Genomic DNA, 107,567 nt, shown 5'->3' on the forward strand with positions numbered 1-107,567 from the left:
CAAAACGGTAAACTGTGTGAAATAAGCCACCTAGAACTTGGGCTAAGTGTGGCATTTGTTGAAAACGTTAGAGGGCATTGTGACTAGTCAAAGGAAAGGTGAGAGCTGTCCTGAAACACAGTGACTTCAATGCTCATTAACACACAGAAGTTCTTCTAAATAAGGAAACATTTGGATGGACTGTGTAGAAGTTTGCTTTACAAACATTAACACAGCTCTCCAAATGGAAATAAAGGGTCTATTTTCTATCCCACCTCTACTCCAGGAGAAATGGTCTCAGGAGAATTGTATGACCTAATACATTTTCATTGTAAGGATTTGTGTGTGTGTGTGTGTGTGTGTGTGTGTGTGTGTGTAGAGAAAATGTTATCCGGAGGTGACTTTAGTCTTAAAAATTCATATTTGAGGGGCTGGGATTGTGAAAGATTTAGTGGCTTGTTTCCTTGTGTGTTGGAGATTGAACCCAGGGCCTTATACATACAAGGAGAGCACTCTACCAACTGAGCTATACCCCCAGCCCTGGCCTGCTGCTATGTTTGGAGTTTTTTGTTGTTTTTTCCTGCAGTGCTTCCCCCTTAAGGTGAGATTTCTGCCCAAGGTGTGGAACTGACTAGTATTCTGAAATGTTTCCGTACTCCTTGGAGTCTCGCTGATAGAACACATCACCACAGGACCACGGTAGCTGACTGAACTCCTTTGTCTCTGAAGCAATGGTCAAGCCCATCCGACACAGCCTGTGGCTCTGCCTGGCCCGGTCATCTTATTCTTCCTGTCCCCTGTGTGGTATCTTCTCCTGTCCAGTCCCACTGCCAACTCCATCTGGAACCCTCCGGGTATGGCCTTCAACACGCAGGACACAGCACCCCAACCTCCCCTCCCCTTTTGTGTCCCCTGTGACCATGGCCAATATTCACCTGTGGAACAAGTGAGTGAACAAAGGACCAATCACATACTTGGGGTGCATCCACACACAGAAGTAGGAAATTTGTTTGTTTTCCCCATTAAATTAGGTTCCTCTCCTGACAAATGTTGGTACTGATCATGATTCCTCCTCCTCCTCCTCCTTCTCCTTCTTCTTCTTTTTCTTGGTACCAGGGATTGAACTCAGAGGAGCTTAACACTGAACCACACCCCCAGCCTTTTTATTTTAGTTTTTTTTTTTTTTTTTTTTTAAGCAAGATCTTGCTGCTATGTTGCTGAGTCTGGCTTTGAACTCAGGATATCCCCCTGCCATCCTGAGCATCACCACGCCAGACTCAGGATTCCCTCTTGAGACACAAACAAACAGAATACGCTCATCTCACTCGAATCCCACGCTCTTCCTTGGTGAAATGTATTCTCTGTTAGTAGTGCTGCCTTAGAAGTAGAAAAAAATATTTCTCTTTTCTTTTTTTGTGCCTCACACATGCTAGGCGAGCATTCCACCACTCGCTGAGATACACACCCAGCCCAGAAGTAGAAATTCTTTTTTTTTTTTTTTTTAAGAGAGAGAGAGAGAGGGAGAATTTTAATCTTTTATTTTTTAGTTTTCAGCAGGCACAACATCTTTGTATGTGGTGCTGAAGATCGAACCCGGGCTGCACACATGCCAGGCGAGCGGGCTACCTCTTGAGCCACATCCCCAGCCCCTCTTTTTTTTTTTTTTTTTTAATTTGTTCTTTTCAGTTACACGTGACAGTAGAGTGTCTTTTGACACATCACACACACGCGGAGCACAACTTCCCATTCTTGTGGTTGCACAAGACCTGGAGTGTCACGGGTCATGTGTTTATTACTTTTTTCTGTCAGTTGTTTATCCCTGGAAGCTAAACGTGTGTGCTCCTGTCCTCTTGCTTGCTGTTCCTCCAACTCTCTCCACACACATGTGCACACACACCCCTATACTAAAAAGAATTTTAAGTTTAGATCAGGTTTTTTAAAGTGTAAAATAAAACACTGTCTCAATTAAAATATGACTGGCTGAGAACGATAGCCAAGTCTGAATGACGCATGGCATTTTTGAGTGGTTGAGAGGTGAGGCCAGCAAGCCATTGAGATGATAATGGTTATGTTAAGCTGTGTATATTAGACCCCTGCTGTCCGTCTCTAGAGTTCTACTTTTGAGTTCTTGTGGAGTTCCCGCTGAGTTCTGGTTGAACTCTCGTGGGGATTCCTGAAGAGTTTGCATTGGTTGGGGAAGTGCCGGAGGAGGGATTTCCGGTTGGTGGTTCCTGGAGGAGCCCTGTGGGGACGTTCGGGAGAGTTCCCGGGGAGCCTGTTTGGAGTGTGCTGGTGGAGTTCAGAAATAAAGTTTGTTCCTGCTTCAGTGGCTAGTGATTTGTGCCCAGACAGACTGCGGCATGACTGATTTTGACAATTGTCAGAAATTCAATAAATATTTTTTAAAATATCCATTGGTTCATTATAGTTATACATAATAGTAGGATTCATTTTGACATATTCATAAATGCATGCCACATAGTTTGCTCCATTTCAATCCCCAGTACTTCCTCCTCTCCCCTTCCCTGCATCCCCTTCCTTTACCCTATTGGTCTTCCTTCTGTTTACTTTTTAAATTGGCGCATTATATTACATGTAAAATTGGAACGATTGGTGATACATTCATAATGTGCCTAACATAATTTGCAGGAATCATTTTAAGAAACTTAATCTGTCTTCGAAAGGCCTGTGAAACTAAAGCATTTCATGCACAGAGGCTGGCTCAGGAAACTTGCTCCGTGTTTTTGTCTTTAAGCATGGGAGCTAGACACGAGCTATTACCAAAGAGGGAATATTTTAAACAAAGAGTGATTTGTGAGGGATCTGTTCATCTGTTAGGGTGAAGGAAGCTGGCAGGACTGAGCACGTCCTGCATTGGCCCTTCCTGCAGTTACCAAAACCAGGAGAAGAAAGCTTGGACCTCAACACTCCAGCACCAGCTTGAGAAACCAAGACACAAAGCCCCACCCGGGCTTCCTGCAGCATGGTCCTGTAGTGAAAAGGTCAAGTGCAAGATCCCTCCTGGGACAGTGCAGCCCAGCCTCCTTGCATCTCCCCTCAGATGTTACCTATAACTCTGAAGCATCTTTGTGTGCACCAACATACAACTTTCCCCAGGTAAAAAGATTGTTTTTCCTCTCTTTTCTCTGTAGTAAAAATACACTTAAACTGAATGGAATATTGTAACAAAATCTTTTTAGTTGGGGGGATAGGGGACCACATTGCATGCAAATGAACATAAGTCTGCAATTAAAAAAAAAAAAAAAAACCAGAAACATTTCCTAGAAAACAACCCAGTTTTAAACTATAGGCAGGAGGAGAGTTTGTCAGTCTGTGCCACCTCCACTCATTTTCAACCCAGGAGTCGGCAGCAGATCTGAGTCTTCAGTTACCTAAGGGACAGGATGCGTGTTTATCACTGAAGAACTCAGAGTAAAGCACTGGCCAGTAGGTCAGGGCCAACAAAGAAGACAGGAGAGATAAGCAGCTGTGTACAGGGGATGCAGATGGGAAATCTCTGAACCTTCCTCTACATTTTGCTGTGAACATGTTATGGCATTCGCTGGTAAATAGATAGAAATGGAGGACACCATGCTCAGTGAAATCAGCCAGACTCAGAAGGTCAAGGGTCTAACAGTTTCTCTCCTATGTGAAAGCTAGACCAAAATCAGGGGAAGGAAAGAGGGGGTATCCCAGGAAAACAGATAGCAGAGGAGTAAAGTGTAAGACAATGGGGGAGGGAGGAGGCATGGGAAAAGGGAGGGAGGAGGGAAATGGAAGGACTACAGAATGAAATGGACCCAATGATTCACTACAGTGGGTCTCACCATCTATAAAGTACCAATTACAGTGAATAAATACATAGAATAATAATAATAGATCAGCAGAGTAAGGGGAACAGTGGGAGGGAAGAGGGGAGGGGAAGAGGAAATACTGGGGACTGATATGGAGCAAATTATATTCTATGCATGTATGATTATGACGAAATGAACCTGCTACGATGTACAACTATAACACACTGATAAAAACATTTAAAAGAAAGAAAGCAAAGAAAACTGGGCCATGCCCAATGGCACATTCTTATAATCCCAGTGACATGGGAAGCTGAAGCAAGAGGATTACAAGTTTGAGGCCAGCCTGGGCAACTTAGTGAGACCTTGTCCCAAAATTAAAAATAATTAACTTGTTATTAAATAATTAAAATTAGGGTTGGGGATGTAGCTCGGTGGTAGAGCACTTGCCTAGCTCCTGTGAGGCACTGGGTTTGATCCTCAGCACCACATAAAAATAAATAAAGGTATTGTGTCGTGTACAACCCAAAAAAATTTTTTTTAAATAATTAAGTTAATTATTAAAATGTAGTTCAGCAGTAGAGTGCCTCTGGATTCAATTGCCACTACTAAAATATAAAATTAAATAAAAAGTAAAAAGAAAGTTGGGGGAGGGGCTGGGGACATAGCTCAGTGGTGTCACCTACCCAGCATGCATGAGGGACTGAGTTGGATTCCCAGCACTGAAAACAAACAAACAAAGTTCTTTGAGGGGGAGGGGAGATGTGCTGGAACATAGCCAGTGTCCCTTTCTCTCCTACAAGGGCACAGCTGCCTGGAGAGGGGGAGGAGAAGAGGCAGGGTTACTTCCCACCGGGAGGCTCTGGGCACAGAAGTCCTCTCTCCTGCAGAGGTGAGGAGCCAGGCGACAATGAAGGTTTGGGTGCCTTCCTGTGGGACCTGGGGTACCTGTGAGCTCCTGGGTTCTTCCACAGACACCAACACAGAAGAACTGCATGATAGCAAAGTGAGTGTTCAGGCTCTAGAGGCCTCCTGGAGCAAACAAGAGACCCACAGGAGCAGGGCCAGGATGGTTAGGCTACCCAGGAGAAGCCACAGGGGCTGGGCCAAAGCCAAGGCACAGTGGGCAGATCGGGTCTCAGCTTGGCCAATGTAGGACTCAGCCAAGGCCAAGGAGTATGGGCCTCTCAGGGCCAGGTCCATTTGTGCAGACCCACCCAGGGAAAAGGAACAGTTCGAGGTGGAATTGATTGAATTTTAAACCTGAAATGTCTGAAAAATCACTAAAGTGTGAAATGAAGCATTTCCCAAGAAACTATTGCAATAGTATTCTTTAGCAAGCACCAGTGAGATAACTTCTTCCTCCCCAGAGAGATGAAGCCCAGGCAGATGTACCTGCAGGACAAAGTACCTGAGGCCCTAAGATAAAGAAGTCATGGTTCTGACCTGGTGTCTGGTCTAGCACTGACAACTAGGTAAAAGAACAGGCCCCTGATTTTCCAGTCTTCTCCTAAGAATGCAGCAAGGTACTATCCACTTTATCAATGTATTCCCTGAATGAACTGGTTTGTGATTACCTTTGTTCTCTGCCCAAAGGGTCCTTGCAGGTCCTTGTTCTTCAGAACACGCCTTCAAATAACTCGAATCTGTGTTCCCAGGCCTAAGCTACTTATGTTTGGTTCAGAACAATCTATCTTGTTTTTCTTTAAAGCAGAATTGATATTTTGCATCGACAGAGGTGTGAAGAGTCTGAAAGTAAGTAGGTGCAGTTTTCTGCTATCAGGCGGGGGGTGAGGCAAGAAAGTTCAGTTATGCGGAAGTGAATAGAGTTGCATGTTGTACAACTGAATGTGCAGGTTGCAAAATATGACCTCTAGTCTAGCCTGCTAATTTCCACTCAGGCCATCAGGCATGGAATTGGAAGTGCTGGACATTGATTTCATAGGTCAGTGGGGACATCAATTATTGAAGTACAATTCCTTACTCTCCAGAATCCATGAATGTGGGACCCTGAAAAGCGATTAAAAGGCAAACCAGGAAGAAATGTGAGTCTGTGAATTCTCAGAAGTTAAAGGTTCGGCTCAGCAGGAGAAGAAGGACTACCACAATAACCCCTTCCTCAATGGCAAGTAACCATTTAGCATATTTCCCTAGAGTAGGAAAAAGCACCTCCAGGGTTATAGTGGGAATAAGTGAGCAGTGACGTAACTTGGCGGTTAACAGCTCTGTGGGCACACAGCTTTGCAAGGACTACTAGAGGCATGTGTTGCTGCCTGTCCATGTGCAGGTCAGGTGGCACCCAAACACAGAGCACTTGTCGGCCACCACCCACCTGACTCTGTCTGTGCACTACCGTGTGGTGCTGGCTGGCTCCCATCACTGCAGAAACGACCCCTCACTGTTGGGCCAGGGGTGGCAGCAGGGTTGGCTCTGGCCCTGGGAGCTCTGTACTCCCCACTCCCCTGCACGGTCTGGGCTGAAAGGAGCTCCTTGTGGTCTGTAGTATCGGGGTGCACAAGGTAAATCCCCCGGTTCCCATTGGAACACGTAGTTTGTAACAAAGACCTACAGCCTGCAAGGTTTCCATTGGGTGTGGGCAGGTCTGGTTTCTCCTAGGGTCTATCTCCTTGGCTTGCTTCAAATGATTGTCTTCAAATGATCTTTCCTGGTTCATGACCACTCCCAGTGTCTGTCTTTCTTTTCTTCTTCTTTCTGGATACTGCGGATTTAACTCAGGGGTGCTTTATTGCTGAGCCACATCCCTAACCCTTTTTATTTTTTTTGAGACAGGGTCTTAACATTGCTTAAGGACTCACTAAATTGCTGATGCTGGCCTTGAACTTGTGATCCTCCAGCCTCAGCCTCCTGAGTCACTGGCTTGACAGGTATGTACCATCCTGTCAGGCTCCCAGTGACTTTCTGTGTGTGCAAATTCCCTCTTCTTATAAGGACGTCAGTCATCTTAAATTAGGGTTGGCCCTAACAACCCCAGTTTACTTAACTACCTCTTTAAAGGTTCTACCTCCATCTTCTCCTTGTATCCGATTCTCTAGCTTCCCTGAGATGCTCTGAAACCTAATCTTATTCTGGTTTGTTCCATGGACTGCTACTGGACCCTGCACATGCCCAGAAGGCATTGCATGACTCCAACAGTGCTTGCAAAGTTCTGTGCCCATAGAGCTGTCAAAAAGTTCTCCACCAGGTTACTTCACTGTTCATTCTGGGGTCAGAACTTCAGCGTGTGGATTTTGTGGGAGGGGCACAGTTCAGCCCATAATATCAATCTTCTACAGTTAAGTTAACGCTGGACAGAATTTTCCTGGGACTGCTTCTAGGGACTTAGATGAGATGAAATAAACCAAAAATTTATTCAGTGTCCAAGTCAGCTCTAGAGAATAAGATCAGATTTCAGAACAACTGGGGAAGCTAGAGAAATGGATAGAAGAAAACTCTGCCTGAGATTGTGCTTATTTAGCCTTTGCTGTGTTCCAGAGAAGACACCAGGGGAGGGGCTCCTAGGACAATAAGGACATGCAGTCCATCTTGATGTCCCCCACCCTCCCTCTGTCACCCTGGCCCACACACTGTGCGTGTGATCTCCTGAGGACAAGAGCACCCACCAGGCTGTGGGTGGGAAGTGTCAGTTAGCAGAGCTCAGGACTGCATGTTTGTCCTGCAAGATGCAACGTGCAGAGGACATCTAAGGCACAGTGGTGAAGGATCCTCATTAAAGCAGGAGAGATTTGCATTATCTGTTAGAAAAAGATGATGTTGTATTCGATGACTAACAGATTTATTAAGTACCTATTATGTGACAAGCAACATGCTGATTTTGGAGGTCAGTCACATTGGTGCTTGAGTGACCAGCCTTTTTTGGTTTTTGGTACTGGGGATTGAACCCAGAGGCTCTACCACTGAGCTACATCCCTAACCCCCCCTTTTTAAATAAAGTTCTTTTTATGTCTTTGTTTATTTTTGTTACTGTTATATTTACTATAGTAATATTGTTTATTAGTTTTTTATGGTGTTGAAGATTGAACCCAGTGCTTCACATGTGTTAGGCAAGTGCTCTACCACTGAGTCACAACTCCAGTCCCCCTTTTAACTTTCTATTTTGAGGTAGGGCCTTGCTAAGTTGCTCAAGCTGGCCTCGAACTTGGGATCCTTCTTCCTCAGGCTTCCCTGTTGCTGAGTGCCAAACACATGTATATTCCCTCATATAATCGCTACAGAGACCACTTTATAGTTGAGAAAAGGGGCTTCGAGGGCTGGGGATGTGACTGGGCTGGGGATGTGGCTTAAGCGGTAGCGTGGTCGCCTGGCATGCGTGCGGCCTGGGTTCAATCCTCAGCACCACATACAATAAAGATGTTGTGTCCGCTGAAAACTAAAAAATAAATAAATAAATATTAAAATTCTCTCTCTCTCTCTCTTTAAAAAAAGAAAAGAAAAGAAAAGGGGCTTCGAGGGCATTTGTAACTTGCACACAGCAAGGAAGAAAGTACCTCAATTCAGGCAAGTCTGGCTGCTCCAAGCTTCACATCTTTAAAAAGTTACACTATTGTGCCTTAAGATATTTGTCAGTTAGACAAGGAAGTTATCAAGTCTTTTAATGTAGATGTTTAGATATGCTGAGATCCTAATAAAATTTTATCAAAAGATATAAAGAAGCTTCCTGGTTGGGTCACAGTTCAGAAAGGAAGGACAGAGATTCAGAAAGGGGAGCTGAGAAGAGGCCAAAGAGAAATTTCATCACTTCCTGACTATGATCTCTAATGAAAACTTGTAGCCTGGCACCCTGGCACATGGCTGTAATCCCAGTGATTCGGGAAGCTGAGGCAAGTTCAAGGCCAACCTCAGCAATTTAGCAAGGCCCTAAGCAACTTATCCAGACCTTGTCTCAACAAAAAATTAAAAAGGATGGGGATGTAGCTCAGTGGTAAAGCATCCCTGGTTTCAATCCCCAGAACCAAAATAAATAAATAAAAAATAAAACACGAAAAGGACTGGGGATATAGCTCGGTGGTAGAGCACCCCTGCGTTCAGTCCCCAGCACAGCAACACACACACAAAACCTGCCATGAAGATCAACCACTGAGCTCATTTCGTTTTAAAACGAATCACTCAGCATAAGAAGGATGGAGTAGAGCACCCCTTTGCCTGTCCTAAACTGGCCAGGGCGATCCTTGGTCTCCTCTTCTGAACCATAAGATGAGCAGGCTTCGTGAGATAAGCCCTAAATCTGTCCCTAAGTCTACCTTCCTACTTCCTCCTGCTGTTTGGAATTTTTGTCCCAGAACGGTACACCTAAAGTTTCTCCACAAATGCCGACTCCCATCCTTAGGTTAACTGAGTGAACAACCGTCCCTTCAGGGTTCCTACACAAACTCATGGTCTCCGCAGGCTCTGGGAAGGGCCAAGCCAGAACGCTTCCACGGGGTCAGCAGCTTTTGTAAAAGGGCTGGGCTGAGCTGCTCGGCGTTAAACTCTTGGACACCGCCGCCGTTCCTCTCAGGAAATGCCCGGAATTCACTTTTTCATGGTGCCAGAGGTGGAAGACTTGCGGTTTAAAGGGTCATTCCTCACTACGGACAGGCTGGCCACAGCCACAGCCCAGGCTCAAGTTCCAGTTTTGATTTTGAGCAGTTCCCGCACCCCGGTGACTGTCACGTGGGTTGGGCTGCAGCCTGAATGGCAGCTCCTGTGCATCCAGCCCGCCTGCCTGCTGCCCACATGGGACCCGAGCAGGCGGACGTCCAGCGACCTCCGCGGGCAAACAGCGACCGGTTGGAAGGTGCGGGCCGGATCGCCGCTGCGCGCAGAGGCGCCCCGGCATTGGCGGTGGTGGGCAGAGCCGTGGCCTGGCCCCTGCGCTCACCCGGCAGCAGCCCGCCAAGACCCAGCCCCGCGTCTCCAACCCTCTGCCCAGCCGCGCCCGCCGGGGCGCGGGGCCCGGCGGGACGGCGCGGGGCGGGGCCTTAGGGGCGGGGGCGCCGGGCTGCGTGCGGGGGTGGGGAGGGCGGGGTCGACGCCCAGGGGCGTTCGGGGCACGCCCAGCGGGGCGGGCCGGGGGCGGGCCTCGAGGCGCGGCTACCCGGGCCACGGCTCCCCACGCTCCCCTTCCTGCGGGCGCGGCAGTGCGGTGTGCGGTGGACAGGGCGCGAGTTGGCGGGAACGAGAGGAGGGCGTGCGGAGCCTGGCGTCCGGGCGGCGGGAGCCGGGGTCCCTCTTGGACCCTGGAGGACGGCCGGAGGTGGCGGGACCCGGCGAGGCCGTGATGAAGCCGAGCGGCGAGGACGAGGCGGCGCTCGCTGGGGGCCCCTGGGAAGAGTGCTTCGAGGCGGCCGTGCAGCTGGCGCTGCAGGCTGGACAGGTGAGCGCGGTGGCCGCGGGCAGGCGGGCCAGGAGGGCGCGCGGCCGCGTCACCCCCACTCGGAGCTCTGGGTGTCCCGCAGAAGTCCCGCGGGGCGAGGGCCCGGCTCCCGGAGCGAGGCGTGCGCAGGGGTCCTGTGCGCAGCAGTGCGCGCCGCGCCGGACGAAGTGCTGGGACGTGATGGGGGAGCGAGTTCTTTGTGTTTGCTCCAGGGACACCTCCTTTCCTGCCCCTTCTCCACCCAGCAGCCCGAGGCAGTGAGGACCTAACGGGTGCGTGGGGCGGGGGCGCCCCCTCTCCTTTGCCAGTTGGAAGGTAGCTGCAGCGTGCTTGACCTTGGCGTTCGGGAGAGTCACTTTGCCAAGGCTACAAGACCGCAGCTGCTGTTTTAAGGACTTTTGAATTGATCCAGTGGCCAGGTCGAGGTTACCCCAGCTTTAAGCCCCAGGCGCTGGCAGAGCTGGCGGGGCTGGTGCTGGGTTGTCTTTCTCCAGGCATCCGGGTCCAAACTTGCTCCGGCCCACAAACTGAAAGTGGTTTCACGCAGTGATTGGCACAGACTCAGCCTTCAGGAGGAACTTGTTAGGCTGCCGAAAGGATGAAAACCAAGCCAGAGGACTGAAGAAACCCAGCCACGAGGATTTAAAACAGGAGCGGAGCGTCTCTCCTCTCTCCTGTGCATTTTTGTATTCGTTTCCTGCGTGGTCCCCGGTTCCTGCAGTGCAGCCGCATAGTAGGGAGCGCCGGCACGCAGTAGGGAGCGCCGGCAGTGTGGCAGGGATAAGGGGGCCTCCCGCTGGGCTTAATTTGAGTAGGAAGAAGCCTTGTCCCAAGTTTAGCTTGTTAAGGTCTGTGCTTGGGCTCGGAGGAGGGGTGTGGGCAGATTGGCCTTCCAAAGTCCGAAAATGCTCTAAAGATGCTGGAGTTAAAAAGCGTGAAACCTTTGCTAACCATACTAAAGGAGAAGGGGGGACCCCAGTCCCAGCTGCACAGGCAGTAAAGCCAGAGCTTCAGGGCAAACATTCTTCTTGGAAAGCAGATCCACTAGTGTCTGCAAGCCAGAGCTGGCCCGCCCTCCTTCCCCCAGCCTCACTTTGCTTCCAGAGCCCGCATCCTCAGAATAGTTAGGAACTTTAGGATTTTATTATAAAATTTGGCTTCCTTGGGGCTTTGAGGGGATGACAGTTTAGGATTCAGTCACTGTGGTGTGAGCTGGTGAGTTGTTACAGGTTTCAAATTTAGATTTTGAAGAACAGAAGTCTTAATTTTAAAAAAATTTTTACAAACCGTTCCTATAGAGCTTGCAGTATCACTGGCCAGTTCTCCATGGTCTTGTGAATTTTAACTTATTTAAAAGGTCATTTATGTTTTTACAGCATGCCAACACAACAAAGAAGCTTAAAAAAAAACAAGGATGGGGGATAAAGATGCTGCCATTAGGAGTCTGGTCAGGAAACCCTGAACTCTGGGCCTCCTTGTGGGCATTATGCTGGTGCTGCCCGCCTGGCTGGCAGCGGGTGAGAGAATAGTCTGACTGGGGCAGACATGGCCACACAAGGTCATCATAACCGGTGCAGAGAATGAGTGTCTTTAACTCACACTCCTGTAGTGATCTGGGTGCTGGCTGGAGACACAGCCTTCCAACAGACCTCCCAGGGAGGGAGGAGAGCAGGCCCCCCTGCCCACCCTCTCACCTGTACCCAGCACCCTGCTGTTCTGTTAGGGGCTTCTTCTGAGGCCAAGATTCTGATGCCAAAAGGTAGGGGAGCAGAGAGACAACCTCCCAAGAGGTGGGCTTTGTTGCTTCTGGTCAGTGGAGGCTGGTTCCAGCCAAGGCGCCCTGGGAATCTGCCAGACCTCTCTCTACCCCATCCCCTGCCCCTGTTCCCTCAGCTTCCGGTCCTTGCCTTCCTCCCTGGTTTTCCACCTCCCTTTCCTTCAGCAACTCTGGGAGCCACCCTGCCCCTCCAGTCCCAGCCTTTATGCCTTTGCAGGAACCTCTTCCTGGCTGGTGGGCCACAGCCTACACCCACCCCACTGCTGGTTCAAAAAGCAACAGTCACTAACTTGAGTGTTTATCACATGCACTGTACTTTATGCTTTTTTAATTCTCCTGGGGGTGGTGGTGTCAGGTTTCTTTAGGCTTGAAGCTTAGCCAACTTAGGGGGCCCTCTTTAAGAAAATACAAATTTACAAATTCCAATTTAGATACAAAAGTCATTTATTTAGAATATGAACAGTCACAAGTGGTGGCCCATACTTAGCATCCCAAACACTGGGGAGGCTGAGGTAGGAGGATCACAAATTTGAGGCCAGTGGCAGCAATTTAGTGAAACCTTTGACCCCTTCGTGAGACCCTGTTTCAAATTTAAAAATAAAAAGGACCAGGAATGTGGCTCAGTGGTAAAGTGCCCCTGAGTTCAATCCCGAGTACCCCAAAACAACAGCAACCAAACAAACAAAAAACCAGTAGTCACAACTATGCATTTTGAGATTAACAAATTCTGCCAATGTGTCAAAACATAAAAAAAGAACAATTTGTTTGCTGCTTCTCGTTATTCTATGTTTTTCATCTTCTTTTGGCTTCATCTTCTTTGCATCTTTGAATGACAATGATTTTTATGATTTTTTTTCTATTTTCTTTTATAGTGTTGAGGATGGAACCCAGTACTTAGAGCATGCTAGGCAAGCACTGTACTACTGAGTTACACCCCAGCCCTTCTTGTATTTCCTTCCTCCCTTCTTTTCTACTGAGGATTGAGCCAAGGGGCACTCTACTCCTGAGCTATGTCCCTAGCCCTTTTTCCTTTGAGACTAAGTTTTCAAGGTTGGCCTCAAACTTGTAGTCCTCCTGTCTCAGCTTCCAGAGTTGTTGGGATTCCAGATGTGTACCATGGCTCCTGGCTGCCCTTACTGTATTTTCTATGGAGGGAGTAGAAAGGTAAACAGCCTTTCCTGTAGCCTGGCTGATGGAAATTTATTACCAATAGTCTGCAAAAGTCATTACTGGTAAACAAATACGTGTTTAAGGTTGTCATCAAATTGAGAACTTTCTGCCAATTTTCTTTTCTGTGTTAACATTTTATATGCTAGTGTAAGACATGGAAGACTCTTCCACAGACTTGCGCCTGGGTCTTGCAGTGGAAGCCTCATTTCCCCTGCAGTCTCCACACTCCAACGCCAGCGGCCACACACGGGCTCGCGTGCTCTTCTGGGGTCCTGCCTGGTGTTGCTAACAGCACCAGGCAGGACCCCAGAAGAGCCAGGTCAGTCCAGTGGAAGATAGGACAGGTGTTTTGGACACCACTCCTGTAGAGGATGTCTAACGGGAAGTACAGGTGTGGCTGTACACCCCACAGACAGACCCTACCAACCACAGCAAGCGTGCCTGGCCAAAGCTGCCTCTGCCAGGGGAGGTGGGAAGTCACTGTGGAAAGAGGTGAGGTTGGCGCAGCTGTCAGAGCAGCTGATCTATGCCCATCCATCCTTCTCATGCAAGCTTCGAACTCCGAGGTGAGAGTTCAGAGATGAGCATTGGCACTTGGAAAAGGCAGAGCACAGCAGGAGAACCACACCCATGGTGCCATCCTGGGATTCCCGACTTCCCTGGTGGCCTCACCCCTTGGCAGGTTGCATTTCCCAAGGCCATTGTCCTGATACCTGGAGGGGCTTGGCCAGGCCCACTGGCATTTTCTTTTTTTTTTCTCTTTCTTTTTTGGTGCTGGGGACTGAACCTGGGGCGCTTCACCACTGGGCCAAGCCCCCAGCCCTTTTTGTGTTTAGAGACAGTGTCTTGCTGAGTTGCTTAGGGCCTTGCTGAGTTGCTGAGGTGGCTTTGAACTTGAGATTCTCCTGCGTTGTCCTCCTCAACTGCTGGTTTCTTTCCTCCTCTTTTGTGGGGCTGAGTGGAACTCCAGGTGAGTGCCCAGTGAGCTCCTGGCCCTGCCATTCTTCCTTGTGTCCTGAGGCTACCTCCACTGGGGTGCCCTCGCTGTGAGTGTGATTCCTGGGGGTGCTGGGTATTGCAGTGTATAGCATTCCTTTCTTTCTTACACAACTTTTATTTTCCTTAAAGTTAAAAGAAAGTATGTGTGTTTTTTCATTTGCTTGGTTTTCTGTACGTAGAAATGTATGGTCAACTGTCCATCTTCCCAACAGAATTTTTATGTGTGGTGGTGCTGGGGATGCATCCTGGGGCCTTGCATGAGCTGGCACGGGCCCCATCACTGAGCTATGCCCCCGCCCCCAGCAGAGTTTTTTAAATTAATATCCATGAGCTATACGAATTAATGGGTTTCATTGTGACCTTTGCAAGGAGCATTGATCATGCCTTGGTCATGGCCATCACCCTACCCTCTCACACCCTCCCTTTCCCCCACCCCTGCCTTGTCTCAGTAGTCCAACTTGCAGGTCACCTGTATTTTTTGGTTCTGCACAAAAGAGAAAACGTGAGACACTTGTCTTTCTGCACCGACTTGTTTCCAGTTCTGTCCATTTTCCTGCAAATGACAGGCTTCCATTCTTCCTCCTGGCTGGACGAATACTTGATTGTGTCTATTTACCATGTTTTCTTTACCCATCCCTCTGGGGGCAGCACCTAGGCGATTCCGCATCTTGGCTGTTGTGAATAGTGGGTACAGGTGCCCGTAAATACGGGCACAGGTGTCTCTTGTATTCTGCCTTCTTTTCCTGCCAATATAAACCCAGGAGTGGTATAACTGGATCATGTGATATTTTTAGTTTTTTTTGTGGTACTTCCATACTGTACTAATTTACACTCTGTTAACACTAAATATGTGTTCCTAGTCAGCATTTTTTTTAATGATAGCCATTGTACCTGAAGTGAGATAAAATAAAATTTTAATTTGCATTTCTCTGATGGCTACACATGTTGAGAATATTTTTTATGTATTTATTGGCCATTTGCTATACTCCCAGCCCCGTTTTATATTTTATTTTGAGACACCACCTCACCAAGTTGCCCAGGTTGGCCTTGAACTTGCACTCCTCCTGCCTCGGCCTCCTGAGGCACCAGGATGACAGGTGTGTGTCACCACACCCAGCTGCTGTTCCTCTGGATGTTAATCATCTGTAGATGAATAGCTGCAAAGATCTGTGGCTGTGCAGGAGCCTTCCTTTGACGCAACCCCACTGGTCAGTTCAAGTTTTGTTTCTTGAGCTGTTGGAGTCCTGTCCTGGAAGGAGCTCATTGCCTGTGAAGAGGTTCCTCTGTTTTTGTCTCATGATTTCAACTCTGGGTCTCACGTTAAGGTCTTTGATGACTAGTGCTGTGGGAGAGAGTGTGGACCTTGTAGTGTGGACCTTGCTTTTCCCAGCACCGCTTGCCACTTAGGCTGGCCCCTGTGGAGGGTCGGTGGCCTAGAGACCTGTGGACTCCTTCCTGGGTCCCCAGCTGGTTCCTTTGGTCTGTGCATCTGTTGTGTGTCAGTGCCCTGCTGTTTTGTCCTGTGGTGTGTGTTGCTGTTGTTTTGTGGAACTAGAGAAGGAACCCAGGGCCCCAGGCTTGTTAGGCAAGCACTCCACCACCAAGCTACATCCCCAGCCCTTTCTTTTTCTTTTCTTTTTTTTTTTTTTTTTTTGCTGCAGGGTCTTGCTAAATTGCTCAGGCTGGCCTCCAACTCTGCAATCCTCCTGCCTCAGCCTTTGAGTTGCTGGAATTTCAGGTGGGCCTGGCTGTTATGTTTTGAAATCAGGTATTGTGATGCCTCCAGGCCATACCTTCTGCTCAGGGTGACTTTGCTATTCCAGGTCTTTGTGTTTCCCTGTGAACTGATTTTTTTTTTTTTTTTTTTTTTTTCCCAGCTCTGTGAGGAATGCCTTAGGGCTCTAATGGGGACCATGGATGTGCAAACTGCCCTGGCCCTCCAGCTTAAGCCACCTGTGGGGTCTGACTCAGAGGGCCTGGAGGGGCTGGGCATCAGCATTCCTAGGGTTTGCAGCTGGCTCTGGGGCTAGTGTGGGCCAGACTCTGTGGAGCACTGCCGTGTGGGTGCATGGCCATTCATGCTTGGCTCTCGAGGAATCTCTGGGTGATTTCCAGGTTGGAGCTGAGATGACTAACATGAATGTCCTTGCCTGTGTCTTTTGATTATGTATGAATGCATTCGCTGGGGATTGGAATTTCTGTTTCATGACCTGGAATGGAGATTTTGCCAAGTGGTTCTTGAGAGGGGTGTCCAGGTCACACTCCTTGCCCAGGTGGGTCAGGCGCCCAGGCTCTTTATCCTCCACACTGTGGCCCTTCTCCTCCTTAGCCATGCGATGGACATGAGCTGGTGTTTTACTGCGGTTTATTCACCTAGTTATTTAATGTTGTGGTGCCGGATGGAACCCAGGGCCTCCAGCATACTGGGAAGCCTGCACCAGCTGGTTATTGTGGTTTTAAATGCTTTTACATGTTTATCGACCTCTGTGATGTTGTTTGTTTTTAGAATGGGGTACAAAAACAGTGATTAGAAATATAGTTATTCACCCAACAGTGTTTGTCCAGCAACTCTGGACTTAGCCTTTGCTCCAAGTGTGGTATGCAGTTCGGGGTTGAGTGCCACGTGGCACAGAGAGACCTAGTTTGGGGGGCTGAGGTGACGGTTTGCTATTGGATTGGATGTAGGGGCAAGACAACAAGAAGCATCCAGGATGACTTCAAAGGTTCACGTCAAACTGGGCACAATGGCACACACCTGTGATCCCAATGGCTTAGGAGGCTGACTCAGGAGACTGAGACAGGAGGATTGTAAGTTCAAGGCCAGCCTCAGCAACTTAGTGAGACATTCAGCACTGAATAAGACCCTGTCTCAAAAAGGGCTGGGGATGTGGCTCAGTGGAAAAGCCCCTCGGTTCAATCCCAAGTACTCCCAAAACAAACTTTGGTCCCTGAAAATCTGGTCGAATGGGTTGCCATGTCCCCAAGATGACCTTCACCTTCATGTGGGAGGCAGGAGCTGCTGGTGGTTTGCAAGTGGGGAGGCTGAGTGTGCCCAGAGCCAGAGAGAGGCTGAGAGATGTAGCATGGAAGTCACTGGTGGGTGGCATTTAGGGCTGAGTTTGTCCCTGTGGTGAAGAGAGCAGGCTTGTCCACCAATGAGCTCCACCATAGCATGGTCAGGGAGATTCCAGAAGGCCAGTGTGGGTCGTCTTGGGTGGTGCCCCTCTCTGAAGAGACTCCCACTGCCCGGCCAGCACTGACTCACCTGTTGCTGGAGGAAGTGGGGAGGCAGGTTGTGATCTTGGGCTCCTTGTTGTCCATCCCCAGTCCCTGTGTCACCTGTCCCCATGTCCCAGTTCCTGCTGGGCTCTACAGGGTGGGTCAGTCTGCATGAATGTTCTAAAACTTTCCCCACCATTGAAAACATCAGCGAAGAGAGCGCCCTGGTGAAGCAGCTGGTCTTCCAGTGTCCAGCCCACGGTCCTAACCTGGCCCGAGGACACCTGTTGTTTTCCTTAGATAACGTTGTGAGAAAAGTGACATTTTTATGCCCATTTTGCTGACAAAAGCTTTCTGAGGAAAATGGCAAGGAGTGCCTTCCTTCCCGAGGTCATCGCACCTGCGGCCTTCTGCCCCCTGGGCATTCGAGGTGTCCTGGCCTCCCTGGGCCTGAGAGGGGCACTTGGTAAGCCAGCTGAAGGTCTGCCTAGTGGAGACCGTGCCTCAGGGGTGGGGAGAGGCAGTAGTAGCCAGGGGAAGGTCGTGGTGAGCTCCAGGCCCCGCTCCCCAGTCCTAGGAGAGAGGGCTGGGTGGTGGCCCAGAGGCCCTGGAACCGGAGGGGGAAGAGGATAGGAGTTGGCCCTGTCCTGTCTGAGGCCTCGTGTTGGGTCCGGACCTCAGGCTGGCCTGGTTTGCAGCTTCTATCCTCCGGAAGGCAAGGGAAGGATTAAGTCGGTGAAGGCGTCGTGAGCTTGAGCTTGAGGCTAAGCCAGTCTCGGGATCCTCCTGTCACTGTCCAGCTCTCTCCCAGCCTGCTGTGGCCACCACAGGTGGCCCAGAGGTGGAGGCCAGTCACAGCAACAAAGAGGAACATGAGGGCAGGGGTCACGCCAGGGCCTGGGAGGTGGGGACAGCTTCCTGGAGGAATACGGCTGAGTTGTGCCCTGTCAAAGAAAGGCCAGTCGGCTGGAGAGCTGGCAGTGGGCTCGGGAGAGCAGAGGGGAGGAGGGGTCCGGCAGGGGCATGGGAAGACAGGACGGGGACAAAATGCCCTTCCAGGAGTCATACGCCCTGTCTGAAGCCCAGGGTGGATCAGGGAGGCTCGGCCCTGGGCAGGAGAACCTGGGGTCACAGGGAAACCCGAGGCTGAGGGTTGAGACCGACCGAGGTCTGGAACTCAGTGATGGGTTGTGGGTCAGTGGCCTTGGGACGAGCTGTGATCTGAAGGGGCCTTGGAAGAAAGAACTCCGCGTTTCTGTCTTGGCAGGAGTTCCGTTTCACTCTTGCTGTGTGGCCCTAGGCAACCTGCTGACGAGTCTGCCTCAGTTTCTGCCCGCCTCTCGTGGGGCTGGGGTGGATCCCAGGCCCTACACGTGTAAGCAAGTGCTCTGCTGTTGAGCCATACCCCAGCCTGTTTCCTCATCTTGATCGTGAGACTTCTCCGTGAAGTAGCGGGGATTAAATGAGTTGGTACGTGTGAACTCTTAGGATGGGGCCTGGGACACGGCACAGTCTGGATGAGCCTGGCCCTCTGGGGAGCACAGCTGCCCAGGGCAGGCCCAGGCCTGGTCCTAGGGCTTTTCTTCCTTGGTGGTGTGGTCAAGTGGATAAGGGACAGTGTAGTGGGGGTAGGAGGAAGCTGCAGAGGAGGACTGGCCAGAGGGCCTGCTACGTATGGCTGGACTGGGTGAGAAGTGACCCTGGCCCTGACCCAGGAGGTGGGGGTCCTTGAATACTGCAGAATTCCTGCTTAATCCAGGGAAGTCTGGTCTCTTTGGGCCTTTAATTGATTGGGTTCAACCCACCCATGGGAGCCTGCTTTATTCTGCCCATTGGAATGCTGATCTCATCTGAAAATACCTTTGCAGAAGCCCTGGGAATAGTAGTGTCTGACCAGGTATCTGGGCTCCCTGTAGCCCAGTCAGGTTGGCACATCAAGTGAATCATCACACCACACTCGCGTGTTTTCAGGGCACATCACAAGGGCCATGCCTGAGGAAGCAGCAATTTTCCAGACTGACAAGGCGGAGGTACAGTGCCCCCCTGGAGATACAGTGCCCCCCTGGAGGTACCCTTTGGCTGAGCTGTTCCACATGCTGGAGAGGAAGGAACCTGGACCTCGGGGCAACATTCTAGGCTGCGCAAGCTGCTCTGTAGTGACAGTGTGAAGATTGCCCAGGGCCAGGAGCACAGGACCACGATGGTGTGCGGGCAGGAGCAGGGTCTCTGGCTGAACATGTTGGCCCTGGGTGTCTGGTGCTGCAGCCAAGGTGGGCCTCTCTTCTGGGCCTGGAATCCAGGCTTCAACGACGGAAGACCCGTGTTTTATGAGCTAAATGTTTACTGAGTGCTGTTGGAAGGAGACCCGGACCAGGCCTGCCAAGTGCACGCTGCATTAGTGAGTGGCTGAGGGCACCAGTGAACCCACAGCCCACACTGCCCATCACCCCAGAGCAAGAAGGTCTTAACCTCCACGTCTGAGAGAGGTGTAATCACTCCCCAGGGGTCACTATTGTCCTGCCCCTTCCCCCAGCTGGAGGGCAGGGCCCTGGGTGTGTGAAGTGCAGCCCTCCGCAGAAGCACCCTTCTCTCCTTTCTCAGTGTAGTAAAGCTTAGGAAGCAAACCGTTCTTTCAGCATCCTGTTAGGTTTGGGGTTTTGTCTGAGGTGTCACGTTTTGTCAGATCCGTGTTCTTTCAGAACTGGCATGGTGAGGTCTACCTGCCAGTCGAAGGTGGTTTGTGTGGCAGGACCAGGATTGAACCCAGGACCTCGCACATGCTGGGCAAGCGCTCTACCTCTGAGCCACGCCCCAGCCCTTTTTCATTTTTTATCTGGAGACAGGGTCTTGCTGCTATGTTGCTGAGCCACAGGGAGGTGATGGGGCAGAGCAGAGGTGCTGCCTGCCGCGGCCTTCCTGAAGCGCACACACAGTGGGATGTTCTAACAGAGCAGAAATGAGCAACTAAGTTCTGAAAAGCCACGACAGAACGTTGCTCCTCAAGTCTCATGTCTCCTGCCTTCACAGGCCCTGTCCCTCTGGGCACTCCTAGGTTTCAGCAGCTGTCCCCAAGCCGCCCACTCACCCTGAACACCTGCCTCGCTGTCACGCAGGAGCCGAGTGTGGTTTGGAAGCTTGGGGTTAGAGATGGCTCTGCAGATGCCCCTGTTGAAGGGTCTTCCTGGTTTGTCAGGGGGCATGGCGGGGGGTGGGGGGGGAGGCTGGCCTGGCTCATGCAAGGCCCGGGTCACCAGAAACAGTAAAGGAATGTGGTGTCTTCAGAGTCTGCGGCGTCGCGGCCACTAGTGTGGCCATCAGAAAATCCCTGTCTGCTCATTCAGCGGACACTCACGGAGACCCTCCATGTCTGTCCTGCACGACTGCACGCCTGCCTGTGGGCCGTGCACCCAAATGAGTAGACCCCAGGGATTCCTAGGTGACCGTGCTCTGGCAGCCCCTGGGCTGGCTCGTGCACTGCTGGGGTCTCCCTCTGGGCGAGCCAGGTTGGCAGGAGATGGCTCGTTGCGGGGGACGCTTCAACTAAGTTGGAAAGGAGGACAGTAGGCCTGGAAGGGCCAGCGCTGACCGTGGCCCTGGAAGGAGACTCTAGGGCAAAAGACTGGAGGCTGATCCTCTGCCTGCCAGGCTCACAGGCATCAGCAACAGACGTCCGTCCAGTGAGTAGGAGGCAGGGTACAGGTGGCTGTGCTTCCTGGGCCCCTCTCCTGGTTCTGAGGTGATGGCATCTTCCTGCAGTGGCCATGGCTGCCCTGTCAGCGCCACACATCACAGACTGGGGGGGGGGGGGAAGCGGGGGACATAGGAACTGACTGCAATGTCCTCTGAGGGTGGGACTCAGCTTGCAGATGTGGCCACTGTCCATCTGCTCTTGGACAGCATTGAGCCCCTAGCCACACCCAGCAGCACAGGGGGCAGTGTGGACCCCCAGGCAACTCCACACCTGGCTACAACACGGGGGTTCTGTTCCCAAAAGGGAAAAGGGGGGCCTAGGTAATCTGGGGTCAGTTCTCTCTGCCACAAGGCCAAGTCGAAAGCTGTCTGCCTGCGAGGGCTGACTTCCCCTGCCCAGCAGGGATGCTGCAGGGGCTGTGTGCTGAGGTGTGGGAGGGGGTCATGGTGGGAGCTGGCGTGAGGGCCTGCAGCAGTTTCTGGCTGGCTCCAGAGGCAGGGCTCCCTGGTGAAGCTAGAAGATGTGGCTTTAGGCCTGTCAGGACTTTCTGTGTGTGTGTCATGGTGCCGGGGATGGAACCCAGGGGTGCTCTACCACTGAGCCACGTTTCCAGTCCTTTTTATTTTGTTTTGAGACAGGGTCTCACTAAGTTGCTTGAACTTTGGATCCTCCTTCCTCAGCCTCCAGAATTGCTGGGCTGTCGGCATGTGCCACTGCACCTGGCTACTTCAGAGTCTCTCATCCAGACAACAAGAAAGTCAACCACAGGGAGCAGACAGACGAAGGTTGTCAGTGTCCACATAGACATGGTGGTGCAGGGACATGCGTGGCCCAGTTCACTCTTACTGTCTGACGTCTTTCATTCCTTCACCCATTGACTTCTGTGCACCCCCTCCACACCAGGCGCAGCTCCGGCTGCAAGGGGAAGAGCCCGCAGCAGAGACAGTCTGCTGGTGGAAGCTTCCGGTGCAGGGAGAGAAGCACAGTCAGCCCCCCACTCATAGGATGACTGCAGCTGGGGCAGGTGGAGACGGAAGGCCAGCACAGACAGAATCCCTGGTGCCCTGTGAGAGTGGGACAAGATGAAGGGCCAGAGGGAGCAGACCTGGCGTGGACAGGGGCCGTGGTGCCCAACGATGCCCACAGTCCCTCCTCTGACGTCCTTGCAGTGGCCCTGCTCTCTCTGCCTCTCCTAGTGCTGCCCATCCCACACGGAGCTAGGTGGGCAATGGGATAGGTAGGATATAGGGTAGGCATCAGGAGGGAGGCTGGCACAGCTCTCTACAGTGGAGAGATCCATCTGTCTGAACCCTCAGGCCAGCTTCCGTAGGGCAGCTGCTGATGGCCATGGAATACGTGCCTGTGGCTTTGTGACCGCTTCCTGAAAGGACACACAGTCCAGGTGAATTGCCCGACGCCTGCCTACCAAGTGACCATCCCAGCTCCTGGCCACTCTCCTCCCTGGGTGAGGGCTGCTCCACCCACTGCACCCAAGTGTGCTCCCAACACTGGTGTCCAGCAGAGTCTTGTCAGAAATGTTGTTCTCCAGCCAGGCACTGTGGTGCTCACTCCTGATCCCCACAACTTGGGAGCCTGAGGCAGGAGGATCACAAGTTCAAGGCCAGCCTTAGCAACTTAGCAAGAAGAGCCTGTCTCAAAAATAGTAAAGCACTGGACAGGTAGCTCAGTAGTAGAGCTCCCCTGGGTTCAACCCTAGTACCTCAAAAAAAGAAATGTGGATCTCAGACCCCAACCCATATCAACAAGATCCCAGAAGCTCTGGTGCCAAATCCACTCAGACCACATCCTCTGGTTAGGGGCCTTTCTGACTACACACACACACACACAAACACAAACAGACACACACACGCCTTCTGCAGAAGCAGACCCCTCCCATACTGAATCGCATCACCACACAGGATGCCAGCTGCGTGCCAAAGAGCCCGTGTGGACCAGTCCAGAATTCAGGGTTCCTGGAGACCCGCAGAGGCTATGAGAGTGTGAACTTTATCATCAAAGGATTGTGGCAATGGTTTTGGAAAGAGACTGCCGTGTGCAAATTGGTGTGAGAAGGACAGGGTGCTGAGCAGGATGTTGCAATTGCCAGGTGTCAGAGGGTGCAGCTGCGGGGCGTAAGTGGTCCTTGGAATGTGGACTGTGTGCCTCTTGTACTTCCCATCATGTTCCAAATCCATTCTGTGCATCTGTTTAGCAACCAAGATTTGTATCTGTCAAGGCTCAGTATGGGACCAGCCAGCACTAGGAGGGCCTGCTGGGTGCTGTGGCCCTGGGGCCCTTCAAGGTCCCATCTGCCTGCCTGTTCCTCTCTAAGGCCTCTGCTCCAGTGCAGTCATCCATACGTGGCCTGACCCCAGAAGGGCTCAGGAGGTGTGTGCAGGTGGCACGGGGTGGGCCAGGTGCTTGAGGCTGGACAGTTGGTGCTGCTTTTGAAAGAAATAAAGGATGAGTGGCAGCTGGTAAGCAGAGATCTCCTCATTAGGTGTCCTGCCTTCCTCATGATGAGGGCAACATGCAGTTGTGGACAGACAGAAGTGGAGAAGAAAGGTCTGGCCGGAAGCGAGGTGGTGATTTGGTCCCAGCTAGAGCCGACCTTCCAGCAGGGGCTGGGGATGGAGTCACTGCCTCTGGGGCTTCCTGTTCAGGTCTCCTGTGGGTCCCAGGAGCCTTTGGGAGATTCTGCTGTCCCCCCCCCCACTCACCCCTGTATTTAGACAGGATGTGCTGGTGGCTGGATCCTGCGCCTGAGCCTCCCATCCCTCTGCATGTCTCTGTGAAGTGGGGACGTGCACTGGTGGTGCAGGGCAGCCGAGAGGTGACTCTGCCCCCATAGCTGCAGGCCCCTGCTCCTCAGTGTGCACACGGGTGGTGTGGACTCTGGACCGTGTGGCATCCTGCTCGCTTCATCAAGTGAGCTGGACAGGGAAGGTTTCATTCAGGTGTCAGGGTAGAGTGCACAGGATTCTCAGGGCCACAGGTGTGCTCCACCCTCTTATTTTGGACAGGTCTGAGCTAACTTTCCTTTTTTGGAAACCATGTTTTTCCTTTCCTCCAAGGAAACCTTGTTTCACAGGTAGGAGAGACATGGAGAGGCAAGTCTGTCTTGTGAGAGGAGTCCTGGCTGGTGGCCCCAGGAGCCTGGGGATGCTGAGCCCTGAGGAGTCTGTGATAAGCGGCTGGTGGATCTGGCAGCACAGAGCTGGCCAGAGGGGCAGTGGTGGGGGAAGGGACTTGAGCTCTGGGTATGAGGTGCCACCTGCTGTTACATTGTCGTTTCAGATCATCAGGAAAGCCTTGATGGAGGAGAAACGAGTCTCAACAAAAACATCAGCCGTGGATCTTGTGACGGAGACGGATCACCTCGTGGAAAATTTGATTATTTCTGAGTTGCGAAAGCGGTTTCCTTCCCACAGGTGAGCGTTTTCTTCGGGGGACACACCCGGCACCCACAGCCAGGCCCATCCGGAGGCGCTGCTGACTGTCACTGCCCAGCGGACATGAAACCCCTGGCCGCAGTCTGTCCTGGGCCCTGCGGAGCAGGGGAGTGAGCCCACCTGTTTTCCTGCTCATCGCGGTAACCTGGTGTCCGCAGATCAAAGACAGAAGGTGCTACTCTTAAGCGCCCGTGCTTGTGCTCGGGAGGTGCCTGGCACCTCCGCTAAGCCACCCCTGTTTCCAGAGGCATGGCCAAGCCTGACCCAGAGAGTCTGGGAGCAGGGACATCCCTGGCAGCTGTGCCTACCCTGCCTCCAAAGGAGGACGGGACGTGGCAGACGTCAGCCACACAGGACCCGGTTCCATCGCCAGTGTATAGTGACACGGGTTCCCCTCACCCAAACCAAAGCACATGGGGACACGGGCGCTCTGTCCCCCAGGTCTTTGTAAGGACACAGTAATGGCTAAAGAATTTAGCCCATAGATTGCTTGTATTCTTTGAGAGGAAGGTGCCGCAGCCACCAGCCAGCTACGTCTAGGACTGTATCAGTGTCACGCTGGAGGTTGCTGCGGCCTCAGTCGTGTGTCGGACGGGACGGCAAGGGCCGGCTCCTCCGTCTGGGAAGAGGTGTCGCCAGCAGGACTGGCATGGGCAGGGCCTCGTGAGGCCGCCCCAGGGGTGCCAGGCGGTGTGGCAGGTGCTGCAGGTTTGCTCTGTGGTCCTGGAAACGTGGGAGCCCGCCGGGGGAGCCCGGGGAGTCCGCCATCAGTCTGCGCGAGCATGCATTGCTGTGCACGCAGGTCCCTGCGTCTCCATCCGCGGGGCCCCCGGACGCCGAAGCCCCTCCGAGTGGAGGATGGTAGAGAGGGCGTTTGGGGCTCCCCGGAAGTGTCTCCTTCAGACTCACCCAGCCTCGGTCGGGGTGAGTCAGATGCCTTCACTTGCCCAGGCACTGTGGGTCCCAAAGTGCAGCCCGTGGTCAGCACCCCCAAGGTCCCTTGCCACACCCTTCTTCCTGGGCTCTGAGGGCCAGTGCTGATGCTCAGTTTATTTAAAAAATTCAAATTAAGTAAAATGATTTTTAGCATGTCTAAGAGGTTTTTTGTTTATTTTGTTTTGTTTTTGTACCAGGGATTGAACCCATGGGTACTCAGCCTCTTTGCCACATCCCCATTCCTTTTTATTTTTTATTTTGAGACAGGTCTCACTGAGTTGCTTAGGGCCTTGCTAAATTGCAGACTGGAGCTGGCTTTGAACTTTCGATTCTCCTACCTCAGCGTCCCTAGTCACTGGGATTACAGGCGTGTGCCACAGCACCACAAGATTTTTATTTTTTAATATTTATTTTTTAGTTCTCAGGGGACACAACATCTTTGTATGTGGTGCTGAGGATGGAACCGGGGCTGCACACATGCCAGGCGAGTTCGCTAGGGCTTGAGCCACATCCCCAGCCCCCTTTTTTTAAAAAAAAACAAAAAAAAACGGGGTTAAGACATAGCGCTCTACTACTGAGCTATGTCCTCAGCTCTTTTGTTTTTATTTTGAGACATGGTCTCACTGGAGTTGTTGAGCCTGGCTTTGAACTTGCTATCCTTCTGCCTCAGCCTCCCAAGTCGCTGGGATTACAGGCATGTTCCACTGAACCCTGTAACTACGATTTTCTTTTAAATACCAGAGTAGCTGGGCATGGTGACACATGCCTGTAATCCCTGTGACTCAGGAGGCTGAGGTAGGAGGATCTGGAGTTTGAGACAGTCTGAGCAACTAAATGAGACCCTGTCTCAAAATGAAAAATAAAAAGAGCTGAGGGTGTAGCTCAGTGGTACAGCACTGCCAGGTTCAATTCCCACATAGTACAAACAAAAACAACAATAAAAATAACAAAATGGGAATTGAATTGTTTTAGACCATAGGCCAGCTGATAAATTTGTAATGAGGGAAAAATGCATATTATAAGTAATGTGTTGTTATTTTTCTGTTTTCAAGAACTTAAATAACATCCCTGAAGCAATATGGTAGTATAAGGTTGCCTGTCATCCTTTCTTAGGAAGGACTGACAGTCTGAGCTTTGATCCTTCCTCGTTTCTAATCTTTTGTGAAACATTATTGAAGATTTATTGCAACTTTCTTGTTTTTAATAAAATAAAAGAGAACCTGGAGGTTCCTAGAAGTTTTATCATTTTATTTGATTCATCTGTGAAATTTTGAAATCTTGGGTCCCTGACCTGGAAGACGAGTGTAACACCCACTCAAAGAACAAGAAGGTTCCAACTCGCCTGTGCCCTCAGCCCCAGCAGCTCCGACCAGTCACTGCGCTTCTCAGGGCTCTGAATTCCTCACCTGTGAAGGAGGAACTGACCCAGGTTGTCCCTGAGGTGCGGTGGCACCCTTTGACACGCCGTGGTGATGGCAGAGGCAAGCCTGCAGAGCACAGCTAGGAAGCAGCTGGGTCTCTGGAGACACCCGTGACATTGACCTCGCTAGCAAGTCTCAGGCTCGCCCTGGCTTTGTCGGGGCCCCTGAGCCTGCTTTTGGTCTGTGATTTGGGGTGAGAGCCAAGCATGGCTGCTTTGCAGACATACTTTTTGTTGGTTGGGCTTTTTGTTCTTTTTCAGGACTGGGATTGAACCCAGGGCCTGGTGCTTGCTATGCAAGTGTAGCTCCTTTGAGATGTCCGGTAGCCACGTGGACCTGTTACTGGTGATAACGCTGCTGTAACCGCGATGTCGTCCCCTCCTGAGAGCCGGTCCAAAGTCACCAGGTGGGTGGCTCAAGTGGAGGAAGAAAATGGAGGCTCAGACTGCCCTGGCTGGCCAGCACCTTCTTTGCCTCTTGCAGGGGTGTGCACCCTGAAGCTCTGCAGAGTCCCAGCATAGTACCATGTCCACTGAAGGCACGTGTCAGGCAGAACGACTGATAGTCCTCCACATGGAGAAGATGGATCCCCACGACCAGCAGCTGGACGTCACTTCCTGTCGTTCCCATATGCTCTACCCTGGGCTCTCATGTTATCCCTGGGTCAGAGCCCTGGGGGCCAGAACCAGGCTGCAGCTTGAGAAGATGTGGTTGAGGAGCATCGGTTAGCTCTGCAATGGATGGAGACCATGCTGACCCTCCTGTCACAGAGGGACACTCTTGAGAAGCCAGGGAACAAGACACTCTTAGAAGCACTCAGCTGTCAAAATCACAAGGAAGGTTTTGTTATGACTATTGGGGAAAAAAAGGCCAGTATTTAAACTGGGCTGCAGCATTTGGTCACTGTGGCACGTAACTCAGCTTCACTCTGAGCTCCCTAAGTGAAGTCACGTGCACTGGTTCTGTTACATGGAGGTCCTGGTGGCTTCTAAGAAGGTGTCTCATGTCACATATCTGTCGAGAGCAGACTCTCCCAAGTCCTGCAGAGAGCGGTAGAACGTTTTTTCCCATTCCATAGACATTTGCTTTTATGAAGAAAGTCAGGGTTAAGTAAACAAAATTCCACTTCTTCCCCCACCTGCTGTGGCTGCCATGGAAGTATTCTGGTGCCTTCAAAGACGGGATGCGGCCATTGTTACTGTCAGCACTAGGAGCTGAAGCCAGGCTGCTGCACCCCTCCTGGGAGGCCAGTAGGGAGGCGAGGGGGCTTACAAGTAGAGTGGACAACAAGTGGGCAGAGGGGGACTCGAGGGCCGAATGATTGACTCCTGGAAAAGCTCAGGGCTCAGGTGGGTACCTCTAGTGCCCCATCAAGTGCAGAGTGGAGCATGATTAGCAGGTGTGCATTGGGCTCCGGCTGGGGTTCTATACTTAGGCTTGCGAGGGGACAGACAAGCCTCCTGGTGTCCTGAGATGTGAAGTGTGCCCAGGGCTGCCCGGGCAGTCCAATGCAGGGCGGATCCTGTTGTACATAGACACGCACGCCCTCCTTCAGGGGCCAGCAGTTTCCTCTCCAGTCTCCTACTTGAGATCAAGAAAGAAAAAGGAAAGCAAAAGAAGCGGCACCCTCTCACTTCCTGGGAACTTGTGTATGTGAGTCTTTCCTGCTCCGTCTTCTCTTGAGCCATGTCTTTGAGCCATTGCTTTTGTCACCCTCCGTCACCCTTGTGCCCAATTTAAGCTTTAGCATTCACTCCTTGTGTGTGTTTTTAGGGTGTGGACTGTTTTCTTTATAACCATAATTATAAGCCACTCCAGGAAAGGAAAATCACGCAGCAGCAGCAGCAGCAGCAGCAGGAGTCTTTGGCAGAGGGAGGTGGCAGAGTAGATGCCACCTACACAGCCCCTGCCTGAGATCCTTCTCGGCTCTGCTCCTGCCTGTTCCCTGCGCTCAGGCATGCAGGCTCCTGCACCAGCCCCACCCTGCCATCATTCCATCTAGACCTATCTGGGGATACCAGTCCCTGGCCATGGGCTCTGGTGGGTGCACCCACACCTGGGCCAGAGGCAGTGGCAGGATGGGAGGGCTCACCTCCCAGGTAGAGGGGCACATGATGTCCATGGGAAGCACGGAGCCCGAGCCCCAAGGGAACACCATGCCAGCTGCGTTACCTAGCTTGGTGTTCATGTCCCCATGCCTTGCCTGCTCACTGCGGATTTCCCCAGCGGCCCAGAGGGGTGGTGGACACAGCCAGCTGAGGTGACGTGTGTGTGTCCACAGGTTACTGTCAGATGCTCTATACAAAGGGGGCCAGGGTGCAGTGTGTACAGAGCATGAACTTGGTGCCTGTGAAAGGGTGATGCCAGCCCTGGAGTTGCAGGGGCCTGGAACGTTGCAGTGCGTGTGGACAGAAGTGATGTGGGCATGCAGGCAGGTTGCCCTTGTCTCAAGCGCTGCCGCTGAGCACAGCCCTGGCAGACGCGGGCTCTGTTGGCATCACTTACTGTGATAGTTGCTGTGTCTACCGAGCACTTGAAACGCTGCTGGTGAGAACTGAATTAAAGAATGGAATTTTTTTTTTTTTTTCTTAAGTGGTGCTTCACACCTGGTAAGTAAGTGCTCTACCAGGAGCCACATCCCAGCCCTTTAATTTTAATTTAAATTCAAACAGCCCCCTGTGGTGAATGACTGGGGACTGGGTGGAGCAGCCACTACAATGGCATCCTGTGCGACTTGTCTGCAAGCTTACTGTGGCCAGACCTTAGGGCACAGGTTCCTTGGGGAAAGTGCCTTCCTCCAGGGCCCAGCAACCTGCTGGGCAGAGCACCAGATGCCAGCAGTCCATGAGAAGCTTCTTACTCCTTTTCTCTCTTTGTAAAAATGTTTTGTTGGCAGCTCTTTCTCTGGTGGTGAGGTGGACAGGGCCTGAGAACCTACTAGAAAACAGCAGGGCTCTGCATTTCCACACAGACCCAGTGTGTGCTGGTAGCTGCCTTGACCGCAGCCTGGTGCCAGGGCACCGCCCTCAGCGCACTTGGACAGTCTGGACGTGCCCCAGCATGCCCACGTCAGGAAGTGCCAGAGGCTGTGCCGTGAGGCAGACCCCCGCTGTAGGAAGGTCACTGCAGGGAGGGTGGACAAAGGGAGCAGGAAGGGTGAGGACTTCTTGGTGTCTGGACCGAGCAGCTGGGTGCCATTTGGAGAAAGCCGAGTTCCTTTTTGGTGCCCGTTGACCCTGAGGTCTCGATTTTCCTGTTGGGTTCCTTCCCTTGTGAGGACAGCTTAGGGGCCTCATTTACAAAGGGTCTCAGTACCCTGGCCCACTGCAGAGTGCAGGAGCAGGAGGCTGGAGCAGGCGGCCATGTCCCTGAAGAAGGAGTATTGGAGGGCACTTGGAGTAGGGGGACCTTGCTGGGCACCTCACGACAGCAGGCAACAGGTGTCCTGGTAACCGCACCCTTGCCAGCCTCACTTGCTTTCTGGAGGCCAGGGAGGGGAGAGTGGGGAAGGTGTCTGGGTGAACCAGGAGGTGCAGGCCTGTGGAGCTGGATGGCAAGGACGGTTGTCACCTGTGACATTAGAAGCAGGTGACATTTAACTGCTCCATGCCCCAGGGCACAGCAATGTCAGAAGGAAAGCGGCAGCTGGAGGCCTGGGCCGGCCCTGCAGGCCAGCGCCTCTCAGTCTCCCATCTCTCGCACAGGCCTGCTCTTTCTAGACTCAAGTGAACACAGTTGGGCGTCTGCTGTGGAAGGCCTGACGCCAGGTCCTCACTGTCAGCAGGTCTGCTGGGCTCTTGACAGCTCCCCTGCTGAGGTCAGTCTGGTGGTGTCTGGTGTGTGATTTGCAGCGCTGGGCCCTGAATACAAGCTCTGCGGCTGAGCCTCACTCCCTGACCCTCACCCCAGCCCTGTTGCTTTCAGTCCCACCGAGTCAGCAACTGACCCGTCTTTTAAAGGCTCTGCCTCCATCTGACCCTGAAAAACTCTCATGAAGTCAAAGGAGCCCTCTTTCTTCTAGCAGAACTGGAAGCAGTCTGACGCCTGTCCCCTGGCCGTTTTGGCACATTTTCTCAGGCTGTGCTCCCCTACCACAGGTTCATTGCAGAAGAAGCCACAGCCTCTGGGGCCAAGTGTGTGCTCACCCCGAGCCCGACGTGGATCATCGACCCCATCGACGGCACCTGCAACTTCGTGCACAGGTGAGTGCGGCTGGGAGCACCCCCACAGGGCTCTGCTTCCTCAGAGGGCCTGTCTTCAGTAGCAGGTTTTTGAAGTCGGGGTATGTGGACAGACCTATGAGGGTTCACAGTCTCATAAAGGTTATTATCAAACCCTGAAAAACTTGAAAAGGTTTTCCATTTGTGAGACACTTACAGAGTATAGGTAAGGAATTTTTGTTTTAAAATGTTGTGTTTGAATCACAAGGAGCTCAGTAGAGGAAAGGGAGGTGGGAGGGGAAGTGCTGGGAATGGTACTGGCTGGCTAAATTATATTATTATATTGTGTGTATGTACAAGTGTGTACTACAAATCCTATCTTATGCACAAGTATAGTGCACCAATAAAAAACGTGGAAAAAAAGTGTTTGCCAGGTATAGTGGTACACACTTGTAATACCAGTACCTCAGGAGGCTAAGGCAGAGGATCTCAAATTCAAGGCCAGCCTCAGCAACTTGGCAAGACCCTGTCTCATAATAAAAATGGGAATATAGCTCAGTGTTAGAGTGCTTGCCTAGCATGTCTGAGGCCCCGGATTTAATTTCCAGTACTAAAAAAAATAAAAGTTCCATTTAATGTTGACTGGCTTTACGAAGTGCCACTTAGAAGCAGATGGGTAGAAGACAGAGCCACCCAGCAACTTCCAAGCTGAGGTGCAGAGAGTGGCACACGCTGATGAGATTTGAGTCACCTTCAGGACGGGAGGAGAGCTCAGGTTACAGAAAGCAGGAGATTCTGGGAGGTTGGGAGCCCAGGGGAGGAGGGGCAGGGAACAGAGCTGTAGGACTGGGGAGGTGACAGGTGCAACCTTGGGAGCTCCCTGACGTGGCAGTTGTGGGCCCCGTGCTGCTTATCAGGGTCAGGTACAAGTGGCCAATGACCCAGTGTCATGGAACGTGATGTGGCTTCTGCAGAGGGCCAGTCTCCCACTGGGTGGTGCCTGGAGCCCCTGGAGAGACTTCCGTTCCACAGGTTGGGCCAGTCCTGAGCTCACGGGCCACACCTGGGCTCTGGGCCACAGTTGGGCTCTGTTGGAAGCATGGGCAGAGCCAGGCCACGGGGCGCTGGCTACTGGTGCTACCCCAGGTTGCCGCCGCAGTGTTTATATGTTACGTCCCTCTGAGCACTGTGGCAAGCATGACTGCTTTCCAGATGAGGTTACCTCCAGAGCTGTCACCCAGACAGGGTCACCCTCTCCTGTCCATGGAGTTGTGCTGCCTGGTGCCATTGGGCTGTCATATCAACTCAAGCGTGGCCCCTGCAAGAGTCCCTACCTTGGTGTCACACCCAGCAGAGCCTTGTTAGTCCTGTCCAACTTATCATTCAAGGTGCTTGTGAGGGATGCAGTGGCTAAGCCCTGTCTGTAGTGAGGGGTGGACCCTGGTGGCCCCGTGCTCTCCAGGGCTTCCCTCTGCATCCTGCAGGGGGACCTGGGGCCAGAGAGGCAGCTGAAAAGAGGCTCTCGTGTTGATCTGGCAATTCCAGAACCCCAGGACCACAGCTGGAGCAGTCATAGTGACCAGGTCGTGGCCAGCATGGCCTTTTAGTCAGGCAGCAGGAGGAGTTGCTCATGTGTACCTGCAAGTTTGTACCGGCCTTTCCCCGCTCCTTCTATGTCTAAGCTCTAGGAACTCCATCATCAAGGAGGGATTATCTGAGCAGCAGCAACAGAACCACCAAGTAAGACTGCAGACACACTGTGACAGAAATGTCCCTCTACCTCTGTGGCTCACCCACCATGAACTGCTGGGGACACAGTCAGGGTGTTACTGATATTAGAAAGTAGCGTGTGGCCTTCTCGTGGAGGCCACCACCTAGGGCCCATGATGTCACCTCCTGGGACCTCTGCACCTCACTGGGAATGGGGGCTGGCCTTTGGAAGGTCTCTGCTTCCCTTTAGGTCCCTGAGAACCAGAGGCTGATTGTTGAAGGCCTGGTGGCTGATTGTTCAGAGGGCCGCTGGCTCGCCTGCTTCATGACAATCTCCTCCAAGGTCAGCTGTCCTACAACATGGCCAGCTAAATCCGTTTTTCTTGGCAGCAGTTAGTGAAATTGTGAGAAGTTGTTTTTGAAAACCTAAGTCCAGCCAGAGTGTGGAGAGGGCCCGTGTGCAGGGGAGCCGCCTGGCCCTGGGGCTTCAGCACCTGGGGCTGGTGCTCCCGATCAGTGCGTAAACCCTCTGTTTTCTCTGTAGGTTCCCCACTGTGGCCGTCAGCATCGGGTTTGCCGTCCACCAAGAGGTACGAGGCCCCAGCCCTGGTCTCCACTTCTGCAGTCCTGCCTCTTGCCGTGTGCCTCAGTCGTGATTAGTGAATCCAAGTGTGTGTGTCCAAACCTTAGGAAAGAAACGAGCACTGACATGGCGGTGGGTGCATTTGGGTCTCTGTAGTCCCTCACCGCTGCAGGTGGCCGGCCCGTGCTTCCACCCAGGTCCTTTTGTGGAAGGAGATATTCTGAAGCAGATGATCCAAGCGAGTGTCTGTTTGACCCCCCAGAGCGTGTGACCTAGTCACAAGCCAAGAGGAGCTCCTATTTTTGGACAAGGTTTTGGATCTCAGTATTCTGTTACTTCTTCCTTCTCTTCCCTGGCTACTAGTATGAGAGCGTGGCTCTTTCAGGGTTCCCAGAGACCTTCTGAACTAAGCAGTGTCAGGAGACCTGCCGGAGAGGCCTGGGTCGCACTTCAGCCTTTGGTAACCGGTTCAGGCGGCAGCGTTGTGGGAGCCTTACTTTCCGGTAGTTAATTATTTGAACAGGGCTGGGAACCAAAGCCTTTTCCTCATCTCCTGTTAGAAGGTGTTCTTCTCAGTGTCAACACGGCCGCCCAGCTCAGAAACAGAAGTTTGCACACACCTCAGACACCTAAGTTGGAGATCAGTGAGGATTTGGATGGGGGAATTGAACAGTTCCTGGGTTTCTCTGGTCAGTGTCATCACTGAGACCAGCAAATGTGGAGGCCTAGCAGCACCATAAGGGTTAGGGCTCATGGCCTCCAGGTTGCCAGCAGGTTGAGAGCAGGCTTCTGGAAGGAGGTCACGTCCAGGAGGATGACCAGGTCCTCTGCCCGTCTAGGTCTGCTGGTTGGTCCTGTGTCCCTATGGACAGCAGGAGGTGCCTGCTGGTGGTGATAGCTCCTGAAAAGGGGAACCGCTCCTCCATTCCTGAGCATGCCAGGACATTTCCCTGGGTCTTGGGGCCTGCCACAGGCTGGTCTCCACCAGCATCTTTCGAGGCTTACCCTGTTAAAGCCAGTGCAGGAGGCTGGGCAGGAAGGGTCACTGGGAAGCTACAGGCTGTCTGCAGGCACTAGCTGAATGGTCCCTTTTGCTGTAGGGTGGGACCCTTCCATGTGGTTGAATCACCCCAGTGCCAGCCAAGACCATCCTCAGGCATCTGATCTGGAGCTTTCCATGTTCCAGAGAGATGTGAATGTGGCTCACCCTAGACCGAGTGTGTGTGTGTGTGTGTGTGTGTGTGTGTGTGTTTGTGGGGGGCGTGTGTGTGTGTTGACCCATATGCTGACTGCAGGCAGAGGGAGGAGACAGGTGTGTGGAGTCCCATCACGGGCCACACTGGCCTCTCCTCTGTGCTGTTTCTTGCTGGGAGGCTGTTGGTCCTCACTTTAAGGATGATGCTGCTATTTGTGTTCTGCCCGCTCAAGGACGAGTCCCTCTGGACAGTGACTTGTCTTTCTGTGGCTGCCCTGGCCTCTGTGTTCCGTTGGCTCCATGGGAGTGTTCATGATTCTTCATGCATCAGCCACCTGGAGAGTTTCTGATGGTGTTTGATTAGAGTCACGGGTAGCGTTTTCCCCCCAGGAAAAAAGAGGCCTTTCTAGCCAGACCAGTGGCATGCTCCTGTAGTCCCAGCGACTCGGGAGACTGAGGCGGCAGGGTGGCTGAGTCCAGGTTGGGCAACATAGCAAGACACTGTCTCCAGAACAAAAAAAGGCCTTTGTAGAGAAAGAAGACTGCTCAATAAGCATTGGTTACTAATGCTCGGTTATGATAATTTTAATGTAGATTTATTACTTTTTAATTATTTTTTGGCAGCATTGAGGATTGAACCCAGGGTGCTCTACCACTGAGCTACCTCTCCAGCCCTTTTATTTTATATTTTGAAACAAGGCCTTGCTAAGTTGCTGAGGTCTTGAACTTGTGATCCTCCTGCCTCAGCCTCCTCAGTCACTGGGATTGCAGGTGTGCGTCCCCGCGCCCAGCCTATCGTAACATATTTTTAAGTGTAATTATTAAGAGAAGAGATACCTTTTTGCATCCAGGTCTGGTTTGAACTCCAGGTGCTGTTCTTCTCCTTTCCCTTGAGAAAGGTGACTCCTGTCCCCTCGTCACACTCCTGTCCCCTCGTCACTCTCCTGTCCTCTCACCGTTGCACTAGACTGAGCTCTAGAGCTGTCTTCGTCCTTGGATCTCTCTGACCTCCCAAGCCCTCATGTGCTTTCTTCCTGCCCCTGCACCCTGCAGCTGGAGTTCGGCGTGATCTACCACTGCACAGAAGAGCGGCTGTACACGGGCCAGAGGGGCCGGGGCGCCTTCTGCAATGGCCAGCGGCTCCGGGTCTCCAGGGAGACAGGTAGGCTTCGTGCTACTCGCCTCTAGCTTCTCCTGGAAAGTGCCCAAAGCCACCGTCATGTGACAGGGTGCAGATCTCCTGTTGAGAGCTCCACCTCCTTAGGGACATTGTGTTCCTGATGGAACTGGAAATGGAGCCTGTTCTGTGTCTCAAGGTTTGCTGGTGTGGCCAGGAAATTTAATAGTCTTGTTTGTCTTGTGCTCAGATCTGTTATCTTTAAGACTAAAAGAAGCCCAGTGGCTGCTTCCCAGGTGGTCTCTGGGACTGGGTGAGGGGTTGGGGCCCAGGGAAGTAGAGCATCCAGACATGCCTGATCGTCCTCGGGTCCTGCCGTGTCCCCAGACGCCTACTGTGGCTCCCTGGGTGTGGAACAGTGTAGCCTTGGTGTGGAAAGCAGGTCCAATCTCTAGGAAGGTGACCACCATGGGGACGAGTTGTGTGGGTCAGCATGTTGCCGAGAACCTTAGACCTCCACTGTGACGTGGCTTGCTCTTGTTACTTAAAGCAGAACCTTGGGGACCCCCAGTGGGGTCCCTGCAGAAAGGGCTACCAGCCCCTCAAGCCACCTACAACTGCGTGGCCCGCCTGACCTTCACAGCCAGTTCAGGTCTTGAGTCACATGTCAGTCACACTAGGGACGCTTCACTGCACATAGAACAGTCTGCAGGGGACACAATGATGCCAGGCAGAGGAAAGGGTTAGGAAGAGAAGGAGCTAGATGAGAAAAAGGCTTTGGTTAACGTGTGTGTGTGTGTGTACACATATATATATACATATATTTTGTTTTATTTGGGGGAGGCACCAGGGATTGAACTCAGGGGCCCTTGAACACTGAGCCACATTCCCAACCCTATTTTGTATTTTATTTAGAGGCAGGGTCTCACTGAATTGCTTAGCTCCTCACTTTTACTGAGTCTGGCTTTGAACTTGTGATCCTCCTCCCTCAGCTCCCGAGCTGCTGGGATGTACATCTATATTTATCACAATTATTCATATATTAGTTGTGTAAGTTGATGGTTCTCAGTGTGACATTTTCGTGTGTTACACACTGTGCTTTGATCATGTCACCCTTTCTTCTGCCCTCCCTTACCATCCCCTTCCCTAAAAGCCCCTCTGGGAAGACTAAAAGATCCTGTGTGGTGGCACATGCCTGTAATTCCAATGGCTTGGGAGGCTGAGGCAGGAGAATCACAAGTTCAAAGCCAGCCTCAGCAATTTAGCAAGACCTTGTCTTAGAATTTAAAAAGGTAGTAGGACTGGGGATGTAATTCAATGGCAAAGAAATTGCATGCCTGAGGCTCTGGGTTCAATCCCCAGTGACACTCACACACTCTCTCTCTCTCTCTCTCTCTCTCACACACACTCTCACACACACACACACACACACACACACACACACATACACACTTCTGAATATTCCTGTGACAGTGTTTGAAAAGGTGGTCGGGGTATAGCTCAGTGGTAGCGCAGACACGCAGCATGCAGGAGATCCTGGGTCCCAGCCATAGTCACACACACACACACACACACACAAGCAAGCACAGCTCCTGCTCATGCCTAACTTCCATGTTTCAGAGGCTGGACATTCAGAGACTGGGTCTCCCAGCCCCAACTGCTGGTTTCCACTTGCTGACTCTGGCCTCAGTCAGAAAGCACCAGTGTTCCCCCTTCTGAGGTCTGCCTGCCTCTCTTACAGCCTGCCTTCTGTGCCCATTGCTGGCCTCTCTTCAAACTTCCTTCCTTCACACCCTTCGCCTCTACTTTTCCTCCATGTCCCTCCCTGGCTGACACCTGTGTGCCTAGGGGGCCTCAGAGGTGACTGTGGGTGGGGGCAGGGTGAGCAGGGGTACAGCTGCCTGCTGGCTGCTCCCTGCTGGGCAAGGATTGTCCCTCTCCTGTGTGACTGGCCTTGGCGGTTGCTACAGATGACCCCAGGTCCTGTGCAGGCCCAGGGCAGAAGGAGGGGACAGCCTCAGAGGGGGCCCCTACAGGACCAGCTGGCCGGTCTGTGCCCCCGACTCCAGGGCAGACCCGGGCAGCTGCAACCTTTCTCTGCCTCTCCTCCTGGAGTGCTTTGCAGTCCAGAGCCCTGGTATTAATTTTAGCTGTGCACACAGGTGGCACCCGCTCAGGCCTCATTGCAGCTCAGTGGCCAGGAAGGTGGCCAGGAAGCGTGTTAACGTGTGTGGGTGAACTTTGCTCTACATTTCATCTGATTACAGCACTAACCTCTGCCCACACTTGCCTACTTCCTGGCGAGCCGCCCAGATCTCTCAGTCCCGTCCTGACTGCACGTCCCAGGGGCTTTCAGACCCAACATCAAGCCCGGGCTCCCCTGAGTGGCCCCAGGGCTGCACGTGGTCTGGTTTCCACTGTACCCAGCCTGCAGTCACCTGGTAACAGCAGAGGGGACAGCTACTGTCCCCACAGAGGTCCTTGCTCACACAGGAACCTCTGAATCACTTGGCTGCCAAAGCTCAGTTGTGAATTGTAAAGTCCAGTGTGTCACTTTCAGCCCTGGCCTCTGTCTCCCGAGCAGGACACAGTGACTCCTGGGCAGCACGCTTGTCAGGCTCCATGCAGACCTGGCCTCAGGTCCTGACTCTGCTCCTGCTGAGCTGGGCCTAGGGTGAATCAGGTGACCTCCTAGCACCTCAGTCCTCCTGCTGAAAGTGCAGATGCCCAGGGAGGAGTGGGGACCGCGAGGACTGAATCCAGCTAGGCACAGAAGCACCCAGGAGTGCTGCAGGGTGGTGCACTCCTGAAGACCCAGCGGCGGTGGGGGAGCTGAGGCAGGAGGGTCACAAGGCCAGCCCTGGGGGTCTAGCTCAGTGGTAGAGCACCCCTGGGTTTAATCCTCAGTAACCGTGAAAACAAAACTGCAAAACCACCCAGCACAGGACTTGCATAGCATTCCAGACAAGAGCTGCTGCCAAATAAGGGCCTAAACTTCTCCTAAGACCATCAGCTGCGCCCTGGGTAGAATTAGACACACACACACCACACCACTCACCTGTCTGCTCTTCTGCCCTCCCCTTCACCTTTCTGGAATGTCTTCAATCTCACAGATTTAAAAACAAAATGGCACCAGTGGAGTTCAAGGGTTGGACACAGGCCAGCGTTTTACTAGCAGCTTCTCCTTCCAGCTCCATCCCACTGAGTTGCAGAGGTGTACACAGGAGATAGGAAAGCACAGCTCGGAACCGCCCCCCATCTTTACCCCCCGCCTTGCCCCACCATAGCCCTGCCCCACCACAGCTCGCACTCCCTGACCCCTGAGTGTCCAGCACCCCCTCGCCAGGGCCTTAGAGGATCTCTGAAGCACACTGACTGCTCTCTGCAGTCCACGGGCAGAGCCAGGGGGCCTGAGTAGGGGAGCACTTGTCCAGCACACACGGGGCCCTGGGTCCCCAGCTGTCAACAGCAGAGACATGCTAGCAACCCTCCCTGCCAGAAATGAGTCATTGTTAAAACTGTTCACGATCCTGACAGAGTTCAAATGTTAAACTTAACTCCTCTCTGTCTCTCCTGCCATGCTGACCCCCAGCTCGTAGGGACACTAGGGTGATAAAATTAATAACATCACACCCCTATGGTACACATGTGTGTTTCAGAATAATAGTGCTAGCCCTGCTGTGGATGAATGGTTATCGAAAATATTTTTGGGTTTGTCACTTTGCTTTGTCCTCTGTCCTCCACGGATCTACCGGGAGGATGCAGTCGGGTCCCTGTGGGAATTGCTGAGGCAATCCTCTGGGAGCCCTTGAGTTCATCCACCAATTGAGCAGAATCGTAAACCCCCCACCCACCCACCCCGAAAAAAAAATTCAAGCTTTTAAGTGAAATTGGAATTTGGGAAAACTTGTGTCTACCACCATGAGCAGGGCACCTTCTCAACAGTTAAAGACTTCCAAGAAGAGAGGTAAAATGAATGAATGTGACATTTTTAGCATTTAATGGTGAAGTATGTCAACATTTGGAAGAACTGATAATCTCAGTGAACCCATTTTCCAAATGATTAATGTGTGATGTTATAGCAAGATCATTCCTGGGCCAGAGACCCACTTACAGTACCAGGCAAGGCTAGGTGTGGCTGGGTGGCAGAGCCCTTGCAGGCCCTATGATCCTTCTGCAGCATAGCCACCCACACATCACCACCACCAAACCCTAAAAAGACAAGTACAAGGCAGCCCAAAGGATGTCACCATAACTAGGTGCCAAGACATCCACTGGGTACACATCTGTGATCCCAGCTATTTGGGAAGCTAAGGCGGGGGATTGCAAGTTCAAGGCCACCAACTTAGATCCTGTGTTAACAAAATCTTTATAAAGGGGCTGGGGATGTGGCTCAATGTACTGGGTTCCCTCCCCAGTACAAAAAAGAATATTCTCAATTATCTGAAAAGACAATTAGAATGCTCCTTCCTTTTCCAACTCCGTAGCTGTATAAGGCCAGGTTTTCTTCACACATCAACCATATATCACCATAGCCTGAGTAAAAGGCAGATATGAGAATCCATCTTCTGGGCTGGGGATGTGGCTCAAGCGGTATCGCGCTGGCCTGGCATGCGTGCGGCCCGGGTTCGATCCTCAGCACCACATACAAACAAAGATGTTGTGTCCGCCAAGAACTAAAAAATAAATATGAAAATTCTCTCTCTCTCTCCCTCTCTCATTCTCTCTTAAAAAAAAAAAAAAAGAGAGAGAATCCATCTTCTATTAAGCCAGACATACCAAGAGTCAGAAAAAAAAGCGGAACCAAGATACTCTCCTAATTATTTATTTTTTTTACAAACTATGGTTATTTTCCATTAAAAAAACCATATTATTCATGTAAGTTAATAAATATTTCAACATTTCCTTATTTTAACTTCTAACACACAAACATCCAGAGTGAGCTCCGGGTTTTTTGGCCACCTTCTCAGGAGTGACACTCGGCGGGCCCTGGGTCAGAGCCTGGGAAGTGACGCACCACAGGAGCACCTCAACAACCCAGGCTGGGACGTAAAGGACAGGCTCAGGGATGGTGGAGCGTGCAGTCCTGTTCACTGGGACCAGGACCCAGTGGTGCCAGGTCCTGGTGTCACACACAGAGCACAAGCCAGGTGGGAGGAGCAGGGCTGCCACCTGTCACTGAGAGGGAAAGGGCAGCATTTAAAAAACATACTGGAACACTAGGAGAAGGCACAGTCTGCAAGCTCAACTCCAAGGAGAATGGATTAGGTACAAAAGATAAAAATGTTAACATAAAGGAATTATTTATTAGGACAAAAATATAAACCTATAATAAACCAAAAATTATACCAGAGCAAAGAATACAGAAACAAAATAGCTGCTAATTTAAAAGACACTTGAAGTAAACACAGGGAGGATGATGCTTTATTTTCCTCAGTGGAGAGCTCCGGGAGGGGAGTGCAGGGTGAAGGGCAGGGCACAGGGCCCTCTGAGTACCTTGCTTTTATAGCCTCGGCTTTGGAACACTGTGCTTTTTATAGAAGTATCAGATTCTTTAAAAGTAGCCCCTCTAAGTTAGAAACAACACAAGACAAACACGTCTCACGAGGTTTCCTGGTGGCCTTGTGGCTCCCAGGTCTGCCTTCCTGGCCCGGGTGTCTAGAGTGGTCTCTGCTGTCGGCCAGCGGACCACTGTTGCAAGATCTGAAGCCAGTTTGATTTTCTTTCCAGGGACTTCAGTTTTTTGCTGGGATGCTCAGTGCTTCTCTTTTGCTTTAGAGTACAGTAGCCTGTTGGGGTAAAGTTCAGCGATGCTTCATCAGGTTTTTTTCTTTCCTTTTTCTTGTGTGTGTGTTTGGTACTGGGGATTGAATTCAGGGACACTTGGACCACTGAGCCACACCGCCAGCCCTATTTTGTATTTTATTTAGAAATAGGGTCTCACTGAGTTGCTTAGTGCCTCACTTTTGCTGGAGCTGGCCTCGACCTCCAGAGTTGCTAGAACCACAGGCATAGGCCACCCTGCCTGGCTTCTTCCTATATTCTGTATTTATTTTACATACAGATACTTCTGTTTTGTGGACAACTCTTTCTCTCGTTCTTTTATTGACTTAGAGATATTATTCTGCTCCTTATTCTTTCCTTTCTTAAAATCATGTGTGAGATATAGCCATGATTCTTTCAGTTACTTATTTTCCCTTGGATTCTGTAGCTGTGCTTCAGGCTTGGGGACTGGGGCGGGGCGGGGCGGGAGATGGGCTGGGCTGGGGCGGGGCTTCAAAAAGCGGGGGCGGGGCGGGAGACTGGCTGGGGTGGGCGCACCAAGGTTTCTGGCTCTAGCGCTCCCTCTGCTGCTGTTTCTGCCACACAGTGGAGAGGCTGGCCTGGTCCTGTGGTCTTCTTGGCTCCCTTCTTCCCCAGTGCTCCCTGGGTCTTCTCTTCCTTTCCTCCGTTACTCCTGTCCAGTGACTCTGGAATGAGCTCCTGTGAGTGTGTGCTCAGTGCTGAGCCTGCCTGGCCACAGAGCCCTGAGAAGTCTGTCAGGAGAGACCACAGGATCCATCCCCTTCACACCTGCCCACCACCAGGGCCCTGGCCCTGGCTGTGCCCAGTCCCTCTTGTGGTGGCCCATGTGGCTTCCAGGAAGTGGCTGCTGTGATTTCCAGGTTCTCCTGTCCCTGGGTCCGTGGGACACTTGATTCTTCCTCCACTTCCTCCTGTGCAGACCTGAGGCCACAGTCTGTAGCTGTGGGAGTTTGGCCTCCACCCACTTGTGATTGGGGTTTGGGTATACTTTGTGGGGATAGGTTTGGTTGCAGGTGGGTGGTGGTGGTGGTCTGTTTTCTTTTGTTTTTTAGAGGACATGTATAGTTTTGGCTTTGTTCTCCTGGTTGCTCTGTTTTTATGAGAGGGTATTTGGGGAGGTTAAACACTGTGAGCTGTTACATAGGTTTCCAATTCTGTTTTTCCCATTGTATTGGTCAATTTTTAACTGTGATAAAATACCTGAGATAAGTAACTTAAAAAGAGGAAATATTTGTCTTATCTCATGGCTTCAGAAGTTTCTTTCAAAAGGTCCTTGGTCACTTGGCTCCATGCTTACTTTGGGCATGTGGTGAGGCAGAGCATGATAACTGAAGTGTGTGGCAGAGGAAGCAGCGGGGAAGGGGCCAGAATCCCAATATCCCCCTCAGGCACGGTCCAGTGACCTCACTTCCTCCCACCAGTCCCACCTCCTATACACTGTCCCCTCCTGGTGGCACCATAGGCTAGGGAGCCCGCCCTTAGCAGATGGCCTTTAGGGGACATTGCAGATCCAACCAACAGCACTCAGGATTCTAAGCAGACTTGCCTTCCCTCCTCCCCAAATTACTTGGTTTTTAAAAAAAAATTTATTTGGGCCAACATCAAACAACCGAAAAACCATTGTAAAGTGACCAGTGGTGTTTAGTACACCCACAGCGCTGTATGGCTATCGCCTATCAAAACTGGTCCACACCAAAGCCGGCTCCCAGCCTGCAACCCCCAGCTCCCGCTCTGCTTGGGTCAGAGCTGAGGTGAGTGTCCATGTGAGAAGGTCTTAGTGGCCTGCAGGAGGTCTGGAGGATTGGGATGTCTGCAGAAGGACCCTCGGGCACACGGATTGTCTGGGAGCTGCGCGTCAGCAAGACCAGCTGGTGTCTCCCAGGAGAAGGTCCAGATTGCTGTCCCCAAGTGCCTCTCTCAGGTTCTCCTGTGCTTGGATCTGAAGTGTCTCCAAAGCCTGTGTGCTGGAGGTAGGCCTGGTGGGAGGTGGTTCCTGGGGGTGCATCCCTGAAGGGGATACCGAGACCCTCAGCCCTTCCTCTCCCTCTGTGCTCCCCAGCTGCTGAGGTGAGCGGGCTTCTCTGCCATGTGCTGCTGCCATGATGTGCTGGCTCAGCACAGGCTCAAGCAACCTTGGACGAAAACTCTGAAGCCCTGAGCTAAGATGCACCTTTCCTCCTTCTGAGTAGATGATCCCAGGGTATCTTGTCATGGTGATGGAAAGAGGAGTAACGCAGTGTTCACACAGCTTTAGGGTGTGGAGCTTCTCGGACGACAGTAGTACTCTTGATTCTCAGTGCTTTAACTTGGTCGTGCTCAACAGAACAAGGGTTTTCAACTGTCAAAAGTCACAAAATCTATTTTAATTCTAAAATCTGTTTATTGAAAGAATATACAGAGGTGCCCTACTTCAAGACTGGTCCTGTGTTTTCTGCTGTGGCTAAACGTATATAACATAAGTTAGCCCTTTGGTCATTTCTAAGCCTGCTATGCATGGTTTTAATTACATCCACAGTGTTGTGTGTCCTTCACCTTGAAGTTTCCAGAATTTCTCACTCCAGACGGAAACACTGTACTCATTAAGCAACAGCTCCTTGTTTCCACCACCCAGAATCACAGAATAGTTTAATTTAATCTGTGTTTTTTTTTTTTTTTGTGTGTGTGTGTGTGTGTGTTAATGTCTTAATGAGAGCTAACATATGGCCAATATAGGACGAAGGGTGATAAAGTACAAACATGGTAGGAATTGCGAGAAACTGGTCGTAAGATGACATCAAGGAGAGGGAATTGTGACACGTGACCTTTTCCCCCTCATGTCTGTGGGTGGCTCTGGGCTTCCTCTCACCACGTGCTGTGTAGCGGGAATAAGCAAGAATGAGTCTGAGCTTTCAAACTTTACAGCTGGGTGGGCAAGCGGGCAGCCCTTGGTAGAGCATTTACCTGGCCTGTGGCAGGCCCTGGGTTTAACCTCCAGCACTGCAAAAAAAAAGGAAAAAAAATGAGCAATCAGATAGAAGCTCTGAGCAAAATCCTGGCCAATTGCATACAAAAACATATTAAAAAGATAGTGCACCATGATCAAGTGGGGTTCATCCCAGGGATGCAAGGTTGGTTCAAAGTATGGAAATCAATAAATGTAATATGTCACATCAGTAGACTTAAAGACAAGAATCATATGATCATCTCAATAGATGCTGAGAAAGCATTCAACAAAATACAGCACCTCTTCATGTTCAAAACACTAGAAAAACTAGGAATAGTAGGATCATACCTCAATGTTGTGAAAGCTATCTATGCTAACTAAGCCCCAGGCCCACATCGTTCTAAATGGAGAAAAATTGGAAGCATTCCCTGTAGAAACTGGAACAAGACAGGAATATCCTCTTTTACCGCTTCTATTTAACATACTTGTTGGAACTCTAGCCAGAAAAATTAGAAGAAAGAAGTTAAAGAGATAGTTTTGAGTTCTTCTTTTCCTATCACTATTTGCCAACAATATAATTCTATATTTAGAAGATCCAAGAAATTCCACCAGAAAACTTCTATAACTAATAAATGAATTCAGCAAACTAGGAGAAGCCCTTTATTTCACGGTATCTGCGAGGAGCCTGCGTGGACTTCTGTGCCCCCTGCCCCTGGAACTGCAGGGCCTCATGTAGGGCCTTCCTGTCCGGCAGGACCCTCGGGCTGTCTGTGGCAGAGGTGAGTGAGCCCTTGCTGTCACAGCCCTGCTCTTGTGAAATCATCCCAGGCTCTTACTGGAAGTTCCTGCTCCTCCCGTCTCAATCCTGCCTGGGGCCTCTGCCTGTCCAGGCTGGCCTGGCTGCCCTGCCCTCTGAGCAGGGAGGCTGGGCAAGGCCCTGGCCCTGGGGTGTCACTTCCTACATACCCAAGGAACCAGGTGCTTCTCCTCCTGTGGAAAGGGCTTGCAGTCCCAGCTCCTGGGGAAACCCCAGTGTCCTCCTTCCTTGATGTCTTCCCAGGGCCAGTAGAACACAGCCCAGAGTGTCCTGGTTTTGAGTCTCCTGTCTGGATCTTGCCCTCAGATGAGAGCGGAAGTTGGCTGCTTGGGGTCAGGTCGCTATTGCTATGACTTCTTTTTCCTCCATGGCTTCCAGTACCAATTCTTCCCTCTTCCTGGCCAAAGTGACAAGCAGGCTATCTGAATCCCTACCTCTTCTGCCACCCCAGTTCCATTTCATCTCCACAGTTTTGCCCTCTCTAAGGTGTCGTAGAGTTGAGATCATACACTACGTGGATTTTACTTAGTAATAAGCATTTACATTTCCTTCCCTCGTGACTGGATAGCTCCTTTCCTTTTAGGTTTGGGTACCATTTTGTGGTCTGGCTGTCCATAGTTGACCCATCACCTGCTGAGCGATCTTGGCTGTTCAAGCCCTGCCGTCAGGAACAGTGCTGTAGCCACCTGTGTGCAAGGGCTGGGTGAAAACAAGCCTTCAGTTCCTTTCTGTAAATTCCAAGGAGCTCAACTGCCGGGTCACATGTTAGAGGCTGGATGTCTGCAAAAAGCTGCAAGCTGTCCTCTGAAGGGCCTGTCCTTCCGCATTGCCACAGCGGTGGGTGACAGTTCCTGCATTGGGTGTTGTCAGAGTTAGGGTTTTGGCCCTTCTGAGAGGTACGCACTGGTGACCCGTTGCTGTGTTAATTCACATGTCTTCTAAGAGGTTTGCTGCAGAGCATCTTGTCATTGCTTATTTGCTCTCTGAGCCTCCTCTTTGGTGAGTCCAACTTCCGATTTTTAATCTTAATAGGTGCTCTCCAAATGCGATATATCTTTGAAAAGAACTTTTTTTAACTAATATGTTGCACTTATAATATTTGTAATTATAATGTATTAAGTAATTCAGAGTTAATACCCCCAAAATGATGTTACCCATAGTATTGAATTCTTGGACTAGCCAATAAAATCCTATTTAACACAAAAATTCCTCCCATATATTTCAAATACTAGTAATTTAACCAAATAAAAACAAAAAGACTAGTATCAGTGGGATTTTTGTTTTGTTTTGCAGAGCTGGGGCTGGACCCCAGCACATGCCAGCCCAGCTCTCCCCCCTGAGCCACACCCCAGCCCCAGTCTGTCCTGGGGCTGTTGTTTCAGAGAGAGTTTCCTTCATTCTTCATTCAGGGGCTGCTCCCTGCACGTCTGCTGGACCTGGCCCTCTGCTGGGCCTTCTCTGCCCCCTGCCGTCTACTGGGCCTGGCCCTCTGAGCCTTCTCTGTCCCCCTGCAGTCTGCTAGGCCTTTTCTGCCCCCTGCACCTCTGCTGGACCTTCTCTGTCCCTTGCCGTCTGCTGGGCCTGGCCCTCTGGGCCTTCTCTGCAAAAGTCTTTTTTCCCCTTCCAGAAAAGCACCATCTCGGTTGGTCACCAAGTGAGGGTGGGGCTCAGAGAGTAGGCAGGGGCAGCGACCTGGACCCCGTTCTCATGGTGGCAGTGACACCTGAAGCCCTGGCCCCGTGGCCCTCCGTGCAGGGTGCAGCTGCCAGCAGGGTTGACGGTGCTGGTATGACTATGGCTTCCCAAGGACAGGTGCTTTGCTGTGGAGCCTGCTTCAGGGAGCATTCAAGGTCAACGTGGTTGCTCTGCCAGTAGGGACAGGCAGGGTATGGAGGCTCCTTCAGAGGTGTCCCCCCAGAACCTGACCCACAGAATGAAGCAGCCTCGTGGAGGCCATTCCCGTCCTGCTTCCTGAGCACACCTGGTGTGGCTCCACCCTACCTGGCAGCGTGGCTTGACAGACAAGACAGGATTGGTGTGTATTGGTGTGCGGCAAAGCAAAGAAACCACCTGAGTCCCCGCAGTGTCCCCGTCATGTTCCCCATGCTCACGAGCCAGGCTTCCCTGGCAGTGTTCCCCAGGCACCAGCCTGTGTGGCCCTGCACACCTGGGGCCCATAAGTGCCCAGCCCGCCCTCCTGTGTGCTACGGCCTTGGCCCCAAGACCACGCTGCCTTCAAAGTGTTTCCTCCACAAGGCACCTCCCGCTGCGCGATCACAGCAGTTAGGGAAAGACTCCGATTAAAGCCTTCTAGAAAGATCCATCTAATGAAGAACCCCCACCCCTGCCCCATGTTGTGTTCCCAGCGTGGATTCAAGTTTGTTTTCATGTGTTGAAGGGTGGTGCTTTTCTTTTTTTTTTTTAAAGAGAGAGTGAGAGAGGGAGAGGGAGAGAGAATTTTAATATTTATTTTTTAGTTATCAGCAGACACAACAACTTTGTTTGTATGTGGTGCTGAGGATCGAACCCAGGCCGCACGCATGCCAGGCAAGCGCACTACCGCTTGAGCCACATCCCCAGCCCCGGGTGGTGCTTTTCATAAGCTGCATTCTCCCAAGGTCTCCATGTCACATCTGTAACATGGAGCCTCCTAAAAAGGGAGGATTGCAGAGGCCTCCCTCACACTCTGAGGCAGGAACCAGTGCGGAAGGAAGGGGGCATGGCCTTAGACAGGGTGGCCGCCCCCCACCTCCTGTTTTCCAACATAGCGCTCGGAGAGACCTCAGAGAATCACCACTCACAGACAGCCCAGCTCTGAGGAGGAAAGAGAAGCTGGCGTTGAAGTTGCTTCGGGGAAACCTGCTCATGTGGGGAGTCTCTCTTGCAGATCTCTCGAAGGCCTTGGTCCTGACGGAAATCGGCCCCAAGCGTGACCCTGCTACTCTGAGACTCTTCCTGAGCAACATGGAGCGACTGCTGCACGCCAAGGCTCACGGGTAGGATTTCAGTCCCAGGAACGCACTGTGGTCAGAGGGGTCAGAACCAAGCACATGCTAATGTCTCCCCAGGGGCCTGAAGAGGGAACACCCATGAGTAGGGCCTCTATGCAGAGGTCCGGGGACACCATCCTCAGGAGCCTCCCTGGGCTGCTCAGGTCACCAGGCGTCAGGAGACGGTGTGTCCCATGTGCCTTCATGTCACTGTTGGAGGATCCAAGTAACGGGCTTCAGTGCCTCAGCTGGTGAGCCCTTCCAGGGGACGTGGCTCCGGACAGTCTCTTGCTCTGATTTGTTTCTCATAAATGTTAATTAAAGCCCAAGAGCATCCTCTGCTCTCCCTCTCCCCCAAGTCTATCCCACAGGACAAGTGGCACATGATGGTCAGCTGAATCAGAGCTTCAGGCTTGAGCCCCCTGGCCAAGGTCCGTGCCCAGGCTGAGGTCCAGGTAGCACAGGATGCTGGCGCCATTGCAGAGAGCACTGCTGGACAGGGTCACTGCAGGCCCTGGGTCCCCAGCTGGCCGGCAGAAGCCTATGGTTCATGTTTGTCCCCTGAGTGTGCCTGGCACAGCGTGATAGGATAAAGGAGTAGACACGCCATGGCAAGAGCTCAGCATGAGCACTCGGCCCACCTCCCTGCATCTGTCCCCGACCCAGGGTCCGAGTGATTGGCAGCTCCACCCTGGCGCTCTGCCACCTGGCCTCGGGGGCCGCCGATGCCTATTACCAGTTTGGCCTGCACTGCTGGGACCTGGCAGCCGCCACAGTCATCATCAGAGAAGCGGGTGGCATCGTGATGGATACTTCAGGTCAGCTCTGTGGCCCTCTGCTGCTTTCCTATCCCGGGGCCTGGCAGCAAAATCTAGAGGTGGTGGCACTGTGGTGGGGCGCTTCCCAAAGTCCCCACTGCACTGGGTCCCCTTCCTGCAGATGCAGCCCGGGGTCTATTGGCCTGGTAGTAGCAGCACCGCTGCGTGCTGATGCGCTGTGGGGTTTTACAGGCTCCACACACAGCCAGACCCCAGGACCCAGCCAGGCAGACAGATGTGAGCCTCACAGTTGAGTCTAGGCACTTGCCACAGACCACAGCCAGGAATGTTACCAGCACCTGTGCCCAGCATGGGCACCCTGCAGGGTTTCAGAAGGATGGGTCAAGAGGTGACCTGCTCTCCTGCCCCAGGCTCCTTGACTCCCATGGCTGACCACCCAGGGCAGACATGAGCTCCATGTGTATCAGGGCTCCCTCCGTGTCCATGCTGCACCCACTTAGCTCCTGCACATGTGCTCCAAGATGTTCAGGAGTCCTGAGGATGTGGCGAGGCTTCAGCCCTCCTTTCCCAGCCTCTGTCCAGAGCTCGTTAGCAGGGGCACCTGGCTTACTTCTGACCACTGGGCACATAGGGTGGCTCTTTTGGAACTTGACTTCTACCTTTTTCCTTTGAAAGACCTTAACTGAACTTCCAGAAAGGTGTGGAAGTAAAGCAGTGTTGATCTCAGGTGGTGAGACTAGACAGACCAGCTTTACATTAACAAGAGTCCGGCACTCTGGATTTGGCCACTCAAGCACCCAAGGCTCCGTCTGTGCACACGGATCTCTAGCCAGGCAGTCAGTCCTGCTTCACGCACCCTGGAAGACTCAGGGCTTCACTGCCCACGAGCCCAGGGGGGAGTGCAGGCTCCACCCTGCCCAGACTGGCTGAGTCAAGGGGAGCCTTGGTGCCCCACACCCTGGTGACCCATGTGCTCCCCTATTCTGGTCCAACCATCCTGTGGACTTACTGGACTAGACTGGACTGGACATTCCATGCCCTCTGAGCAGGGGCAGCTTCAGTCTCCTCACTGTGCGGCCTTGGCCACATTAGGGTGAAACGGGGGCAGAGGCTCGCCTCCCTCCTGGCAGATCCACCACCTGGACACTTGCTGTGGGGGCCTGGCCTCAGGCACAGTCATGAGCTGTCCCCCTTGGGGTGCGTGTGACAACTTGCCTCATAGGCTGCCTGGCCCCATCCAGTGACCCTTGTCTGCTCTCTTCCCGTCTCCAGGTGGACCCCTCGACCTCATGTCGTGCAGAGTGGTCGCTGCTGGCACCCGGGAGATGGCGATGCTCATCGCCCAGGCCTTACAGACTATTGACTATGGGCGGGATGACGAGAATTGAGGGCACAGATTGCAGCATGGCCCAAGGACCCGGGATAGAGCCTTCCTGGAGGCTGCCTGGGGGCCTGCACCCCAGGCCAGGCGTCTTCTCCCCAGGAAGGAGACGCGGAGCTACAGTGGGTGGCTAGCGTGTTGATCCACGTCTCTCGCAGGACTTGGTGTGTGGCTGGCTTCCTGCTTTAATCCCACATAGCTTATTCAGGTCGGTACATGTTCTTCTGTCAGGGCTAAACCCGAATCTCAGGAGAGACGAGTGGTGATCCAGTCTTCCCTCCCCGGAATGCAGACCTCAGGTGACCTTCAGAAGTGCTGGTGGAAGCAGACTTGTTCTCAGGACTCCCTGCCCCAGCTTCTGCAGAATGCAATAAATAAGAATCACTGCACTCCACGCATCTTCCCCTCTGTGCCGCCTGCTTCCCCAAACACCATAGACGCAGGCTCTTGGGAAAGGCTTGCACATTAAAGTCCAACGGGGACGGTGAGGGTTACTTGTCCACATCTTGGAAAGCACTAGGAAAACATCATCCTTATCATTGGTATTCAGACTCCAAGATGCCTTCCAGGGCAGAGTGCAGGGAAGCCAGTAGCTGAAAACCATCTCTCTGAAATGCTGACCTGTTTAACGAAGAGAAATTGTAATGTATTTCCTGGGCCTTATCTGTGACTGTCTGGGAAATGGAATTATTGATATGGGTAATTCAGATGAACTGACAGGCCAGGAGCCTTTTCTGAAGTTTAAACATTGAGAAAGTCAGAAGGCCAGAAATTTCAACCCACTCCTCACTTTCCCTCACCGTCCTCCCTTGCCATCGATACACAGAATGGTCCAGACCTCCTTGGAGGAGGGTGGCCCCTGGTAAAATCACCTGTCACTCTTCCCCAGCTGTACCTTTGTGGTCTGGGCAAGACACAGCTGGCTCTAGGCCTCTGCCCCGACACTCGGCACGCCACCCCAGGGCAGCTCCCTGCAGACCCAGGTCCTGAGAGGAGTCCTCAGGATGTTCTCGTTGGCGTGAAATACCTCAGTGCCGCCTTACTCCCCCTTCCTCTTGGGTCATATTTTGTTAGATTCACCGTTGTAAGGAAGGATAAGCACTAGAAAAAGTGCCCGTGTATGTGGATCATTCTGTGATTCTGCAAGGTCAGCTTTAAAACGAAACCTCTCGGGGAAGAAGCAGGGAGTGGGTGCACCCGGGTGAGGGCACTTTCCCTTTCTGGTCTGAATGGGGTGGCCAGGAGAACCCCCAGTACGTGCCTTATTCAAGGACCAGACGTGTGAGGACTTGGTCTTGTTGAGATGAACTATCCTAGAGTGTGGTCGCTGCTTCGGATTTCCACAGGCACGTGCCCGACACTAGCATAAGGATCTGGGGCTGTGTGGGGTGGTGCAGGTAAATAGAGGCATTGCCATCCTCTCTAGGTTCCGTGGGTCAGCACTGCATAGAATGGATGCTCAGAGTGCTTACTCCACAACCCCCATTCATCCTGCAGCCAGCACCACAGCCTCTCTGCTGTGCAACCCACATCCTTCCCCAGGTTGGTCCGCCTGAGGTCTTCAGGAGTTCCCTATGGCATCCTGTGCACCAGGTCACCCCCACTGGGCAGTGTGGAGCAGGCCAGTCCTAGGTCAGGGCAGGGCCACAGCAAGCTTCCAGTCACATCGTTCCATGGGTGAGGTCGGTGAGGAGCCCGTGTGTGTGGATCATTCTGTGATTCCGCAAGGCCAGCTTTAAAACAAAACTTCTCAGGGAAGAAGCAGGGAGTGAGGGCACCCGGGTGAGGGTGGGTCGGGCAGGGAGAGCTGGGGGCTGCACAGCTGATGGCAGTCCTAGGTCTGTGCTAGTGCAGGCTGGACAGCATCTCTCCTCCACCCGCAGCCAATCTCTCGCTGTGTTGGCCACCTGCTGGAGGCCAGGCCAGGAGGAAGGAGCACTGGCTCTGGGTCCGCAGGCCCGGTTCTGGCCCAGACTTCCTGGCCTCTGGTGCACTCTCTCGTAGGGTGCTCAGAGGGTGAGCAGGGTGCTTTGCACACCACTGTCCATCTGCAAATGAGAGCCTACCCCAGCATCTAGAACCCTCCGTCTTGGTGTTTCACTGGGTGAGATGAACCAAGATCATGTAGTACAGCGGTCAGGACATCTGGCCAGGGGCGGGGCAAGTGCTACATGTGCAGAACCCGTCTGATGTGCTGAGGTTCACTTTCTCTTTTCCTGTATTCTGTTTATGCCAAAACATTAGGATATCATTAAGGAACGTTTCCTCTGTCCCCCCCTTGGATGCAGGGCACCAGTGCCCCTGCTCCTTCCCAGCCCTGTTCTGCTTAGTGGTCAAATGGGAAAGTGCCCTGCATCCATGAGAGCTGTGCGGGGCCAGGCCCTGCCAGGTGGGATGCCACTGCTGCCCTGCACTTCCCAGAGCTAGAAGAGCCTCCCGAGCATCTTCCTTACTGTGTGGGTCCAGGTACCTCTGGAGCCCTTGGAGCCACAGGCAGAGAGGGAGTTCAGGAGCCTGAAATTCACATGGCGTCTGCAGCCGATGCTCTTCTTCTGACAATATTGAGTGTGTGTGTGTGACTTGAACGTGTGTGTCATGTATGACAGGCTCTACACAAGGTCGTTTTTTTTTGGGGGGGGGGGTGACCAAAATATGTAAGCTAAGATTTTTCCAAATGAGATTGGTCTTAACATGTTTTGAAGTTTCATGAGTATTGTAAGAAAAGTTGCGGCCAGGGGAGGGAGCCATAGATTCTCGTTGGGGGACCTAGGAGGGTGAGGCTCAGAGGATGGAGTGACTGACCCAGAAGGACCTCTCACGTTCATCTTGGGTGGGTGTCAGAAATAAATGAGCCACTTTGCGGACCGGGTTCTAACTCATGTCATTTCATGATTCATTGTTTCCAGAAGAAGAAATTATAATTTTTATTTATTTATTTATTTGCAGTACCAGGGATTGAATCTGGGGACACTTGACCACTGAACTACATCCCCAGCCCTTCTTATTTTTAATTTTTTTCGTTGTCAGTGGACCTTTATGTATTTATTTATATGTGGTGCTGAGAATCCAACCCAGTGCCTCACACATGCCAGCAAGCACTCCACCACTGAGCCACAACCCCAGCCCCCTTTTTATTTTATTTTGAGACAGGGGCTCACTAGAAAGTTGCACAGGCTGGCCTTGCACCTGCAATTCTCCTGCCTCAGGCTCTCAAGTCACTGGGATTACAGGTGTGCACCACTGTGCTTGTTTTTTTTTTTTTTTTTTTTTTAGTTTCTCTGCTGGGAGAGTGTTCTACCACTCAGCTACACCCCAATCATGACCATTTTTAAAAATTGTTTTAGTGAGCCCCTTCCCTGAATGCTACCTCACCGCACTGAATGTCCCCTACCATAGTCACAGGGACAGGTCTCTCATGTGAAGTCAGGCACTTAACATGGATGTGAAATGCCAAATATATACAAGAGTGGGGGATTTCTGCCAGTTGATGGGGAGCCTGTAGAAAGGGCTATTTTTAGGCAAGGAGACCTGGTGTTTTATACAGAAATGCCCAGGACCCTCTGGTACACAACCCTGGGGTTGTGCAGGGTGTGTCCCTGGGTCCCTGCAGAGATCAGGTCCGTACTGAGCCTGTGTGAAGCAATGGGGGCTGAAGGCCACCAGAGCCCTCCAGGGACTCCTGGGTGCTCTCTGGAGCCCTGTGGTGTAGGTGCAGCCGCTGGCCCAGTTCAGACAGTGTGGACGAGATTGTCCCCTACTCTTGGCGGTGGTAACAATTAAAACAAAATTTAGAATTTTAACAAAAATTTTGCCCTTTCAGTCTTGTAATCTGAGGTTGTTTTTGAATGTACATAGACCACCACTTTGCATGCTACCTTGAGTGAGCCTACTTAGGTAGTGAAGCTGTGAGATATAAACTAAAATGATGTATAAGGGAGCCTTCATTGATACCTACACATCTTGGAAGTAAAAATCTGAAAAACAATACCAAAATATTATAGAAAACAAATTTATCTCATTTTGAACATAAAATATTTTAGGCATTCACACTTGTGACTTTGAAAACCTTGATGGGGATCACTGAGCATGAACTTTTTTTCTGGTGCTGGGGACTGAACCCAGGCTTCATGCATTCTGGGCAAGCTTTCCTCCACTGAGCTACACCCCTGCCCTGAGCACAAACTATTAATGCTTAGAGGTCCGAGGGGAATGTGTAGAGAGCAGGTAGCACAGTGGACAAGGATCAGCGTTCTGGCTCACAGTCGTGGCTCTGTGCTAATGAACTGCGTGATCATGGGCAAGTTGTTCAAGGAAACCGAGGCACCAGCTGATCCCTAAAAGGCAAGCATATTAAAGAATCTTTTCCAGATTCCTTCCCTTGGTCACGGACCTGGTAAGTCTTATGCATACCCTGCCAAAGTCACCATTGGGATGCAGAAGCCCTGTGACAGACAATAACTTTTGTTCTTCATCAGCTGAAATGTTGCGTATTTTCATCATTTACCCAAGAGTGAGGCTTGTGAAAGGAACATTCCTGTGTCATTCACGGCACCTACTGCTCAACACATGACGGTTCATCTTTTTATAGTTGTTACTCAACAGTGAGTGTTGAATACCTTCTAGTACCTCTCATTCTGGATGCCTCAACTATTGGAGGAGACTAGAACATTCAGTCAGATGGGCTGCGGCCTAGATGGGCTTTGCCTCATTAACTCTTCTCTGTCAGCTCTGCAGCCTGCATCCAGACTTTGGATGGAGCCTCAGGAAATCCTCCCATCCCCCTCCTCTGAGCCATATCAAATTCTGTGCTTTCTACCTGGTGGGAAAGTATAAAAGGACCAAATTTTTAAAAACAAACATCTGTGGCCTGAAAGTTTGGGTAAGTCTTAGAAGCACCAGGCGACCTGAACCAATGCTTGGTGGCTCATGGGGCCCACGGACTGTGCCCAGGGTGCCGCTCCACAGCTGGGTGGCCTTGAGCGCCTGTGGAGACTCAGGGCCTCTGTAAAATAGGCTCACCCAACATAGGGGCCTCCCGAGTCCTGGTGTTCACCTGGACCTGTCCGTCAGCACCACTCTGTCCCCACTTGTGCCAACAGCAGCCCCATGACAGGTGGAAAACAAACAGTGTGTGTTTGGGGGGGGGGGCAGCATGCGCATCAAGGACTTGGAGGAGGAAAGGAAAAAGGTGGTTCAAGTGGCCCAGGAGGGCAGTGTCTGAGCCAGGAGCACAGGTAGGACATTAAGAGCCTGCAGGAAGGTGAGGCAGGACCACTGTCTGAGCTGCGCTGCAGGGGCCACAAGAATCTAAACTTGAAGTTCAGGGAAAGAGGACATCAAGAGAAGGGGTGGGAAGGAGATGATGTGGGCCTCCGGGAATGGGAAGGCTCTTTGGTGTGACTCAGAATGTGAAGTTCAAGTACAAGACTCTCCTTAGCTTGCCTGTGTGTGGTGTCACCCGCCAGGCCTCTTGGAGACAGAGGTTTGTGGCTAGTCAGCACATGTGTCCTAAACCAGGCCCTTGCCCCAGGTCCTCACTGAGTCTGCAGGCTGGTGGCATCCAGAAGACACCAGGTCCTGGGCAGGTCAGCTGGAGAGGGAGGGGCAGCATGAGCAGGCCCTGGTCAGGATCACAGGTGCAGGGGGAAATGCATGTGGCTTTGGAAGGCTGTGGGGGACATAGCACTGCTAGTAGGGCCCAGGAGGCGATGGTTAGACTGGACACCTCAGAGCCCTGGGTCACTGCATAGCAGCCTGCAGGACGCCTGGACTTTCCCTGTCACTAGCACTCCAGCTCCTCTGCTGATGGGAGCTGCTGGTGACCCTCAAGTGAGGAGAGGGAGTGCCCCACGCGGGTGCCAGGGGATCAGGGAGAACCCTGCTAGAGGTGCCTCCCTGCTAGAATGATCCAACACATGTCTGCATGAAGTCACAGTGCCACTGTGACAACATCTCCTGGAGGCTTCTCAGACTGAATAATGGAATGCGGCCGGGTGGGGGGGGGCGCGAGTGTCCCTTAGGGGTCATCTGGTCAACCCTTCTGACCTCCAAGTGCCAGTCATGGCCATCCCTCAAGGCATCGCAAGGCCATGGATGGCACAGGTCCAGTGCTGGGCCATCTCAGGAATGCTCTGTCCACACTGTCCATAGTGCCCTGGGCTGCGGATAACCTTGCGGGTCCTGGTAGGAGCAGCCTCGCCAGGGCCAACCCACCGCTCCTGGTCATTCTCAGGTGCTGGCTCTGGGAGAGGCGCTTCCTGCCCAGGCCTTGCGCCCTCTGCTGTCCACACCCGGAGCTGCAGGCGCTCTCCAGATCACAAAGGTGGACTCGTCAATATCCAGAAATCTAACCAATTCTATCTTAAATTTAACCCAAACTGATTAAATGTCATTTCCAAGGTCTTTAAGGCAGCCTTCATGAAAAAAAAAAAAAAAAACCAACCTCTTGCCAAAGGCCTGGTTAAGCTCTGGATGAACTGGCTTTCTTACTTTTTGTTTTTTGGCGCTGGGGATTGAACACAGGGGCTCATGAGGGCTAGGCAAGCCCTGGGCCCCTGAGCCCACCCGGCCTCTCTGCACCTGTGCTTTAGTCTTTGTGTTGACCAACACTCAGAGGCAGGAGCACTGCTGCCATTCCCCCCGCAGGCCAGGGACAGAGGTGGGACTCTTACACTATCTATGTTTCAGCTTCATCATCAGTAAAATAGAGATAATAATAGTAGCCATTTGTAGGGTAAGAACTAGATGAGATACATGTTGTTAGGGAAGTTAGCATCCTTTTTGGTCCAATTAATGGGGGCCTGCAAATTTAAAAATTAACAGGAGGAAAAGCATAAAACTTCTATTCATATTCACATGCACAGAAGTTCACAGAAAAGAAGTAAGCTCAGAGAAGCAAACAGATCCGAGGACTTGGGTTCCATTTTAACAAAAGAAATGGGTTTGTTTCAAGGGAATCGTGGGCCAGGAGTATGTGGGGGACTATGAAGATGGGTGACTAAAGTACAGGTGTCAGCGCATGCTCATCTTGGTGCCTTCCCCATGTCCCCCAAGGAGTCACGCCCCTTCCTAGTGTGGGAGTAGGGGCACCTTCACAAGGGAAATGCGTGCCTTGATTGAGCAGAACAGGAGTGAACAGAGAGCTCATCCTGCACTATTGAGTCCCAGTGCCTTTGACTCCAAGTAACCTATGCCATGGTGGCATGTGGGAGGTATTCAGTACTTAGCACCATTCCTGCCCAAGTCCCATGCCCACAGTAAACATTTGCTATTATTTTGTATTTACTGTAGATCTTTGGTGGTTGTTTGTTTTTCTTTTTGGTACTGGGGATTGAACCCACTGGTACTTTACCACTGAGCCACATCTCAGTTCTTTTTTTTTCTATTTTTTTGTTTTGAGACAGGGTCTCACTAAGTTGCTGAGGCTGGTTTTGAACTTTCAGTCTTCCAGCCTCAGCCTCTAGCGTCACTAAGTTTTCCATTGCTGTAACAAAGCTCCTTAGGAAGAACAGAGGCTCACTTACCTCATGGTTTTGAAGCCTGAAAGTCCACACAGCACGACCCAGGCTCTGGAGAGGGCTGCCCTTAGTTGCATCACCTCCCAGCAGATGGCAATGGCAGGAGTGCACACAGGGGCAAGTGACCACATGGCCACACAGATGCCAGCAGGACAGGTCCCAGGTGCCCTCAGGGCATGGCTCCAATGGGCCTAACCCTAACCCTAAAGGTCCCATCACCAACATTATGACTCCCAAGACCAAGAGCCCAACCTAGGGACGTTTGGGAGGACAAGCTCCAGGGTAGCAGGCTCCAGTTATTAGAGCCAGGGACACAGGGCAGCATAGTGCCAGGTGGGGGACAGAGAGAGGTCTGTAATGGATCCTGAAGGCTGAGTAATGCTTAGAAGGAGGAAGGGAAGTCTCCAGGGCAGAAGAGACTGCATGACCACACGGGGTCATCTGGGATCTGTGTAGTAAACGCAGAGTCAACACACAGAACGCACAGTGCTCTGCCACTGAACCACACCCCCAGCCTTTTTCAAATTTTGAAACAAGACCTCACTTTTCTGCTGTCCTTAATAAAGCTTCTACTTTTAATTTGCAGATGCTAGCCTCAAACTTGTAATCCTATAGGGGTGTAGGCAAGGCGGCCAGAGGGTGGTCATCGTCCTGGGTGACCCAAGGCCAAGCACAGCACACTGGAGGATCCCCATGTGGCTTTGTGAGCCACCTGAAGATTCTGCCATTTATCTTGCTGTCTGGGAGGCTCTTCAAGATGACCAGGCAGATCTCTATTGGGGAAGGAGGGAGCAAACTGCAGCCTCCAGGTAAATTCATATCCAATTAAAGTGAACCAGGTGGTTGTTAAAAGACTGTCTGATGGCAAATCCCATATACATATGGAATAGTCCAAAGGCAGTCCCAGTATGGTACAGTAACGCACACCTGTGATCCCAGCCGCTGGGGAGGCTGAGGCAGGAGGATTACAAGTTTGAGGGCAGCATCTGCAAATTAGTGAGGCCCTGTTTCAAAAATTTAAAAAGGCTGGAGGTGTGTTTCAGTGGCAAAGCACTCGCCTAGCAGTTTCAGAATCAGTGAGCCAGTTTCTCTCTCAGGGACCGTGGACCCTCAGAGGTCACCTGTGGGAGAACAAAGCCTGGGTATATACTTTCTTATTCCTGAGGCAGTGGGAGGAGCCTAACCCCTGGTGTGACAGAAGAGTCATCCTGGGCCCAAAGCTGGTGGGTATGCTTCCTGCACAGTCTTGGGACCTGGGGGAGCTTGGAGACCTCCGGCCTGAACTCTCTGCCAGGACCTCAGCTGGTGTGGGACGTCAGGGTGAAGCCAGATTTACAGATAGGTAGGTAATGTAGTTAGGTAAATCTGGTCTAATATGGAGTAAAATCAAGAAGGAAGGCCATATTGAGAATGGAGTCCAGGAAAAGGGGAATTGAAAAAGTCCCCAAGGCCCAGAGCCCATCCCAAGGAAATGTTAATGAAGCAGCTCCCAGCAACAAAGAGATGCTAATCCAAAAGCCCTTCCTGCCCAGATTACTTCTGGCTCATCTGTGCCTCACCTTTTGGGCCTTTCCACTTACGTTTAATCACTGCAAAATAACAGAACAAAGGACAGAAATGTGGGAAATCTGAAAGTAAACCTTAGGTATAAAAGAGGGAAGACCACCCCCCTTCCATGGATTCCAACCCTTGGGTCCCCTTCTTCCTTTGGGGAGGGGAGAAGTCCTTTCTGCTGCCCTTAATGAAGCTTCTACTTTCCACTCTGACCTTGCCTCGGGTGCTTCTCTGGTGTCCTACTTCAGCATTGGGGAAGCAGGGACTCGTCACCGGTCAACAGCGGTAACAAGGGCACACAGCATGTCTGGGCACCTGTGCTTCAGCAGGCCCTGAGAGCCCCAGCACTGGACCACCTCCCACAGCCCACCTTCTCGGGAGCTCAGAGAGCACAGGCTCCCTAGTGGCATCGCCCACTCCGGCTCTGGCGGAATCCTTAGGCAAGTGCAAAATGGGAGAAGGTGGACCAGCGAAGGTGGGGACGAAGGCCAGAGAAAGGCCCACAGCCTCTGGGGCGGCTGGCCAGCCGGTTCCTGACCACGGCGAACAGTTGACACTGCCACACTGCACTCACACAGGGTCAGTGGGTTGGTTGGTCCCGGGCCTGTGGCATCTGCTGCCACCTGCTGGCTGGCCCTGGGTGGATGCCCTCTTTGAGCCAGCTTCCAGGCTCACCTCCCCCAGGGCGGTCCCAAGGTCATCTGAGGTGCCAAACCGGGCTGGGAGGCTGAGTTGTGCAAGCTCCAGACAGGCCAGAAGGTCTTCTCCCTGGGCATAGGCAGAAGGCGGCCTTTGCCGTGTTTGGGCTTGAAGTAGCTCCAGGCGTTCCCACCCTCCTCCCAGGCACAGCGTTAGCCTCTGGAGGAGTGCGAGCCCAGTGGGCGAGGGTCACTGCCAGGATTCCCCGCTTGGCTTGGGTGTCATTCTCGTCCCTGCGCTGTCCTCTGGTGGATCTCTGGTCAGCTACCAGGTCATCACAATAAAGGGGGGAAAGGTGGCCGAGAGGCTTGCTATTCTTAGGGAGTACAGTGCTGCACTGGCAGGGCCCTGTGAGGTGGAGGCTGCCCAAGTGTCCGTGGCAGATGGACAGATAAACCAATGTGGTGTGTACAGCGAGGAACATGGAAGGGGAGCCTGACTGCGCGGCATGGATGACACCAGGGAGTTCCACGCAGCCGTGGGGAACGGGGCACGTCACCAGCCGGGGAAACGGATGGAAGTGGGAGCATCACGTTAGGCAGAATCGGCCGGACTCAGGGTCTTACCCTTTCTCTCATGTGTGGAAGCTAGAGAGGAAAAGGGGCGGGAAGGAGAGAGCTCGTGAGAATACAGGTGAGATCAGGAGAGAAGGGGAGGGGCCGGGAGGGGGGAGGAGAGGAAAGGGAAGGCACTGGGAATGATGCTGACCAGTTATAACGTCCTTGACACATTTACCCATGGAAGCTCAACTAGATGTAGGTGTTCTCCCTAATCCCAAGAAGTCTCTGATGTCCTCTCCAATCTGTGACCCTCCCTACCTGAGGCAGCAGCTATTCTGGTTTTTCTCCCCAAAGAGGAGAAAAACTTTGTTCTCAAAGTCACATAAAGGGAACCAGGCCACCTGCTTTGCGGCTGCTGAGGTTTAAGGTTCAGCCACCTGCCGTGCAGATCAGCCCTCTGGCAGTCTGTTGTATAGATTTGCCCACTTTGGTTACTCTGTCCTGTTGATGGGCAGTAGCACTGTTTCAGTTTGGGCTATTACCAATAAGGGAGCTGTGGACCTTCTTGCACAAGTCTTCTTGTGAACAAATGTTTCATTTCTCCTGATAAATAAGTATGGGGTTTGAAGTTTGGGGTAATGGGATCAAGGTGCATGTAACTGTATTTAAAAACCTCTACAGAAAATGAATCTGAATCCCTTTCTCTCTCCATGCACAAAAGTTAACTCAAAATGGATCAAGGAGCTTGATATCAAATCAGAGACTGAGTCTGATAGAAGAAAATGTTGGCTCCGATCTACATATTGTGGAGTCGGGCTCCAAATTCCTTAATAGGACACCCATAGCACAAGAGTTAAAAACAAGAATCAACAAATGGGACTTACTCAAACTAAAAAGTTTTTTCTCAGCAAGAGAAACAATAAGAGAGATAAATAGGGAGCCTACATCCTGGGAACAAATTTTTACTCCTCACACTTTAGATAGAGCCCTAATATCCAGAGTATACAAAGAACTCAAAAAATTAAACAATAAGGAAACAAATAACCCAATCAACAAATGGGCCAAGGACCTGAACAGACATTTCTCAGAGGAGGACATACAATCAATCAACAAGTACACGAAAGAAAAAATGCTCACCATCTCTAGCAGTCAGAGAAATGCAAATTAAAACCACCCTAAGATACCATCTCACTCCAGTAAAAATGGCAGCCATTATGAAGTCAAACAACAACAAGTGCTGGTGAGGATGTGGGGAAAAGGGTACACTTGTACACTGCTGGTGGAACTGCAAATTGGTGCGGCCAATTTGGAAAGCAGTATGGAGATTCCTCGGAAAGCTGGGAATGGAATCACCATTTGACCCAGCTATTCCCCTTCTCGGACTATTCCCCAAAGACCTTAAAAGAGCGTATTATAGGGATACAGCTACATCGATGTTCATAGCAGCACAATTCACAATAGCTAGACTATGGAACCAACCTAGATGCCCTTCAACAGATGAATGGATAAAAAAAAAATGTGGCATTTATACACAATAGAGTATTACTCAGCACTAAAAAATGACAAAATCATGGCATTTGCAGGGAAATGGATGGCACTAGAGCAGATTATGCTAAGTGAAGCTAGCCAATCCCTAAAAAACAAATGCCAAATGTCTTCTTTGATATAAGGAGGGCAACTAAGAACAGAGAAGGGAGGAAGAGCATGAGAAGATTACCATTAAACAGGGATGATAGGAGGGAGGGAAAGGGAGAGAGAAGGGAAGTTGCATGGAAATGGAAGGAGACCCTCATTGTTACACAAAATTACACATAAGAGGAAGTGAGGGGAAAGGGAAAAAAAACAAGAGAGAGAAATGAATTACAGTAGATGGGGTAGAGAGAGAAGATGGGAGGGGAGGGGAGGGGAGGGGGCATAGTAGAGGATAGGAAGGGCAGCAGAATACAACATACACTAGTATGGCAGTATGTAAAAACGTGGATGTGTAACCGATGTGATTCTGCAATCTGTATACGGGGTAAAAATGGGAGTTCATAATCCACTTGAATCAAATGTATGAAAAATGATATGTCAAGAGCTAAGTAATGTTTTGAACAACTAATAATAATAAAATTTAAAAAAAAGAAAAGCTAAAAAAAAATTTTAAAATAAAAAATAAATAATTAAATAAAAACCTCTACAGAAATCTCCAAAGTGGCCAGACCATTTTGTACCCCTTCCTGTCTTTCATTAAAAGATGGAGGTATGATTGACATTTAAAAGTTCACCCTTGTTGATGTACGTTTCTGCCAGTGTGGAGAGATGCAGTCAGCTGCATAACACCAGCACAGTGGAGCGGCACATCAAGCCCATCAAGCCCCAGGGCCATGTGTCCCCTTGGTGGCCACCCTCCCCCAGCCCCAGCTCCCTGTGACCACTGATCTGTTCCTACATCTTTGCCTTTTCCAGAATGCCGTAGAAATGGAATTACCCCAGGTGTAGCTTGAGTCTGTTTCATCCACTTGGCATGATGCCTTCTGCGTGGCTCCACCTACCAGTTCCTACACGTGGCCAGCAGTCATCCATTTCACAGACCTACCAGTCGGTGGCCCTTCCCCCACAGGCATACCGAGTGGTTTCCAAGTTGGGGCCATTATGAATGCAGCCTCTGTAGGCACTCACACACAGGTTTTTGTGTGCGTAGGTCTTTGTTTGATGCACAAATGCACTAGGTGCCTAGACTGGGAAGGGCTGGGCTGGGGTTGAAGGCTGGCTCTAAGGACCAGCCAAGCTCTAGTCCAGCCCACATCCCTGCATCAGGCCGCAGAGTTCCAGCTGCACCTCGGGCACTCGGGCTGTCAGGGCTTTTTAGTTTTCATTTCTTAACTTTACACCTGTACTAGATGGTATCTCATTCGAGTTTGGTTTTTTTTTGTGTGTGTGGTTTATTTTTATTTTTTATTTTTTATTTTTTTTTTTTGGAACCAGGGATTGAACTCTGGGGCACTCAGCCACTGAGCCACATCCCCAGCCCTATTTTGTATTTTATTTAGAGTCAGGTCTCACTGAGTGGCTTAGTGCCTCACTGTTGCTAAGGCTGGCTTTGAACTGGCGATCCTCCTGCCTCAGCCTCCCAAGCCGCTGGGATTAGAGGCGTGCACCATGGTGCCTGGCCTCATTAGAATTTTAATCTATATTTCTCTAATTTATTAATCAATAAAGTTGACCATCTGTTCATGTAGATTTGAGACACTTTATACTCTGGGTAGAAGTCAATGTGACATATATGTGATTTGCAAATTTTTCTTACAAATTTGTGACTTTTCATTTCATTCCCTCTGGAGTCCCTTTGAAGAGCAAACATTTTTTAAAATTATGATTATATAATTGTAAGTGTAAATTACATAAGCAAAATATTAAAATTTAGTTATTAACACATGAATAATTACATTAAAGAATAATTAAATTAAGCATCTAAAACATTCTTAATTATGGATAGTACCTAATATCATAGCTGAGAAGTTCTTGCCTAACTGAAGATCAAAACCACTTTTCTCCTATTTTTGCTTCTAGAACTTTCTCTAGCTTTAGTTGTCCGTTTTGGTTTGTGACCCATGTAGGTAAACGTTGCATGTGGCACAGTTTGTCTTTACGTGGAGATCAACGATTCCAGCACCGTTGGCTGAAGACTGCCTGTTTCCGTCCCGGGCTCTGTTCTGGGTCCCTGCTCTTTCCTGCTTTGCCCCCGACTCCAGCCTTCACCACGCTGACCCTGTTCCTGTGGGCTTAGGAGGTCTTCAGTCAGAAGCCCTCAGGTTGGTTCTTTCCCGAAATTCTTCCAGATCCTTTGCCTTTCCACATGAAGTTCAGAACAGCTGTTGACTCCTGGTAGGCTCTCACCTGGGACTGGGTGGAGCACTGGCATCTCAAGGTGTTGGTGCTGATCAGTGGTGAACCCTCCAGCTCGGGGTCCCCTGGACCTCTTCCTGTTTCCTCTCACCAGTGCTCAGTGAGAACAGATCTGGTGCCTACTGTCGGGGACAGGTATCTCCTGCGTTGTGTGCCGTTCATTGTTGCCTTGTTTCTTACTGTGGAAGAGCTTACACAGCACAGACCCCGCCACCGAGGCCACTTCTCGATGCGCAGCTGGCTGGGGGCACTGTGGACTTGTATACAAGTGTTTGCGTTCCCACCTTCAGTTCTTTCAGGTGTGTGCCTAAAAGTGAAACTGCCAGGTCATATGGGCTTTACCCATGTCGTGTGGGGTGCTGGGGATCGAATCTGAGACCCCAAGCAGGGTAGGCAAGTGTTCTCACAGAGCCACATCCCAGCCCAGCGAGGAGGCCCTCCAACCACCACCCTGTTCGCGGCAGCTGCACCACGGCACGTGCCACCAGCAGTGGGTGATGGGTTCCATCCTAATGGTAGGAAGTGGTATTTCATTGTGGTTTTGATTTGCATTTCCCTAGTGAAGAGTAAAGTTGAGCCCTTATGTGTCAACTGGCCCTTTGTATGTTTTCTGTTGTGATATACTGTTTAAATCCCTTTTCTGTTTTTAAATCTTGGTTGTTTATTGTTCTACTGTTGATTTGCAGGAGTTCATTAAGCATTCCTTTTTCAGATATATTTTCTGCAAATGTTTTCCCCAATTTATGGTGTGGGCTATTCAATTTCTTAAAATTATCATTTGAGGGCTGGGGCCATAGCTCAGTGGTAGAGCACTTACCTCTCACGTGTGATGCTCTGGGTTCAATCCTCAGCACCACATAAAAATCAATAAAGAGATTGTGTCCATCTACAACTAAAAAATATTTTTTAAAAATGAAGAGTTTCATTTAAAAAAAGATTATCATTTGATGGGATAAGCAGCATATTTTAAATTTTGTGAAGTCCAGTTTACCTTTCATTTTATGGATAGGGGTTTTTAGTACCATGTTCAAGAAATCTTCATCTTCCTTAAATGGTAGCGATGGCCCATGTATGTGTCTGGGAGCTCTGCGTTTCTGCGTCTGATGTTGAGACCTACGACCCTCCTGTGTTGTCTAGAGGACCCTCTGGCCTTCCAGCCCCACTTGTTCAAGAAGACATCTTTCCACACAGGACTGACTTGACCCCTCCCTCACTGTTGCTTTCCTTTTAAGAATTCTTCATATGAATGTTTATATATTAATACAAAAGCGGCTGAAGAGCGTCCTGTTCTCATTCTTCAAAAATGACCAATTCATATTTTGCACTGGTTTAAATTAAAAGGAATAAAGGGTCATAGGAAAAAAACTCAGCTTCCTCTCCCTTTGTCTCTGTGTTCCCAGTCCATTCACTGAGGCTAAGGCTGTCTGTAATTTCTTTTCTTTTTTTTAAAGAAAGAGAGAGAGGGGCTGGGGATGTGGCTCAAGCAGTAGTGCGCTCGCCTGGCATGCGTGTGGCCCGGGTTCGATCCTCAGCACCACATACAAACAAAGATGTTGTGTCCGCCGCAAACTAAAAACTAAATATTAAAAAAAAATCTCTCTCTCTCTTTCTTTATTTTTTTTTAAATTTTTAAAAATATTACCTGTCTGTAATTTCTTGAGTGTCCCAGAAACAGGCTCCTTGTAAGCAATGCCAAGATTCTGGTTGTGATCCCTGGGAGTGTGGTATTACATGTGGATACGTTGTAGGCTAAAGGTAGGATCTCAGTATTGCAAATAATTCCAGCTCATTCTAAGGGATTTCACTGAGGCTGCAAGCAGTGCCTATGAGGTTTTTATAGGGTCTTATTCAATCCTTTCCTTTCACTTTACATGGGTAAAGAGAACATTGTACGATCAAGTTCAAAGTCACACATAAGAAGCCGTAACCTTCCCTCCCACCCCCCTTTTCCTCTTTTGGCCATATTTATGGACTAATTCATTGGATCCATGTGCCAAATGATTGTTAGAAATGGCAAATTTAATAGGAAAAACATTGAGGGGCTGAGAAAGCCAATAATTAGGATTTGTCTTTTTTTTTTTTTTTTCCCTGCTGAGGATGGGACCCAGGGCCAGAGCCCTAGCACTGATCTACCCCTAGCCCAGGATGTATTTTGTAAACAACAAAGAGCTATTTCATGCAGAGGCTCCTCCTGAATGCAATCTGTAGCCAGCTTTCCTTACTTGTGCCTGACACTTTCCTTCAACCAGTGTCAGCTTTTCAGGTGATCCTTAGGATTCTGCTGCTTAGAAGGCTTTGGTTATGAGTGAAGGTGGGGAGTGCCTGGCCCTAGGCCAGTCCTGGGTGTCCTGAGACAAAGTGGACATGATTGATTCCGCTTCATGAACACACTACCCTCTACCCCGGTGCTGGGATAGGACCAGGGCCTCCTGCATGCCCTGCGAGGGCTGGACCTTAGCTCCATTCCCAGCCCCAACACAATTCCTGTTCTATGAAAGCCTCCTTCTTTTGAAATTGGACATGGATTCAGATGCATTATTGATAAATATGCTTACTAACTTATAAATGGTAATACCTTAAAACAAAATGCTCCATTTAGTACATTCACATAAATCTCCCTGAGACGCCCAAACCTGGCCTTTTCCACACAGTCCTTTTGATCTGAGCCTGGTGCTGCCCTGGGAGCTTGCCCACCCCACCTAAGAAGGGAGGGTTTGGCCCTGAGAACACCCAGCACCTAAAGAGCACCCTGTGCTCCAGAGAGGTGTGTGCCTCTGGGGTGGGGGCCGACTCCAAGACTCCAAGACCCGGACCGCGCCCAGCAGGGCTAGGCTGTGCAGCTACTGAAGGGTCCAAAGCCAGCGGGCAGGGTAAAGAGGGGATGTTGCGGGGTAAAGGGGAGGCCGCAGAGGGCAGCCAGACCCGGGAGGAGGGACCAGAGCCTCTGCTCTGCCCTGCGACCTTGATCTGCCCCTCCTTGGTTCCCCTTTTGTAGGAAACTTGCTAGTAAATCCATGGAGAAGACAAAACCCCTCTGAATGGCGTCTCCAGCTGCCTGAATAGTGTCTGGAATGGAATTAGCAGAGTAAACCCGATGCTCAGTTTTCATATTTATGACATATCCCCAGATCACTTTCCAAAGAAATGGGATGATTTATGTTCCTGCCACCCAGTGTACAAACTCCTACTTTATTACACCTTCGCCAGTATTGATTTTTTTTTCTTTTTTAATGCCTTTACTAAGAAATAGACAAAGTTGGTTCAGTGGCCACTCTGGTAACCCCAGCAACTTGGGGGACTGAGGCAGGAGCATCACAAGTTCAAAGCCAGCCTCAGCAATGCAGTGAGATCCTGCCTCCAAATAAAATTTCAGAGGGTTGGGGATGTGGCTCAGAGGTGGAGCCCTTGACTAGCATACAGTGTTGTGCTCGAATTTGGGATCCTCAAAAGACCACCAGAGACCCAGATCCATGTAAGCAGCAAAGAGGTGTTTACTGTGAGCTAGCTCGGTCCTCTGCACACAGCAACTGGTGACGTTGAGAGGCCCGAGCCCATGGTTTTCGGCAGTTTTATATACTCTTTGAGGAAGGCATCTCTTAGCAAATCATCATACACCACGGGAAAATCATAAAACAACTCTAAAACATGATTAGCACAGTCACTGGCGGGAATAAGTTGGGTAGGGGTGATTGGTTAGTACAAGAGGGGGATTCGTTTGAACTCATTGGTTTAGGCCACGAGGGGTGTACGTGCTGAACTACATGGTTTCCCAGCATGTTATCAACCACCATAAACTACTGGGAGGGTCATCTGGCACCCCAGGTATTTCCCTGTCTCATGCTGATTGGTGGCTGCTAGGGGGCTGCTATGGATCCCCACCTAGCCTGACTGAGTCAGGGACACCTGGGACAGCAGATCTCTCCTGTTATTTGTAGATAAACAACTCTGTGGGGCTTTCCAAGGACAAGGGTCACGCCCCCTTCCTCGGACAGGCTTTGCTCTGAGGTAGAGGCTGGTTTTTCAGCAGGAAGCCCTGGGTTCAATCCTCAGTACTGGGGAAAAGGGGGAGAAAAAAAGGATAGGAAAGGTGCCACCCAGTCACAAGTAGCAGCCGTTCCATTTCTGAGTCTGATGACAGCACAGCGGGAGAAGGAGGGCATTGGAGTAGCTCCTTCAGCCAAACTCAGTCAGTCTCACAGCTCCACAGGAAGAGGGGCTGCAGCACCACCTAGCCCAAACCCAGGGGTGGCGAGGGTGGGTCTTATGAACCTTCAAAAAGGTCAGGCCGGTTGTGGTGGGCACACCTGTAAACCTACCTGCTCAAGAGGCTGTGGAAGGAGGATTGCAATTTGGAGACCAGCCTCAGTAACTTAGCCAGACCCCGTCTCAAAAAAATTAAGTAGAAAGGGCTAAAGTGTTGCCCAGTGGTAAAGCGTCCCTGGGTTCAGTCCCCACTGCCAGAAAGGGCAGGGGAGTGCACACGCACACAGTGGCTTCAAATCAAATCTGCAGAGGCTTAAGTCCATTATTGTAAAATAGTGCAGTGTTTGCATACAACACACACACACACACACACACACACACACACACACACGCCTCTGTATACTCTAGATTACTTACCATGCCTGATGTCATGTAAACACTGTGTAAATTGTTGCTATAGTGTTGTTTAGGGAATAATGACAAGAAAGGGTTGCTACATGTTCAGTACAGATGCAGTTTTTTTTTTCCATTATTGATCCAAAGTTAGTTGAGTCCTTGGATGCAGAAACCACAGATATAAAATGCTGACTATACCCATCCTAAAAATCTAACAATTCCATTTCTTGGTGTTATAGATCAGTGACACAGCCATGCATTTACAAGAACACTTAGTACAACACTGTTTATACTAATGAATAAGCAGAACCATCTCCAATGTTCAACAAGAGGAGAAAGGTTAAATATGATGTGATTATATTCTGCGAAATACTATGCAGTGGTTAAAAAGACAAGTTAGTACAAGTGTACTGATAGAGCTACATGTTGTCACATAAAAAAGTAAGTTGTAGAACATGACATACCATTTAAACTATAATACCACACAGTGTGTGTGTAGTATACATGTATGTATGTACATCTCTCTCTCTCTGTCTCTGTCTCTACACACACACACACACAAATTGCACAGGAAAAAACAGAAGATTCAGCTGAGGAGGTAAGTAGGAAAGGGGCCAGAATTAGTGACCACAGTTCAAGAAGATTTTGGATTTATCCATGTTTTCATAAAAATGGCCAATCATGATGCAGTATTTATGTATTATTTACATTGTCAGAATTTTATTAAACCTTTTAAAAAGATCAGCACACACTGTGAGAAATGTAGCGCTGGCTCCCACAGACATGTTGTGGCCCATGCTGGCTTAGCTCTGCAGGAAGCAGGGCTCTGCTCTGCCCTTCTGCCCAGTTGGGAAAGGCCTGGGATCAGTCCAGAAGAACTTAATTCTTTGGGCACTTTCTTTGGAAAGAAAAAGAAAACAACCTCAAACTGAAGTCAGCAGAAGAGAACCTCACCTTTGTTCTTGTACTTGGAGGGAAGCAGCGCCCCCCCCCCCCCCCCCCCCCCCCCCGCCTGGCCAGGGCAGCCACATAAGCAGGCCTGAGGCCTTGGGAGCTGTCCTGGGTGTCCACAACAGAGTTCTCTACGCAGCCACTGCCCCTCCTTCAGCGTTGGCGGACAGTTGGTGGGTTACAGAGTCCCCATGGTAAAGTGGCTCTAGCCTTGGGAAGACAGGAGACCCTGGACCTCAGACGGTTGTGACTCACCCCGTGAGGGGCCTATTAAATACCACAGGCACGTAGGTTCACCATGGAGTTTGCTCGTTTGTAGGTTTTGTTTTGTTTTTGCTGGTTTATCCTGTGGTGCTGGGGACAGACCCAGGGTCTGTGCATGCCGTTTTAGTGCTGCACTACTCAGCAACTTCCAGGCCCAACGTTTTAATGCAAACTTGGCAAGAAATGGTGAAAATCTTAACATCTATTTTAAAATTCCAAGGCACTCTTGCCGTTAACCTCATGGGAGAACACTCGTCCTGACCTAGGCTCCCTGGGCTGTGTCCTGACCACCCTGGGCTCCTGCAGTCTTGCTCTCCTACAGCCCTGCCCCACCCCCACCCGAGGCTCCAGCTTCAAGTGGGGCCATGGTGGGCGGGGACAGGTGGCTTTTTAATTCCTCCCATTAGCGTCACGGGTACACTCCTCAGGATGCATCTGACCTCAGACAAAGGACTTGTCCCTCACAAGTGACTGACTCACTCAGAGTGACAGAGTGGCCTCCTCTCTTTCCCATCAGGGCTGTAGGACAGTGCCCTGGCCTCCTGCAGGAACCTCCCACACCATGCCCTTGCCAGTCCCGGGCCACTCCCACAGCCCTGGCCTTTCTGACCACTAGCACAACCACAGGGACCCCAGTCTCTCTTTCCTAACTGCCATACCAATCTCCTTAGTCAGCAGATGGAAAAGAATCATTTTAGTTGACCACAACCAAGGCCCCCCAAGTTTTTGCTGTCACCCAGCCTGTGGCCAAGGGACAAGAGTTGCCTACTGAGTATTGCAAATATTCTTTGTCTTGATCTGTTTCTAAAAATAAAAATTCTATGAGTTGTACACTGAAGATGTGTGCACTTAACCAGGCGGGCTTTATTCTGCAACACAATGGTTTTTTCATTTTAAAAAAAGTCTACAGGTGCTTCCATGAGTGAGACCAGCTAGGAACCCAAGGCAGGAACCTCTGGAGCACAGGGCTGGGCAGAAGTGCCAGAGAATGGATTGGGTGGGAAATAACTGGTGTGACGCTCAGGAGAAGTCCGCTGAATGGGCTAGTTCATGTAAAAGATGTGGGTGGGGAAGGACCTTGTCAGTGACAGGAATGAGGACCTGCTAGAAAGGAACCTTCCCTCCCAGGCGTATAGGTGGGGCAAGCAGGGCCAGCCTCCTGCCCTTGGGAGCACAATGAGCTCCCTGCCATCTTCTCCCTCCCCATATGCCCTCACCCTGCCCATACTCCCCCTTGAGAGCAGCAGATGTGCACAGGCCTGGCCCCTCTCCAAGCATCAGGCCACCTATCTGACCATGGGGCAGGCTCTTGAGTTTCGACAGTTGCCACTTTCACCCCAGACTTGCCCCCATCCCGGGTTTCTCATCTCCAGAAGGTAACTCTGTCTCTCCAGCCACCAAACTGAGCACATCAGCATCCACTTTGGAGGTTCTCTTTTGTCTTCCCCACGTTCTGCCCTCTGTCAGTGCCCAGCGTTCCCCTGGAATCTCTCACTTGGATCACCTACAGATGCCCCCTGCCTGCTCCAGCCTCCCTGCCACCCAGAGTGGTCTTCTTCTCCCATCCAGGTCTGGGTCATTGGTGCACGAGCATCCTCCATGACCTTGACCTCCACTGCTCTGGACCAGGTAGAATGTACCCTCACCCCAGGCTGTGGGCACTGCCTTGGCATTCAGGTCAATCAGTGTGGATGGTTGGGGAGCTCAACAGCAGATTGAGTATTGGATGTTTTTAGGATGTCGTTTTAACCTTGTTAGGCGTGATCGTTGCCGCAGTCTGGCTGGGCACAAATCACGAGCCACTCACAGCTTTGTAGATTCAAACAGCACTAGAGCTAGCTATGAGAACTTCCTTTTTTTTTCCTTTCTTCCAGAAATTCAAGTTGAAGGATCTAAAATGAAGGGATTCAAAAAAAAAATATAAACAACAAGCAAATATGCCAAAATGTTAGTAGTAGGTGGATCCTGGGGCTGGGTATGAGGGTGCTCATGGTTGGGTTCTTTATATATTTCTCTATATTTGAATTTCTTCACAAGAATTCTTTTTTTAAAGTCGGTCAAATTGATTGGACCCTGGGCTGGGGATGTGGCTCAAGCGGTAGCGCGCTTGCCTGGCATGCGTGTGGCCTGGGTTCGATCCTCAGCACCACCTACAAACAAAGATGTTGTGTCCGCCAAAAAACTAAAAAATAAATATTAAAATTCTCTCTCTCTTTAAAAAAAAAAAAATTGATTGGACCCATTTTCCCATCCACCAAATTGCAGGTGTCAGTGGGAGGCACAGCAAAGGGTCTCTTCAGCCTGTATCCAGCCAGTCCAGGCCCAGAGCACTAGGCTAGAAATGCCCCTCTGTAAACCTGGGGCCAGGGTGTCCCAGAGAAATTGCTCTGGCTTTGACATTCCTGCAAGACAAGGATAACCCTAATGGGTTATCATTATGGGTTTGCTTCAGTAAAGCCAAACAGAGGGAAGCAGATGGGTACTGAGGTCACGAGGCCACAAGCAAGAAGTAGGTTCTAGCAGTCCCTGTCCCAGGAAGTTTAAGTTTTGACTTCCCCACCTGTTAATGTGCCCAAGAGACCTGGGCTTCAATTTTGTAGAAAGAGCCCGGAGTTCCCCCACCTTCTTTGGGGGTGTGAAGCACACCTCAGCGCACCACGACACAGATACAGTGCGGAAGGGCTGCACAGAGATCCCTCTGGGCCCTGGTCAGTTTGTTCTTTCCTTCCTACTCTCAGAGGCTCCCTTACCTATGGCTTAAGGATGGTCGATGGCCTTACCCCTCCATTCTGGATGCCCTTCTCACTGTCCCTTAATGCCCTGGCACACCTGTGAAGGCAACTGGCCCGGAAGAAAGCCAAGGCACTTCCAAGAACCTGTAGGGCTGCGGTCCTGGATCTGCCTCAACTTCCTCACCTCTACAAGGAAACAGCTGTCTCGCTGGCTGGCCGGGAGCGCGACCTCAGGGGCTCCAGCCCTGGACATATCCCACCAACCGGCGCCTTGCACCTGCGAGCTGGGTTTAAAATCAACATACCTGCCTTTTCACAGCCCAAGCGATGCGGCAGACACTGGCTCCCAAACCCCCCGGAGTGCAAAGCCAACACAGGCTGGCAAATGACCAGTGCGAGGGCAGCGGCGTATGTGGCTTAAGGGTCCTGGGCCACAGGGCTCTGCAGCCAGAGGGGCAGAAGAAGCGTGGACCCGAGCCCCAGGCGTAGGATTCCGAGGCCACCGCAGACTTGATGAGCTGAAAGCCCAAAGCCAAGGGCCGGGGAGGGCGGGGGCCAGGCGTGGCTCGGGGGCGTGGCTCGGGACGGGGCGGGGCGGGGCCGCGGCAGCGCTTAAAGAGACGGGCGCAGGTCGGGAGAGACCGGTGAGGACTGCGCCATGGAGACCGCTCGGGGCTACGCGGGAACCCTGATCAGGCGAGTGCCACACACCCATGTGCCCCGCGTTCCCGCGCCTCCTGTCCTCCTGCTTCCCCGTGTTTCCTGCAGCCGCTATCCCTCGCCCTGACCCAATGGCCCCGATGATGCCCACAGGCCCGAGCCGTCCTGGGTCTCCTCCTCCAGCTGGCTCAGCGGGTGCCAGGTATGGCTCCCGAGGTGCGCGGGCGTCCACGGATCAGGTGACAGTGGAGAGTGCAGGAGTTGTTGCATCCGTGGGTGCAAACGAGGTCCGACAACTCCACGGTGCGCTGGCACAGGGTTCCTCAGGGGCTGGGATCGGACCCTAACTGGGGCGAGGGGGGTCCAGGTACAGCGCGCGATCTGACCTCCTCGGGGAGGCTGAACCGTCCTGGGCGCGTCGGGGCCCTGGCCTCCTCCCGCAGAGCTCTCCCAGGTGTGAGAGGTGCAGTTTGCGGGAGGCGTTCCTCCCACTGGGGTCTGAAGGCTCCGGCTTGAAGGAGCAGCCAACACTTTTTCACTGTTGGGTTTATCTTCTTGTCCTGATAGAACAATCCAATCCTCGATAAAATCCTAGCCGTCGCAGTGGCGGTGTTTCTTTAAAGATCATCCAAATATTTGAAAAATGGAGAAACCCCTGAGCGCTGTAAAACAGGTTTTTATTGGTGACAGATGCCATTGTGTATCTTAAGGGTGTGGAGGGAGACATGGAGGGTGGAAAAGAGGGAGATCTGGTTACAGGGACCGTTCAGGAGCTTGGGGAGCTGCACAAATGCTCAGGGTTAGAAGCAGCTGCCAAAATGGAAAGGTGGCCTCTCTGGCTGGCATCCGATGTCTGTCACGCAACTTGTCCTAGCGGTAGGACTCCAGGAAGATTAGAAAGACCCAACACTTTTTTTTTTTTTTTTAAGAAACAAGTTTATTCTTTAATGTACAGCAAGCTCTAAGACAGCTCTTCATTTCTAGCTGTAGGGAATCCCAGGGTCTGGGAGTGGAATCAGGGTCACCCAGGTCTTGGGCACACAGCTCACCTTTGACACCTGTGGCCCTCCCCAGACACCTTCTATTTTAGCTCCTGGAGTTTCTTCTCTTAATTTTGTTTCTGCTTGAAGGCTTGACCTTCCTCACCCATCTCCTTGGCTCACTTCTTGGGCAGTGTCAGGACTTCTTTTCACCTTCACAGTGGGACCTGGAACTGCCTTCTCCATGACACTTTTTTTGTTGTTGTTGTTGTTACTGGGTATTGAACTCAGGGACACTCTACCACTGAGCTCTATTTTTAATTTTGAGACAGGATCCTCCTAATTTGTTGAGGCTGGTCTCAACCTCCCACTCCCTGGGATTAGAAGGGTGGGCCAAGGCACGTGGCTTGATAAAACACTTTTAAGCACAAAGATAAGGCCTTGGTTCTTTCCTGATTTTCTTTAAGCTCTGCCCACCCCACAGTCCCATCCCTAGGAGGAAAGGACTGAACAGTTTGAAGTACAAACATCTCTTCTTCAGCCTCCTCAGGAGCACTGAGGAATGAGTAGGTGGCTGAGGGTTCAAGGTGGCCAGAGTGCACCGATCTCTCCGGGTTTGCCTCAGAGTGGGAGGAATTAAGAATTAGGTTAAACCTGCATCTGAACATTACAACATTTAAGGACATCCAGGATGTACCTGTGGAAGGTCTCTGTGGGGTCAAGTGTGAGGCTTGCTGAAGATGTATTGGTGGGGCTGGGGATGTGGCTCAAGCGGTAGCGCGCTCGCCTGGCATGCGTGCGGCCCGGGTTCGATCCTCAGCACCACATACAAACAAAGATGTTGTGTCTGCCAATAACTAAAAAATAAATATTAAAAGAAATTCTCTCTCTCTCTCTCTCTCTCTCTCTCTCTCTCTCTGTCTCTCACTCTCTTAAAAAAAAAAAAAGACATTGGTAATCAAAACACAATGAGCCAGATATGGTGGTGCACACCTGTAATCCCAGTGTCTTGGGAACCTCAGGCAGGAGGATAGCAGGTTCAAGGACAGCCTCAACAACTTAGAGAGACCCTGTTTCAAAATAAAAAGGGCTGGGATGTGGCTCAGTGGTTAAGCATCTCTGGGTTCAATCCCCAATCCCCCCCCCAAAAAATAACACTACAATGAAATATTTGATCTTTTAAGACATGCTCCATTTAGATTGGCAAGTTATAGGGTGAGGATTTGTTGGGGACAAACTGTTTTTGTAGGGTTTTTTGTTTGTTTTTTTGGCACCAGGGATTAAATTCAGGGGCACTTGAACACTGAGCCACATCCCCAGTGCTACTTTGTATTTTATTTAGAGACAGGGTCTCACTGAGTTGCTTGGTGCCTCATAGTTGCTGATGCTGGCTTTGAACTGGTGATCCTCCTGCCTCAGCCTCCCCAGCTTCTGGGATTACAGGCATGAGTACCACACCTGGCTTGTTTTTGCTTTTTTTGGAAAGCTATAGGCTTGAAATTCTTTGGAATCTATCTGATTCAAACTAAACTGGAAGAAAGCAATCTGTAACCCTTGTTGAAGGGCAGATAACTTCTATATCCCCACCCTTCTTTAAAATTCTGTCTAGGCTAAACAGCCAAAACCAAGGTTGTATTTGTTAATTATGGTCTTCCCGGATTTCTGCCCCCTGCTAGTGATCCTTGACTTAAACTGCCTGGTGCAGCATGTTGTAACTGTCATTTATTAGTAAATAACTGCTTTTCCTAGGGAAGTAACTTAATCAATGCACACATTTTTTTTTTTACAAATAAGGTACTTATAGAGCTGGGATGTAGCTCAGTGATAGAGCACTGGCCTAGCAAGTAGAAGGCCCTGGGTTGGATCCCCAGGACTGCAAAATAAAAAAGATACTTCTCAGTAATTGCAAGGTCCCTGGCTGTCATTAGTCTGCTGATCGGCTGTAGTTGTTGCAGGCCTCACTGCGGAAAGGGGCTGAGGTCTCTGAGCCAAGCTTTGGACAACAGAGGTCTTCACCAGGTCGCGCCAGATCCTGAGCTTGTTATGAAGCTGACACATACCATACTTTGCTCAGAATGGCTGCTACTGTGACTATTTAGAACATCTTCAGTGTCCACAGGCCCTGGGTTTCACCCCCAGAACTGCAAAAAGAAAAAACAAGAAAGTTAGACCTCTTGCCCTCTGCAAGGAGCTCTAGAATTCATACAGCCGCTGCTAGTTCAGTAAGCATGTTACCCCGTCTTCCTAGTGACGTTAATAAAGAATTAAGTTTTCTCCAAGCAAATCTCACAGCAGAGAGCTGGCACCTAAATTTTTATTTTAGTAATATTTCAAGGTGCTCAGGCCTCCACTGCCCTGTCTTAAATACCCCTGTGACTCCAAGGATTGGGGTAGTTTGGTAAGAACATGGCCTTGAGCCAGGGTGAGTCCATGGGAAGGAGCTGGGCAGGAGTGTTCCGATCCGTGCGTGATCTGAGCCTGGCGAGCCTGATGGCAGCTCACCATCGCGACCCTTGCTCCATTGCCACTGACGCCTTGGACACTGTCCCCAGGGCACACAGACACCTCCCAGGAGCTGTCTGAGCCCTGTCTGTCTTCCCTATGGGAGCACACTGGCCCTCACCACTTCCCTCCTTGGTTGGCATCCCTGCTCACCCCTGCAGTCCTGTTGGCCCCGTCTGGTCTGTTCTCCCGTGTGGGTCCCTCCGCTCCACATAACCCCGAGATGTGGTGTTGCCCCGGTCACATTGCATCCCAAGTGATCCTGGGTGACGTCTTACCCAGCTTGGGCTGCTCCCTTATCACGAGGGACACCAAATACAGGCAGCCCTCCACACCCACCAGGTGTCTAATGACAGAAAAAAATATTTTAATAATTGCATCTGGGGGCTGGGGCTGTAGCTCAGTGGTGGAGCACTTGTCTCACACTTATGAGGCCCTGGGATCGATCCTCAGCATCACATAAAAATACTTAAAATAAAGGTATTGTGTCCAACTACAACTAAAAATGGTATTTAAAATTGCATCTGGGCTGAACATGCACAGATTTCCTTTGTAATTATCCCTTAAACATTGCAGGATAACAAATATCAACATAGAATTCACAGTGTATTAGGCATGATAAGTGATCTAGAGATGATTAAGGTGTAATCCAAGGATGGGCAGCTATGATGTCCTTTCATACAACGGACTTGGGTGTCCTTGGATTTTGGTCTCTGGGGACCTAGACCAACCCATGAGGATACTGTGGGACAACTGTATTCTCCTACGCACACCTTGACCTGGCGCTCCTTCCCCGGCACCTTCAGAGGGAGGCCAGCACACAGCGTGGCACATGAAAAAAGCTTAGACCAGGGGCAGGCCTGCCTTGCTGAGTGCACTCACATCTTCTGTCACTCTGTGTCTCGTCACTGAATGTCACATTTTTATAAGTTGGCGACTCCCTGCTTCCCTCAGGGAAAAATGCAGGCTTCCTTCTGCCCTTCACCCAGGAGATGGGCCTTCACACAGTTTAGAAGAGCTTTCCACGAAGCCTGACTTCTGTTACCCTCTTGATTTCCCCGAAACAACCTATTTCCTGAAATGGTTTCCTTATTCTTTTTCCTTTTCCCTTGAGATGACCTGTTACTTATTTTCCCTTGTGTGAGCTGTTCCCCACCTGGTTCCTGGGACTATCAGGAGCCGCTCTCCCAGGAGCCAGAAAGTGGCTGTTCTCAAGGTGGTGGGCAGACGCAGGATTCCCATTGTCCTGTGTCTTGGTTTTTGGTGGCACTGGGATTGAGCCTCTGGCCCTGCACATGCTCCACCACTGAGCTGCGTTCCAGTCTCTGTGGTTCTATTTTCATTTTGACAAAACACAGAGGTGTGGTGGAAATAGCGACTCTGTTAGGCATTGTCATAATGGCCAGTGATATGGACTGCCCTGTATTTTCGGCAGCCAGAAGGCGGCTGGGTCAGTGTGTTGCCTGTTTGTCTGGTGGTGTGGCACGGTGGATCTTTAGCTGGAATAACGTCAGTGCCCACGGGTGCCTGTTAGGTGGGTTTGGTGTGCGTGAAGCTCATTTAACCCCTTTGTGCGTCACACACAGGAGAGTCCTGGTCTCCTCTAATCTGACCCTTAAACCACTCCGCCAGCCTTGGGAAGAATGCGGGATTTCATTTTCATGTCCTCAGTGGCATTTTCTGTTCTCCTGGGGTCTGTTCTCCAGCAGTGAGCCAGTTCTTGGGTAGGAAGTATTACAGGGAAGAAGAGCAAGGATTGTATGTCCTTTTATTTAATCAGCATGGTCATCCCCAGGGCAGGGAAGGCAGGGAGGACCACATGTGGTTGCCAGCACTGGGCAAAGACAATAGGGACATAGAGTTCCTCAGCTGCGTTGTCCCTGGAGTGTGGGTGCTCACAAGGAGGCAATACTGGGCCCCAGCTAACTAGGCCACAGGTGTGCCCTTGGCCACCAGGGGGTGGGCCTGCCTGTCTCTGACTTTGTCCCTATCTGGGCTAGGTGCTGTAGGAAGGTAGGAAATGGCCTGGTAGGCCTGGCCTCTGAGGACAGACCCTGGAAGCCCAGGGGTGGCAGCAGTGACTTTTGGCTCTGGGGGAGAAGGCGGGCCCTGCAGGTGGAGTCCAGGGTCCCCTTCTCTGGACGGGCTTCTCCCAGTGGGCAGCAGCACTTTAGCATGGTCGGGGCTGGATCTAGAGCTCCATTCTGTGTTTGCTGCTCTGACCTCGACCTCCTTACCTGGTAGCCCGGGCCTCTGAGTCGCGGTTAGGTTGAGGACAAAGCCAGGTTCTGAGGGAAGGGTGAGGGGGTCATCCCCCTGGCCTGCTCCCTAGGTCACCTGAGACGAGGAAGTGTCCTGTTGGATCAGCAGCTGTGTCTCCTGCATTGCATTGCGTAACAGACACCCGTGCAACTCCTCCAGATTGAGGCGAGAGGTGAGAGGCCGAGGGCCAGGCCCTGCTGCCCCGGTGTGGGCGCCTGCTCGAGCTCATGGGTCATCCTGACGAGGGCCCTGGTCCAGAAGCCCTGACGGGCACTTTCCTGTTGGCTTTGCTCTCTGGACACATTGTACAGCCACTTTACCTGGAAGGAAAGGGAGTTGCGGATGCAAAGCGGAAACACTGGTGTACCCTAGAGTAGGTCTGCAGCGGCTCCCTGGACTGGAGCTCAGGGTGTGCTGTGACCAGACCTACCCCCCACCCCCACCAAAGAGGAAAGAAGCTTGGCTGTGGACAGAGGAGGCACCCTGTCCTGTCTGTCCCTTTCCCTTATTATCCAGGTGCCCTGGAAGCTACTCTGACCCTCAGTTTTCTCATCTGTGAGATGGGATGACCCTTTCCTTTTATGGGCATGGTGATAACTCATTAGTATGACTAACGAGAGCTGGGGTGTTGCTGGCCGTGGCAAGTACACAGAGGCAAGTAGTTACGAGGACTGCGGCACTGGCTGAGTACACTCAGAACAAACACTACCCTCCTGACTCCAGAAGACCAATTTGTTGGCAAGACACAGAGATAAGGACAAACTCACACTATTATGGAGAACCTCCTGAAGGGGCTGATGGGGCTCCGTGCAGGAACTCAACCTGGCAGTTTCTGAGAGTCGGTTTATTACCATACGCTGGGTTTTCACCCACAAAGTCCTCGGTAGGTCATCAGCAGAGCTTCAAGTCAGACAACCTGTGACTTAAAGCGTGTGTCCTTGGCACTAAGTTAGGCATCATAGGAAATAGGAAAAAGAAGCCTTTGTCCATGAGCAATGCCAGTCTAGCCCGGGAAACAAGCACGGGCACCGTGTAAAGTGCTACCTTATAGGTGACAGCCAGGGCAGGTGTCCCAGGATTTGGGCCTCAGAGAGTTAATCTAGGCAAATTTGTAAGGGTTAGGAAGCAGCCAAGTGGTCACTTTATATCATCTACAATATTGTCCTAAAAATAAAGCCTGTGTTTTGTTTTTCCAAATGTACCCAGATGAGTGTTTGTGCAAATATCTAGCCACTATTTGATCACCCAAAGTGGGTGGGCACAGCTGGGCCACTGATGGACCCTGATGCTGGAGCCCAGGGCTGTGACTCAGTGCAGACATACTGGCCACGTGCAAGACCCTGGGCTGCATCCCAGCTCAGCAGCCCCCAGCCACCCAAAGCCAGTGACAGAGAAGAATCACGCTGCATGTGCGGCATGGAAGAGCTTTAGCCTAGCTTAGTGTTAGGCACATAGTTTTAATTCTTTGGAAAATGTGGCGCTTACTCCAGGGTGTCATGTGACACAAGGCCTGGAGATCTTTCCTTCTTGTTCTTCCAAAGAAAGTTATGATTGTGGCTGTGCTGTTCTTGGTTTATCCTAAATTAACTTCAAAAACTTGGTCGATTGCTACAGTGACTGATATCTGTATCTTAAACATTTCTGGTATAGTCTTTTTTTTTTTTTTTAATATTTATTTATTTTAGTTATCAGCGGACACAACATCTTTGTTTTGTATGTGGTGCTGAGGATCGAACCCGGGCCGCACACATGCCAGGCGAGCGCGCCACCGCTTGAGCCACATCCCCAGCCCCTCTGGTATAGTCTTAATATGCAAACATGTGACTCTGTGTATGTGTGTGTGTGCACGCGCTTTATCCTCTAACTCTGCTTAATTACTTTGTGGCTGCTAGGAATTGTTTTGTTGGATTTTTTTTTAGCTCTGAAATCCATTCATATTTGTTAAATGTAATTTCTTTTTAGTTTGATGGCCTTAACATGTTTCCTAAGCCATTACCTCATAGACTTTCAACGTCCTGGAAAAATAGGAATAAAGATGAAACTGTTTTTTGATTTGGCATATTACTTGTTTCTTCCTTGGAGATGTATGTGTAATTTTTAGTAACTTGCAACCATTGAATTTCTTTGTTTTTTTAAAAAAAAATATTTAGTTTTTAGTTGTAGTTGGACACAATATCTTTTATTATTATTATTTTTTTTATGGTGTTGGGAATTGAACCCAGGGCCTCGCCTGTGCTAGGCGAGCTCTCTACTACTGAGCCCCAGCCCCAGCCCGAATTTCTTTCTTTTAGTTGCAAATACTACAAGTGCATTTTCTATATGTACTTCAAACCTCTACTAAAGCCAGTTGTAGTGGTACATGTCTGTATCCCCAGCTACTCAGGAGGCTGAAGCAGGAGGATCACAAATTGGAGGCCAGCCTGAGCAGCTTAGTGAGGGCTTATCTCGAGATACAAAGGACTGGGGATTCAGCTCAGTGGTAGAGTACCACTGGGTTCAATCCCCAGTGGCACACACATACACACAAAGCAATGTCAAAATTGTTTTCTTTTCGTCTCCACTTTCAGGCCCCTGACATTTATGGGATCACAGACCAAGAAGGTCCTGCTAACGCCCCTCATGCACCCAGCTCGCCCTTTCCGGGTCTCCAATCATGACCGAAGCAGCCGGCGTGGGGTGATGGCCAGCAGCCTAAAGGAGCTCATCAGCAAGGTATCATGTGCCACAGCCACTCATGCCAGTCCAGAGAGGTACCCTCGACCAGCTTGGGGCCAAGGACATGGTGCCACACAATGCCAAGACAGAAAGGTTGAGAAAGACCTCCTGTCCAGCTTGGCAGTCCCTCTCAGCCTCGAGAGTCTGAGGGAGCTGTTTCTAAGTGGGTAGGGCAGGTCCAGATCGTCAGACGGGCCATTACTGTCTTTGCACCAGGAAAGGTGAGGACACAGAAACTCAGAAGCTGCTGCGTTGACAAAGCGGCCTTGTTTCTTTGACAAGGGAGAATCCAGGGACTCGGGGAGTCTGGGTTTAGGTATAAAAGCCAGGATATACTTATCCTTAATTAAAACACTGACCTAGAGCTCCAAGTAAGGAAGAATCCCAGACTCCCAGCAAGTGTACCTCTAAGATGCCCGTGAGATGTTAAAGGAGCAGCTTCCAAAGCAAGGTTTAGCCCTCGGGCCACCTGGGGCTACAGCTCTCATGACTTCACACATGCTCTGCCTGTCACTCCAAATATCACTAGGTGGCCATTGATCATACACTTTCAGTGTGATCGCTTATCCTGTGTCTCTGAGGAAGATGGTACCATTTAAATCTTAATCTCTTTCTCAAAACAAAGACTCATGGACCTCAGTCAATGCATCTCTTTGCCATTACAATTTTATCTAAGCCATGCCTGTAGACAGGGGCATGTGACTATGGTGCGAGCTACTCAGGAGGCTGAAGTAGGGGGATTGTCTGAGCCAAGGAGTTTGGGGTCAACCTGGGAACACAGCCAGCCCTGTGTTCCCATCTCAAGAAAAATCACTTTATTCAAATCAGCCAACTCTTCTGAAAACCATGACATCACAAATGTCATTGGGTGGTCCAACGGGAATGTCCACTTCATGCCGTTTCTCTACCTCGCTGCCACCTAGACTCTGGATGCCCTGGTCATCACGGCTGGGCTGGTCACGCTGGTGCTGGAGGAGGATGGCACGGTGGTGGACTCGGAGGAGTTCTTCCAGACCCTGGGAGACAACACACACTTCATGATCTTGGAGAAAGGACAGAAGTGGACGCAGGTAAGCCGTGACCCTGTCGTTGGACAGCTCCAGTGGGCTTGCCCCTGCCCTGGTACTAACTTGCACTCCTTTTGATGCGCTGGGTTCTGTCTGCTAAGTAAATCCACTGCCCTCAAAGGGTTCCTCTGTGCCCCTGGGAAACTTGGGTTCGGTATTTAATTTTAAAATGTAATTCCAAGGAACAGGCTTTGGCCAGTGAATAGCTACAGACCCTTCTAAAGCAACAGATGTGACCTGGTGACTGTGGATGGCCTAGTCCCCAGGAAGCAAGACACACTGACACAGCCAACTAAATGTCACAGTATCCATGATGATTGCTTTATAAAAAGGGAGGTTTGACTTGGAGGCCAAGTTCATGACTTACTAGCCTCATTCCTCTGGACAAATGGAGGGGCACACCTGCTTCCGTCACCCACCAGAGGGCAAAGAGAGCAGAGAGGAGCAGGTCTCAAGTCCCCCTCAAGGGCACACCCCCGGTGACCTAAGGGCCTCTCCCAAGGCCCCACCACCTCAATAGCGCCACCCTGAGACCAAGTATTTAACATAAGGGCCTTTGGGAGACGATCAAGGTCCAAACTATAGCAGTACGGATAGAGAGGTTTGGCAAAGTGAGCCACAAATGAAGCCTTTTATTTCTGGAAGCACCATAAATTATATATCTCAAGAACAATAAAATAGAAAGCAAAATATTAAAACATCTAACTGACCTTCAAAAGGAGAAATAAAGGGGCTGGGGCTGTAGCTGAGCGGTAGAGCACTTGTCTTTCATGTGTGTTGGCACTGGTTCCATCCTCAGCACATTAAAAATAAACGAAGCTATTGTGTCCACCTACAACTAAAAAATATATTTAAAAAAAAAAAGAGAGAGGAAGTGTAACTGATGTGATTCTGCAATTTGTATACGGGGTAAAAATGGGAGTTCATAACCCACTTGAATCAAAGTGTGAAATATGATATATTAAGAACTATGTAATGTTTTGAAGAACCAACAATAAAAAAAAATAAAAAAAAGAGAGAGAGAAATAAAGCTGGGCATAGTCACCGGCACCCATGGTCCCAGCACTTGGAAAGTTGAGCAGGGGGTTCACTTGAGCCCAGGAGTTCAAGGCCAGCTTGGCCAACAGAGCAAACCCTGTCTCAAAACAAAAAACAAAAACAAAAACAAAAAAACTCAGAGGCCAACATGTTTGTGGGAGCCAGAATCCAGAGAAGACAGAAACCCCTGCAGTTGGTCCCCCCAGGACACCCCCTCCCCCCCGTGGGGGTCCGTTGACCTTGGGGACCAGGCGCTTTAGTTTCAACAGATGCTGGGAGGACAGAAGAGAAAGAAAGACTGGGACTGACCCAAAGAGAGGTGAGGTGTGGATGGCCACTTGAAGCAGGGCGTTGTGAGGGTCTCTCCTGACCGTCTGTGGCCTCATGTTGCCCTCATAAGTGTTTAGGCCCTGCTGGTCCTGACCACTCCAGCCAAGAGCTGGGAGGAGGCCCGGATGGCCAGAGCTTAGTCACTGGATCGTCTTTTTGCGGCGAGTCCCTCCTGAGCCCCAGTGCTGGTTCCCAAGGTAATCAGCGGGAACAAATGGAAGGAAGGTTGACCCAGGCTGAAGGAGCCTCCATTCCTGAAGTTCTAGCAAGGGGAGCTCACCACTTAAGCACAAAGCACAGGACAGAGCACTGTGCGTCCACATGGGCGAGGCTTCCCTAGCATACTGGGCTGTGGGCCCCTTCCTGGCACCGCAGGGAAAAAATGAGCAGAAATAATGAAGTCAGAACCACCAAGACCTCAAAGCTGCATTCCTAACATACAGAGTATAACATTGTGTATTTAAAATTCTCCACCAGGTGCTAGGGCTGTGGCTCAGCGGTAGAGTGCTCGCCTAGCATGTTCAAGATGCTGGGTTCAATCCTCAGCACCACATAAAAACAAATAAATAAAATAAAGGTATTGTGTCCAACTACAACTAAAAACAATATTTAAAAAATAAAATAAAACTCTCCACCAGACCCAGTGGTGTACATCTGTAATCTTAGTGACTTGGGAGGCTGAAGGAGGAGGATCACAAGTTAGAGGTCAGACTGGACAACTCAGCAAGACCCTGTCTCAAAAAGAACTAGGGATGTAGTGGTTGGTAAGACTTCCTTGAGTTGAATCCCCAGTAACACAAAAAAAGAAAACTTTCCAAAACAGTTAAAAGATAACCCCAAGTAACAAAGAATAAGAGGTAATCAGAAAAGGCCAGGCACAACGGTGCATCCCTATGATTCCAGCTAACTGGGAGGCTGAGGCAGGAGAATCAAAAGTTCAAGGCCAGCCTCAGAAACTTAGAGAGACCTGCCTCAAAATAAAAAATAAAAAGGGCTAGGATGTGGCTCAGTGGTTAAGCACCCCATGTTCAGTCCCTAGTACTGCAAAAAACAGAAAGAAACATTGTTTTAGAGCCACTATAAAGGAAATAAAACAACAGGCCACAAAGAGCGGAGGAGGTGTTGTTAACAAGACCCAACAGAGGAAGATGATTCAGCAAATGTGAGGAACTCACGTAAAACAATTGTGCAAACAACCAACCATCCAGTTGCACCACTGTAAGGTCATACTGCCAACTTTGGTACTAGACTGTTAAATTTTTTCCCCCATTTTTTAAGATATGGGCAGCAAGTGCTCCTATACTGCCACCCACCGGTGTTACAAAGAATTTGCCTTGATCCCATAGAGGGGAGGCTCCATCCAGGACACAGGAACTCCATCCCTAGACGTGTGCCCCAAGACTGGTCCCACACATCAGTAGACCCACGCATAAGTGCACCCATGTCACCAGTGGATGACAGTAAGCATTGGAAGCAGGTTACCAGTCTATCACAGGAGAATGGAGATGTGCGCGCGCGCGCGCGCACACACACACACACACACACACACACACACCTAGCAGTGTATCCCTGGGTAAATACACATAAATAAGCTGTTACACGTTTATTGAAAGAAATGGTCTTCAGCCATGCTATGGGGCTAGGGGTCACTCAGAGCAGCTGCCTAGCATGCACCAGGCCCAGGGCACAAAACAAAAACTGAAAATGTGTTCAGTACAGCTGTAGGCATCCTAGGATATCCTCAACAATTCTGAGTGAAGACCCAAGGAAAAGTACATTAAAAAAGTCACCCTCAAACCTCTTTTGACCTCAGGGTCCTCTGTGTTCTTAAAAATCAATGAGGATCCCAAATAGCTTTTGTTGGCTTATGTCAGTACAGTAAATAGACATCTGTCAATTAGTGGTTTTCACCTGATTTTTTTTTTGCCCGCCCCCCCAGGACTGGGAATTGAACCCAGGGGCACACACACCAGTAATCACAGCAGCTAGGGAGGCTGAGGCAGGAGGATTGCAAGTTCAAAGCCAGCCTCCGCAATTTAGTGAGACACCCCACCCAAGCAACTTAGTGAGACTTTGTCTCTAAATAAAATATTAAAAAGGGCTAGACCTGCAGCTTAGTGGGTAAGTGCCTCTGTGTTCAATCCCTGGTAATAAAACATTTAAAAAGGAAGGAGTAAAAATTAAAGAAATTAAAAATATATATTGATTCATTAAAATAATAACCCAATATAGGTTAACTTAAGCCACTTTTTTTTTTTTTTTTTTTTGGTACTGGGAACAGAACTCAAGGGTATTCAACCACTTAGCCACATCTCCAACTCTTTTTATTTTGTGACAGATTCTCATTAAGTTGTTTAGAGTCTTGTTAAATTGCTGAGGCTGGCCTTGAATTTGCAATCTTCCTGCCTCATTCTCCCTGGCTTCTGGGATTACAGGCGTGTCCCACTGAGCTCGGCTAGTCATGTGTTTTTATGAAAAGTTGACTATTTTCCAAACAAAATGAGAAGTGAAACTTTTTGTTTTTATAAATCTCTTTAATGCCTGGCTTAATAGAAGACAGCTAAATACTCGAGTCCACTTTTGCATTCAATCTGTTGCAATGTATGGTTTGGGATGGAAGTCTGGCCTGACACTGATATGTAGTTGGAAGAGGGAGCAGGTTTTTAACAGATTTTTCATATCATTTAGGATATTCTCTGACACTGCACCATAACTCACCAAGTGGTGGTTTCAGACAGATTAGTTACAGTGTGGAGTCTCCTCTGTGGCACTGAGTCCATCTGTCTTCCCTGCACTTTGAGAAGCTCCTTCTCCCAGGGATTATTTTGTAACACCATGCATTGGTCATTAAGAAAACATTGATTTGGGCTGGGCACAATGGTGCACACCTATAATCCCAGCTACTCAGGAGGCTGTGGCAGGAGGATCACGAGTATTTTTTGTTGTTAAAGTGCCGCAGTCTGGCTGGGCACAATAACCAGGAGCTCATGAGCCACTTGTAGGTTCAAACAGGAACTACTTTATTGCCCAAACCCAACGGGAACTCTCTAGAACTCCGAGAGAACTCAACGGGGACTCAATAGGAACTCCGCAAGAACTCAAAAGTAGCGGGCACCCGAGGTAGCAGGAGCCGCCTTATTGCCCGACAGCAGAGGTTTACATACACAACTGAATACACAGCTTGCCTCAATTCAGTATCATCCAGTTACAGCAATCAGTCATTATCTTAATAATTATACACAACCCAACTCAATTATCATCATCTTAATGGCTCGCTGGCGTTACTTCTCAACCACTCCTTCTGGCAAAATGCCAGGCGCCATCCTGACCTGGCTGTAGCTCTCAACATTAAAGGGCTGAAGACATAGTTCAGTGGTAGAGTACCCCTGGGTATAATCCCCAGTACATTTGGGGCTATCCATGTAGTGTTGTGGAGAATACAGGTTTAGTATGCACAATTCCCTGCACCAAAAAAGGAAAAAGTACTGATTGATTGAGCTGTGCAGTTTTCCCAGCGTGCAGTGGGAACCTTGCTACTGTGAGAAAAAAACAGGGCCTAATTGCATCACTGGTTTGACTGTGAACTACATGGTCTGTACACAATTGTGTGTGTGCGTGTGGTGTGTTGGGTGACCTTCTAGGAGACCATCTTGGGCTGTAAACCTCTTCCTTCCTTCCCTGGAGGGGTGTGGCAGCCAGATGGACGGTCTCCACACGTCACCCCCAGCTCTAGAACCCAAGGCAAAGGGGCTCGGTGGAGGTGAGAAGGGAAGGGTCTTGCGGTGGGGAAGAGGTTGTCCTGGCCACCCCAGCGAGGCCAGTGTCAGCTTCAGGGTCCTTATCAGGAGAGGCAGAGGAGGGATGGGGGTCGGGCCACAGCTGAGGAGGTCGGACAGGAGGGGAACCTGGCCTCTGGCAGCCTTCCTGCCTCCCCACAGCCTCCAGGATGAGCCGGCCCTGCTCACTCACAGGGGCTTCCGTCCTCCAGAGCCACAGGCCTTGAGTGTGCAGCTTAATCCCTGCTTCTCTGGTGACTGACCTTGACAATGGGAAGGTGTGTGTGTAAAGGGTGCCTGTGCAGGGCTGGGAAAGGTGACATATCTATGGTCCTGCAGTGGTGGCCCAGGAAGCCACTGAGTTCCCAGGCACAGCCCCTGGGGATGTGGGCGTGTCCCATCAAGGGCAGCTGAGGGCCTGTGGAACCCTCTGGGGATGTCACCAGGACACTCCCCGCAGAGCCTCCTCTCCGGCCTGCAGGGTGGATGTGGCTCCTCACTGCCATCACCCCTCCTACCTGCCTGTCAGGGTTTGGTGAACCAGATGAGGACCTCCAGCAAGCAGTGGCTGCCAGGTGTCCCCTCCTTGGCCTCTGGGCCTCAGGACTCTGAAGGAAGAGGAAGGCTCAAATTGTTTCTTTCTGCCTTGACCATCAGTGGGTCCTAGAAACCACGTGCCCAAGTTGGGCCGTGTGAGTCAGTTCTGTGTGGACCTTTCGGTTTAAGACCAACACGAAAGGAAGACATTTGGGGAGTTGATAACAGCTTCCAGAAGTCAGAAAGGAATTCGAGGCCATGAGCTGTGGCAGGAGGATAGGTTAGAACCAGTTTAAATCAGTATTCGCTGAGTGGGCGCAGGGGCACACACCTGTAACCCAGGAAATCAGGAAGTCCTGGCAGGAGGATCGAGGGTTTGAGGCTAGCCTCGGCAACTCAGCAAGGCCCTAAGCAACTTAGCAAGATACGGTCTCAAAAAATAAAAAGGGTTGGGGTTGTGGCTCAGTGGTTAAGCACACCTGCGTTCAATTCACAGTACCAAAAACTAACCATAATAACAATAGCAATAACACTACTCCCAGATGAAGAGTAACTCGTTCTACCCCCAAAGGGTAGCTGGGCCTCTTGTGCTTTGAACATAGACGTCAACCAGAATCTCATCCCTTAGGTGTGGAACAGGGTGAAGGGAACAAGATGAATGACTGCAGCAAGAACATTCTAGAAGCTTTTAGTGGGATTTGTTTTCACCAGCCCTATAGCCACAGCAGCTCTGCACACAGTGCAGCGGGTCTGGCCGTCCAGGCCGAGGCCAACCAGGTCCTCCCAAGGCCCTGCCCTGAGAGTGAAGGGAAAGTCCGTGGTTACCTGTGTGAGCGCAGTGGCAGTCGGGCTGCGGGTTGCTGAGAGAGACTTGGTTAGCTCAGGTGGTGACGGGTTTGAATGGCCTTCAGGAGAGTCCACGAAGAGCACAGAAGGGAACATAGAACGGACCTGTGGAGCTGGAAGGTCACGGGGTGGGGGGGAGGCCCCTCACACCCCTCTTTGCCCTGTAGGGTGCTAAGTACGGCCTAGTCGGCAGGCAGCCGAAGAAGTCAGGAATCGCCAGAGTCACCTTCGACCTGTACAAGCTGAACCCCAAGGACTTCCTGGGCTGCCTCAATGTGAAGGCCACCATGTATGAGATGTACTCGGTGTCCTACGACATCCGCTGCACAGGACTCAAAGCCATGCTGAGGTAGGACGGGGTCGACCTTGGGAGTCTGCACATACCGGGAGGCCCTGGGGGCCCATGCTTGCCTGCCTCTCTGTGCTCTGCCTGCTGGCCCTCTGCTGTCCCAGGTGTCCCCAGCCTGCCTCTCTGTGCTCTGCCTGCTATCCCTCTGCTGTCCCAGGTGCTCCCCAGCCTGCTCCTCTGTGCTCCGTCCTGTTGTCCCTCTGCTGTCCCAGGTGCTCCCCAGCCTGCTCCTCTGTGCTCTGTCCTGTTGTCCCTCTGCTGTCCCAGGTGTCCCCAGCCTGCTCCTCTGTGCTCCGTCCTGTTGTCCCTCTGCTGTCCCAGGTGCTCCCCAGCCTGCTCCTCTGTGCTCTGTCCTGTTGTCCCTCTGCTGTCCCAGGTGCTCCCCAGCCTGCTCCTCTGTGCTCCGTCCTGTTGTCCCTCTGCTGTCCCAGGTGTCCCCAGCCTGCTCCTCTGTGCTCCGTCCTGCTGTCCCTCTGCTTTCCCAGGTGCTCCCCAGCCTGCTCCTCTGTGCTCTGTCCTGTTGTCCCTCTGCTGTCCCAGGTGTCCCCAGCCTGCTCCTCTGTGCTCCGTCCTGTTGTCCCTTTGCTGTCCCAGGTGCTCCCCAGCCTGCTCCTCTGTGCTCTGTCCTGTTGTCCCTCTGCTGTCCCAGGTGCTCCCCAGCCTGCTCCTCTGTGCTCCGTCCTGTTGTCCCTCTGCTGTCCCAGGTGTCCCCAGCCTGCTCCTCTGTGCTCCGTCCTGCTGTCCCTCTGCTTTCCCAGGTGCTCCCCAGCCTGCTCCTCTGTGCTCTGTCCTGCTGTCCCTCTGCTGTCCCAGGTACTCCCCTGCCCTCGGTCCATTTGGAGCACATTTACATCCAAGCCAGACTTGCTTCACAAAACACAAAATCAATCCAGAACAGATTTTTCTCCTTCCAAAGACCATTAACCCACGTGCCCCATCATCCTATATAGGGGACACCTGGAAATCTATAGAATTTTGTAGAACACCTACAATGCTACTGTTCCTGTTGCTTTTGCACCTGAGACAAGGCGGCTCATCCTCAGGGAGCCCCTGACGGGGAGGCTGCTCACTGCCTGGTGACTGGGAAGTAAGGCCTGGGAGAGGTGCCCTGAGGGGCACTCCAGTGACCTCACCTCCTCCACCCTGCCTTCCCATGGTTTCCTCAGTAGCATCGTGGGGGGATCATGCCTTTAGCATGTGGGCTTCAGGGGACCCTCATCCAAACTGTATTGTGTGTGTTCAGAGGGAGCCTCAGAGTGGGTCCTCAAGTGAGAGGGACATCTACAGTACCTCCTGAGTAAGCAGCTTGGTGACCTTTCACAGGTTACTTAACTTCTCTGAGCTTCCATCTCATCATCTTTGAAATGAGAAGTTCTTTAGAATCACGCAGGCTCAAGTGCAGCCACCTGTGCTCTTGTAGAACTACACTGTGATCTCGTGAAAAGCTGAGTCCTGGTCAGGTGCTGAAGCCTGTCATCCCAGTGACTAGAGAGGGTGAGGCAGGATCATCCCAGTGACTAGGGAGGCTGAGGCAGGAGGATCACGCGTTCAAGGCCAGCCTTTGCAACGTAGTGAGGTCCTGTTTAAAAAATAAAATATTAAAAGGGCTGGGGACGTGGCTCAGTGGTGGAGCACCCCGAGCTCAACCCCAGTACCACAGAAGAAAAAGAACAAAGGAAGAAAGAAAATAAAAACCTCCATCACAGCTCAGCCTGTGGAGGGTGAGCGGGGGGAGACTGAGCAGTGTCTGAAGGTGTGGGGGGTCGGAGTCTCTGCTGTGCCTTCCCTGCTCTCTACACTCCCGAGGCAGGCCTGCTGTGGCCCTCTGAAGACCGGGTTCACTCTCTGTGCTGCTGCCACAGGGTGGCTCTGATCTGCCTTGAGCACTGGGCCAGGAGAGAGGCTCCCTGTGGTCACAGCCCTCAGAACCGTCAGCGGCCAACTCCCAGGCTGTGTCCCTCCGTAGTGGTGAGATCTTGGCTCCCAGGAGAGATGGGAGCAAGTGAGTGTTTGGATTTTTAAGGTGGGTGAATTACAAAACATGATGGAGAAAATGAGCCTCACCCAAACCCCACCTTGAGTGACAAATTCATCTCCTTGTTGCTTTTTTTTTTTTTTTCCCCTTTTATAACTGGGGCACTCCACCATTGAGTGACACTTCCAGCCCTTTTCATTTTATTTTGAGACAGTCTTACAAATTTGCTGAGGCTGGCTTTGAATTTTGAACTTTGTCCTCAGCCTCCTGAGTCACTGGGATCACCTGCGTGGCCACCGCATTCTCCTCTATGGTAATTCTTGTCTTCTGAGAGCTCTTAGGGCACCACAAGCAGCCACAACTCACCAAAGCCTTCATGTCACAGGCATCACCTCCCAGGGGTAGCGGGCTCTCCTAGCTCAGGTTTGGGGGACCCATTCCCAGGGGACAGATTCAGCCATGGCCAACCTGCTGCCATTTTGTGAGGTGAGAGAATTTTAAAAACTGGATAAAGTCCTTTCTAGTTTGGAACCAGGCAGAGAATAGGAACTCCACTTATGTTTTTTCTTTCCTTCTTTCTCTGTCTCTTTCTCTCTCTCTTTTTCTCTTTCTCTTTTTCTCTCTCTTTCTCTTTCTTTCTCTTTCTCTCTTTCTCTTTCTCTTTCTCTCTCTCTTTCTCTCTCTTTCTCTTTCTCTTTTTCTCTCTTTCTCTCTCTTTCTCTTTTTCTCTCTCTTTCTCTTTCTTTCTCTTTCTCTCTTTCTCTTTCTCTTTCTCTCTCTCTTTCTCTCTCTTTCTCTTTCTCTTTTTCTCTTTCTCTCTCTTTCTCCTTTTCTCTTTTCTCTCTTTTCTCTCTTTCTCTTTTTCTCTCTCTTTCTCTTTCTTTCTCTTTCTCTCTTTCTCTTTCTCTCTTTCTCTCTCTTTCTCTTTTTCTCTCTTTCTCTCTCTTTCTCCTTTTCTCTTTCTCTCTTTCTTTCTCTTTTTCTTTCTCTCTTTTTCTCTTTCTCTTTCTCTCTCTTTCTCTTTCTCTCTCTTTCTCTTTCTCTCTCTTTCTCTCTCTCTCTTTCTTTCTCTCTGTTCCTCTTTTTTCTCTTTCTCCTTCCTTCCCTCCTTCCTTCCTTCCTTCCTTCCCTCCCTTAGAAGCCAGGGCAGGACCATGTCTGTCCTCCCAGTAGCTATGGGACAGCCTGACAGATGAGTTGTGGCAGGTCCTAGCCCACTCAGGATACCGGTGGCAGGGCCACAAATCCCATGTCCTGAGGCTCCCTCTTGTCCTTCCTTCCCCTACACCTGACCCGAGGGAGTTCAGCAAGGCCCGACCTCCTCCACGGCTGCTGGGACAGCCCGGGAGCCTGGAAGTAGTCACTGGCCAGCAGTGCTGTTAGGTCCTCAGGGGAGGCCCCTCGCCCAACGCGTTGCATCTTGCTCTGTTGCAGGAGTCTGCTGCGGTTCCTGTCCTACACCGCCCAGGTGATGGGACAGTTCCTCGTCTACGCAGGCACTTACATGCTCCGAGTCCTGGGGGACACAGAAGAGCAGCCTTCTCCTAAGTCACCCACCAGGGGCTGGTTCATGAACAGATAGACACCGCCGCTGGGGCCCAGCCAGCCTCTGGACCCAAACATGCCCTTCCAATGACAAACTTTCCAAGATGCTCTTGTGTTATTTGACACATGTGCCTGTGCTGCTGGCCACTGCTGCTTGGGAGTGACACAGGGAAAGGGAAAGTTCAACACACCTGGTCTGGGGTGTGCAGCAGGACACACTGGATGGGGGAGGCGGGAGGGGCCCCGTGGCCCAGGAAGGGACAGGGGGGTGTCTGGAAGCACATGTGTGCAGCAGACCCCTAGGGGCCTCACCTGCTGCAGTAAACCATCACACACAGACATCCAGTGTGTGGAGTGGTTACTAAAAGTCCCCAGGGAGTGAACGGCCAGGGCCTCCGGCAGAGGGGCTGCTCTTAGCCTCTGGATACGCTCTTAGTCTCTGGATACCAGGTGCGAGGAGCTGTCAGATGTGTGGGGTTGGGGTTTGTCTTTTTCCTTGAGCCTCTGACTGGAGGCCTTTAAGCAGCACTTCCAGAAACAAAGGAAACTCAGAAACAAACAAAACTGCTGGACACCTACCCTGGGTGCCTGGCGCTGCGCTGTTCCGGGGCAGGACACTTGGTGGCCAGGCAACGCTGTGTCTCATGCTGCCCAGGGCCAGGGAGCAGCACAGCTGGACACAGGCACCCGAGGACCTTGTGGGGGTCAGCTTTCCCTCCCCTGGTCCCTCTTTCCTTCCAGGGCTGGGGTTGGCTCCATCTTCTGGTCCACCTTCCTCTGTGGAAGCTGGGTGTCGATGGGGCCCTGCCCAGTAAGCTTCAGGCTGCACCTCACCCCACCTGGCAATCCTAGCAGAAGGAAATGGGGTGCTATTCTTGGAAAAAAGGGGCACAGATCCCTGGAGACAAATCTATACCTATTAAGGTTTGTGGAGTTGGGTGCAAAGGTGCCTGCCTGTACTCCCAGGTGCTTGGGAGACTGAAGCAGAAGGATCGCAAGTTCAAGGCTTCCTGGGCCACTTAGTGAACCCTTGTCTCAAAATAAAAACTAAAAAGGACTGGGGTATAGCTCAGTGCAGAGCACCTCTGGGTTAGATTTGTGAGGGGGAGATCTGTGACTTTCCTATAAAGAAAAGTCCAAGGCCATTTTCCTTTCCTGGCTGCCAGCTCTGGCACAATGAACACCACCAAAGGTGCCTGAAACCCAAGAAGCAAAGAGCCCCATCCCCACCGTCCCTGCTGCCCAGACTTCCTGCCTCCCCCCCTGCACCTGCACTGTGTTCTTGGAGAAGCAGCCAGGAACCCACTGGGGGGTCCAGGGGGCTTCCTCCTCATCCTCCTGGAGGGGCAGCGCCAGCCCCCACTTCCTGTGTCCTGCTGGAGGCAGTGGGAGGGCAGGTGTTACAGATGCAATCCCTGTGCTGTCCCCTTTCAAACCTGTAAAGAGCAGCTCATTGGGCCTCCCTAGGTGGCCCTGTGATTTCCCTGAGCAGGGACAGGAGCCCCTGCCTGTGAGTGTCGGGCAGTTGAGAAGGAGGGCTCCCTCGCCCTGCCCCTCTGGCTCTCGCTGGCGTCACTTCCCAAAGATTCCGCCCCACTGAGCAGTGACTGCCTGCTTTCCAAAAAAGGAGCTTTCCTCTAGTGCCTGATCCTGAGTCAGCCCCGCTCCTCCGACCTGAGCCTTCCTGTTCCTCCCTGAGTCCCCACAGTGGGGAAGCCAGGGGCTGGGCGAAGGCGGGAGAGAAGGAGCTGGGGGATCTGGGGACCCTGTGCTGGGGCTTCTGAGGAGCCACAGGCTGCCTTCCTCTGGCTGCAGAGGCTGTGGTTTCCTGGGATGACCCAGATGAGCCACAGAGGCTGCAGACAGGAGGGGAAGCTGGGGGGCCCCAGGCATGTCCCCACCATGTGATCAGCAGGTCAGATTCAAGGGGCTTTCTGCCTGAGCAGAGCACACCAGGGAGGCAGAGTGAACTGGTCTAGAAGCTGTCACCTGGTGGAAGCCAGGCTCTGGAGCAAATGGCCCCGTTGCAGAGTGTGGTCCCTGCCCAAGTCTCTCTCAGTGTGAGACAACTAGTGTGAGACCAGGGGGCCCAGAGTGCTGGATACAGAACGGTAGAGTATGAGTGTGGCCCCTGGCCAGCCGAGCCCTCTTGGTCAACCCGGTTCTGTGCTTTACTGGCCCTACAGGAGGCGTCTGTCCCCACCAGGCCACCTCAGGGACACCCTATGGCCTTTCCAGACCCAGGATCCCAGAGCTGGGATTCTGTTTCCTGTAAGTTCTTCCTCCTCACGCAGCCAGACCTGTCCTCTCTTCCCTCCAGAGCTGCTGCTGTAGGGGTCCGGCCTGGCCCTGGGGACACTGGTCCTCCATGTGAGCTCTCACGGGGTCCAGCACACCTGGGATCTGCTTGCACTGTGGGGGCTATACCCAAGCAGGGGCCTCCCACGTGGCTCTGCTCATCTCATGTCACTAAACCGCATGGAGAAAAAACTGGCAGCATCCCTCTCCTTTCTGTCATCCCCTCTGGGCCCCCCCCCCCCCTTGCCTGCAAGTTCCCTTCAGCTCTTTGCGCTGGTTCTGTCTTTGGAACCACCCTCAGATGCACACATGCACACACCCTGGGACCAGGAAGACACTGCTCAGTGTCCCTCCCTCCTAAGGCCCTCCAGCTTGTGCAGCCAAGTTGAGCCTCAGTCCCTGCACTGTGGTAATGTGTGTGGGACAGTCGAGGTCCAGCTGCAGGTCTGATTGGCAGGGCACAGCTTTACATGCCAGGTTCTCTGCGCTGAGTGGTCTCCCTGCCTCACACCCTGGGACCTCTCAGACCAGCATTCTGGGGGCTCAAGTACAGAGGCTCTGGGGGACACTGTTTGACCCTCAGGACTCCGCTTTGTACCCCTGACCATGTGCTTTGGAGGCCAGTCTGTGAGGGTCCCTGCCATATCCTCCTCACCCCACGGGGTCAGAGTCAGGTCCTCCCTGTTCTGCCAGAGGGACACATCCAGGCACAAGGCCCTGTGCTATTGATATGATAAGAAATGCATATTTGATCTCTGCCCTGTCCTGACCCAGAGCTCCTGACCCTTATGGGCAGTGGCTCTAGGAGAATCTTTTGCACTGGTGTTTGGCTTTGGCCTAGGCTCCTGACACAGCTTGGGTTTCCCTGGGTGATAGGAGCATCTTCTGTTCTAGAGGGGGTGCTAAGTGGCTCCGTGACAACCTCAGGGTGGGGCTCAGCCCACCATCTGATGAGAGGGTTGGGGTGCTCAGCCCTGCCCCCAGCCCCAGGAAGAGGAGGGGGCTGAAGGGTGAGTTCACCCCTCTGGCCAGTGAGGGATAAACCAGGCCTAAGTAGAGAAGCCCCCCCCAACCCCAGAAGCACAGGGCCTGGTGGCACCTAGGCTGGCTCCTAGCTTGGCCGTTGTGAGCTGTGCTGCCCTGGATGTGGGCATGGCTGTCTCCCTGTAGCACAGCGACTTTAACTCTTCAGGATAAAACAGAGCAGCATAGGCTGGCCGCGTCTCTTCCTTCCACGTTTGTCCTCTCCTGCCCCAGCCTACTAGACAGTAGCACCCACATCCAGAGCAGGTATCCCCGCTCAGTTTTCTGTCCCACATGCCTATCGCCTCTGGAAACACCCTACAGACACCCCAGAAGTGTGTGGCACTAATTTTCTGGGCAGCTCTCAGTCCAATGAGTCAGCAGTTAAGAGTCACCATCACACATGCCTAGGCACAGTACTCAGGTTTTGTTTTTGTTTTTTTGTTTTTGGCCCTGGGGATTGAACCCAGGGGTGCTTAACCACTGAGCCACATCCCCAGCCCTTTTTGTATTTTATTTAGAGACACGACCTCACTGAGTTGCTTAGAGCCTCACTAATTTGCTGAGGCTGGCTTTGAACTTATGATCCTTCTGCCTCAGTCTCTAGAGCCACTGGGATCACAGGCCTGTGCCACCATGCCCAGCGGCTCAATATTTAATCAAACATCAGCGTCAGTGTTGCTGAGAAGGTGTCCTTTGGATGTGATCAACACCAAGTCAATGGACTCTGAGTGAAGTAGATGGCTCTCCAGGGTATGGCTGGGTCTCATCCAATCAGCTGAAGGTCTTAAGAGAGAAGACTCACCTCCCCACAGAGAAATCCCACCAGAAGACAGCCTGCAGGCCTGAACTGCAGCCTCAGCACTTCCTTGGTCCCCGACCTGCTGGCCAGCCCTGCAGACTTCAGACTGCAGCTCCCATGTTACAGATGATTTCTTCACGTACCCTCCATGTGCACCCCTGAGTTCTGCTGGCCGGAGAACCCGTCTGATCCATGCTGTGTCAGGCATGGACATCGAGATGCCTCCACTGCATCCAGCTGCACCTCAGCTCCCCAGTCTTCAAGGGGGGGTTCCGGGACCCTGCACCTAACCCCGGCTCAGGACCAGGAGCTGACTCTTCCAAAGCCACTCCATCTTTCCTGAGGGGACTCAGGCGCTCCCTCCTCCAGCAGCCCTTCCCAGCTTAGCACCCAGCCAGGGGAGCTGACGGGGAACCAGGACACCAGGAAGCCTGGGCTGGCAGCAGGGAGCCTGTGCACACCACACAGAGGCTGTGGCCTCGCAGTGCCAGCCCTGGGCTATGCTGTAGATTGGCTCTGGACTGTCCCTGAAAGGCAGGAGTCTTGAAGAGTCTTGAAGAAGCTCAGAGGTGGGCTTATGGAGGGGGACAGGAAGGAGTGGAAACTGTCTGCAGGAGGTGGGGCCAGAGAGAGGACCTCCGCTGGGATTTGGCCTGGAAGGGTGTCTTGTGCTTGCCACCCCCCCCAACCTCGCCTTCCTGGCCACCAGGAACAGGAAGGACCCTCCACTCCATGGGCTCCATGCTGAGACCTGCTGCCTCACCACAGGCCCAGAGCAACAGGACCAAGCAACCACAGACCAAAGCCTCCAAAACCATAAGCCAAGGTAAATCTCCCCCCTTTAAGTGGATTTTCTCAGGGTTTTTTTGTCATAGTGACTGAAAGCTAACTAATACCACTTCTCGTCATGGTCATGATCCCTCAGGAGGCGACATGGCAAGACCATTAAGGTGGGCTGTCCTTTGAGCCACATACCAACACTGGTCTCAGGATTATAGTAAGATCTACAAACAAAATAAAAGTCTACAAGTTGCTTCAACTTGTTTCTTTACCTAATTCACCAGGATTCACTCCAAATTGTAATTTGCTTTAGGAAAAAAAAAAAAATCACCTCTCTCCTCAAAGATTAAAATGTGGCAAGTGAGGGCACTGGGATGTCACCTCAGCAGAGTCAGAGGCTAAGGTGTGCTCAGCAGAGACGCTGAGTGGTCAGGACCCTGGTGGTCTGCAGCTGTCGGCCTGCACACTCAGGGGTGAGCCTTGTAAAGAAGCTCATTCCACTTGGGCACAGATTTGCTAGTGTTTTTTTTTTTAAGTCAAATGTCTAGATTCCTGAAACTTCCCTTCATTTGAGTAATAGAAAGAAATCCTGTCTATTCCCCAGGTGGCACCTTTAATGCAGGGTCACACTGGCTGCGGCCTCTCACCACCACCGGGCTGCAGCCTTGGTCTTCTTGGCCGCATGGGCCAGTGTGCAGAATCCTCTCATGGGATTGAGCACAGGCTCTCCTCTACAGCACCCTGAACAGACCCCACCCCTAAATGGAATGCTCCTTGTGTGACTCTGCGGGGAAATGCTGAAGATGAGCTCTCCACAGGAGCCAAGGGCACACACCCACAGGCTGCCAGGTCCTGCCCACCCTGGATTGCTAAGGAAGCAGACTGAGCAAGCCCTGAGGCAGCCCTGAGGGTCATCAGGACAGGCTCTGGGATCTGCCACAGCCTGGCAGCAGTGGAGAAGAACACCCTCTTTCCTGGACTTCAAGAACCATTCTCTGCAGACCTGGCTGTGGCTGTCCCTAGGCCCTCAGCCAGGCCTGTGGAGGGTCAGGGTCTAAATTGCCTTATTTAAATTGCCTCTGGTCGGATTCCATCTCTTGGGTCCCCTTCTTCCTCCAGGAGAAGTCTTTTCTGCTGTCCTTTAATAAAGCCTCTACTTTCCACTCTGACCTTGCCTCGGCATGCTTCTCTGGTGTTATTCTTCAACATTGGGGAAGCAAGGACTTGTCACTGGTCAACTGCGGTAACATATTGGAGGTCCCACCAAGATTCTACACCGAGACCACCCATCACTCAAATGGCCCTCCAGCCTATTACTTCTCAATCGGACTTCTATCATGGACCACTGGATAGACCCGATTTTTAAAGGGGGACTCCAAACTGCTTGCCCAACATTATCCCCTTTCAGCCTGAAGAAGCCAGAATGATCTTCATCCCCTTTCCTTACAGCAGTAAAAAGTTCCCAAAATTAGAGCGGGGAATGAAGCCAGATTTAAAGTTAGGTAGTCAGTGTAGTTAGGTAAATCGGGTCTAATATGGAGTAAGATCCAAAATGGAGGCCATGTTAAGAATGAATTCTGGGAAAAGCAGAACAACTCTTGGAATATTAATGAATTCCCGGGAAAGCCCAAGGCCCAGAGCCCATTCCAAAGAAATGTTAATGAAGATTACTTCTTTGCCCCACCTATGCCCCACCCTTCGGGCCTTCCCACCTACATTTCATCACTGAAAGAACTATAAAAAGGGGAAACAACTGCACTTCCACAGATTCCATCTCTTGGGTCCCCTTCTTCCTCCGGGAGAAGTCTTTTCTGGTGTCCTTTAATAAAGCCTCTACTTTCCACTCTGAAAAAAAAAAATAAAAATAAATTGCCACTGGATAATGCAACAAAATATATAAATCTGGAATTTCTCAGAAACGTGTTACTTACTACCAGATGTCCCCTGAGGAGCGCCTGAACACCTGTGGGCCAGGGTGACCAGCTGGGCCTCCGGGGCAGTCGTCAGGGCCAACTCACCCCCAGAGTGGCAGGAAGGGTACCATCAGGCTTTGCAGAGTCACTCTCAGGACCTTGAGCAGGAGGGAGGGTGGCTCAGTGACAGAGTCCTCTCAGCAGGTTCGTGGCAGGCTCCATTCCCAGCAGGACAAGAAAAAAAAAGTGAATCTCAGCAGTGGGATCGGGGTGCTGCTGAGGAAGGAGGATCGCGAGTTCAAAGCCAGCCTTAGCAACCGAGCGAGGCCCTAAGCAATTTAGTGAGAACCTGTCTCAAAATTTAAAAATTTGGGGCTGGGGTGGTGGCTCAGTGGTAGACTGCTCGCCTAGCATGCATGAGGCACTGGGTTCGATCCTCGGCACCACATAAAAACAAACTAATGTATCCACCTATAAAACTAAAGGTACATAAATAAATATTTTTTAAAAATTTAAAAACTTAAGAAGGGGATGCAGTTTGGTGGTTGAGAGCCGCTGGGCTCAATACCTGGTATCAAAAAAAAAAAAAAAAAGAAAGAAAGAAAAAGAAATTACATTAGACTTTTCTTGATTAAAATATTAGTTTATTTCCTGTGTTATTTCTTGACTTTTTTTCTGAGTTCTCCTTACTGAACCCAGAGGTGTATTACCACTATACACCCAGACTTTCTATGTTTTATTTAGAGACAGGGTCTTGCCAAATTCCTAAGCCTGGCCTTGAACTTGACATCCTCCTACCTCAACTTCCTGAATCTCCAGGACAACAGGTAGGTTCCACCACACCTGGCCCTGCTCCTCTCAGCTCCTGGAATGGACTGGGTCCTTTCTCCTTCCGGTCACAGGTGGCCTTACAGGGGGCTGGCGGCCAGGTGTTCCGTCACCTGGGGTTTCAGGCTGCATGTGAGCAGACACCACTTGAACTTTGCCTTGCACCTTCTGTCTGCCCCTGTGTGCTCTCATGACCATCATAATAAGAGCATGCCCCGGTGAAGCTCGTGACCAGGAATGAGCCTGACCGCAGCCTGGAGCCACGTCCACAGTACAGCTACACCAGACAGCCATCAGCAGAGCAGTAACAAGAACTAGAAGCCCGCCCACATCATCCAGGTCACTGTGTTTGGGGTGGGAGTTCTGTAGAGTCGTTTGGCAATAGCCAACTCACCCCAGAGGCTTGCTCTCATGTCTTGGCTGGGAGTGATTTTGAAGCTGTACAGAGCAGTGTGAGTCACCAGTCCCTGAAAAGCACCTCTCTATTTCTTCAAGTTAGACAAGCACCCTTCTCTGAGGACCTGCTGATACCCTATTGCACTCTGCCACGTTCCACTTAACTTGGCAGATCCAGGCAGTACTCATGCCCTGGCCACTAGAGCCTAACAGACATGACAAACATGTGGACCAAAACCAAACAGAAGCGGAGAGACTGAGAGGAGGACCAAGGCACAGGGCCCTCTGCATCTGCTCCTGAGCAGTCCAGGGCTGCAGCCCTTTTCTTTTCTCCAAGCACCACCTCTAGACAGGCTCCAGGCAGGCAAAGTAGCCACTCTGGATGGCTCAAGAGGAGAGGCGGTGACACAGGGTGTCAGGTGCTCATGGAGTCAGGACGGGGGACCAGGGCTGGCTCCTGCTGCTCACTGCCCTCACCACGCCCCTGGGGCTGCAGTGGTTTTGCTGTGGCAGCCGTGTGGGGTGCCTGGGGGCCCTTCCAGAGCAGGTCTTCAGGGCTGTGTCACCTGCACACAGAGGCTTAGAGTGTTTTCAACTCCTCCTTCCTGGGGGAGGGTGATTCTGGGGACCCAGAGAGAGTTTCTGAGCCCTGTTGGATCACATATGTTCAAGATAAATCCTCTAAGCTGGGTTGATGACCTGCACCTCGGTCCTCACCACTCAGAGGCTGAGGTGGGAGGATCCCTGAGTCCAGCAGTTCAAGACCAGCCTGGACAGCACAGGGAGACCCCATTTCAAAAGCAAATCAAAAAGTCCTCCTTGAAATTAAAAAATAATATTTAATTATAAAATACAATCATAGGTTGAAAAATAATACACTTAAGATCAACATTCAAGAAAGCCTAGAGGCCTGGAAATTTCTGGGGCCAAACCAGGGTTCCAGCCCTCATGGCCACTCTTCCTCTGGACACTGAGATCCAGAGCTCGATGCCCTAGTGGAGCAGGAAGGAGCATGGAAGGGAGTGTGGTGCCAATTTGGGGAAATAAACAGGTTTCAGTTCTTATGCTAAGGAGAAAAAAAGGAAGAGCAATTCAATATACTATCTTCAGAATATCTGACCAGCTTATTTTCCCATTTCTTCCTGGAAAATGGCAAACAAAAATATTTATTATAAATCTGACTCAAACACACCCTTTGTTCCTTTGTTCTGTCTTTGTTGCTATTTTGGTACTGGGGATTGAAGCCAGTGATGTTCCACCACTGAGTCACACCCTCAGCCCTTTTTATTTTTTATTTTGAGACAGGGTCTCACTAAGTTGCTGGAGCTGGCTTTGAATTTATAACCCTCCTGCCTCTCCCTCGAAGTAGCTAGGATTACAGGCATGCCCAGCCATGCCCAGCTGTTTTCTTTTTTAGGAAAAGGGTACAGTGCTAAGATCCATTTGAGAAAAAGCTTCTCTGTGTGGTTGGGTGCTGGATACTGGAGCTGCGTTATTCGAGGTTCTAATTTGTCTGTTTTAATTTTCTAGAATTAATTGTATTTTCCTTAGTGCTTCCTTCTCCCAGAAACGTTGGAGCACATCCCTTTCTTCCACTCTGCGACTCCTACCTCCCCGTGACACACTGCCCTTCCTGCACCAGGCTTGGTTCACTGCATCTTGTTACCCGGCCCAAGCCGAGGATTTCTGTGCCTGGACTTTCCTTGCAAGGCACTTCCTTGTAGTGGTAATGAGGTCAGCAGCAGGCTGGTTTCCCAGACAAGCTGGCCACAGTGATCCACGCGCCCCGTGCTCCACGCACCCCACACCCAGACCCCAGCACGTTCTCGACCTGGAGCAGAAGCAAGGCCCCCACACCGCCCCAGGATGGGCTGGGTAGAAGGACCCTTCTCACATCCCCATTTCCAGGTCCCCGGATCCACGGTCCAAGGCAGGCCTGGGCGTCCACAGCTGTCCAGGCATGGCACCTGCTCTGGCATTCCTTGGGCTTGTTGCTGCCTGCCAGGCCTGGTCTCCATAGCAGATGGTCACATAAAAATAGTCAGGGAGCCCTGGAAGGACCAATTCTTCAGCTGTCCTTTTGAGCGGAAGCCAGATGAGAGAGTAGAGGAGGAATGTCCCTAGTCAGGCCTAGGGTGGGGCCCCAGCTGCTGCAGGCCTTGGCACCATGGACCAGCAGAGGCTCTGACCCAGGCAGGGTGCCTGGGAAGGGCAGGGCCAGGGAAAAGATCTCATCTGACAAAGAACACTTGGTGACCCCCAGTGTTCCCTGGGAGAACCCCCCTCCCTGGAAGGAACAATGGACAGAACACTTGTCCTCTCTAATCCATTCCTAACCAATTCCATTGTACTGAAGTGTCCTGATGAATACAGGGTGAACACACCTAGTGCTGGGGGTACTGTTTCTTGGTTAAGAAGCTGGGGTCCAGCCCTGGAGTGGAGCTAAATGGTAGAGTACAGAGCTAGAATAGCAGGCATGATGCCCTGGGTTCTGTTCTCAACAAAGAGAAGGAGCAAACTGGGGTCCAAATGCGTGGCCCTGGACAGGCTTCTCTTGGATTCTGGCTCCCTCAGTTGTGAATACATGAATGGACCTGCCTAGGAGAATGATCACCGGTCGTGATGGACTCTGACCCCTCGACTTTGTTTCTCCCTTGCTTCAGCCAGTGGGCCTGCACCCGACACCTGGGAGTTAGTCACAAAGGGTTGCAGAATTGAGAGAGGAGAGTTGCAAGGTGGGAAAGGAAGGAGATTTCTGAGTCACTGGACCAGCTGAGGGCAAGGGAGGGACAGTCGCAGAATTCCTGAAGACAGCTGAGGCAGCTGGGAGGTGGGGCAGCTTCAGCTCAGCTGAGCCAGACTCTCCAGAGAGCCAGTTTTGCCTCAGAGAAGAGAGGAAATAATGGGAGTTGCATGATGCTTGGCTGTTTGCATGTGATATCTCAGACGCTTTCCCAGCAAATCTGTCAGATGGAGAGGATGCCCACCTACCCGACTCAGAGAGAAGCTACAGGTAGCACCTCAAAGGGAAAGGCAGGGTAGGCCCGCTGCCTCCCCACCAGCCCCTCGAGGGGCCACTTGACCAGGACAAGGTGTAAAATGGGTTCCTAACTTGGCTGGGGACAGAATTCAAGAAAACACACACACACACACACACACACACACACACACACACACACGACTGGTCATAATCAGCTGTGAACCATTCTGACATTTTTAAAGCACTGTCTTGGTTCATTGACATCATTAAATCTTTCTTTTCATCAGAAAAAAGAAAGTCCTTCTGTGCTGCAAATGTCCTGCTGTTGTCTTTTCTTCATTTGCAAACATTTATTAGGTGCATTTTCATAATAGGTAAGAAGCTGGGAATTATAGTAAATATACAGAAAGTCCAGTCTTGGGCTAGGGGCCTCGCTTGGTTGTAGAGTTCTTGCCTGGCCCGTGTGAGGCCTTGGTTCCACCCCAGAACCTCACACACACCAAAAAAAAAAAAAAAAAAAAAGAAAGAAAAGAGAAAAGTCTCGTCTTTAACTGCAGAGGTAAGACTCTTAGATATGAACTGTTTGGCTATTCTTATAGGGCAACACTCAGTGAGGGCATGAGAGTGTGGTTGTTGCAGACATGGGGGGGGGGGACAATGAATTCAAATATGACAGGTGTATGGTGATGTTTAGAGATGTCACATGGAACTGGACCCTGGGACCAGGAAAAGGGCATATGGGATCATGCTAGTCTGGAGGTGAGGGGACGCTGGTGACCTTGATTCAATTCAACCCACAGGGGTAAGTACCTTAAGGATGAGCATTCCTATTTGTGTTGTAAACTTTATTTATTTATATGTTGGCACTGGGGATTGAACCCAGGAGTGCTTGACTGCTGAGCTAATCCCCAGCCTTTATTCCTTTTTGTTTGAGACAGGGTCTCACTAACTTACCTATTGAGTCTCAAACTTGAAATCCCCATGCCTCATCCTCCTGAGTTGCTGAGATTTTTTTTGGCTTGGGGCACCATGCCTGGCTCCTGTGCTTTCAGTTGTGAACATGCCACACAGCTTTAAAAGCCCTGCCAGTGCCTGCCTGTTACCTAACAGGGCTGTCAGTGACATAAGGCTCAAGCCCAAAACACTCTCTTTCTCGAGAAGCACCAAGGAAGCAGGGCTACTTCCATGTGTGCCTGGAAGCTGGGGACCACCTTCTGCACTCAAGGCCAGTCACATGTTCAACTCCTTCTCCACATCAGGTGGGGGAGTTTGTGACACTAGTTGGCCCCCACGGGGACTGTCCTGGTGGCCATCCTATTCAGGGCCTTCATCCGCTAGTCATCTGTGTTGACATGGGTGTTGGGGTCAGTGGCGGTCAGAATTTTCCTGAGTGTGCCTGTGCTACCAGAGAGATCTCTCTTCTGAAACACATTGAGGTTCCCAGGTCATAAGTCCTACCTGCACAGGAACCTCAATAACTCTAGGAGGAGTTAGTCCATCAAATGTACTTCCTGTCATATTTATTAAGTGGCTACCTTTGATTGTACCTGCTTATCCTCAGGGTTATTGCACATAGTGGTTTCCTATAAATTACTCAATTGTTCATTTGGCTTAAAAGTAATTTGAAGAAAACCTGTGACACTGCTGTATTACGGGGTTGCATTATACCACCTTACTGATCAACTAACATCACTAACAGGTCATCAGGATCACCATCAGCACCTAATACTCCACCCCCTTACTGACCCCTAACATCACCAACAGGTCCCCTGGATTACCATCAGCACCTAGCACTCCACCCCTTTACTAACCCCTAAAATCACCAACAGGTCCCCTAGATCACCATTATCACCTAGCACTCCACCCCCTTACTAACCCTTCACATCACCAACATGTCCCCAGGATCACCTTCAGCACCTAGCACTCCACCTCCTTACTAACCCCTGACATCACCAACATGTCACCAAGATCACCATTATCACCTAGCACTTCACCTCCTTACTAACCCCACACATCACCAACAGGTCAATAGGATCACCATTATCACCTAGCACTTCACCTCCTTACTAACCCCACACATCACCAACAGGTCAATAGGATCACCATTATCACCTAGCAGGGTGCCGACATATTTTCCTCATTAGAGAAAGAGTGAACAAATCATCAAATCAACTTCAAGATGGGTTCCTGCAACAGAATCAATGGCACCCACCAATGTCGCCATGTCCCTGGACCTTCTTCCTGGAGGACCTTTGCAGTCCTGGGCCTGTGTATGCTAGCATCCAGGTAAAGGGAAGATCTGGAGGACCATCAGCAAAGTGCCTGGATGTGGGTCCCTTGGGGACAGCTTGGCCTTTTCCTCCAGGTCTCATCTCTGCCCAAGCCTTGTTCTTCTCGGGTGTCTGCCCTCTCCCTCTCTCTGCCCTAATTTTTCACTGACTACCTGTCCCCTATGTTCTGGGTGTGGCAGATCAGGATTCGAACTTGGGCGGTGAGCCTAGAATCCTTCCAATACAGGTGACTGCTTGGAACATATGTGGGCATTTGGGGAAGTAAGCATGTGACCTAAAGCACAGAAGAGACAGCAGGACAGGAAGGGGGCACTGGGAGGGGAAACCCAAAGACAGAGGGCACCAAGGCCATGGCCTTAGTCAGAGCTGCATTGCTGCTTTAGACACAGGAATAAAGAGGGTTTCTGAAGGCCACTCCCTGGTGCTGCCCTTTCCCTATAGGGCCAGCAGGACCTGTCCATTCAAGTCCATACTACTATTCCTTTTTTCTTTTTTTTTAAATTTATTTTTTATTGATTTTTAAAAATAAATGACAGCAGAATGCATTGCAATTCTTATTACACATATGGAGCACAATTTTTCATTTCTCTGGTTGTATATAAAGTATGTTCAGCAGTTCGTATCTTCATACATATACTTTATCTAAACGATGTCCATCACATTCCACCATCCTTGCTAGCCCCTTCCCCCCCTTTTTTCTTT

The 107,567-nt window shown here is 51.1% G+C and overlaps 2 protein-coding genes across 6 annotated transcripts; both read left to right on the top strand.

The window, feature by feature from the left end:
- Positions 1–9,837: 9,837 nt before the first annotated feature.
- On the top strand, positions 9,838–50,657 carry Impa2 (inositol monophosphatase 2). Its single transcript, XM_076837384.2, has 8 exons — positions 9,838–10,143; positions 24,297–24,430; positions 30,906–31,010; positions 33,223–33,268; positions 35,510–35,618; positions 48,006–48,114; positions 48,775–48,926; positions 50,160–50,657. The coding sequence occupies exons 1-8, from the start codon at positions 10,048–10,050 to the stop codon at positions 50,273–50,275; spliced, it is 867 nt and encodes a 288-aa protein (XP_076693499.2). The 5' UTR covers positions 9,838–10,047; the 3' UTR covers positions 50,276–50,657.
- A 22,931-nt stretch (positions 50,658–73,588) lies between these two features.
- Cidea (cell death inducing DFFA like effector a) lies at positions 73,589–93,657 on the top strand. Of its 5 annotated transcripts, none has more exons than XM_076836553.2 (6): positions 73,608–73,668; positions 81,062–81,173; positions 81,944–82,088; positions 83,015–83,161; positions 89,853–90,034; positions 93,444–93,657. In XM_076836553.2, exons 3-6 carry the CDS (start codon positions 81,957–81,959, stop codon positions 93,589–93,591), a joined length of 609 nt encoding a protein of 202 aa, XP_076692668.2. In that variant the 5' UTR covers positions 73,608–73,668; positions 81,062–81,173; positions 81,944–81,956; the 3' UTR covers positions 93,592–93,657. The 5 variants fall into 5 exon arrangements, with proteins under 5 accessions (XP_076692667.2, XP_076692668.2, XP_076692669.2 ...); XM_076836554.2 differs by lacking the exon at positions 73,608–73,668 and adding an exon at positions 73,675–73,834; XM_077105591.1 differs by lacking the exons at positions 73,608–73,668; positions 81,062–81,173 and adding exons at positions 73,675–73,834; positions 92,273–92,322.
- Positions 93,658–107,567: the final 13,910 nt, after the last annotated feature.

Source organism: Callospermophilus lateralis, chromosome 17, assembly GCF_048772815.1.
Source record: "Callospermophilus lateralis isolate mCalLat2 chromosome 17, mCalLat2.hap1, whole genome shotgun sequence".
Taxonomy (NCBI): domain Eukaryota; kingdom Metazoa; phylum Chordata; class Mammalia; order Rodentia; family Sciuridae; genus Callospermophilus; species Callospermophilus lateralis.

Bases quoted from the DNA above. Each gene is read 5' to 3' on its own strand.
- Impa2 (XM_076837384.2), top strand. From the start codon at position 10,048: ATGAAGCCGAGCGGCGAGGACGAGGCGGCGCTCGCTGGGGGCCCCTGG. The intron at 24,431-30,905 runs GTGAGCGTTTTC...CCCCTACCACAG, and splicing joins AAGCGGTTTCCTTCCCACAG to GTTCATTGCAGAAGAAGCCA. The intron at 48,927-50,159 runs GTCAGCTCTGTG...TCCCGTCTCCAG, and splicing joins CATCGTGATGGATACTTCAG to GTGGACCCCTCGACCTCATG.
- Cidea (XM_076836551.2), top strand. From the start codon at position 73,686: ATGTGCCCCGCGTTCCCGCGCCTCCTGTCCTCCTGCTTCCCCGTGTTT. The intron at 73,835-81,943 runs GTATGGCTCCCG...CTCCACTTTCAG, and splicing joins GCTGGCTCAGCGGGTGCCAG to GCCCCTGACATTTATGGGAT. The intron at 82,089-83,014 runs GTATCATGTGCC...GCTGCCACCTAG, and splicing joins TAAAGGAGCTCATCAGCAAG to ACTCTGGATGCCCTGGTCAT.